At 42.0% G+C, this 144,179-nt stretch overlaps 1 protein-coding gene and 1 long non-coding RNA gene across 2 annotated transcripts; one reads left to right on the top strand and one right to left on the bottom strand.

Moving 5' to 3' along the window:
- The first annotated feature begins 501 nt into the window (after nucleotides 1-501).
- LOC143442130 (uncharacterized) lies at nucleotides 502-12,848 on the top strand. Its single transcript, XR_013110122.1, has 3 exons — nucleotides 502-598; nucleotides 2,323-2,424; nucleotides 12,735-12,848. It is a non-coding gene; the product is annotated as an uncharacterized LOC143442130 (long non-coding RNA).
- Nucleotides 4,130-76,998, bottom strand: Enpep (glutamyl aminopeptidase). The gene is made up of 20 exons (XM_034501509.2): nucleotides 76,243-76,998; nucleotides 65,782-65,923; nucleotides 63,827-63,958; nucleotides 49,001-49,121; nucleotides 46,373-46,527; nucleotides 45,621-45,734; nucleotides 42,006-42,140; nucleotides 39,782-39,847; nucleotides 35,145-35,210; nucleotides 34,880-35,031; nucleotides 27,562-27,641; nucleotides 18,618-18,751; nucleotides 18,433-18,488; nucleotides 16,560-16,710; nucleotides 15,057-15,130; nucleotides 14,838-14,942; nucleotides 14,575-14,745; nucleotides 10,994-11,134; nucleotides 5,858-5,936; nucleotides 4,130-4,916 (listed from the first exon to the last, which is right to left on the bottom strand). Exons 1-20 carry the CDS (start codon nucleotides 76,857-76,859, stop codon nucleotides 4,773-4,775), a joined length of 2,835 nt encoding a protein of 944 aa, XP_034357400.1. The 5' UTR covers nucleotides 76,860-76,998; the 3' UTR covers nucleotides 4,130-4,772.
- Between the last annotated feature and the right edge of the window lie 67,181 nt (nucleotides 76,999-144,179).

Consider the following 144,179-nt stretch of genomic DNA (forward strand, 5'->3'; position numbering starts at 1 on the left):
TCATGTTCTTTTACTTGGATAACTTTACATTCCAGAAAAGAGTGTGGGTTCAGGGAAATACAATCTGGCTTTGCAACTGACAGCCTTTCTCTTTCTCACTGAAAAGTAACATATTGTAGGATGTAAATAAATGGGGGGGAAAAGGTACCTGTCATTAAAATAAAAATTCTCTCTGGGCATTTCAAAACACTTGATTTAGTATGACACGTGGCAAAATGAATCAGCCAGCCCTTTAGGCTATGTGCTGTCTTGCTTCACTGTGTCTTCCTTCTGTCCTTCCTGTACTCTGTTTACAACTTCAGGGGAAGGGAGTTCTTGCTCTTGTTTTTCCATGGAATTTCAATGATTGATAGACTGTTTTAATGATAACAAATAACATTACTCTTAGCTACCCTACCCCATCCCCACCCCCTTAGCCTCTGTTATGATTGGGACCTTAAAATCCTCCCCACAAATACGTGTGTTGAAAGCTTGGTCCCATACTACTTTCCGGAGGTGGGACCCAGTTCTAGGATGCAGCTCACTGGGATAAACCCTTGAAAAGAATCTTGGGACCCTGGCCATCTTCCCTGACCTCTGCTATCCTGACCACGATGAGGTAAGTAGCCTCCTACATCAAGCCGTTCTGCCTTGCTGTTACGCCTTGCCTCAGGCCCCAAAACAACCAGGCCAGATGACCATGGACAGAAACAGGGAGCCAAAATAAATCTCCTTTTAAGTAGATTTTTCAACTATGCTGTCAAGCAGTGGAAAGCAGACCAACAAACTCTTGCTGTTGGTTTTCAAATAGAGAGGAAAACAAATGACTGTGTTTTTTTCCTATAGGAAACAAATTATTGGCAAAAAGAAAGAAAAAAATGATTCATCGTATTTACACCTGGGTTACAGTGGTGATTATAACAGTGTTCTCAGCTCCCATTCATTCTCTCCTCGCTCCCTCCTGACATTCTTCCTCCTGACAACGCTTATAGTAGCCTCCAGATTTGTTTTCCACAGCATTTGTCATATAGTGGTGTGTGTGTGTGTGTGTGTGTGTGTGTGTGTGTGTGTGTGTGTTTCTGTTGGGAAAATAAGAGTCCTTTTTTTGGAGGGCCTTTTTCACTGAAATTGGAAAAAAAATTAACTCAATTTTAACTAGCTTACATGTAGAGATTTACAGGCTTACATATTTTAAAGATCAAGGGTATATCTATATGGTATATGGACAGCATGATCTAGGTGCAGAATAAGGTGGCCAGACTCTGGCTACATTGTAGTCTACTTTACGGCTGTGTTTTCTTTTGCTTATTAATTGATGAGCATTTGGACAAATATTCGCTTTTTAGCTACTTTGAGTAACACTTCTATGAATATCCATGTGTAAGAGTTTGGCTGGGTGGTGAATCCTGACACTTGGAAGGCAGAGGCAGGTAGATCTCTGTGAGTTTGAGACTAGCCTGGTCTACAAAGCAGGTTCCAGGACAGCCAAGGCTACACAGAAAAAACCTGTCTCAAATAACAACAACAACAAGAGTTTTTGTATGAGTATGAACATTTGTTTCCTGGAAATATTCCTGGGAACAGAAGTCCCATCATTTGGTGACTAACATAAGCTGAGCTGGGAAAGTCAATGTTGAAAACATCTCAGGGATGTCTATCAATCAACAGAAGTATCAAGACACAAAAGTCGAACATCGCTCTGGCTCTTTCTTTCCTTCCCACAGGGAACAGTCTTTACTCCATATCTTTTAAATGTTCCTACATTCGTTACTTTTTTTTTTATCGCTATTATGAAACACCTCAGCCAAGGCAATTATTAGAGGAAAAAGTTCATTTGGGTTTACTGTTCCAGGGGGGTCAAGTCCATGATGTTGAAATGAAAGCAGCCGGTGACAGGCGTGATGGCTGGAGCAGCAGCTGAGGGTTCACATCTTGAACCACAAGCATAAAACAGAAAGAGGAGGCTGAAAATGGCCAGAGTAACTCTCACAGCCTACCTCGAATGGCACACCTCCTCCAACAAGGCCACACCTCCTCCAACAAGGCCACACCTCCTCCAACAAGGCCACACCCCCTAAGCCTTCCCAGACAGTATTCAAATGCCTAAGATGTGACATTTTTCATTCAAACTATCACAGCTCCCATGTTCTAAGCTCATTAAAGTTAAAGCAGAATCTTTGTGTGTGCGGGGGAGGGGGACACCCTGGTTCATCAGTCTACACCAGACAAGGGGTCTACTTGTAGCATTTATGTATGAAGAACAATGAGCAGCAAAGAAGCCCTGTGTCAGTGAAAAATACAAAATGAAATACATTTCTGTGACTCTAATTTGTATCTTTTCAGGATCTGCCCAAGAAATGCTCTAGGTTCTCCAAGCAGAAGGGAACTCAACAGAGAGAATGAAGAACGTGCCTGCTATTCAAGGGACTTGGGTAGAACACAGAGGTGAGTGTTGCACTCTTTACACCCATGTCTTCCTGATCCAGAAATAAAAACAACTGATATCACCCAGAAGTGAGTACATTAGGGGTCACAACCGTATTGCCCTGACTGCAGATGTGTTTGTTAAAGCGGAGAGGGAGGGTTCTTCAGAGGCTGTCTGATCATGTCGGCCCTTGACACTCTTTTCTCCTCAGTGTCATGGGAAGAGTGGCTCCTTCACTGATTGTCTTCCAAACTTCACACAGTGGACATCAGCTGTGGATCCTAAGCTGTGTGGAGACTCAGAGTCCACCATTCAAGCCCTGAGTGATCCAGTGCTAATGAACAATGTCTAACCTATCTGGAAATCATATACTCTTAATTGCCATGAAGGCATGAATGTTTTACCTTTTTTAAAAAAGACTTATTTATTTATTTATTTATTTATTTATTTATTTTATGTATATGAGCACACTATAGCTATCTTCAGACACACCAGAAGAGGGCGTCAGATCTCATTACAGATGGTTGTGAGCCACCATGTGGTTGCTGGGAATTGAATTCAGGACCTCTGGAAGAGCAGACAGTGCTCTTAACCGCTGAGCCATCTCTCCAGCCCTAATATTTTACTTTTCTCTCTGGCAATTTAATATTCAAAGTTGTTCTGAAGGAGTGTCAGAATGAAACCCTGGTCCTGGAGCCAGTCAGCATCCTTTCTGCCCTCTTTGTCCCCCACCCCCACCCCAAGCTCATTTTCTCCACTAATCTTTTAAAGCCACTTGTTGATCTCAGACCAGTGTGAGTATGGCAGTGGGATACATGGTTGAGGGCCTATTATGTAAATAAAGTGAAAGGTGACATTTTTTACTGTGTTCATATGCCCCCAATTCTCCTCAAACCAGTCCTGAATTTTCCAAGTAAATTTAGATTTTTCTAAATAGAACAGATGAGAAAATAGTAATTCTGTCTGCTCTGCCTACTGGACGACCATTGAGATCCTCTGGGCATCAAGTGTCACAATCAACAGACCCTGGCCACCAGCTTCTATGAAACTAATGTCTTCCGTCCAGTCACATACATAATTTAAAATTTTTTATTTATTAATTTAGTATATGTGCACGTGATCATGGGCACATACACACACACACACACCCCTACAAACACATGCACGCTGTACACCACAGCACAGCACAAGTCTGGAGGTCAGAGTACAATCAGCAGGCTTGGGTTCTCCCCTTCTACCCTATGGAGCCTGGAAATGGAACATAGGTGTCACTCTGAGCCATCTCACTGGTCTACATATATAATTTTTATCAGTGGTATTCTATATAGGTTTAGATTTAAAGGTACACACACACACACACACACACACACACACACACACACTTAGATATGCAGCTATGCTGAAGGACAACCTCCAGTTTCTCCATTTTCACATGTTCGCTGCTTGGGAGGGCAAGGCTAAATTTAAATCCATCTTCTCTCTTTCCTGAACAGTTTCCAATTACTTTCACTCTTCCCTATACAAATCCATGGAGCACAGTTAAGCACCCCATGTCCAGTAATTTTATAGCGCATTTGAAGGGAACTTTGCATGCATCAGGAGAGACGAAAGAGCATCATGCGTGACCAAGGTCAGGCTCTTGAAGCACACTTGTAATGTGCTAAGTTATTTGGGGAACGCTGCCGTCACATTCACTCAGGAGTAAGGTGACACTAAGAAACAATGTGGTTTTTCAAGGTAATAATTTAAATTTATTTTTTAAAAAAGAATACAGCATCGTCTGATTGCTTTTGTAAGACCAAAGGTAACAGTCAATCATTTCTTTGGCTCATCCATTCAATCCTTGAGCAAAACTTAAGCCGAGGTTACTTTGGTAGGATTTAAAGCAGTGAGACATTTGTGAATAAAATGATATTAGGTCTATCTAATTCTGAATAATAAAATAAAGATTAAGATGGCAATACGTCCTGCAAGTACTGGTATTTAAACTTTAAAAATCAATCAAGAGAGAAGATTAAGTGGTGTTTCTTTGGTAGTAAAAATGTAAAGCTAGGACCAAATTGCTCCATTTTCACAGATTTGAGATGCAGGGAATGATATTTAAAGACCATTAATGTGACTATTAAACCCTTCCGTTTGTAAAGACATTCCTATGAAGCACACTTAGCAGAAATCCCTGAGTATATTAAATACTCTATTAGTAGCTCCCTTCAAAAACAAAGAGGAATAATTTAAAAGCTTTGCAAAACATAAATACAGTACTTAGCAAAAGCAGAACTGGTTTTGAAGACTCCCTCTGCAGTCTGTAAAACAGGCCACCTCGGGCTCCACGGTGCAGCAGAGGCACAGACGAAACGCCTTAACCGTTCTATGGCCCGCTAGTGAACCACTCGCTGATGGACTGTCTGTTCAGTTTTAGCCACTCGATATTGTTCTTCACTGTTTCCAACACTTGCTCTCTAGGTTTTGCTCCAGCGCCAGCATTTGGATATTTTGCAAAAAAGCTCTGCATCTAGAAAAGTCAGGGGAAGTAATTAGAAAAGTCATTTGAAGGCCGCTTTTTCAGGAATTCCATTTGGAAACTAGCTTTGTTTCTTCCTACGGGGGATTTGTTTTGATGGCATCTCCTGGTGTAGCATTCAGAACAAGCCTGCCAGGCACATGAACAGTCACTCCTCTGGGTTGGGGTTCCCGAGAGCTTGTTTAACCACAGAGGCATTAATCTGGAAGGAGGTCACCATGTCATGATTAGTGTGCCCACATCTGTGGATTTCTCTATTGTCTGCACTTTTACTAAAGTGTTCTGTAGACATTGTGGCCTGTGATGTGATAATGTTTCTCCAGCTTTACTCTGGCCATCTGGAAAGTTTCATATATCTTCATTTCCTAAAGACTTACAAGAACATTTTCTTTTCAATGAAGTTCTATACTCTCCCCTACTCCCTCCCATCCACCCTAAAACTCAACCAGACTATAACTGCCATTTTCAAAAATAAGAAGGATTTTGTTTCTTAACATACAAGAATCAAAACATCTCAATATCTAATATACAGACATGGAAACTTCATGACATCTCTTTGTCCTACATTGACATTTCTTTTTCTTTGCTGGAATTTCAGAGATTTGATATTACTTTCAAATGTCCCCAACTCTCAATTCTAAATGGACTCAAATCTCAACCAACTTATCTCAGAACCACAGATAGCCACCTAAATAGGGGAGACACTTCCATGAGCCAATCCCAACTTTCCTAGGCCTTACGTTTCTCAGTTTTTAAGCCTCATTATTGCTTTGTCATTTGAATCATTATTTTTCAAGTTTGGAAAAAAAGCAGTGTATAATTAATAAGATTTAAGGCCTTTCCCCCCCCCCCACTTGCCTCTCAGGATTTGATTGGAGAATAGTTTAAGTTTGCTCCTTTCTAGACAAATAGAAAGGAATTAGCCTTCATACCTGCCAGAGCTGCAGCTCAGTGTTGAAGGGTTCAGCTATGGTGACAATCCGGCCAAGGTATCGGTCATTGATTGTAAATCTGTAGAGATATGGGGAAGAGTAATTCAGAATATTAGTTTTCAAACATGAAATCTTTTACTAGATGAGAAGGGTGTGTGCGTGTGTACTCTCGTGTGTGCACATGTGTGCATCTGTGAGTGCCCAGCTGTGTGCACTTGTGTGTGCATATGCATGTGAGTGTGTGTGCATGTGTGCACAGGCATGTGCACTCGTGTGTGTAAGTGTGTGTGTGTGTGTGTGTGTGTATAAAGTAGTTTTCAAAGGAAACTAAACACAGTAGGAAAATATAAGATGTCTTAGAGAATAAAATTTCCATCCTAAAATTCCACAGCTGAAAAAAAGTACTGACTCTTGAAAGTTGTCTTTTGACCACCCTGCTCTAAATGAGCAGAACTATTAATGGCATTTATATCAATAAATCTAGCTGGCTGGTTTTGATCTTTAATTTACTCAAATTTTAAGTAGCATCAAACAAGAGACCATATCTTTCTTGAAAAATAAAACCCTCCCCTATTACCCTTAAAAGAAAAACATAAGTTGGGTGGTGGCTCATGCCTTTCATCCCAGCATTTGGGAGGCAGAGGTAGGCAGATCTCTGTGAGTTCAAGGCAGACCTGGTCTTCACAGTGAGTTCTAGGATAGCTAAGCCTATACAGAGAAACTCTGCCTTGGAAAATTAAAAAAAAAAAAAAAAAAAAAAAAGAATAAAGAAAGGAAGGAAGGAACTAAGAGAGGGAGGGGGAGAAGGAGGGAGGGAGGAAAGGAGGAAAGGAAGAAGGAAGATAAATGATAGATTGACAGATGATTGATAGATCATTGATAGATTGATAGATGATTGATAGCAAGCTGAACCTGCTACAAACCTAAGCTTGCCCTTGTCACCTCTCTTTCCTCTTCAATTCCCATACCCCTCCGTGCCTGTGAGTCCTTCATCTTCACTATTGCTCCATGGTTCTCGCTGCCTTTTGCTGCCAGTTGACCATTGTCTGTTGCTGGGACTATTGAAAAAGTTAATCGTGTTTCTGAAATCCACTCTGGTCTCTTTGGTGCCTATGCTTCCACATTGCCAACCGAAGCATTCGTTTTCAGAATAATCCTGTCACTTCACTTTGTCTCAAGCTTCTAGTGACTGAGTTATCATTGCTCTTAGAATAAAAGTCAAATTTTAACACGACTCTATCCCTTTTGACCTTTATCCCTTTCTTTCCTGGTAGCCTCAACCAAATCCTTCAGTTTTTGTTTACCTAGCTCATTCCTGCCCTTCCTGCAGTTCAGCCCACCCTTCCTTAGGGAGACCTTGCCTCCGACTTCTGTCAAGTTGCTTAGTTTCCTCTTTGCATTATTTTGCTATACCCTGAGTCTCTTTTCTGAGTAATTACGAAGGTTGCATGCATTCATTCGTGAAACTCTTGATATAATAATATTGCCTTCACCAATGTCTTAAATTCTGCAAAAACAGAGAGTTGTGTCTGTTTGTCTTTCCCATTGTGGCCCCAATGCCAAAGATTAAGCCTAGCACATAATGTGTGCACTACATTACTCACTTGAAGGAAGAATTATAATTTAAAATGAGGGATTAGGGGTTAGAGAAGTAGCTCAACAGTCCAGAACACTTGTTGCTCTTCTAGAAGACCAGGGTGCAATTCTGAGCACCTTCATGGTGGCTCACACTATCTGTGACTCCAGTTTCAGATGATCTGATGCCTTCTTCTGGCTTCTCCAAGCACCAAACGTGCATGTGGAACACACACACACACATACAGGCAAAACACCCATACATATAAAATTTTAAAATTCAAATTAAAAATGAAGAAATAAAATGATAACGAGGGTATTTAAGAACAACACTAAGTACAGGAACTTCCTGGACAGTTATTATAAAGTGTCATTTACCAGAAATGGTAAAATTCTTTTATTCAGTACCAATATGATGTGGTAAATCATAAAAAGAGTAAATCATAAAAACATGTGGCTAGCATGATTCCACTTGTATCTTATAAGCATTCATAGAGAAATACCTCAAGAACAGACACTCATCTGATGGTAGAAATTATTTCTGGGCAGTTCCATTTTATAAATTACTTAAAAAACATTATTATCGCCTGCAGCTTCTGAAGAGTACACATATCAGTGTTGTAAGAGGAAGATGAAAATTCTTAAGAAGCAAAATATGTTTGTGGCTGTAGTGAGAGTCTATGAGTTCCAAGAATAGCTGCTAATTGCAAGTCATAGTTATTTGAATGGCCTATAATTTCTGTATTATTATTGTTGTTTTGAGTCTTAGAAACTAAAAACTAAGAGAAGTATTTGGGAGTTAGCAACAAGTACATCAAATAAAAAATGCAAATATTTGTATAAATACTATCTACACTGCAGCAAATTATGTTCATCTCAAGGGCCCAACATCATATGAAGTGCAGAAACATTCTGTGTCTTCATCAAAGTAGCTAAAACTCAATAAAAATTCAATGGCTTGAAAAACAGATGAGATCGTCTTCTTTGACTTAAGCTCATATAGAAATTATTTTTGATGTATTCAAAACATAATTAAGTGCTTATTAAATTACCTTGAGATGATATTTAAATGTTTAGGTCATGTTCATTGTGTCAAAATTATTGATTTTTTTTGCATCTGTAACAAACTGAAATCAAACTTGATCAAACCCCACTGCTGGCCTACTAACCTCACTGATTCTCAGAGTTTCACTTGAGGGTTTAGGACACACAAGGGCAAAAAGTCATTTCCCACATAGGATGGGGCTTTGTGGTTGAGGCGTAAACTGGAGAACACAGCAGTGACCTAGCAAACAGCAGTCATAAAGCTTAATAGAGAAACAGATTATGTATTTGAGGCTAACAATAAATTGTTCAGAAATACAGGCAGAAACAACACTCAATCCAAAATTTGGAAAACATTTAGGAGTTTGGAAATATTTCAGTAAAGTTTGGCTCATTTCTATTTAACTTGTCTTTTATAATTTTTCATAGGGAAATTCTATTTCTTCAAACCAAACATAATTAATAATGCCTTTTATGTAACAGACATGGCTATTGTATGATTTTGTGTTGGGGCCATCTTTAATAATATCTCATGAATGTTAGAGCAGCCAGTGATGAAGAAATATTAAAAGCTTTAGGCAAGGCTTGTGGGTCTAGCTCTGGCAATGGTCAATCAATTTACTGTCCTTGGAAAAAAGATTTAGTTTATAAGATTTAACATATTTACTTTAAAGCCAGATGTTTATGGTCTCTATAAAGTTTTTCTACTTATTAATTGTTAGGTTATATAATAAACAAGCTATTTTTACCTTTCACAATAATTTAAAAGTAAACATTGTGTTTTATTTATATGAATTTCTTGCAGCCTACATAGACTCAGAGTCTTTCAGCTGAGAATACACAGTAGGTATCCATCTTTATAAATGGAAAGTGCTCCTCACCCAAGATTAATTCAGATGCTCAGATGGCATGTTCTTGTTGAATAGATTTGCTCAGTTTAAACCAAGTCTTTCACTGAAGCAATTACAAACAGATAAACCACAGACATGAACTCACACACAGACACACACACACATGCCCTCAGACCAATGTCAAGAAATGAATGAGCAGATATTATCACTAGTTACAAGAATAGAAAAGGCAAACATTTATCATAAACAGGCCAAAGAGATGTAGGAAACTTTAGCAGAAAGCTAGAGACACAGTGTGTATCTCAGGGGGAAAAGGAACAGACACAATGGTACTAGTGAAAAGAGTAAAAGTCACCCCTGTGGCCATGTGTCTCAGAGGACAGTAAGAAACCTCCTCTGACAGAAAAGAGTAAGATAGAAAACAAAGAGACTTCCTAACATGAGGCTCACGTGTCAAATGGCCTTTCATCAATGTGTACATGTTTATTTGGGGAAACATATTTCATCTCTATTCTATTTTATAGTCTTTCAAATCAATGTCTCTTTAGTGGAAATTGAGCATGCATTCAGAGGACTAGAGCCAAGCACAGCAGCACAGTCTCTGCATGGGCTAAAGCAGTAAGAAGCTTTGTGGAATTATCTCTCATTCTCTCTGTTCTTCTGTGGTCATCGGCTGTTCTCATGTTCAAGCCATTATTACAAGGCATAAATGTAGGTCAGTCATAGGGTGTATGCTTTTTGCTTTGAGAATACAGAACCCTGGATCTTCCAGTCCCCAGCACCAACAAACAACGTGTATATATACACTCATACACACACACACACCAAACATACACACATACACCATACATATACACACCACACTACACCCACCCACACATCCACACAAATGCACCCACACAAACACACACACACACACACACACACACACACACACGAATATATCAAGTCTCCACCTACCCCATTTCCCAAAGTACTATTGCCTAAGAAATGTAGTTCTCTTTTAAGAAGCATTCGAAACACTTAGAGTTTATTATCTGGTCAAGGGAGATGAAAGTTCTGCACATATGATTTCTGGAGACATAGGGCTCTTCTTGGAGCTCAACTCTGGGGATTCTCATCTAGTTTTCAGCAAAACGTAGCTGAGAACTAAGCACCTATCTGACATTTCACTACGCAATGGCTTAGTGGGAAGCATTATATTAATTCATTTGCTACTATTAATTTGATGTGCACTAGTGTTTTGCCTTCCTGTATGTCTGTGTGAGGGTGTCATATTCCCTGAAACTGAAGTTACAAACAATTGTGAGCTGAGCTGCCATGTGGATGATAGGAATTGAATCCAGATCTTCTGGAAGAGTAGCTAGTGCCCTTACCACTGAGCCATTTCTCCAGTTCCATATTAACTCATTTTAATTAAACAAAAAATAGTGCAATCTAGTTCTCTCTCCAGAATCCTGTGGATGAACGGGAAACAGTAACTTTAAGGCAAAAGAATTGTGCCTAAATGGCCACACCCAAAAGAACAGCGCTATGGTCCTTTACCTTAGCAATATGCCACATTGGTGTGGTACAGAGGTCAGAGAAAGCATGGCAAAGAGAAAAGACAGCACCTGTAGAGTATGTCAAACAAGGAATCCAAGAGGCCATTATCTGATCATCCTACCTGCTGACCAGATAGTCCCAGTTGAGCTGTATCCAGTTCCAGGCCATGCTCTTCCCATAGCTATTGTAGGAGATGTAGCGGATGACGGTAAATACATCCTGAGTTTTGATAATATTGGGGTCTTTGAGCATTTCCAGATACCTAAGAGAAGACAAGAAGGAAACGGCTTCAAAGTAAACTTTGAGTATCAACCATCGCCTAAATCTGCCAGAGCATCATCCCAGCAACTCAGTTCTTGAGGTGCCAGCTGTCAGAGTGAGTTAAATATGGCAACATGGGAAAGATGTTTTTAAAATCAGTGTATTTAACTGTTGTTAAAGAATAACCTCAGGACTGGAGCGATGGCTCAGCAGTTAAGAGCACTGGCTGCTCTTCTAGAGGTCCTGAGTTCAATTCCCAGCAACTACATGGTGGCTCACAACCATCTGTAATGGGATCCAATGCCCTTTGCTTGTGTGTCTGAAGATAGCTACAGTGTACTCATATGCATTAAATAAATAATTTTTTAAGAAAAGAATAACCTCTAGTTTTGGTGAGTACTGAAATACAAACTCTAATAATTTAAATCTAATTTAATAATTTAAATCTAATGAAATAAATCTAATAATTTAAATTTACTTAATATTAAATATTAAAATGGTTATTGAAAATTCAACTACTTTAAAACTTAAATTATTTTAGAAATATCAAAACAAAAGTAAATTTGAGCAATTGCTCTGATAAATGACCAATTATTGAATACAAGTACTTACTTACTTAATTACTTAAAAAATGTATATGTAAAGAAAAACTTTAGGTATTATTCTATGGGACAAAACTTAAGCTTTACTTGCTAATATAAGCTATCTAGATATAATTATAGTTTAATACAAATAAATCCAGGATAAATTTAATTACAAATGGGTAGATGTTTATTAATTGTCATGCTGTGGTATTAACTAGAGTTGGCCTTCTAAGTCCATATTGCTACAAAAATATTTTTATCTGAAGTCACCACATACTTTGTTTACTATAAAAAAAGGAACCTCAAAGCCAGGCAGTGGTGGCACATGCCTTTAATCGCAGCACTTGGGAGGCAGAGGCAGGAGGATTTCCGAGTTCAAGGCTAGTCTGGTCTACAGAGTGACTTCCAGGACAGCCAGGGCTACACAGAGAAACCCTGTCTCAAAAAAACAAAAACAAACAAACAAAAAAGGGACATCAAAAATATCTACTGCTAATAATCAGATATATTTTTATCATCTTCTTGTCTCGTTCAATGGCTTCCTATATGTTGGCTTGGACCATTCCTATTTTTTAGAGGAAATAAGAGTTAATAACTACATTTAAGAGATCCTTGTTGAACTTGAGATGTGAGGTAGATTAGAGAAATAGCCTTTATCAAAAAGAAAAGAAATGTATAGATTTTTCTGACATTTTATAATATATCAAGATCGAGCATACTTAATTCTGGAGCCTAGACATAAAACGGCCCCATAGATCTGTAGTTGAAAGCCTAGTCCTACATTAGAAGTACTTGCACCATAATGGTTCCGTCTGCATCAGTGGATTCATCCATTGTAATGAATTCTTAGCTTAATACGCTATGAAGAGGTCCTGCTTAGTTGAAGGAAGTGGATCACTTTGGGGGTGTATGTTGTCTCTGCTTCCTTCTCTGTTTCTCCCAGTTTCCTGGCTGCCATGTGGTGAGCAGCTTTCCTTCTCCTGACTCTTCTACTGTGATGTTTCTGCCTTCCACCAGGCCTAAGAGCATTGGAATGTGAACTCCGGTCTCTAAGCCATGGACCAAAATTAATCTTTCCTCACTTTAAGTTGTTTTCTTGGGTACTCTGGCACAGCAATAGAAAAGGAAGACATTTGGCCCAAGAAATTTACCGGGTAAGTGAGACAAAAGAAAATTCAAGTTTTAAGGTAAGTTTATGCACTGTGGGACATTAGAAAATATCACTATGTTCTCTCATTCTTCAAGGGAAAGCCCTGTAGATCAACCTCCAACTTGTGCAATGCCCAACATGGAATGGGAGCAAAACAGGATGCCATAGGCAAGATGAGGTGAATATGTTAATTGGTTTAAGGAACACCCATGTTGCTTTGTCTTGTCAGCTGTGGAGAGGAACTCTAGACTTATTTTCAGCCTTAAAAAAAATGCAAGGATGCTGAAAAAGTCTCTGAGCAAACTAAAGTGTTGTACATCACAAGCACGTCATTAGCAGAAGACATGACCGTGACCACGGCATTCATCTCTAGAAGACAGACAATATGCTAGCAGGTAGTGTGACTGGTGAAAACCCAATAGACTTGGCCTAGGATCAACTTACACCAATTCCTTGAGGAAGACCAGGAAGAAACAGAGCATCCCTTTCTCCATCACTACAAAAGGAAGTCTGTCTCCTTTGCATAAAAGGAAAATATGGAAAGGAGAAAACTCTCCAATACTTACTTTAATAGACTAGATAAACTAGGGTTTGGGTTTAACAATTCATGTAAAAACCAGACTTGCAGACAAAAGCAGCCAACATCAGCGGCTGCTCGTTGTATTGGCTTTTAGACCCGATCAGATAGAGAGCAGAGGTGGCTACCTTTTAAGTCACTTGCAGTTGTATGAATAAACCTGGTTTCATGTGAAATACAGCTCATTTATCATATGCTCGGATAAGCAAGGAATTCCAGGGAACCCCTCATTTCACCCCAAACTTGCCACCCAACCTCAGTTTGTTATGGCCATAACTCAAGGACTAAAATATATTGCTTCAAATTTACAACTAGATTATGAAAACTATTAACCACTAAAACTACTTTCAACCGCAGATACGATAAGGGATAAACAGATACAATAAAGAGATACAACTTGTCTTTCACAAGGAATGTCTTACTGAAATATTTTGATATACTAGAATACTGAAATTCTAAAAGCTGTACTGATACAGTGGGCCCTGAAGGCATTTTGTTTTGTTTGTGCAATCTCCTCATACACCTGCATCCATAAGAGTCTTGCTAAAACATGTAAATTAGTTGCTAAATTCTTTAACAAATAGAATTAGCACCATGCCGTTTAGCATAATGTTTTGACAGATGTCAAGATGGTCATGTTCTTTATTTAATCTAAACCAAGTTTACTTTAGTTATTTAATTTTTCTTATTATTATTCTTTTATGTGTCTGTATAGGTGCACCACTTGAGAGCCTGGTGCTCATAGAGGCCAGAAGAGGCCATCAGCTCCCATGGGAGTTGGGCAGTTGTGGGTCACCATGTGCCTGCTGGGAGTCAGACTGGGGTCTGCTGAAAGAACAACCAGTGTTCCTAACTGCTGAAGCCATTTCTCCAGTCTCTCAAATTTATTTTAAACATTAAAACATGCCAGGTCTGGTGGCAAGCAGAAGCAGGGAGATGGCCTTAATGTTAATCCACAGGGCAATCCAGTGAGACCCTGTCTAGAAAACAAACCAACAAAAAAAGAAAGAAATGAAAAAAATAAATTACACATAAGTATACGTGGTAATGCTTGAAGACTTGCCTGGTATGGGCAAAGCATTGGTTGGATTTAATCCCCAGGACTACAAAGCAAACAGCAAGCAGTTTACCTTGCCAAGAGCGTAACATCCTTCACTGAAGCTAACCCATAGAGCAGTTTTTCTTTCTCTTGTGCTAGAGATGTTTTCTGATATTGCTCTAAAGTATAGTTCCACGCCGACTCGTTGCCAGAGTGCTGCATCCCGTAGCGGTACACAAGCAGCCTGAGGTTCACAGGAATGCTGCAAGAAGAAACAATGTTTCAGGCATATTATGTATTTACTCACACGTTTTTAAAAATCTTCTAGACGGGAAAACAACACAAGCAAGTCACCTATCATTCCCTTTTAGCCAGTCCTGGAATAACTGGGAAGCATTGCCCAAGGCTTCTCTGTCTCCCATCTTGCATGCAAATCTTAATATAGAGGCCCGAAGTAACCTTAAAAAACAAACAAGCACAGAGCCAGGGCTTCAGCAAATGTTCACTATATTACTTAAAATACAAACACACAAATGTTAAGTGAATATTAGTTTTTAAAAGGTAAGAAATAACTTTGTAATGTGGCTTCCAGTATCCTGCCATTCCAGAGAATCTGCAATGGGCTTCACTTGGCCTTGAAAGTAGGTCTGAAAGAGAAGCACAGAATACCATGAGTAAGAACTTGCTGCATCTCTGCACCTTCTGTCAACCTAGAGTCCCCATTGTAATGTTTCCCCTACTAGACCGGAGAAGTTTGGGCCAGTGCTTAGGAAAAGAAAGTGTTCACATTTTATAACATTGAATTTTCCTTCAGTCCTAAGCATCAAAATCACTCTAGATCTTTCTTTAATGCTTTGTAGAACATCGAGAAAGCCCTCTACGGTGCTTAGTCTTGATTGTCAACATGACACAAACTAGAATCACGGGAGAAGGGAGTCCCAGCGAGGGGGTCTGTCTAGATTGAGTAAGTCTTCAGGCAAGTCTGTGGGCATTTGTCTTGGTTCCATTGTTTGATGTGGAAAGAGCCAGCCCACCATGGGTAGCACCATTTTCTGGGAAGAGGATTCTAGGTTAAGAATGGAGAAATTAAACTGAGCAGTCCCAAGCACGAGTTAATTCTTTGCTCTCTGCTCTTGTCTGTTGATGTAACAGGACAAACTGCTTCAAGATCCTGCTGCCCTGACTTTCCACAATGGACCGTAATCTGGAATTGTGAACCAAATATGCCCCTCACCCTTTAATTGCTTTTATCAAGATATTTTTATAATGGCAATAGGAAAAAAACAAGTTTAAAAATAAAACTCCTTAACTTATTTTTTTCACTATATAATGATTAGGAAAACACCTCATATACTTCTGATACTAAGATGGTTGTTTAACTATTAATAAAATATTAAAGAATGACAGCTATTTAGACTTACAAAGACCATTTAGGGGTCCTTGCTATCCTATTACCACAGGCAAGCAAGTACTCTAATGTTCCTATGACACAAATAAAACTTACACTCACAAATATAAAATATCAAAATTATTTTGATATTTTAAATCAACTACCACAAATATCAAATCATTTTTCCAAGGTCTTTCATCTAGTACACAAAATAACTAGATTCTGATCCAGAATTTGTTTAAAATTGCAAGTGGCTTGTCAAAGATCTACAGAAATGAAAAAGAAAAGGTAAACAGAGATGAAAAACTTAAAACAAAATCTCACTGTGGAGGTAAAAGTAAGAAAATATAATGTTTTTACTTTGTTACATTTTGTTAAAAAATTAATTTTAGGAGATAAATCCATTTTAAAGTGGGTTCTAACTTATAGATTAAAGTGTTAAATTTTTAAATAAAATAGTCTTATAGTCATCTTGATTGTAAAATTGATACCTTTTGGAGACATACAGAAACACAAATACTAAACACTCAAAAGTGAAAAAGATCAGACAGCCCGTCTGCATTGACAAGTCCTTATTTCTTAATTTCATGTGGTGGATAGATATTCCCCAAGAGGTCCTACCCCTAGAAGCCACCCTAATAGACTGAACATTTACATTTGTGGTATACTGATAACGTTAACGTCACCTCAATCATGGGGTACAGCTCTCTGTCATCTTCAAACATGCTAATGATGTAGCTTACAGATGAAATGACTCTCTCCCACGGGAGGAAATCCTCCTCTGATGTGAGATAACTGGTCAAGTTCAGAGCTGTCTTATAACTCAGAAGTTGAGCTCTGAGAGAGAAAATAAATAAGGCAATTAATTGAAAACCAGACTTTCCATCGAAAAGACCAGTGTGGTGACCCTAGCATTTCATATGTGTGAGAATTCCTCTGCTAAGTAATTAAAAAACGGCACTTCCAGAGCTGGAGAGTCGGCTTAGTAGTTAAGTGCACTCGTTCTTACAGAAGACCACAGTTCTCAGCACCCCTCTCAGGGGGCTCACAGCTGCCTATAATTCTAGCTCTAGGGGATTTGATGCCCTCGTTTGACCTCTGTGTGTCCCCACACATATGTGAGTGCATGCACACCACACACACACACACACACACACACAAATACTCAAAAAAGAAGGAAAAAAATGTATTTATTATTGAGACTCAACTGTTGAGATTCAACTGATACCACCATGATACCGGAAAAGTATTTTTAAAAGTTTAGTTCAGATGTATTTGAAGAAAAAAATTAAATAGAAAAATTGTCTTTAAAGCTTGTAATTTTGAATGTTGACATCCAAGAGAGTGCTGCTCTCAGTCTTAACCAGAGAAGTCTCTCTATGGTGAACAGTGGTGAATGAGGAAGCCATGGCTGCTCAGGGTCCTGAGCATGGGTGGAGACTGAAGACTCAGCCCTAAATTACTCATCTCTACTTCTCCCTGCAGGTTCGGGAGCACTGCAGAAGTACTTTGGGAAAGTACTTTTTTGGGGGGAAAGTACTCTTTGCTGTTAAAAATCCAAGGGGTGTGTATTTTGGTCAAGTAAGAGAATTCGATAGGAACTTGTAGGAAAAATCATCTTTTCGGTTCCAAGCTCCCTCACGGATCCTTATACTAGTCTTCTGAATTCGTCTCCAGTTTTCTATAAGGAGATTGACGCAGACAGTGGTTAAGAGACATACTCTAGTTTCTACAGAACCGGGATGTTAGTCAAGCTCGAAAGCCTGTTGTTTAACCCTTTGAAAACTGAGGACATCCTTCAACTTCCCATAAGTTATCTAAAGAGTTCATGTGAAATGTTTCTGCTTGCTGTCCTAGCAAATGAGCCATCCGTCTGCTTGGCTAGGAGCTACTGAACAACAACTCTCACTGCACGTTCTCAAGAGCTGGGTTCAGATGTCCATCCTCATAGGAGTGTTTCTTGAGCAGTGTGAATACTAAGAAGCAGTGACAGATACAGTTGGAAAACACTCAGCATGCAAGAGTAATGCTTAGCCCAGGCAGAAGCCAGAAGATGCTTCCGAAGGAATTACCATCTATCTACTCTCATGATTAGACAAAGCTTCTGAAAAACATAGAAATCAAATCAGCTGTGTATGTAGCTTCTGCAGCTACATACTTAATAAATAATTATTAGGGTCAGGTGACCTGAAAAAGTCGAGATGTCATGGTCATTGTTCCTCTACCCCCCAATCTAGATTGCTTATCTTTCTCTAAGTTCAGGTTTCTCTCAGGTCATGAAGAAGAAAAAAAGTCAAATCTCTAAAATGGTGTCCGAATGCTAGCCAAAGCTAGCTTACTGGAGCTTGTTCTTGTCCCAATAACTATGAACAGCTAATATCAGTATTTGTTATAAGGCTCATACGAATGTAAAAGGGGGGTGGGCAAAAACTAACAATGGTGCTTAACATGCAGACATTTGGGTGTTTTCAATTAAAAAAATGTAATTGTAATTAATTTTAAAGACATAGAGGGAAACTCAGGGTATTTTGAGTGACCTAATCTTAGTTTAAAACATACCTTGCCAAAGCAAATGCATCATCAATAAAACTTGACCTGTCAGCAGTGGAGAAGATCTGGGAAAAGAAGAAATGCAAACACCATGATTCTCAAAGCAAAGAGCATTGGGGGAAGAAAATTAGTACTGTGACAAATGCTGTTCCTGCAACAAAATTACAATAGTTCATAACCACGCTGTGCCTTACCGTGTGGTTTGAGGAGAGAGCCTTCGCTATCCAATTCCAGGTTTCTTTTTCATAATTTACACGATAAAACCCAATGTGATCTGGGTTTATTTTGAGAAAAACATCTCCACTAAGATTAGCATTCAAAATGATTCCTGTGGCAGTAAATAAACACTAATGAGAAACACGTTTGAATACACTGTAAACACAGAGAAATTAGACCCAGAGGGCAAAAGGAATTAAAAAAAAAAAGAAGGGAAGAAAAGCAATATTAGCTCAAGGAGTCAAGTTTGATTTGAGCCCAAAGCCCCTAAGCTTAATTCTTATTTAGTTGCCTAACTTTAGAATGTCACTGGGGTGAACAAGATGAACAAGAAATAAGTCATGTCAATAAGCATCCTGCTATTTGTAGCTTACACTCCTCCCTGGCAGCAGCGTGCCACAGGAGCCCAATAACTCTAAGCTGGCCAGTCCTGCAGTGAAAAGCAATGGTGCCCAAGGTCAAAGAAATCCTTGCCTCCTGGGAGCCATCCATACATTCCCAAGTGTAATGGATTAACAAAGTGAAGGCTGTTCACTAGGACAGTCCGGAGAAGGGCTGAGGTGCCAGCATTTAAAGAACATCTTCTCAAAATCATCACGGAAGCTGGACCTGCTGGTATACATTTATAGTTCCAGCTACTCAGAAGGCTGTGGCAGCTTATAGGCTTACCTGGACTACAGTGAGTTCAAAGCCAGTCTGGGAAACCTAGTGAGAGCTTGTCTCAAAATAGAATTAAAACAGGTCTGGAGATGTGGACCAGTGGTAGAGCACTTGCCGAGCAGGAGGGAGCCCCGGCTCTAATTCCCAAAACTGAACTATATTAACATCGTAGCTAGTGGAAAAAACTATTGCTAAGCAGAAGAATAATGTGAGCATCGTGAGTCTGAGGTGTTCAGGACATGCTACAACTGACTAGGAACCCAAATGCAATGTTCTTTGTTGGCCATCTACTTCTTACTTGTGCTTTCGATTGGATTTGCCTTTGCAAGGTCATCTGCATCCTTATTTCAGCTGAATGAAATGGTGTCCTTTCATCAGTGGAGGTAGCAAATTGAATTTCCCAGAGTACCATCTAGTACATACATAGGGCTCAAGGATCAGGCTTTCAGAAACCCAGTGCTAAAGAAATAGAAACTTAAATTTTAGGTCAAATATACACCTTAAAAATAATAACTGTGGCTCTCTCTCTGCTCGAGCTGAGCAAGATGTCCACAGGAAAGAAGGCCAAGGGGAAGAAGGTGGCCCCGGTCCCCGCTGTCATGAAGAAACAGGAAGCCAAAAAGGTAGTCAACCCTTTGTTTGAGAAAAGGCCCAAGAACTTCGGCATCCAGCCCAAAAGAGTTCTAACATGCTTCGTCAAATGGCCCGGCTACATCAGGCTGCAGCGGCAAAGAGCCACCCTCTATAAGCGGCTCAAAGTACCTCCTGCCATTAACCAGTTCACCCAGGCCCTGGACAGACAAACAGCTTCTCAGCTGCTTAAGCTTGCCCACAAGTACAGGCCAGAGACAAAGCAAGAGAAGAAGCAAAGGCTACTGGCCCGTGCTGAGAAGAAAGCTGCTGGCATAGGGGACATCCCAACTAAGAGACCACCTGTCCTCCGAGCAGGAGTCAATACAGTCACCATCTTGGTGGAGAACAAGAAGGCTTAGCTGGTGGTGATTGCCCTGACGTAGACCCCATTGAGCTGGTGGTTTTCCTGCCTGCCCCTGTGTCGAAAGATGGAGGTGCCTTACTGCATCATCAAGAGGAAGGCCAGGCTGGGGCGCCTGGTCCACAGGAAGCCACGCACCACCGTTGCCTTCACACAGGTTAACTTGGAAGACAAGGGTGCTTTGGCTAAGCTGGTGGAAGAAGCTATTAGGACCAATCACAACGACAAAACAAAAAACAAAAACAAAACAAAACGATCAGCCACCAGTAGGGAGGCAGCATCCCAGGTCCTAACTCTGTGGCTTGAGTTACCAAGCTGGAAAGGGCAAAGGCTAAAGAACTCGCCACTAAACTAGGTTAAAGTGTACACTGCTTTTCTGTACATAAATATAATTACAAAATTATCTTCCAATAATTAATAATAATAACAACAATAAACTGTGCTCTGACATCACAAGTATTCATCAGTATCACTTCTATACTTTTCTATTAATATATATTTTTGCCTGCAAGGAAAATAAATCATTCAAATAATGGTGTGGGAGCTTAAAGTAAGTGAGAGACTTCAAGGAGTTTAATATAGGGACCACGTAGGGAATATCACTGGGAAACAGCAGGGGGCGCTGCAAACGAAGCCCAGGGCTTTAGTGTTAAAGACGCTGTGCTGTGCCAAAGCATTCATCCTCTGGGAGGCAAAAACACAGAGAAGATTGTCAAACAAGAAAATAACATGCCTACGTCTGCTTTCCAGAAAACGAAATTTTGACAGTGCCACGGGAGAGATTTTGGATTAGATTCTAAAAGCAAGAAGACCCACTTGGACCCCGACTGTTATAATCTAGGACAAGAAAGGGTTTGAACTTGCACTGGGGTGACCGCAATGGGAACAGAGTGGGAGACTTGTCAGAGGTAAAGGCAGCATAGCCCTCCTCCCGCCTGGGGGAGGCGCGCAGTGGAAAGAGTGATGGCGTTGCCAGCACAGAACAGGAGGCAAGTTTGGGAGGAAAGGTGATTTAAATTTTGGAAGCATTTGCAAGGTCTGGAAGATGTCCAGGACCCAGTAGTCTTTCATAATGTAGAAGTCAAGTCTTCAACACCACAGTAAGTTTTCTTAGGAACCTTCAGAACAGGTACTGGACAAAACATAAACCCTTACCTCACTGGTGCAATATTCATCTTCCTTTGTCATTTGGCCATGGGGAAGTTGTTGAAAGGAAGCTAATCTTTTGGCAGCCTCTCTCTCTGAATGTTTGTATTGGGAGGAGAGTTTCTTGCTAAGGGTAAAGCCGTATGTTACTGAAGACAGGACAGGAACTTCGGAGTTTGACAGACCTGGGATAAAGTCCTTTCTATGAGACCGGCAAGCTGTGTGACTCTGGCCAGATCACTTGACCCCCCTGTACCCCAGTTTACCAGGAGGAAAACGGGGATAAAAATCCTTCTGGGGCTGTTGTGAAGATTAAGTAAGATAACGCAGATAACACAGGGTCACTTTGTTTGGTGTTATGTGACCAACAGATGCTAGCTATCCCCATTATTATGAAACAGGATAGGCTGCCAGTTCTAGAAATAGCCAAGCAAATATAAATAACGTTGAGAAGTTCCTGGCAATCCATCTAAATACTGCAGTAATTTACTGTGCTTTATATGTACCCAGTTAAGCCTGTCTAACGTTACTGTGATTTTTCTCACTTTATAGACGAGGAAGCCGAGACCCCGGAAGTCAGTAGTTAAGGACTTTCCAAATTCATGCTACTTTGAGGACAGTTGGCAACGGCAAACTGTAGGGTTGTTCCATGATGCAATGAAGAGAGTAGAACTGAACAACCAATGTTTGTTTACAGGCAAAAGAAAGTGCATTGGTTTTTTAATTTTATTTTGTTTTGTTTTATAATTATAACACCAGCATGTGTTCTTTATGGGATTCTTGGAAATAAGGTATAAAGAATTCCAGGCAGGGTTCTGTAATTCCAGCACTCACGAGGCTGAGACAGGAGGATAGCTGCAAACTCAAGGCTAATCTGTGCTACAGTATTGACCCTGTTTCAAACAAAATCAACCCAAAAAGTGTACACAATAATATTTTAAAAATCACTCACCAAGCTTAAATTTTTAAATTTTCTTTGTGTGTATGCATGTGAGAAACTTCTACACATGTACAAGAGCAAACATAAAACACACAATGACACCCTACCTACTCTTTGGTCATTTGAAATTATACTATGAAATTTTATTTTATGTATCTGAAATGCATACACAACAACCATCCACCTTATAAACTATGACTATGTGCTGCAAATGTTGAAGAATTATCCCTGGATAGAGGCTCTTTCTAAGAAATTTCCCTCTCATGGCTGGTGAGATGGTCCAGTGAGTAAAGGACAGGCCACACAGATGGAAGACTCAAGCTGGGATCCCTAACACCCCACAAGAGGCATACATCTGTAACCCCAGTACCAAGAGGACAAGCAGAGGTAAGTTCCCCAGGGCTGTGGCCAGCCCATGTACCCAAAACAGTGCCCTCCGGGATCAGTAAGAGATAAATAAGGTGGATAGCAGCTGACCTCTGAATTCCATAGTCATACACATGGTTGAATGTGTGTGTACCAGTGTACACATACGCCTACAGCATGTATACACACACACAATGAAGAAATGTTTTCAGTAAAATTGTGCTAGATGCTTTTAGATGCCCAGCTTTTCAAGAAACTGTCGGAGGAAGATTGTGAATCATGAGCTGAAGGCTAGCCTAACTAGGCAACTTAGGAAGATTCCAGAATGGTACAGGGGAGAAGAGAAGAGACATGGGGGAGGAAGGGAGAAGTGAGGAATTGAGTCATGATTGTGTGAGTTATAATTTCAGAGCGTCTCCCAGATCTCAGAGACTAACACAGAGCATTTGCCTGCAAAGGAAGTTGACTCCATTTGTTTGTTCTCTGTTTCTTGAGACAAGATGACTCTCCGTGGTCCAGGCTGGCCTGGGACTTGCTGTATAGCCTACGCTGACCTTGAATGAATACCTCACCTCCCTCAGCCTTCAGCTACAGTTTTAATACATAATTAAAACTGTAGAAATGCAACCTGCCTATCATAAGGAAGGGTTTTTTTTTCCCCCATGTTGATTTGGAAGAGCACCCACAAAGGAGAGCTGTACAGGGGAGATCTTCTGGTCTATTTCCCATATGTTCCAGCAGGCAGTGCCCACCTAAGCCAGCACATGCATTCTCCTCTTTGTATAACTCTGGTTCTGCAGAGAATAGCATACATGGAAGAAACCCGTTAGTTGTTTGCCACACTGTTCCTTTCCACTAGGAAAGCACTAGATTACACATACTTGTCTCCCTTGCTGCTAAGTACCATCATACAGCTGAGGACCCAGTGTAAAATACAGACAGAAATAATCGATGCCAGTCCTGGTTCCCCTGGTTTCTTTCTCTGTATACAAGTTGAAAAATACCCATGAAAAGATTCTGACGTTCAGGTTGTATTAGAGCTACAAGAAGTAAAAACAAACAAACAAACAACAAACAAAACCCAGAATTTCCAAGTTGTTATTTGCTGGATGGTCACCTGGAAGACTTGGTGAGTCAGAAACACTTCCTTTGGCTGTTGAACAAACAAAAAACTTTCATCGCATCAAGACACAATTGACCACTTACTAGTGCAATGATTGGCTTGTCTGGACAATGCATTGTGTTAGTATCATAGCTTGATGATATCTTTAAAATGACAGCTTGATCCTATAATCCCCTAACCCCTACTCAGTACATTCTCACTGGGAAGAGATATCTACTTAGCCTACACAGGTATGCAGGTTCATTAGGCCAGTATACCTGATTAATACATACATTTAGCATTCTCGTTTAATCTCTTGTATGTTTGGTTTAGGTGAATTAAAAAAAAAAATCTTCCAAGACTTGGTGGACCAGGGTTGAGCTGACAAACTGAGGTTCTAAACCAGCATAACTGATTTCCAGTTTGTATATTACACAAGACTCGGCTTGAAAACACGGAGAAAGACCTTCCCTCCTTGACACATTTAAAGATATGTGGTTGCCATTTGTTTGGTGATAAATATTTGAACATACCTACTTGAAACACTTTAGTAAATCCTATTTCTACAATGCCAGGTTTTGCTCATTTAAATTCATAAAGTCCAGACATAAAAGTTCCAAAAATCGTCATCCTGAGTCTGTACCCATCTCTAAACCTCACTCCTTCGTCGATGTCTTAAGCCCACACCTGTAGGAATGTCTCAGGCCAACTCCTTGACTCCACACCAGAAATAATATTTTAGTCCCTTTCCTAGACCCCAGTCCTGGAGTAATGCCTAGAGAAACAGCATGTTTAGACAACATTGATAACTTCTTTGTCCTGTGACAATCTTCACTCCTTCTAAAGGTTAGACTGCAACAAGTCAAAGCATATAGGTGGCATCCTATTAGATGTAGGTGGATGTTATAACAAAACTAACAACTGATATCAAAGCCAGAGAGAGATGTACCATAACCACACCAGAGCACAAGATTTAGGAAGAGCAGACTGGCAAACAACCCTCCAGGAAGCGCATGCTTACTGAATTCTTACCATGTGCCTGTGTCAAGCGCTTATTGATAATAGATGGGAAACAAAAGATACGAGTATTTTAATCTTCAAGAAGCTTATAATTTAGTTAAAAAAATAAAAGAGAGCAAATGATGTCTCAATAGCAAGGGTTAATTAACCAACCATTAACTCTAGGAATCACAAGACTGACAAAGCTACCAGCATCAGCTATATAAGGAATGTATTTGAAATGATTAGCCTAGAAGAAAATCCCAGTGACTGCAAATAGAGGCAGTAAAGATAGGAAAATATATTTTGATAATAGTATGCTCACTTTAACAGAGTTAAGACAATTTAAATGAAGGTGACTGGGGGGTGGGGGGGGGAGCGGGGTCTAGGTTAGAATCGCCAGGAAACATTTTGTGTGAGATTTATTTCTTTTCTTAGAAACGACATTTTTTTTCCTACTGCTTAAAATATCACGCACAATACTTGTGTAAATAAAAGATCCCGGAAGTCCTATTATTGCTTGGGGCATTTCTAACTGATGAATCATCAGAGTGTCCAGGAGCAGGGACGTGAGACAGGTAACATGAGCTGCTCGCCCATCCAGTATACTCCGGACACATTCGTCATCTGTGTGCCCTGAGCTGAAGATGTCCTCAGACAGGAAACAGGAACTCATGGCACAGCCTAAAAATGGAGCAGGCACTTTGAAGTAGGAAGAGGTGTCTAATTTGTTTTGTGTTCTGTCCTGGTGATTCTGACGTTTCAGATGAAGGTAGGTTTGTTCCTGTAGCTCCTTGAACACCGAGCCCAATTCATTCATTTATTCGCTCCTTCATAAGATAAACAACCACTCGGTGTCTGCTGAAGAAACAGTGCAGCAGCAACAGCCAGAATTGTGCTCAGTTCCTCAAAAGAACATTCTTTAAGGAAGAAAGGCACAGATACGCCAACGGCTACACAAATGGTTTTAGGCATGCGCAAATGATTTTAGACATGCCTGGTAGCTAAAAGGGAGCAGGAAGCCAGTCCTCTTGAGTCACACTCTGCTCTCTGACTGAGGCACAGACCCCACTCTGTACTTGGTCAGTCTTATTACCCTAAAACTCTTGTGAGCCTCTGAGCTCTTGACCTAGGTGTTTTCTTCCACAGCAACCTTTCCGGAACCCATACATCTGCATTGGTACTTATCCAGTGGTTGCCTTTTACCACCTGTGTCATGGCAACAGCCTCTTACGACAGAACCTGACTGTCAGAAGACCTGGCCTAGATAGCAGATTGCAGGATAGGAAAGGTTACACTTCAGTCTTCCGGCCTTCATTCACAAACTGCTCCCCAAACTACTTTTTAAAAAATACTGTCTTGAGCTAAGGATGTAGCTAGCAGTGCTTGTTTAGCAGGCACGACATCCTAGATTCCTTCTCCGGCATGATATAAAGCAAGAGTACAGGCTCATGCCTATAATTCTAGCACTCTCAAGGGATAGCAGGAGAGTCAGGAGTTCAAGGTCATCCTTGACTATGTAACAAGTGGGAGCCAGAACTTCTTGTGGTTCAAGCTGCCCTTGACTGAAGGCTGACCTTAACCTCACTAGGTAGCTGATGATAACCCTGAGTTTGAAATCCTCTTGCTTCTAGCTCCTGAAGACTGGGATTATAGCTGCTTACCACCGTGTGTGGTTGGTTATATGTGGTGCTATCAACTGAACCCAGGGTTTTGTGGGTGCTGAGTAAGCACTGTACCGATTGAACTGTAACCAGCTCAGGTAATCCACTTGAGCTAGGCGATTTGAGGACAAATAACCAGGTAGAGATAAAGGAATGTAAGATGCTTTTAGCTTCAAGAAACTCCAGAGAAAGCCTACAGAATAAACTCTTCTGAGACCACCTTCTCATAAGACAGAAAGAAGCAATCCATTTTGTCTTAGATAAGAAATGTTTTGCAGCACAAAACAATCGCAATGGTCAAAGCATAAAAACCAAGATTCTCTGTGGCTTCAATCCTATAGTACAAGATGTACTAAGACGGTCTCTTAAGTGACTTGAGGTCTAGCTAGAAGGGCAAAGTGCACAAATAAAATATCTCAGAACAAACAAACAAAAAGGCAAGATTTTCCTGGGGTTGATGCTAAAATCTCTCTTACTTCCCCCCACCCCCAGCAATTTAGAGGTTTGTAATAACACCTCCTTGTTTTTAAAGAACCTGAAGTTTTTTTTCAAATAATAATAAGAAGAATCAATGGAGAGAGAACAAGAAACACACCTGTAGCTGATTTCTGTCATTGAAAGAGAACATTTAAAAGGCAGGCCATTTGTGTAATGTTTTAAGAATTTCAGTGTCTTCCTTCTTTGCTAAAAAGAGCAGAAGAAGGAAGAGAGAAGAGGAAAGGAAGAAAGAACAGAAGGGTGGGGGCAGGGAGGAAGCTGGGAAAGGTCGGAACCTTATGGCTTGATTTCCCAATGATTGACAGGTAAGTAAAATTCCTTTGGCTCTGCCGATTTATTTCTGTCTGACATGATAAATCACTAAAAGGATCATGTCAAGGTGGGGAAGTTCTCATTGCAGACAAAATTTTAGACTTGTGGGTAAAGTTAGTTCAAAGATGACTTCCAGCTGAAATGTACAAGTTTTGGCTTAGCTGCTGCTTTGCTGTGTTTCTATTTGTTTGCTGAAATCCATCAATTCACAGAAGAAATGAATGTATTAAATAATATTTACCTTCTTTGTCCGACCTGTTGTAGACTGTGATCCTTGAGTTGTCATTCTCGGCCCATTTGACTGGAATATTCCATGTGTAACTAAAAATTTTAAGAAGGAAACATTTAACTTAATCATGAGAAGCTTAAATATCAAAATCAACAGATGAACATATTTTTCCTTATAAATGACCGGCCAGTGTACAGTACACTACATGCATAGCTCAGTTTCTATAAATACACAGAATGTAGAAATTTACATAAAAATTAAACAAGGGAGAAGAAAAACTCAATATCCAGTGAAAATGCTTTGAAATAAGCATCTTGCACAGCGCGACTTGCATAAATGTGGCGTTTTGCATCATAGTGTAGAGAGCTCCTGCCTCCGAGACTGTGTAGCTTCTAGCATGGCACGTTTTCAACCAAATTATATTGAAATTCTGCCTTCCTACCCACTAAGGATTACATGTCCATCTCTAGAATTCACTTAGTAATCGCAACCATGTCCTCAGTGCTGCCAGGGGAAAATCACCAGTTAAGCTTATTTCTCTGGTGCCGGAGTATTTTCCTTTGTTACTTAGTATTTCAATCACATCAAGGGAAGAAAAAAAGGGGTGCCTGTCTTGTTCTACTGTTTGTATCAGTTTTGTGGAATTGGAGGGTTGATTCTAGGGCCTCCTGCATGCCAAGGATGTCCTTTAACAATGAACTATGACTTAATTTTTTATTTTGAGACAGAGCCCCTTTAAACTTCCTAGGCTGGCTTTGAACTCATTCTGCAGCCCAGGCAAGTCTTGAACTTGCCATCCTCCTATCTCCAGTAGAATGTCTGGCTACATGGTTCAGGAGACAGGTGGTTCCCTTGCCTCTCCAGTGAATGCTGTGGGTGCTTCAGGCTTACCCAATGCCACCTCCTAACAGTTCTCTCCTCCCTACCTGGATATGCTTTCTAACCTGTCTAACTAGGAGATGCCCTCAGGCTACTGGAGCCTGAAAGCCCAAAGTTCCAGGAAATTTATTTCTCTGAATATCGTGGTGGATGCATGTGACTACCTATCTTATCTAATCTGCCAAGTACCTCTGAGCAGGCTAAAGAGCTTCCCAGCACTTGGCAGCCAGCTATTCTCTACAGATCCTGCTTCACACAGAACCCCTGCTGCTCCCCCACCCCTGCTCCCTAGGCTTTCCTAAGAAGTCACTTTCACTTGAGATCTTCAGGTCTGTCTTTAGGGAGTTTTACAGCTTCTCAGAAGAGGAACAAAGCAGGATTGTAAAGAATCCCATTCTATATGCTTGCTGTACTGCTAGTTCGGTGTTAACTGGAAGACTAACCTGTTTTCCCCATCTTCTCTAGCGCCAGCCTGACCCAACATGGAACAGCCAGAGGCTTCATGATCTGTGAGCAGAGTCTTCACATAGGGTGGTCTCCTCCCTGGGACTATACCATACTAAAGGCTGGCAGAAGATGTGTTACTGGAAACAGATACAAAGCATACTATCCTGGGATGTCTGGGAATGTCGTAAGTCAAAATGAAGGAAGGCAGTGGCACTACTCTCTTCTAATAGTAGCATCATGAAATTGTACCTAATCTCCACTGCATAAAGAAAAAAAATTGAGAACATAATATGCCCAAGAGTGGAAGTCATGTAAATGAAGCGATAAAGACGATTACATGTTATCTAAATTCAGCGGGATCAGGGATCATTCCTGAAGGTGTAATTAGCAGTCTGACTATCTTACAGGCTCTATCAATACTAATATGGCCACTCTAATTTTCTCCACCGACACTGACTTAATCATCTAAGATGGCACACTTACTCCCAATCTTCTGTCTCTTAATTTGGAATGGGCACCCAAGGTCCTGATAGGAAGGAATCCCACAGACAGAGATGAGAAATGGTTCATTGAAAGAGATGGTGGAGGCCACGATATGACCCACACAGGGTTCATCTGAATGATAAAACTTTCTGCTCTGTGCTTCTCCTAATCTTGGATCAAGCCAAGAGAAAGACACTCGGAAGAGGTCACTCAGCCCACAGCGGTCACTCAGCCCCCAGCATAACTGAGAACACCATCGCCTACCACAAAAGAGCAACTCAGAAGAGAGGGGAGCCGAGCCTCAGGCCAGGAAAGCATCAGTGCCCTCCTCCCCACTGTGGATAAAGGTATTGCTCAGATGTTCTTACACATGTATGCTGATTATACAAGATAATAGGGTGCCTAAAAGTATTTATCGCAATCTAATATTTTAATATAGAGGAACATAAGGAAGGCTCGTTTCAGTTTGGAAGTCTCTTGCTTCTTTGATCAGCTACTATTGATTTGTGACAAATTGTTCTCGATGAAGAAGAAAGAGCCTATTTTCTGTTTCTTTTCCTGTGAATATATAATTGTATTTGATAAACCCAAGACAAACAAATCTACTTTATAATAAATGATCTATAAAAATCATGCCTCTAGGAATCAAAATAAGATGTGTACAGTACCTGGTTTAAAACTTAAAAAAATATATTAAGTATAAATGTTACAACTGTACTCTGTTGATGAAAAAAATTGAAAACTTATTATAACAAAAAGAGATTTTATTCTCAATGATATGTTTGGTTTACTTGGCTGTAATTTTTTAGGGGATGGGTATCCGTAGAAGGGAACTGATAACCAAGGAGGTGTGTTTTTGTCTTTGTTTGTTGTTATGCCAATCCCTCTAGCTCAAACAAGGCAAGGCCTGGATGTCTTTGCTTAACGAACTGGTGGCTACATATGACAAGAGGAAAGAATTACTGGGAAACCTGCCTAGTGGGAGCTAGTTTTGCAAGACAGAGGATGCTGTTGCCTTACACATTGTAACATCCAGTGCACATGTTGTCACTGGAGGGAACTTTGGAAAATACAAATGTCATCTGTCAGTTTTCTTCCTTGGGTCCCTTGAATTCACACTCTATTAGGCAACATCTCCACCGTGGTTTGCATCCCTGCTCTAGGCTGTCCCTCCCTCTCCTCCCTTGCACACTTTTCCAGTCTTTCTATGCAGCCTGGGTCTTGTAGCTAAGTCTGCCTGTAGTCAAATGAAGGTCCCATCACCTCCTCTCTGGACAACCTTGAATGAGTTGCCTAATCCCTTTCTGCCTCGATTTCCACATCTGTTTTTCATAAAATAGATCCAAAGATCCAAAGGATGTCAAGTAGCTCTAGCCGCTTAATCAGTGCTTGGCGTTGCAGTGTATATACATGTGACTGCTTTCAAACTGAGAGCTCGTCATACACGCTATAGTCATCCCCTTTCCTCACCGTAAATAGTAAATCCTGGGGAAACAAAGTCTTGTGTATATTCCCTATGCCCTTCTCCCAATTAAGCAAGACTCAGTTAATCAGTTCTCAAGTAGGATGGGAGAGAATAATTATTGTGAAACTTCCTACTGGATGCTGGTGCCTTGGAAATTTAACATTGAAAAGGTCTAATAGTATTAAAGTTGTTCAATCTACTTTACAGAGACAAATTAGTGACTGCAAAGAAACTAGTTTATAGTTATTAAAGCTTCCCCAAATACCTTCTTCATACTGGTAATTCTCCTCCTTTATGTTGTAGTAACTCCTCCCAAATAATTGACCTTGTGACACTTCACATGTGACATACAGTGATATAGAAACAACACTGAATAACATCAAAATCATCACAAAAGAGAGGCAAGGGTCTCTTCAGAAGTAGTGGAGACCACAAGGAGCCTGGGAAGTGGGCAGGTGTGAAATTCTCTCCACTCAAACTAAATGCTAAAAGTATAAAGAGAGTTATAAAAATCGGGGTGTGGGTAGGGCTGGAGCAATGCCCAGGGACAGGTGATGTGCTATGACACCCCACTTTATCCAGTATTCACACTGGGAGGGCTCAGCTGGACCAGAATGATGTCCTTAGAATAGTTATTGCATCCAGTGACCCAGGGGCTGGGCCCAGAGCTTGATGTCCTGAAAGTCTGTTTATCGTCCCCTCTTTGGGCGGGGTGTGGGTTGGTATGCAAAGTAACTCTAACTGTGCACAAGTATCTATAGCTCTGGGACAAAGTTTGACGATGACTAAGTATCTTAGGGTTTTACTGCACGCATGGTGTTTTATAGACACCATGACCAAGGCAACTCTTATAAGGACAACGTTTAATTGGGCCTGGCTTACAGGTTCAGAGGTTCAGTCCATTATCACCAAGGTGGAGAATGGCGGTGTCGAGACAGGCATGGTGCAGGTAGAGCTGAGGGTTCTATATCTGCATTTGAAGGCAGCTAGGAGAATACTGACATCCAGGCAGCTAGGACTAGGGTCTTAAGGCCTACGCCCAGTGACACACCTATTCCCACAAGGCCACAACTCCTAATATTACCACTCCCTGGGCCAAGCATATACAAACTACATACTAAGTCTCTTAACTGTGGTAAATTTTGAGATTATCACACGTTACTAGCTTTATGTTATAGACGTTTCTTAAAAAGCTACCCAATTAAAGAGATTAACATATTGTCTTGGATTTCAGTTGAAATTCTTCAAACATCTTAACTCGGTAGCCATATTTAATATTAGGGAGAAAATCTTGTTTGGTAAACTTGTGGGCTTTAGTTTTAACATGATAAAACGCCTTTTGATCTACTTTATATGTAGGTTTAGTGTCTTTTGCACTTATTTACTTATTTATTCGGTCTGGAGGGGGCACACATGTGGATGTCAGAGGCTATCATTGTGTGGCTTCCAAAAAAGAATGTGGGACATCAGATTTGGTTGCAAGTGCCCTCCCCCACTAAGCCACTGACCCTATATTTGTGCTTTAATTAGATTTATAAAAATATACATGAAATAAAAATGTAGATGATACAGATTTGTGCATCTCAGTTGAATCTTCATACTTTAAAATTACTAGGTTTGGGATTTTTTTTTTTTTTTTTTTTTTTTTGAGACAAAACGTCTCTGTGTATAGCTTTGGCTATCCCAGAACTCAATCTGTAGGCTAGCCTCAAACTCTGAGATCTGTCTGCCTGTATCTCTTGAGTGCTGGCATTAAAGGCATGTGCCACCACTGTCTGGCTTAAAAATAAAGTTTTAATTTAAAACTTTAAAGTAGTATTTAGTTGAACTTGATTACATGTATAAGTTTATGTGTCATATACAAGATTAATTTGATTAAATTTCAAAGTGAAGTGCTGCTTAGATGAACAGGGGAATTAGCCTTGGGCAATTTGTACATAAGCTCATAATTAATAAAAAAAATTCGAAGAGATGGTGCTGAAAACCCTAGGCCGTCACATCCCTCCCTCAGGCAAAAGCTTCTGGCTTGGCTCTCCAGTTTAACTTGACTAACTTATTACCCAATGTGTTTTACTTTAACCATGAGATCCGTGGGCTAGTTCCTTAGGTTATTTCCACTTCTATTTCCTATTAACAATAAAATTTAAAAAAGAAATAAAATCATTCTCAGGCTTCTCTATGGGTCACAAGTGGACCTCTAGGTGAGAGTCTCACCCCACTTTTCTTGGTGTCACTGTTGTTCTGTAAAACTAAACTAGCCACTGAGGGCTAGTTCATGCTTCATTACCAACTCTCAGGGGACACTTCATAGGGTTTCTTCATTTCCATGTGATATACCCATGGGGCCCAAGAACAAACTACTGATGTTCCATAAAGCCAGACTAGCCATCAACTAGAGGGCTAGTTGATGCTTCACAACCAGCTCTCAGAGGACAATTCATAGTCTTGGTTCATTTCCATGCAATACACTCAGGGGACCCAAGTACAAGCTACAAACAGTGTCCCTGCCAGTTGGGAAGAGACACAGCTCCTGCCATGCCTGGGCCAGGTCCTCACTTGCTTACAGACTTTGCCACTATGCCCAGCTGTTCACCTCTTCATCAGGCACTAGGCTTTCAAGCTTGCCTTCTTCATGTTTATCATTTTGTCCTGTCAGTTTTGCAATTTTGGAGAATTTCTCCCAAAGACTTCAGTGAAAATGTTAGTCTTCCTTCTGTGTTCTCAGTTTGCCTTTCTAAGGAACGTGTCTCTGATGATAAACACAACAGCTTTTTTTTTTTTATCTGAATATTTCTTATAATTTTTTTTTTCATTTTTAGTTCCTAAATAATGTCCATAGAGTCAGGACTTTTTCATTTGTCCACCTGGGGTTTAAGTTTTTATGCTTACACTTTTTTTTCATGTGTCTTCTCATACTCAACTGTCTATTCACAGTTAAGAAAGGAGAGTTGATTACTTTGTTGTTTTGAGTCCGCATGTACAATGTGTGCATCTGTTTGTATGTGAGCGTGCATATGCCATGTCACCCGTGTGGCTATGAGAGGGTTAGCTGAGGCGCCGGTCCTTACCCTCCACCTTATATGAGACAAGGTCTTTCTATTGCCCACTTTCGTGTATGCAGACAAGCTGAGGATTCTGGGGAGTGTCCCAAAGCCACTATGCTTCTTGTCATAGAGGTACTGGGGATGGCAGTGCACACTGTTCTATCTGGACTCACATGGGTTCTAGGGATGCAAACTCAGGCCCTCAAGCTTACATGGCAAGTCTATTATCAGCTGAATTACCTCTCAAGACCAAACTGATTATTCTGGCCATCTCTTCTATAGAGGAAGGAGATAGGTTTTGGAAATAAGCTTCTCCTGTGAGCAGGTCTTAGGGGAGGTCCAGCCCACCGTCCTTGCAAGGATGTCTTTGCTCTAGAGCCTCCACTGTGGAAGTCTTTGGCTGTCCTCTACTGCTTTAGTCTATTTTTTTTTTTTCGGGAAACAAGCCATCTGGATTCCTGCCTGCTGTCTCTGAGACTTCTGAGAGCTCTCTACAGTGAGGGCAAAAGTGATGAATGAGAACGAAGTGGAGAAGTAGGTCCAAATGGCACAGCCTGGACTCATTACTGGATCCATTTTCAGCTTCGTTTCTCACAGCTTCTCTGTACTCTTTACTGTGCATGCACACTGTGAGTGTAGAGCCTGTCTAGGGACAGCAAGGCTCCTGTTATTATCTGTCAGTATCTTTCCCTGTTCCCTTTTGGACTATGATTTCTTCTTCAGCCTTTCTCCCAGCATTCCATGCTTCCTACAGCCCCACCCACTCATGTTCAACACCATCCCCTCTTAATTTCTTTTCCTGCTTCTATTCCTTTATTCTTTGGTGTCTATGTAGAAGATAAATGTGGGCATATGCTTAGTCTGTCATTTGGCTAGCTTTGAACTCTGTCTCATAGAAAGGCTGTACCTTTATACTGTCATATGCCAGTCATACCAGGACAGCAGACTTAAGCACATGAACAATATTTCTGTTGAATAATTTCTACTATACTTTTAAGTGAGTCATCGTTACCCAAACTCTGATGGTGGCTGGGAAGGATCAACCTTGGAGTCCAACAGAAAGCGTCTTTGGCTGATGTTCTGCCTTCCACTCACAGTGAGCACAGGATAGCCCATCTGGCTAGTCCAGGTGTCCATGACTTTTTTCACTGGTTGATTACTTGCCTGTCGTTAGGGGACAAACGAGTTCCATTAATTTATAAATGAGGGGAAATTAAAAATAATTAGTGATGTTTAAGTTGGACGAAAAAAATGTTTGAGGACATTGCCTCCCTTACCTCCTCCAGAGATTCCCAAAAGTCTGAAGTTTTTGCATTCTTAAACTGGAATTTTTTCAAGTAAATCTGTAAAAGATGATTGCTTTAAAGCCCAGCCTTGGCTTTTCTTGTACTGTACGTCCACAGCCTCACCCAGACCTTCCACAACTGTTTATGCTTTTTTTTTATTGTCCTGAGATCTCTCTCTCTCTCTTTCTCTCTCTCTCTCTCTCTCTCTCTCTCTCTCTCTCTCTCTCTCTCTCTCTCTCTCACACACACACACACACACCATACAATAAATAACCATGGTTTTCTTGCAGTAGAACATCATTTCCAGACACTGGTATTTCATATTTGATTTTCATATGGTATTCTTTCCATTTTTCAGCCATCTTAAAAGGTAGACACTTCTTTAGGTCTTGAACTTAAATGGTAATGGGTTGAATTTGCCCTGCTAAGGGAATGAACACGCATGTAGTCTTTTGAATAATGATAAAGATGGTTATGAGTGAATGGAAGAAATTAGTCGCTTTGGAGAGCAAGTCTTTACTCTTCAAATACTTTTAAAACATAAATCTTTTAAATAGAAAGCCTCCCCTTGGGAAGTTCTGCTCACAAGTACTCTGCATGGAAATTTCAGAAGCGCTGGGACATGCCCCCAGAGAACTAGCTCAATCTTTTCTAATCCCTTACCTAGCCATGCCTGGTGTGTGGGGTTGCGGGGGGGGGGGGGGGGGGTGGGAAGGTTGGTCTTCCGGAGACTTGCCAGTGTTCCTGCTCTCTCCCTCCTGTGGCTCTGTAAACCCCTGCTATTTAATATGTGGGAATCTTACCTAAAAATCAAACTTTTCAAGTGTTCCCAGTGGGTAACTTTGTATGTTAACATTTAATCTCTAAGTTGCTTTAATGTTCAGAGGTAATATATCTAGGTCACATTATCTTCTAGATTCTTCTTTGTTTCAGGCACTTAGAAATAAAACAAACTTAGAATCCCAGAACACCTCCAACAGGGCTGAGGCTGGCTTGGAATCCTGCCACCATATTAATTCTTTTGGTTAATTCACTTCTCAACACTACCACCAGAGGGCAGGCAAAGGAAGGCAGAAGTGTTTCTGGTCTTCATTCCAGACTCTTAATATATAATAACACTTAGTATATAATAACAATTCTAACTGTAGCTACAGGTTAATGCCATCTTCTAGGGAGCAGTGCCTTCATAAAAACATTTTGGAAGAGTTCATTTGTTCAGTGGGTGTTTTGTTACTGTTTCTTGTTTATTTTTGAGACAGAATTTCCCTGTGTAGTCTAGGCTGGCCTTGACCTTGTGTCTATTCTGCTAAATGGTTTCTTTGTGCACTTACAAGATTTTCAGCAGAGAAGGAAAGTCATCTTGGAACTAGATAGGACCTTAAATATTACTTAATATAATGCTCTTGTTTTTAAAATGAAAAAAAAAAAATGGCCCTGGCCAAATGCCCGTGTCCTTGGAGGAAGAGAGGTGTGTCTAAGACTGGTTCGAAAGAATCTGAATGCTAGATCAATGTGTGGGTATGGGTTTGGCTTTTCCTCCTCCCCCTCCTCCTCCTCTTCCTCCTCCTCCTTTTCCTCCTTTTTCTCCTCCTCTTCTTCTTCTTCTTCCTCCTCCTCCTCCTTTTCCTCCTTTTTCTCCTCCTCTTCCTCCTCCTCCTCCTTTTCCTCCTTTTTCTCCTCTTGCTCTTCCTCCTTTTTGTCCTCCTCCTCTTCCTCCTTTTCCTCCCCCTTCCTCCTCTTCCTCCTCCTCCTCTTCTTTTTCTTCTTTTCATCTTCTCCTTCATTGTAGTTTATTGTTTCTCATGCACTAGAGGCCAGACTGAAATTTACATAAACAGTACCAAAAAGTACCACTTTTGTCTTCTCCAGGTCAGTGTTTCCTAATAGTCTATACTAAGAATTTCTCTTCTTCCCCTTATCACAGACACATCAGCTTTCCAGTCTAAATCACTTGACAACCTTGGCCATAACTCTCTTGTTAGTGGAACTGGTGAGCACAAAAGGAAAAGGAACAGTGTGTGTTGTTGGTGTCCTAGGAAGGAAAAGGCCTTCCCAGTTCATCCATTCATCTTTTCCCAAGTCAGTACTAATAGAACAAGAGAAGATGGATACCTTCCTCATAATGATACACTGTTACTAATGCCTCACCATCTATTGCACTTTTACAATGCACAGTTGTGGCCCTCTTGGGGTGAATGATAGCATCATTTTGCTGTGTGACACTGTACTTGGTGGGATAAACACAGAAAACCCAAATTTGGCAATGGTCACATTTCCTAATGGGGAATCAGTCAGTCTTGGCTGAAAGCTAGAATTCATAAAGGAAAGTCCTTGAACTCTAGTTTCCCAGACCATGGGACTTTGGGGCGACAGCCACAAAGTGATGACAATGGTGGTTCAGGTGAGGTGACAGGTTGAATGTCCCAGATGATCTGAGAACTACACAGATACCTGAGAATATCCATTCAGGTTTGAAAATTGAAAGAAATAAAAAATGTTTTGGTGGGTTTTTCCTTATAAATCCTATTTTCCTATAAATTCCTATAAATAAATCTTCATAACACTTTAATTGTATGAGACATACTGTCTATTAGCCGTTGAGCCAGGTTAAATTTGTAGGACCATTTGTAGTCATGGTTAGAGACTGTTATACCTTGAGAAATATTAGTCTCAGGTGAGACTTTTTAAGTTAAAGACAACACATTAGGTTAAGGAGGACTGAGAATTTATTGACTGCTCTGAGCATTTATTGAATGGTTAGCTAAGCTGTTTACTTTTAAGGACTTTCTTGATAGTTCTTCACAAAAGTTATTATAAAGGAGTATTTAACTTAGTCAGCTCTTAAGATACTGAGAATATCTTAGCAGCGGTTTAAATGAAAACTATGCAAATAGAGATGCAATAAGTTTTAAAGCAAGTTTTCTTCTCTTTCTTTTTAATATATTTTTTTATTTATTTGAAGTAGCCCTAAATGAGCTGGAATTACTATATAAATTAGACTGGCCTTGAACTCACAGATCTGCCTGCCTCTGCCTCCCAAATGCTGTACTTAAAGTTGTGCCCCGCCATGCCCAGTTTTTTAAATTATTTATTTGTATGTTCAACATTGTACATTATAGACATTCACTCAACAAACATTTTCTAGATCACGCCATATGTGAAAAATTCCATAGGCTCTGAAACACACCTAAGGACATGCATGGGAGACAGGGCCTCCATGAGGGTGCTCACAACAGAGACATGATGAGAACTGAGTTTGAAGCTCATAGGGAGTTATATGTGCTCATAGCTCCTGCACCACATATCCCCACAGGATATTTTATTAATGAGCAAAATATCTTTGTATGTACCCTAAATATTTTCTAAATTCTAGTCTTCTCTTGCTTTAATAAGCACATAGGCATTTTACTATTTGTCTGAAACAGGGACCACTACCTTTTAAGATATCAAAGCATTAAATAAATGCCACCTATGAAGACATGGCAACAGGAGAGCTATGGGGGCTGGGGGTGGGATTGTCCTGTAGTCTCATGGTCCTAGAAAACAGCATGACAAAGAACTGATAATCTGTGGGAAAATGTTGTCTTTTATGTTATATGGGCTGTATCAAATCCCTGGGCTATCACAATGGAAGGTGGAGAGGAAGTGAAGGATCTGGGATGTGATTCTATTTCTAGGTTGGACTGGGCCCACCCAGAAGATGGGACAGCTATAAGGACACATTATAGTAACTTCAATAAAGAGCAGGAGACACAAATTCTGAGATGATTGGCATAGGAGCAAAATATCTAGAAGAATAAACATGAACTGGAATGGCAGTGGAGTGCCATGTTAACATAGGCTGTGTGCAGAACATCGGAAAATGAATTCTTACAGATCTTCCCAAAGGGACCAAGGTATTCATCTTCACTGACCTCATAAGAATAGGATTGTTTATATTAAAGATTTTCCAAATCAATAAATCTACTTTCTGTGTGGGAAGACCAGTAGAGGCAGATTTAAATGTCTCTGTCGTTCTGCTGTGTAGTGAACTATGTCCCTAAATTCATCCGTGATGGCCTCAGAGCCTTGGGAGGGTATCCTGCTTGGCATGAGGTAATGAAGAAGTGACTTCGTGGTGAGACCCATGCTCTTGCAACAGATACAGGAACATTTGTCCTCTGTGCCTCATGAGGACATAGGGGGCTGTCCACAGGACAAAAAGGACCCTCACCAGCAACTGAAATTCAGCACCTCGACCCTGGACTTTACCAGTGCTGTGGGAAAATAAGTGTTTTTTGTTTAAGCCACCTGGTCTAGGCTACCTTTTTATTGCAAGCCCAGCCATGTAAAGAGCATCCACACAAGTAGCAAGTATCCACACATGTAAAGAGTACCCAGCATCACTAAGTAATCCACTTGAATTTCCCCGGGGACATTTCTGGTAAACGATCATTACAGATACAGTGTAGAGCTTGATGTAAACTTGATGTAAAATCATCCTTTATCTCTTATCACACTTTTATCTCGAGCTTATCTGCCCATGCTCAGGGAAAGTAAAAAGGCAATTTTCCTTAATCAGCCAGGCACCGCTGCCAGCCGCTTATCAGTGGAGTTTACTTTTGCTACCACCAAAACATCAATCGTACCTGACACCCTTTTTGGAATTTCTCTGGTGTTATCCAGTCTTCGAGCATTCTCAGAATAGAAGCTCCCTAGGATAAAAAAGGGAGCAATTAACTTAATAAGACTGCAAGGAACAGTATCATTTCATGATTATATTCCAGTGTTTCTTTACACACACACACAGAGAGAGAGAGAGAGAGAGAGAGAGAGAGAGAGAGAGAGAGAGAGAGAGAGAGAGAGAGAGAGAGAACACCCTTTCAATGTGTTTCTAATATCTAAGTGGTGAAGAGAAATTGCCCAAATTGCCATCCCGTCAGTGACTGGCGATCTAAATGGCTATTGCACTTCCCCAAGTCAGCCGGCAGATGGCGCTCTGTTAATGAAACAAAAGAAAAATGGTCCTCAACCTCGCATTCTTGGCTGAAGGGCTAATTTCAAGGTGAAATTCTGGCAAATTATTAAGTATACCTCCACATAAGAAACACCAAGTATATTTAACGGAAGGAAATAGAAGATATCTCCCAAAATAGTTTAGTATGGATAGATATGTAATGTAGGCACAAAACCATTTTATATCAAAAGTAGTTTTGCTTCATTTTGTTTTATAGATCTCAAGAATTTGAGGCATGCCCTGATTCCCAGCTTCTTCCATGTGGGTTAATACTAAGAAACGCTACGTGTAAGATTTTTATATCAGTTTTCAACTAATATACACGAAAATATTGCCTTCCCATTTAGTCGTTTTTACTACAATTTCCCAAGTACTTTAAATTGCATTTGGACACAGTAAGAATAAGGCTTAGAAACATATTTATTTCTGACACTATTTTAAGCCCCTGGTGGACCCAGGACTTAAAGAATTGAGCCTGAGTTTTCCTTTGTGAGTTCCTAAGACAGATAATCAATCATTTCAAAGAAGGCCAAAAAGATGCCACAGGGATGAGGAGAAGAGCTGAAAATGACGGCATCACTTCCCGTGGTAACTGTTTTCACGGAGGCTGATTTTGATAAATATCATTTTAATAATCATAAAGACAGCCATGTCAGGGCTCATCCACTCTAACAGTAGCTTTCAGTTGCTTAATACAATGGCTGATTCATGAGGAACCAAGATAGGAAGCTACACAGAAAAGTTTAAATTATATTAACACAAGCATGGAACATCTGTGGAGGAAATATTGTAGGAGGAGTCACGAGAGAATGCCACAGAAGCTTGGGCTGCAAATTCCTTGCAGCACCTTGTCAAGTTTTAGTGGCTAAAAACTGCTTTGCCTACAAATCTCCAACAACTGACAACCACCTCTCTCTCTCTCTCTCTCTCTCTCTCTCTCTCTCTCTCTCTCACACACACACACACACACACACACACACACACACACACACACAATGGATGAAGTGTTCCCCCTCCAACCAAGCTGCATTTGAATGTTTGTTCTAAACATCAAAGTGTTCTCCTATTAGAAATACCCATGTAGGCTGGAGAGATGGCTCAGCGGTTAAGAGCACCGACTTAACTCTTCCAGAGGTCCTGAGGTCAATTCCCAGCAACCACATGGTGGCTCACAACCATCTGTAATGGGATCTGATGCCCTCTTCTGGTGTGTCTGAAGACATCAACAACAGTGTACTCATATACATAAAATAAAAAAAAATAAAAGAAATACCCATGTAGTTAGTTGGCTATCCTCACTGCTGCCCACACACAGCAGAAAAGTAAGGCATAGTCTCTCTCTCTCTCTCTCTCTCTCTCTCTCTCTCTCTCTCTCTCTCTCAGAAAATCATCAAGCCAAGGGCTGGTAGGATGGCTAGTGGGTAAAGGAGCTTGCCGCCAAGCCTCACAGCCTGTGTTCAATCCTCCAAATCCACAGTATGGAAGGCAAGAAGCTACCCTCTCTCACCGTATGCATCTGTGGCCCTGCTCCCACAAAATACATTTAAAAAATAAAGAAAACATTAAATTGGATGTTTAACGTATAATTGCTGAATTATCGGAATGAAAGCTGCTTTAAAAGCAGAAGTGAAAAAAAATAAAAAAATTAATTCCAAAATCCCGTATCAATGATCAGCATAGAATCCTTCACCTGCAAAATACCACCTATTTAATATTTAGCCCCTGGCTGTGTTCTCACCTGTTTTTCAACCCTCACAGCAAAATCTAACCATTAAAAAAAAAAACAAAATTTTAGACATGGACTAAAAGTCAGTCATCAAAAAGATGTTTGAAGCCAAATGCTGTGTGTCTCCCACCTTGCTGTATGATATTCCGTCAAACACAGATGTTATCTCAGCTGGTGTGGACACGGAGACAACCACTGGATGTGAAGACATCAGGGAGTCATCCTCTTGCACAGGTAACACGTCTTCGAGCAGCACCTGACTAAGCTGAAATGGCAGAAAGCAAAGAAAGCTAGCTCTTCCCTCGGACGGCTTTCTGTTTTATAACGTGCTACATGTATTCAAAACTGTGGGAAGAGGAATGGAAATGACTCAGATTATGGAATGAGGTCTCTAGGTCTTCAAATGAATCCTGCACAATCAGCTACTCTATACTAACTCCAGTCCCCGTTCTGTAATTCTTACTGCTCTCTGTACCTTAAACTGAACCAAATGTCTCAAGTTTTCTTGTCTATGTAATGGGAATCATGTCACTCTCTGGGTCATGATGAACACTGACTGAGGTAGAGACTCAATTGGCCAAAGATGTTGTTTCTGGCTACTTGTCCTTGGAATGTGAACGGTTTTTAATTAATCAAAGAAAACACTAGCTCATTCTTCTGCTCCGATGATCAATTGTGATTTGGCCGCAGGTTTTCTCAGCCAAGTAGTGTGGCTATAATTCTTGAAGTACAATTGGCCTTCCTTGGCTAGTCTTTCTGCTTTCTTGATACATAACTTAAACAAGTTCACTCCACCACTAGCAGTGAGAGCCCCTCCTCTTTGCACAGGACTCAAATTCCAGTTCATGCACAGCACTTGCTACATAGTACCTGGTACCCAGAGGGATGCAACAAATTGTCTGTCATTGTTACTTTGATTCATATGGATGAAGATTCTGCAAACTAACCCTGTTAAGCTAGTACTAATTTTAAAAAATCCGTACTTTATTTCTTCTACTAACTAAAAATATTTCCAAAAGGTGGGGGGCTTGTTATATTAACTTATATTTCCCAGTGTCATGGTTGCCCTTCATAACAGACAAGGTCCTGTGGTTGAATGGCTGCAATCATGACACTTTGGCTTGAATTTGTGTTCATTGGGTGGATTGGTTGGTTTGGTTTGTATATCAAGAGGTTTAGGTGAGAAGAAAAACCCATGTTTTTCTGAGTGCAGCCTGGCTCTCACATCACTGGGAGGTGTTATTATCTTCATCAAACAAAAAGTTGACACTGATAAAGTAAGTTACAGTGGCATACATGGGACTTTCTTTCTAACTTATTTATTCAGCTCCTTTCTACACAAGACTGTAAGCAGGAATCTCTGTGAGGACTAAATAATTGTTTTTAACAAAGGACTTGATCGTCTTCTCTTAGCTAAATGCAAGATGAATAAATGGGAAGAAGGGAGGGGAAAATTACAGTGATTCCATTCCACTGGGAATTCAGAAAATGAGTAATGAATTCTTCTAGAATATACTAATCCCTCCCACTCCCCCATCGTGAGAATTGAGCCTAGGACTTTGCCCATGCTAGCAAAATATTCTATCACTGAGTTATATCCACAGCTCCTGGTTTTCCAAGTCAGGACCTCACTAAGTATCTCAGGCTAGCCTTGAACTCTTGACTCTGTTGCTTCGGTCTTCCAAGTGCAGGGTTCACTGGCATTTACAACCAAGCTGGGCTTAACTGGTGTTTTGAAACACCCAAATTGGAATCTTAACCGACCCTTAAATGTTACAACTTAATATAAGAATTTGATGTAGGGAGGTCACCAAAGTACTGCAATAGAAAAAATAAAAGACAAAATAATTTGCCCCTTGTGTAATTTATTTTTAAAAAAAACCATGAAGTCATTAATGTTTATTGCAATGATGATTGGCAACTGGATATTTTTACTTACTTATTTTTACCTCTATCCCTAGCCTTTGTCATAACTGAGACAGAAGTACTAGCAGTAGATAGTGTGAGAGGAACCGGCTATCATCCTACAGCACACACGACAGCCCATGAAACAACGCACTGTCCCAAATGTTAACAGTTCTAGGGTGGAAAACCCTGGTGCCAATTAAACGTTTAAAGACTCAACTTTGCAGAGTAGTTTCCTCATCTTTCAAAGAAGGTTAGGGAAATGTAAGTATTTAATGTAAAAGTTGGTTTTCCAAGAGCCAGGCTTGGTGGCACATTCCATTAATCTCAGTGCTCTGGAGGCAGAGATAGGCAGATCTCTGTGCATTCAAGAAATGGGGGTGAGGGGGGGACTTACAATTGCTTGAAAAAATTTTTTAACCTACATCAGCAGCTGTGACTACATGTACAAGATCAAGCCAACCAAACTCCCAGTTTGGATTGGGGAGAGGTCATGATGCCTCACCCCCCAGCTGAGGAGCTATTGACAATTGATAGCTGCTATTCAGAAGAAGGGTCCATTTTCTTCAGGAATGTGGTCATGGGAAGTCTACCCATGTTCCAGTGGCCGGTCCTATACCTGAGTGGTTTGTTGGTTTGTTTGTGTGTTGTTTGTAAGGGCATGAAATTGTGAAGGAAAGTGGGGGCAGCGGGTAGATGGGGGGGGGGGAGAAGGGGGTAGAAAAAAACCCAACATTTTAAAGATGAAAAAGGAAAACAATTATAGACTTCTGAGCCCAGGGAAGCTAAACTTCTGTTAGATAGTGTTTTCCTTTATTTTTAAATTCGCCTTTTAGTAGCCTTTCTACAACACTTAGGAGACATTGAAGTTTAGAGGTCATTTAAAAATACTTTTAGAAGTCAGAAAAAGATATAAATAACTCCAAGTTGAGAAGTCTTGTTATTTCTTTATCGGATTCACGTGGAAGACTAAGCTCTTTGAATATGTTTTATTGTTTGCCTTTACAGCAACGGGGTGAGGTAGTTCTTACATCCATCTCTTTTTAAAGGTAAGTTACTCAATGTTAAAAACAGTCCGGTAGAGGGCAGTATTCCACATGCTTCATGACAATCCACATCTATATAGAGATAAGTATACACATCTATGGAGTGTCCATACATGCATAAATACAGCCAGAGTTGAATACTTACATGATCTAAACACAAACAGAAAAGGCTTAATTTTCAATTAAAAAAAAAAAAAAAGATTCTGTAGCATTCCTGGAAATTTTTATTCCAGGCCCCTTGAGGGCACACTGTGAGAATGTTCACTATGCCTACGGTTTGGGAACTTGGAAGCTTACTTGATACAGAACAATGCTCTCATTGGACATTAAAGGGAGACCTGACTCAGAAAAGATCGTGCAACTTGCTTACGGCCACACTTCCGGCTGTGCATCTAAGAGGTGACGTATTTAGGATGTGAGTTTGTACCTGACTGTTAAGGTTTTACTGCTTCACCACCTTCCAGGAATCCGCTCAAGTCAAACAGCTTGTAAAATAAGACTTTGGAAAAGCTGACACCCTACTTCCCGGAAATGCGAGGTGGGCGTTTCCCATACTTTATCCCCTGACTCCCGTATCCTTACAGGTGTTTGTCTATGATTTCCTTCTGCCTCGGTGACCAGGTAAAGGCTCTTGGCAAAGAACAGCTCAGAGGAAGTCACTGGCTCCAGCCTATCCTCGGAACCGATTTCCAAGACCGCCATTGTGTTTGACCCTAATCCTAGACCACTGGCAAAGGCTTCAGTTGAGTTTCCAGGAAGAAAACGGGTTCAGAGAGTGTGTGTTTAGGACTCACCATCTGCCAGTCTTTTTCTGCGTGGTTTACTCCCAAGAACTCGAAGAATGAAGCAAATCCTTCATTGAGCCACAAGTCGTCCCACCAGTCCATTGTCACAATATTTCCAAACCACTGAAATGAAAAGCAGTGAATGAGGAAGTAGTTAGATGTTTACTCTCATGGTAGGGAGTTGTGGAGAAAATTTCCTGGCATGGATTTGTAACTGACACAGAATCAGTCAACATTGTACCTAACATGTATTTCCCACTTTATCTTGATTTGAGGAATGTTACATTCTCCCACTTATTCCCATTTTTTAAGGAATATATAATATCCTAGGAAGGTCTCTTGCGTTTTTATTAAACACAATACAGTCTAAAGCAGTGGTTCTCAGCCTTCCTAATGCTGTTCCACACATCATGATAACCCCCAACCATAAAATTATATTTCTTGCTACTTTGTAACTCTAATTTTGCTACTGCTGTGAATCGTAATAGTGAATCATAATATACATATCTGTGTTTTCTGATGGTCTTAGGCGACGCCTGGGAAAGGGTCATTTGAATCCCATGGGGCAATGACCCACAGGTTGAGAACCACTGGAAAGTTTCTGTGCAGTTAAATGTTAGTTAACATTTAGACTGGCTTTCACACTGGATGTTTTGAGTTGGTCTGTTTTACTTCATTGGTCATCCACATTTTGTATTACTGCTGTGGAAATAGACCAGTTTTAAAAAGCAAGCAGACTTGCTTCAAAGCCCTCTCTCTACCTGGTGTACGAGTTCATGGGCAACCACACTGGCCACTCTTTGTTGGTTGGATGAGGCCGATAGCAGGGGATCATAAAGCAGGTTTGTTTCTCGGTAAGTGACAAGTCCCCAGTTTTCCATGGCTCCGGTGCCAAAATCTGGAATAGCAATTTTATCTATGGAAAAAGACAGTCTGGTGAGAAACACATTCTTTCCACTTGTTCACAGTGTTTCTTACCAAATTAAGTTTGTTGGTTGACTTTTTTAAGGCTAAAAATAATGTTTCAGAGTGAGAAGCAGGAATCATTTGTGCAAACATTTGATCCTAATGCACTCAACATTCCCACGGAGAAGCTCCTGCAGCCGCCAGACTTCAATGTGTCATCCTTCCCTACCCCCCTCTTTTTCTTAAGGATTACATGACTCCTTTTTTACTCAAAGCCTGTATGGTTTTATGTCTTTTCTTTTCTGTTCAGTCCTTCATTTTTATTAGTTTCCCCATCCCTTATTTATGACCTTGGTTATAAACAGCATCTGTTTGGGTGAGACAGTGTTAGGGAAAAAAAAGGAATGAAGCCTTTAAATGAGAACTGAGAAGACAGAGCTTGAGAGCTCATAGAGACAGCTTACATGTCAAGGACACAGGCTTAGAAACCCTGCCCCCTCCAATGATGTACAATTTAAGGACAGTCTGATTCTCTGCCAAACTAATGTCCTCTTTTTCTATCCCTTCCCTTTGCTGTCTTCTTTTACATTTTAAGTAAGTTGGGATTGACCAATTTCTCTCTCTTTCTATTTTTTTTTAATCCAGGTCACAGGAATTTCTGTGTTTATTTTCTCTAGATTCTAGGTATAATGCCCAACAAGGGGAGGCAGTGCTGAGCACTTCCACATCAAAGCTGCAGACAGGAAAAGCATTGAAATACAGCTTCCCCAGCTAATGAACTATGACCTGAATGTCATTTTTATCACCACTATAATTTAAATGTGGCACAAAATTTTAAATAAGTGAAATTTCATTCTAACATATAAGAAAGGGGCCTTTCTGGTTGAAATAAAATTTCTTAAAGATTTGTATGAAAGAATAAAAAATATATATTTTCATTAAAAATCAAGGTAATAGTGATTTTCTTTTCATGTTATTCTTATTCTATGGGTTGGTTACTATGGTATTCGAATACCCCTAAAGCTTAGGAAAGTATTGCCCCTGTAGCCAACATTTTCCACTATGTTGGAAAGTATGATTTGTACAAATCCCTGAGGGAATACAAGCAATCTCTTCTCTAGTGAAGACAGACATTATAATTAATTAATGTCAATTCAATTACCTTCTGATATAAGTGAGGACATCACTTCCAAAGGCTCTATAACACAGCTAATTCTGAAAGCTTTGAAGATGCACAGGGAAGCAGATGGGGAGGGAAGAGAAGGGAGTAGGAAGAGAAACTGGTGTGAGTTCTGCATCTGGGGTCACCACGATCACATGGAGTGAGACAAAGACAATGAACATTGAGGCATTCGGGTTCCTGAAACATCCAGAATTTTCCCTCTGACTCTGGTAAAAAAACTACTTGTCCTTTTGTGTCCTCTCATAATGGATAAGTGACACAAAGTGCCATTGAAGAGAAAATGAGGTGTGGAGGGTGTACACACGCAGTCACTGTGCCTTTTGCCTTCCATGGGATTTATTAAGGTGGTAGGTACTACATAGGGAAGTGAACTCTTGGTTGTCTCTCTGTGTGTGTCTCCCTCTTTCTCTGTCTCTCTGTCACTCTCTGTCTCTCTGTCTCTGTCTCTTTCTCTCTCTCTCTCTCCAAGACAAGGATTCTCTGTCAATCCTGGAACTCCCTCCATAGACTAGGCTGGCCTCGAACTCAAAGCCACCACCTGCCACCTGCCTCTGCCTCCCAAATTCTGGGATTAAAGCTATGCACCACCACAGCCCAGGCAGTTGGTTGGTTCTCTTACTGCCTTCCTTACAAGTGTCTCCAAGGGTCTTACAGTTACAACTTTGTTCAAACCAGTCGTCACTCAAGCTTGTTTGTGCTGTTGATGGAGACAGCATATCCATACATTTGGAATATGGCTTTCCTTGCATTTTACAAAAAAGAAAAAACATGTATTTCTCTCCACACTGAAGAAAAGGAAACTCTGGAAGGAGCTTCAGTTTTGCATTCCCAGGGCTAGAAAGTCTTGCATGATGGTCAGGTTGGAAGCACATGGGCCTCTTACAACACCACTGACCCCTACTGTTTTTCAATCCTTAGGAGGACCACACAGGCATTGGAGGTTATGGAGATTATTGGAGGACTCCTGATTTTTTTTTTTTTTTTAATGAAGTGATGTAGGTGGCTGTTTTGGCCTCACTGTGAGCATGCTCTTCAAGGAGTCGCTTTTCAAACCAAAGATTAGATCTTCATCATATCAAAGTAGAGAGTGACTATTATTTTTGAAAGACTCCAGCATGGATCTTTGTAGCTAACATCAGATGTGAAGCGCGTGCACGTACTAAAAAGACTCAGAGATGATCAGTAATTAATGGTAATATAATTAGACACACTAGGTTAACTTAGGTTTTTTATTTTTAAAGACAAAAACAAAACAAACCCAAAAGCAACTTGAAATGAGGAATTAAAAGTATTTTCTCACCCAGTTTAGGAAGAGAATACTCCATAGCAAAGTAGTCTTCGAAGTAATCAAATACAGCCTTGGTTATGTCGGCCGCATACTCTGCTGTTTGTTTTTGATTGGGCTGGACGTAAACAGTGAGCTAGTAAGGAAACATTCGGAAAGATGAGTCTTCATCTGATAAATCCCAGACCCACAAACTGTGAAGCACGAGATAACTGAACACCGGAGGCCTTTGGAGTCAGAGCTTCCAGTTTGAATCCCCAGCCTGCTTTGTGTAGCCTTGCACAAATCATTACACGCCTCTAAGACTTGGTTTAAAAAAAAAAGGGGGGGGGAGGGTCATTAAGATGTAACTGTGTGACTTTAGTGAATAGAAACAGCTTAAAGCATAATGATCGGCATATGGAAACCATTGGATAAGTTTGCTTCGGAAGCCTGACAGCATGTCAGACATTAAAAGGTATTATCACCTTTCAAAAATCTGTATTGTCTGGGGCTGGAGAGATGGCTCAGCAGTTAAGACCACTGACTGCTCTTCCAGAGGACCTGGGTTAAATTCCCAGCAGCCGTGTGGTAGCTCACAACTGTCTGTTACTCCAGTCCCAGGAGATCCGACATCTTCACACAGACATACATATAGGTAAAGCATCAACACACATAAAATAAAAATAAACAAATTATTTTTTAAAAACTGAAAAAAAAAAACCCTAAACCCTTGCGTTGTCTTTTTGGTGTTTATGACTCTATGTGTCTACTTTTCTTCCCTTGTACCCGTGGGCTTGTCGTCTTGAGTACACAGTTCCTTGTGAGGAAACAAACTCATTTCATTCCTCTCATTGAAGGTGCGTTAGACCACATGTTTCCTCTTTGTGACATTCCACTCTGCTTATCTAAATGGCACAGCCGTGTTTCAATTTCACTCCCAGCACCTAAAATATGATGGCTCAAAGGTTTCCCAAGAGGGAGTGAGTTAGAATCATCCATCCTCTGAGGTGCCGTCGTATTATTTTATGTCCCTGTGACCTAATTTACAAACCAAAATGAGTGAAGATTTTTGTCCCAACTCTAATCGTTTGTGACTTTAATAAAAAAAAATATTAAGAATACTTCTAAGCAGTTGAATAGATGTAGTCTCTGGATGCTAGGATCTGTGCTGAGGAAACTTTTGGTCGTTTGGAGACTTCCAATGTGTGGAGGAGGGAAAAGGGCTTCAGATTACAGTCTGCTACATTTGTGAGAAAGTTAAGTGAGGTGTGGGTGGTACCCCCAAGACCTGATCCAAAACCCTCCGGCAATGATGAGATTCAGTCATTTTAGTAAGTTCAAGACTGTTGACCCAGAGAGAAAGAGAGAGAGAGAGAGAGAGAGAGAGAGAGAGAGAGAGAGAGAGAGAGAGAGAGAACACCTACTCATTTCCTCTTCCCATTGCATCACTACAATGATGATGTCATTTGAGCATACACCCCCTGCCCTGTTTCTTAGAAGCGGCCTCCCACAGTACAAAATGCAGATAGTAAAAGAATGTCCCTTAAAGACCAGTGCTGGCTGTCTGCTCCCATCGTATCGGATACTCTCACCTCTTTTGCATAAATCAAAATGAACTCCCGCTTCAGTCAGTGACCCTCTCAACAGTCTCTGAGCTTTTTAGTCTTTACTCTCCAAAAGACGTGAGATGATCCATTCCTACGACCCTCTCTTATCCTCTTGTTGAACAATGACAGACCTTCTCCAAGTGATAACTGAATCTAAGGACCCAGCTGGCAGCCACTGAACAGAACAATGGTGACCTGTCGTGGAAAAATCAAAGCCAGCATGGCGGCATGGCACTGCCTTACTGTCAGCAGAAAGGCTCGGGACCTTTCACCTGTCGAGGAGTTAGTGTTATAGACTCACTAAGATTTTTGCCACACTCACTCTCCATCAGACATTTCAGGGGGGAGCCGTCCTCTTGACACTGCCCTGCCATCTACACCCTGTGCTTTGTGCTGTCTGTTTGGAGTGGGAAGCCAAGCTGAGAAAAAGGAAAATCAGACAATAATGAACCCTCTGCTTCAGATGAAGCTGTGGGGAGGAGGAAGACTTAGTGCTCTTTCTGCTTCTGCTTTCCTATTACCCACAGAAGGTGGGCCCCTTTTACTGAATCCTGGGCTTAAGCACTCAACTATACTACCATTGAGCTTTGTCCCCACTCCCACAGACTTTGTCCAAGCATGCTTCTGTAACACTATCAGTTACTTTTTTTCCTTTGTCCACATTTCTGTTGATGACAGCAACAGAAAAGACTGCCATCAACGTTCATTCCTTCCTCACTGGTTTCTGAGGGAATGCCCAACCTTCATCCCCACACAGAACCATGCACTGTCTGCACCCTGTCAGCTGCAGATTACCCATCATCTAGGACCTTTCCAGAAAACCCCTATAGGTCATATTTTCCAGACACAGATTTGATCAATAAGCTGAGAAATCATAGAATCACATCCTCGAACTGGTCCCACAATCCCTTATCTATAATTATAAAATCCAAAGAGTTTTGAAGATTTTTTGCAATTAGACAAAGCATATCCATAAGTGTATCCTAGCTGCTATATGCCAGGAGCATATTATGACATGGAAGATTCTACCAACATGCTAACACTGTCTGCCATCTGAAGCCTCCATATACTGGAGGTAACATCTCTTCAACTTCAGACACCCATGATGTCCAGACTGAAGAATTTAGAAAGACTGCACCCTCGGCAGATGCCCTCACGGCTGCTCTGCTGCCCATTTCCAGCTCCCTGATGGTGGCAACATCATGCCCCATTCCTGTATCCCTCTCCTTCCTACAGACGACTTGCCCTACCTCAAAGCACTGGGTCTCCTACAGATGGACTGTATAAACTCCACTGTAAGTTGATTCTTCTTTTGAGACCATGACACATCTGCTCCGTTATTTCAATAGTGTTTCTCTTATTACACTGGACCCTATTATAAAGCAGGCTTAGTTTTGTAAAGGTTCATTTATTGTATTTTATGAGTATGATGTTTTGACTGCATATACGTCTGTGTATCATGTGTGGACCTGAGCAGGCTGGAGGGAGTGTCAGAAAGATTCTTTAGATATAGGTGGTGGTGAGCAGCCACGTGGGTGCTGAGAATCGAACCTGGGTCCTCCTCAAAAGCAGTAAGTACTCTTTTTGTTTGTTTGTTGGGTTGGTTGGTTGGTTTTTCGAGACAGGGTTTCTCTGTGTAGCCCTGGCTGTCCTGGAACTCACTCTGTAGACCAGGCTGGCCTTGAACTCAGAAATCCACCTGCCTCTGCCTCCCAAGTGCTGGGATTAAAGGCGTGCGCCACCACTGCCCGGCACAATAAGTACTCTTAACCGCTGTGCCAGCTCTCCAGCCCCATAAAGTAGGCATTTAGAATTTTTAATATGATGCCTTTCATTCTAGTGACTCTAGTCTCTTTGTTAGATTTGACTATCATGATGGACCAACTAAGAACTATTTAACAAGTCTTTATACCATTTTCCCCTATCCCTTATTTGTATCCAAACCACAAACCTTGTAAAACCTCCCCAACATTTACTTATGAGTCTCACTGGGTGGTGTTAGCTCTTCTCCTGCACGGAGCGTCTCATGCTACATATCATGTCTATGAATTTTGAACAACTACTAATAGAATGTCATAGTTTATGTAACTGCTGATCATTTTGCTGAAACTCTTACATGGATCCTGTTTTCACAACCCCTTATTCACTGTTAGAAAGTCTAAGAGCTCTGGAAATCAAAAGTATTTTATTTGTCTAAGTTAACTAATTTGGCAATATCATTGGACCTGAACTGATAGGTGGATTTTCATATTTTTTATTTTTCCTGTTATACACACACACACACACACACACACACACACACACACACCTATATCTACATGCATTGTTTATCAGGTACTTCCCCAGGTCCCATGAAAGCTATCAATTCATCAGTATTTTTAAAAAAAATTGCCTTCATACAAATCTAAACATGTAATTTCTAATGTAAAACCATCCCCCAAAACCTATGGCATTCATTTAAAAACTGAGAGTTCAAAGAGGATTTAAGTGTGTGGCAGTCTGAATGAGACTGCGTCTCTTCATATGTTTGAATACTTGATCCTCAGTGGAACTGTTTGGGAAGGACTAGGAGGTGGAGCCTTTTTGGAGGAAATGTGTCACTGGGGGTGGGACTTTTCACTATGCTGCCCCAGTATTTTCTCTGCCTTGTGCTTGTGGATGGAGATAAAAAGTTCTCAGTTGCTGCTTTCATTCAGCCATCATGGACTCCTACCACTCTGGAACTGTAGACCCAATTCCACACACTTCCTTTTATAAGTTGCCTTGGCTAGTACATGTTATCAAAGCAGTGGGAAAGTGACTGGATAAAAATGCAAGACACAAACGAGAGCAGAGTTTAAGTCAGGTTCTCCCCACACCATCACACTGCCTCTTTTCTCCACTAGTAAAGATGAAGCTTCACGTCTCCTAGCTATGCAACAGAGAGACGGATGGATTGAATAAGATAACATTTCCACAGTGTTTGCCACATCCAGCTTCTGGGTCTCATTGCCAGAATCAGTATCATAGATAAAACATTCAGTTATTAGCCTTGCTGACTCTTTGTCTGAACTTCCTTCTGTGTGAGTGACAGCACAAGGTGGTGCCCACATTGCTTTAAAGAGCAATGGAGAATGAGGGGATGACAGGAAGTGAACCTTGTGCTTTTGAGATACAAAATAATGGGTTCTTGGTATCCACACAATGAACGTGAAAGTCAAGCCACTCGATTTGCAGGAGCTTCATTTAGAAAAGCTTTCAGAAATGATTTCAGAAAGCCAGGAACCAAACAAAGCACAGAGTTTTCATTGTGATAATGGATGGGATAGAGACTAGAAAGGTATCCAGGCTACCCTATCTCCAAAGACTAGAGATTTATCTAGGTCGGGAGAACAAAAAAGATTGACCATGGCAGTAGACCAAGAAATTGTATACAGATCTGATATCAGGACACTAAACTTGGGAAGACTCTACCAACAGAAAGAACCAGTTTCCAGACTGACAAACACTATGGCCACCATTGCCGGCTCAAAGCCAGGTGTGATGGTTTGAATATGCTTGGCCCAGAGAGTGGCACTATTAGGAGGTGTGGCTTTGTTGAAGTAAATAGATAAGATTAAAATTAAAAATCAGAACAAGAAAGAGACACCTTCACAGCTTTCACCCCATTCTTGCATACATATATGTTATGTGATGTTATTGAAGATGACATCACTGTGCTTAGTTTTATGTCTATATTCTACATATCCTAGCAGAGCAGAAAGATAGGAGAGAAGAGTATTTGGAGGAAACAAAACAACAAAACAGCAATGACACATCAGTTTTCGTTGTATGCTTTCAAGTTTGTCTTTCCAATGTGACACCTTCTTTGCAGATGTTGAATTAATATAGACTTTCTATTATTATTCTTTGTGTCTTGAGACAGAGTCTGATGTAATCTACACTGACTTTGAACTAACTCACTATGTAGCCAAGGTTGGTCTTGAACTCCTAATCCTCTGGCTTCTATCTCCCTGGTACTGAGATTATAGGTGGGCCACTAAGGCCACACCAACATCTATTTTTATTTTTTACAACAGTAACAATAACCGAGTGTCAGATAACTTGTTTTGACTCAAGTGGGCTGCCAGTAAAAGCTCATGTGGCCTCAGGGAGCACCCTGGGCTTCTCCAGCCCTTCCTGAGCAGCTACATGCTAGGCTCCAAGTTCTGAACACAGTTTGGACCCATAGAGTTAACAACAATTGCAACAGCTATCATAGTGCTAAAGGCTTTCTGTATATGTACAAATTTACCTCTGGATAAGATGCAAACCTAAACCTAGGAGGAATACGTCATATCAGAAGGCAAACTTGGAAACACACAAACGAAAGGGATGTGTCAGTGCTGTTTGCTACCAAATATCTTATGCTGGCTGGTCAGGGAGCTGCAGGCATTTACCTGTCCTTGCCTCCCCGGCTCAAGGATTATAAATGTGTTACACCTTGCCCAGCTTTTTATATGGGTGTTACAAAATGCAAAACATACTCGTGTGTATGCAGTATACATTTTACTGACTGAACCTTCTTCCGGGGCACCCCACTCCCAACATAACATTTAAAAACAATAAAATGAACTCATGACCAAAATAACCATAGGAGATTTTAAGCTACCCTTTGCATGCCACAATAATAATTGCTGTAGACAAGAGCTACTGCTTTAATGAGAAGTCAGAACTGTTGAGAGAAAGATGGTATTTACAGAGCCTTGAAATACTCCCAAATAGTTATTGCTCAGTATAGTGATCATGACGAGTGTGTAGAGAGTCTGAAAGAATAGAGTCAACTCTATTCCTTTCCTCAGGATGTGGACTGCAAGCAGGGACTGCTGTTAAGAAAAAGAATGTGGAAATGTGAAAGGGGGAGTCACAACAGAATAAATGATTCACACCATGCTAACTAATGGACTCCTCATCTCTGTGGTACCCTCCAAATCAAAAGCCCTAGTCAATTCTTACCAAAAAAAAAAAAAAAAAAAAACCCACACAAACCCAAATGGGGCAGCCTACAAGATACCTGACCAGTGCTCTTCACATGTGTGGAAATTGATTTCTGTGCCCAAACTGTTCCCATAAACATGGAGATGTCCCCACCCCCATGTTTATGAAAAACATGATGAGTGTGAACTCATGAGGTGACAAGAGCACAAGATAATAAGGAAGGACTCTGTGTACCCAGGAAAGGCAGCATTAATTAGAACAGGAAGAAGTATGGGTGGACTAAGCTGTTGTTAAAACAAAACAAAAATGCTACGTCTATGAAGAAGATTGTACTGAGTGGACACCTTTCTGTAGATCTAAAAAGATGACAGCCATTGGCGATGCGAGATCTGGAAGTAGGAAGAGAAAGGGCCAAGTGATCCATTCCTGTTCTCAGCTTCATTATGAAGACAGAAAAATGTTGAGGTTGCACTGATTGCTCACATGCGCACACACACACACATACATACACAAAAGCACACACACACACACACACACACACACACACACACACACAATGTCCCAGACTGGAGGAAGCGAGGCTTGACTAAGCCCTGTACAGATGGACTGTCTATTGGCTATGGAAACAAAGCAAACACAATAGCAGAAAAGCTGATGAAACCCAAATAAAGGGTTGTTGGTTGATTAGTCCATAGGGTTGTATACATAATCATTTCCTAGGCTTAATGAATGTCTGATAGTTATATATCAAATATATATAGTTAAATAGTTATATATAGTCTTGACGCAGCATAACAATTATATCTTTGTGAATTATTTCAAAATATGATGTTAAAATACACCCCATTACTAAAACAGTATTTTCTAGGGAGATAATTTCTATAAAATGCAAAAATTAAAACTCATGACAAAAAAACTTAAAACCTGAGTCTAGAGAGATGGCTCAGTGGTTAAGAGCACTGACCGCTTCTCCAGATGACCCACTTTCAATTCCTAGCACCATCATGGTGGCTCACAACCATCTGTAACCAGAGCCCTGGGGGATCCAAAGTTCTCTTCTGAACTCCATGAGTACCAAGCCCCAACATGGTACACAGTCAAAACCTCCATCCACATGAAATAAAATCATAGTCGAAGTAACTTAAAACCCTCCTAAATATAGTTAGTATCTTTCTTAAGCAAAACAAACAGAAGCCAGTACCATGCATAGTCTGTGACGCTGCATTTTCGTTTAGGCAAACAATGAACTAAGATGAGGGTAATTGAGAAACCAAGTGTAATTCTCAAGGCTTCACCCCCAGGTAGAATTCTGGGCACCGTGATTCTGGAACTGTTTCTCTACACTTTGGGGAAGAATGTACAGTCTCTTTCTGAGTTAGAATTGACTTGGCTGCAGTGCATGCACTAGCTGAGTGAACATTGTCTTTCACCTGAGTTTGCTCTTCAATTTTCTTTGCTAGGAAAGCCAAGGAAGCTCTCCAACAAGGCAAGAATTCCTTTTTACTCATACTTCCTTACAAAAGACCAAATGCCCCAAAGAAAGTTAACTTGGCCTGGATTGGATTCCTTGGAACTGGGTTCAAAATACATTCTGGAGAAATCACTGTAGGTCAAACACATTGGAGAGGATGTCACAAACCTATGAATAGGAAATGATTTTACTTGTGGCAATTTGGAATTTTTTGTTTGTTTGTTTGTTTGTTTGTTTGTTTTCGAGTAGTTTCTGTTTTCTTCCAAACGATCTATAATGTATGTGTTTGAGGGAATATGCATATTTAAATCCAAATGTCATAGATTTGAAGATGAATTGCAATGTATCCCAGGACCTTGAAGCATAAATATTATTATTATTATTATTGTTGTTGTTGTTGTTGTTGTTATATCCTTATTTTTGTTGTTGTTGTGGATAGCCCAGGCCTTGTATTTTGATACTAATTCTCCTTTCCTGTGAACAGCTGCAGAGGAGGTGTGAGTCATTACACAGGTGAATTCTGGTTAACCTTCTGCCCATCTTAATTTGTAAAATAAAGGCTGAAGCCAGAAATTGGGTAGAAGAAGGGGAGGTGGAGAAATAAAGGTTGGTAGAAGATTGCAGAGAGGGGGACTGGAGGAAGACAATGGAGGAGGAAGATGTTGAAGGAGAGGACCACTGGGAAGTAGGAGGTGGAAGGACAGATGCAGGGTCTGGAAAACCCTCAGGTTATAAGGGTCTCATAGCTGGGGAACAGAGTAATGTAGGGCTGTCTACCCAATCTAGGCTTACAGAATATATTCATAATTACTGAGTTGTGTTTTCATTGACCAGTCATATTTGGGTTGGTGACTTAAAGATCTCCCACTACAATATCTATCTATCTATCTATCTATCTATCTATCTATCTATCTATTTATTTATTTATTTATTTATTTATTTGGTTTCTCAAGGCAGGGTTTCATTATGTAGCCTTGGCAGTCCTAGAACTCAACTATAAACCAGGCTGGTCTTGAATTCTGCCTCCTGAGTACTGGGATTAAAGGTGAGTGCCACCACTTCCTGGCTGTTAATAGTATTATTAATAACACAGTTAACATATTATGATGTGATTCCTGAAAGAATGATGAGATGGTAATTGTTACATTCATAGCTGAGCAGTTATCTCACACAGCTGAAGTGCCATGTACAGTAACTATACTGTACACAGTATAGTTCAGGGTGGATTGGTGGGTGGGTGGGTAGGTAGGTTGGTTGGTTTTTCTGAGGTGGAATTTAGTGTAATCATTTGCCACAAACCATTAAACGATCAACTAAACCTCAAAAAGCCTCAAGAGGTGGTTTTTTGCCAAGATCTGGAAGAGGGAAAAAGGGGGGGCAGAGAGACAGAGAGAGAGCAGAGAGACAGAGAGTGAGCAGAGAGACAGAGAGAGAGCAGAGAGACAGAGAGAGAGCAGAGAGACAGAGAGAGAGCAGAGAGACAGAGAGAGAGCAGAGACAGAGGTAAAAACAGAGATAGAGATCTACTTAATGGTGTCTGGTCTTAGTAGTTACAGAACTACTAATTTTTTAATAATACGTAATTTTCAAATTCCTCTTTTTTTTTTCAGAATTGAATAAAAACACAACACCACTACTCTTCAAAAAAATATCCAGAGCCAAAAGTTTTCTGAGCTATCTTAAAGCTCTATATAAATTTTCTCATGTACACATTTGGATTTTTGGCCAACACAAAAAGAACCCCAAGGGTTTTTTTGTGAACTTTTTGTTTCCCTTTTGGGGGTTTGCTTTTGCTTACAATAGATGGCTCCATTCCTGACACATGCTATATGTCCTTTCCTCTAGTTACAGTAAAAATAGACCTTGATCTGCTATAAGGGGCGAGAAAGAACTCCTGTCAGAGGGTTGAGTATGTACCCCTCACCAAATTTGATGAGAGTATCACAGGTTCTTGCATTATATAGTACAAACTGATTGAATGGGTGTCAGGGGATTAATGTCTCAGAATACATTGTTGGAAACAGCGTGAGTAAGAATGGTCATTGGCTCTACTCGATTTCTACGAAGAATGCTGTGTACACTGTAATGATCTAGCTCCTTCTTTAAAGTATTTTCCTGAAAGAGTAACAGGACTTCTGGTCCAAACGGTGCAGTAAATGATGCTCTGCTGCACCGTCGTGGCTCCCAGCATGCATCAGTGGGTGGATAAAATGCAAAATGTATAGTGTAAAATGTATAATGTATAAGACACAAGAGGGCTTTAACTGATAAGTCTCTATAAAACTTGTGAGAAGAAGCAGTGGGTGACGTTGGAGCAGTCAGCTTGCCAAGTAGGTACAGGGTCTCACCCCTAACCAAGAAGCTATCTGCAATTGATACCCACTGGCAAAATGAAAACCAGTTTTCTCCAATGGGTTGTAACTGGGTATATCTACTATGCTCCAGCCCAGGCCCCAGGTCTAGGAGTAACTGGCCAACACAAAAAGAATCCTATGGGTTTTTAATGGATTTCTTGTTTTTATTTTTAGGTGTGACTTTGTTATATTTTTGTCTTATTGGTCTTTAGCTAGTTTGTTTTGACTTTCATTTCTATGTTTTGATTTTGAAAGACACACAGAGAGGAAAAAATAGGTAGATAATAGACAAGCAGACAGACAGACAGGCAGACAGACAGAATAAAGTTGGGTAAGAGGTGGGCAAGACATTGGAAAGGTAGGGGGAGAGGTAAAACATAAGCAAAATAACTTGTATGAGAAAAAATTTTTAAAAAGAATTATTAACACTGGGCATGGTGGCTCATGCCTTTTACTCAGTACTCATGAGGTAGAGGCAGGTGAATGTCTGTGAGTTTGAGGCCAGCCTAGTCTACAAAGTGAATTTCAGGACAGCCAGGACTGTTGCATAGAAAAACTGTGTCTTGAACTGTAGGAAGAGCTAAGGTGGGAGGAGTAAGGGAGAAAGAGGAGGAGTAAGGGAGGAAGAAGAGAAGGAAGAGGAGGAGCTAAGGGAGAGACAGAATGAGAGAGAGGGACACGGAAGCTGATGTTCACATGTCCCTGGCAGTCAAAGGTAGTTGGTATATCTAGGTTGGGTATTGGGTTACACTTCTGATTGTATGGGCATCTTGTTATTGAGCACTACCAAACTTATAAAGCCGTTGATTAATATTTAAGCATTAGAATCTCATTTTTCTTACTGGGCCCTTGTGGATGGTGGGATGGTCTGGGCAATGCCCAGCCTTGCAGAGACAGTATGGAAGATTGGCAGAGCTATCTCCCACACTGGCAACTCGTGGGTGGCAGGGCTGGTGTTTCTGGCTAGCTGTTTCTAGCTGCAGCGCACGTGGTCTCTGACCACATGGTTGAGCTAGGCCAGTGGCCGTTTTTTAAATAATTACTACAACATTGAACCCCACCCCCATCCCAAAATTATTTGCCTTGAGTTTGGGAGGGAGTAAGGGAGACTACAGAATGTATGGAAGAGAGAGGACATGGTATAGGTCAGAGGGAAGAGAGGAAAGAGGAAATGATGTAATTATATTTTAATTAATTTTTAAATTATTTTTAAAAATTGAAAAATGTGTAAGAGTCATGGTTAGATGAGTAAAAAATGTGTAATAGGAAATAATAGTACAGGAGGGATGATAGAGGGTTTTAGATGGAAAACCATTTCTCTCTTTCTTTTTAAAAAGTAATTTAAGTAGAAAAACTTTAGAGAAATTGCAAATGATAAATATCTGTGGCTATGATCCAAGAAAGCCTGATATGGAGGAGAGCCCATCACTGTGATATAGGAAATCCAGTAAGTGGGAGACTGTCAATGAGCATGACATGGCCATGTAGACCTTCATTCACCTTTGTCTGAGAACCACAAGAGATAGTAGCAAGAAAGTCACAGAAATGCAGGCTAGAAACCAACAGACCAGAGCATCCAGCATTCATGAGGCTCTACTGACTGACTGGCTTTTACACCAAAAGTTCCAAGGCAATTTTTCAACTAACTATTTATAATTCATGTTTTAAAAGAGTTATAAGACTTGGTGGGTTTCCTCTCCGTCACATTTCTAGAGGTCTAAGAAGGCTGAAGTTTGTTTGTTTGTTTGTTTGTTTGTTTGTTTGTGCTTCTCTCTGAAGTATCACACTGGGAATGTTTTCTTCTGGGGAGCCGATATTAGCCTTCAATTCAGAGTGAGCATATGAAGAGCTGGCGGGGACAAAAGGAAGTTTCATGAAGCATTAGCATGTACATTAGGTGCTTTGGGTCCTAAGGTGAAGTTCTGTTCAACTTTTAGGGGAGACTATCCCACATCTTAGCAGAAGAGGTGAAGGGGAAGGCGGCCCCGGGAGTCAGCTCCAGAGTCACCATCTCCCTGGCTTCTGACTAGAGCAGCCAGGGAACTTCAGAAAGCAGTTCAATTCAGCTCTGTTAGTCTCTTATGAAATAGGCCAGAAAGGAATAGTCATGATAGGATATCCTCACTCCCTTTCTGAAGGACGGCACTTAAGACAGAACATTCTGCTGATTTAAGACAGAACATTCTGCAGTCAGCTTTCACGGGAGAGCCATTTAAGAAGTATTTACTACTGTTGGGATCTTCTGCAAAACAGTATTTTCTACTATGTTGCTCTATTCCTTTACACAAAATTCATCCTTAGAATCTGGCCAAACAATGATACAAGCCATAATGACTCGACCAGGCAGCAGAGCTGCTCAGGGCACTCAGCGAAAGAGCCAACTCAAATTCATAGTTGCTACTAGAAAGTCACTAAGAATGGAATGTCTTCTGCCGTCGCTTGGCTTCATTCTGACTCATAAACTTATCTGAGCATAAAGGAATTGCACAGCCTTTCTGCCTTGTCTTGTCATTTTACTCAAAATAGAAAACAAAAGTACCCAGAATGTAATCATATTGTAAAAACGTAATGGGAGAAACACCTGTATGCGACAATGGTCATTTATCATGAGTTCTAAAGAAAGCACTCAATATACATTCCACATTTGCTATGCAACTGGAAGAAAACCATGAAGGGGACTAATGGACTCAATTTTATATCAAGCCAGAGGCACACCGCTGCCTATGAGAAGTAGAGTCTAGAAAACCAGTGTCCTGTATTGATGCCATCTCCCCAATGCACTGTATTGTCTTGGGAACTGGTGGTAGACTCGATTATACTAACAGCTGCATCAAAGTGACACAGGTGTTTGAGGTGGGTTGAGCTGGATCGCTCCTCCTGAGCCCCAAGGGAAGGGTCATTGGATGTTCCCCCACGCACAGTAAATTCTAGATTGGAAACTCAGTTTCTGCATGTCTCAGTATCAACCCCACTGATAACCTAAAGGAAGGCAGCTTTTTCCAGGAGCAAGTTTCATGGGATGTAGAAATATCTGGCTCTCCCCTTGTAATGACTGACAATAAGGCAATGTGACTTTCAGAACATTACATTTCCCAGAAATCTTGGCAGAGCATGATGCTTTAGAGAGCCTACAGAATGTGAGTCCCTATCACTCCCCAGATGGCTCTTGGGCAAAACATTTTAACTCTGTTGGCTTTGAGTTTCTCATCTGAAAGATGGGGTAGTGACTTTTCCCCTATAAATACATACTGTGAAAGTGTCCTATGGAGATATATATATGTTAGAGAGATGGACTGATGTACTTTCCAAGCAAAAGAAGAATCCAAAAAAAAAAAAAAATGGCAAAGTGGGGGCTTCCAAAACAAATCAATTTAAAAAAACCACTTAAAACATTTATCTTTTATTTTTACTTTATGTATATGGGTGTTCTGCCTGCATGTATGGCTGTGAATCATGTATGTACCTGGAGCCTGAGGTAACCAGAGAAAGGCATCACATTTCCTAGAACTAGAGTTACAGATGGTTGTGAGCCACCATGTGGGTGCTGATAATCTAATCCAGACCCTCTGGAAAAGCAGCCAGTGCTTTAGACCTTTGAGCCATCTCTCTAGTCCCCAAACAACAACAACAAAAATCATTGGGATAGCAAGATAAATCATCATATAAGGGGGGTTGGCGTCACTCTAAAGATCTGGGGTTCGATCCTCAGATCTTATGTAGTAGAAGAAGAGAGTAAACTTGCACTAGGTGTCCTCTGACCTCCACACCATGTGAATAATACATGCTCCCTCAACCCTCATACTAAATAAATAAATACCAAAAAAAATAAATTTAAAGGAATTTATTGAAGCTGTCATTTAAAAAACATATATTTTCATACTTTCAAAACTACTTCTGATACGTTGTCAACTTTTTTTTTAGAGTTCTGTGCCTGTTTGTCGATTTAAAAGTTATATCATTTGAAATACATATTTTTGGGGGGCTGTTTTGTTTTGTTTTGCATCAGGATCTCGGGAAGTTGCTGCCTGATTTTAATTACACATAGAAGTGACACCCATGAAGTGCTCAGCTCCTGGTTGCTTGCGGAATACTCACCTCCCCACCCTAGCTCTCCCGAGGAGCTCCTTCTAACTCACAGGTCTATCCTTGTAATGAAGTTGGGTAGAGTCATAGAGTCGGACATACTTGTACTGGTCTGTATAGGAGCTGGCTTTGAATTTCCAGCGAAGTTTTCCTTTAAAATAATTCAAGGTTATGCATAGGTATGGCTGTCACTTTTGTTTATTGATCACCTGTGTCCTGTAGCTTGTACTTTTCTATATTGTTCAGCGTATCCTGATGCTCCTAGAACCTGGTGACTAATTAGATTTCTTGCCAATTGTATGGAAAACGAATAAGCAATTATCTTTAAAACCAGAAAGTTAACCGCAAACAGACTGGCGGTAAGTTTTTGAAATCTCGTAAGACTCACTGGTTTGCCGCTCCTGGACATTCTCTGTATAGAGGTGAACTGATGGACAGCGAAGCACACCAGGTAAGTGCTCATCGGGACAGACTTCATAAAAGTGGTTTTATTCCAGTAGTTATCCACTATCTCTTCTCTCTATGGGAAACAGAAGGTCATCTTTTATTAAGCACAAGATCAACCATGAATAAGACAAACAAATGAATGCCCTAAGCCCCACTCTCTATTCAGAACTTCATTTTTGAAATTCGGACCTCAAATGCAAAGCTGTAATGCTGAAGAACCTGTAGGAGAAGTCACTTTGTTTTGTCAACACCCAGGAAATGACTCGATTACACCTTGGATCAGATTTCTCAGGGAAAAGTAAGCTTAACTGGCATACCAACTAGGCAGGAGTTTATCTTTCTGAAAAAAAAAAAAAAAAAAACCACACAGTGTTGACTATATTTTAATATTTGATCCCTTAATGAGGAATAGGCTAACTTTTACAGAAGGAAAAATTAAACAGGCAGGAGCTGGTTTCACCATGTGTAAGGAGAGTAGCGATTATGTAAATAACCAGTGTCTTTCTTCCCCAACTCCGGCTAACTACATTGAAGAGCCAAGGTATGGATGCTAAAGTCAAGGTCCTGGGTACCACTGTCAGAAGGGATGCCATTGTTTGACCCAACTACTCACTTGCTTGGATTTCTTATCCACACCAGTTCTGTCCATCCCACTTTCAATCAACTACCAGCCCTCGGCCAGACTCCTGCTACTGTAACTCAAACATTTGAACGTCCGTATATAACCACTCTCTGGATGGGAATATTCTTACCATTTGTGGGTATGTGCATGCTCCAGAGAGAAATTTACCTCACAATGAAAATCTACTGGTATCAATTTGTTCTTCTAACAACCCAGGTAATCATCCTTCTCCCAACAAGTATTTGAACCTAGCAGAATTAAAGCTACATAGTCTTTGAAGGTGAATAAGAGATCATAGGGAAGAGGAGGTCAGTTTGTCTTTTTTATGCCTCACCATCCTTTCCCCTCGTCTACTCCAAGGCAATCTGATGACACCTGTGTCTTCATCACATGTTTTAATTCATGTGTCAAAATTAAAATTGTTTTCCTTTACTCTTTCTTCTCCAAGCCAAACTGAATTTCCCAAAGAAAACGATCTAAAACATGGATTCCTTCTGGGGCTGTGGACATTTTACATTTTAGTCTTGGTATATTTGCTCTCGCTGTTTGGTTTGTGCTTTTTCAAGGACTGGTTTATTATTATGAGGATGGGATTCAGTGATACTTCAGGTAGTAAATCAGAAAGATGGGAGGTATAATTTCCAGGCAGAGATCAATTATACTGAAGAGTGAACCTGGTTCTTTTATGCATCAAATGTCTTTGGTTAACAATGTCACCCATTCTGAAGAGGAAACATAGGAGAGAGTCCTGTGTTGACAAGTATCCAGGCAGTGCGATTGCAGCCTATTATTACTTCAATGTTTGATAGGTTCTTTCTGCAGGAAAATCTATGGACATGTTGTTCCCTGAATTGAAGAACCAAGGTTGAAGTAATAATTTTCTTTTACACAGCTTTATCTATTTTTTTAAAGCTTGTTTGGAACTGAAAAGTCTAAACAGTTAGTCTGGCCTAGAAAACTTTAAGTGTATCATTGATTTTTTTTTCCTGCCTAGTGGTCTCTGTGGTTAGGTAGAGCCCCTAGCCAATGTCTATGTACTGTATTCTTTCTCTCTTCGAAATTGCAAGGTGAATTTATTGCTGGACTATGATAAGTTGACAATTTCCTAGGGTCAAAGAAACAAAGATTGCTAAGATGTATTCTTAATCTTTTAAATTGATAGCTAGAGCACGTTTAGTTTCAGAATTCAGGGTTCCCTTCTCTGGTAAATCAAGGAATTTGAGTAGTATTGTAAACTGGGTGTGCACGGAAACAAAAATTTTAAAAATGCTTACCTCTGCTGGCATATTTGAAAGTGCTGAGTATATATTCGGGTGAATGATAGAGATATTGTAAGTGGCCTTCTTATTGGGTTCATCGAAACAAGGGAAGGACTTCCTGGCGTCCGTTGGCTCATGGTCAGTGGCCGCTATGCTCCTTAGGAGTAAACAGAGACATAATGCACACAGCCCTCTGACAGTCCCTGTGATTCTATGCCTATAGAAAATATGCGCTATGTTATTGTAACTGTTAACATTTTCATGCACTCTGAGAAACTATCGAATGTCCATTAACGTGTTTTAGAATTCTGAGGGTACTCTACCTAAAACCTCTGCACAACAGAGGGCAAACACATGCAGAACCAGCTGCCTGTTTCTAACTATTGGGAGCTGTGAGCAGGTGTGTTCTGTCCTGAGCAGAGGAGTATAGTCTCAAACCCTCCCTTTTCCCAGTGGAACATTCCTCCTTGCTTATGCTACATCAAGGACAGAACTCCTGTTCACTCTCAGGCAACATTGGTGCCGAGCCATCACCCTGGTGAAGTCCATGATAACCTGCTCTGAAGCTCCATTCTGAGGGCCGAGGGCATAGCTCAGTAGTAGATCTGTGCAAGGCCCTGGGTGCAATCTCCACCGTGATCTCTACATTCATGATCTCTAAGCCCACTTTTGAAAGGACAGCAGCAGTATTCCTTACGGCTGTCACTAGGCATATGCTTGTAGGCACTAAACTGTTAAGGTTTAACATTTCTAGAATTTAAAGGTGAAAATACTGTTTTCAAGGTATATATATGCATATTTCAGTAAGAGAATATGATTTATACTTGCTCATTGGATGGAACAGAAAATAAAAACAGTACAAGTAAGGTAACATTGATTGACGTAACCAATAATTTGTGCATATAAGAATAATGTAGGTCCTCATGAACTAGAGAAGCTGTATCACAAAGAGTATTAAGCTAAAGATCCAGAAGAGGCATTTCACCCCCGTAACTCCAACACTTGGGAGGCTGAACAAGGAAGATTACGTCTAGTCTCAAGCCAATCTGGGTACACAGAGCCAGACCCTGTCTCAATAAAAACAACAAACTCCAAAACAACAACAACAAAAAACTACACACACACACACACACACACAAAGAGAGAGAGAGATAGAGAGAGAGAGAGAGAGAGAGAGAGAGAGAGAGAGAGAGAGAGACATACACTGCCGCTGCTACCACCACCACAAGAACACCAACAAGAGCTAAATTGTTAGCCCTTTTTATTTATTCTAAAGGTACTACTAAGCCCCATCCACACACACACAGATACACACACAGTACTCTTTCCAATACACATCGCAGACATTACTCTGCAAGATCACGAGTTCCAAATACCATTCTCTACTATCAGGAGCCAGGGCTCCTTAGAGAAGGAGCTGCTTCTAAAGCTGGGTAGACAAGTGGTAGTGCACGCCTTTAATTCTAGAACTTGGGTGCAGAGGCAGCCAGATCTCTGAGTTCAAGGCCAGCCTGGTGTACAGAGTAAGTTCCAGGACAGTCAAGCCTGCTGACACAGAGAAATCCTGTCAAAAAACAAAACAAACAAAATAAAATAAAACAAAACAAAACCAAAACAAAGTCATGATGACCCAGATTATCTTATCATGCCAAGAAAATAAGAAGTCCTCAAAGAATCATGGGAACAAGTCAGGAGACACAAGTGTTTGTTAGACAGGATTAGTACTTGCCAAACCTATGGAAACTGGAACGTTAAAATCAATGGGTGGGATTACAACCCATCGAATAAACTACAAACCCATGAATCTCCTCCTCCTCCTCTTCCTCCTCTTCCTCCTCCTCCTCCTCTTCCTCTTCCTCCTCCTCCTCCTCTTTCTCCTCTTCTTCCTCCTCCTCTTCCTCTTCCTCCTCTTCTTCCTCCTCCTCCTCCTCTTCCTCCTCCTCCTCCTCCTCCTCTTCCTCCTCTTCCTCCTCCTTCTCCTCTTCCTCCTCTTCCTCCTCCTCCTCCTCCTCCTCTTCCTCTTCCTCCTCCTCCTCCTCCTCCTCCTCCTCCTCCTCCTCCTCCTCCTCTTCTTCTTCTTCTTCTTCTTCTTCTTCTTCTTCTTCTTCTTCTTCTTCTTCTTCTTCCTCCTTTTTTTGTTTGTTTCATTAGCATGTAGAATGAGCAGGGGAACACACACTGTGGCAGAGTATGGCGATCAGAGCCAGCTTGCAGGACTCAGCTCTCTTTTTCTACCCTGTGAGTTCTAGGAATCAAACTCCGGTCATCAGACTTGGGCCTTTGGGTAAACTTAACTATCGTTCTGGTTAGTTTTAGACAAGTTAACAAACTAGAGACCTCTGGAAACTGGGGACATCAATTGAGAAATTACCTCTATTAGACTTGCCTGTATGTGTCTGTGGGGCATTTTCTTGATTTGTAGTTGTTATAGGAGGGCCCACCCATTGTGGGTGCTGCTACCCCTCAGCAGGTGGTCCTTGGTTCTATCAGACAGCAGGCTGAGCAAGCTAAAGAGATCAAGTCACTAAGAAGCATTCCTCCATGGTCTGTCTTTCAGTTTCTGCTTCAGATTTCTGCCTTGAGTTCTTGCCTTGGCTTCCCTCATTGCTGGTCTGTGACTTGGAAGTATAAGCCAAACATTTTTCCTCAGGTTGGTTCTGGTTAGTGTTTTATTACAACAGAGAAGTTAATTAAGACAACTCAAGGAACTCTTCTTTGATTTTAAGTTTGATTTAGATTCTTCTTTAAATAAATGACACACATTTTATTTTTGCAATCCCAGAGATTCTTGTCAGGACTTTGTGCTTGCTAAACTCATATTCTACCAGCAAAATACTTCCCAAACTCTTAGAAACCAAGAATTTTAGGAGGAATACCAGATTTAGAAAATCTTCCATAGATGCCAAAAGAATTGGATAAAGACATATCTGCATATTTCAAATACTCTCCAGCAAAATGCATGGGAAATTACCTGAAGCACAAGGTCTTTAAAAAATAACATTGCCAAGCCAATGGTGGTGGTGCATACCTTTAACCCAGCATTGGGGTGTGGGGAGGAGCAGCAGAGGCAGGCAGATCTGTGAGTATGAGACCAGCCTGCTCTACAGAGGGAGTTCCAAGACAGACAAGGCCATACAGAGAAACCCTGGCTTAAAAAGCAAGCAAGCAAACAAACAAAAAGTAATACCACCAACAATAACTGGCTTATAACAGTACAGATATGGGCTATGTCTCCTGGTAATAACACTTCCTGATATCACTACACAGACTTGCTTCCCTGATACTCCTGATAGAAATCTTCATCTGACATCTTAAAAGATTGTAAAAGAGCCATACAAAGGGAAACCGAGGGACATTCTTAAAATAACTGGCCCAAGCTTTTCAGAAATATTGACATCGAGAAAATTGAAGCAAGGCTGGGGAACCACTTGGGTTTAAAGGAGGTAGAAATGCTGGACAGACTTCCAAATAGATGGATACTGAGGAGAGGAAGGAAACTGCCAGGCTGCTACTAGTTAACTGAAGAAATCTGAGTATGAGCCCTGGGTTGCATAATTATTTTGATGCTAAATTCTTTGAGTTTTTGTAAACAGTTAGAGAATGCCTTGCACTTAAATATACCCTGATATTAAGATATAAATGAATTATTTAAAGAGAGAGAAGAGAGTCAAATGGGGGCAAAAGGTAAATAATTGGTGAGTCTGGGTGAATTATTTTTAGAAGTTCTAAATACCATTCTTGAAATGCTTCTGTAAGTTTGAATTTTTTTTTTAAATCAAGTTACCTAAGAAAAACCTTAACCAAGAATTTGTTCTACAACAGAACAATTGTTGATTAGTGTGATGTTAACAGTTCAGTAAACCAAAATCTCATTGATTTTTGTTTGTTTGTTGTTTGTTTGTTTGTTTGTTTGTTTTGAGACAGGGTTTCATTACATAGCCCTGGCTGCCTAGAAACTAACAGTGTAGACCAGGCTATCCTTGAACTCACAGAGATCCACCTGCCTCTCTGCCTCTGCCTCTGCCTCTGCCTCTGCCTCTGCCTCTGCCTCTGCCTCTGCCTCTGCCTCTGCCTCTGCCTCTGCCTCTGCCTCTGCCTCTGCCTCTGCCTCTGCCTCTGCCTCTGCCTCTGCCTCTGCCTCTGCCTCTGCCTCTGCCTCTGCCTCTGCCTCTGCCTCTGCCTCTGCCTCTGCCTCTGCCTCTGCCTCTGCCTCTGCCTCTGCCTCTGCCTCTGCCTCTGCCTCTGCCTCTGCCTCTGCCTCTGCCTCTGCCTCTGCCTCTGCCTCTGCCTCTGCCTCTGCCTCTGCCTCTGCCTCTGCCTCTGCCTCTGCCTCTGCCTCTGCCTCTGCCTCTGCCTCTGCCTCTGCCTCTGCAGGGATTAAAGGCGTATACGAGCAGTCCTGAAAAATATCACCCCCCCACCCCCCCCAAAAAAAACAAACAAAAAACCCCAACCCCCCAAACCAAAATCAACCCTTAATTTTAAACATTTTGTAGATTATACTGGATTGTAAATACACCAGACTCTGAAGAATCCCTCAAACTTTTCCTAGAGTAGTAAGGCCTTATGACAGAATACAGCAAGGGATCACCCATTTTTGCTCAGCTGCCTTAAAAAAAAAAATTGTTCTGATTTCTGATTATTTTCCACCCAGAGGAAAAGGAACAGTCATGTTTTCATTTAATCCACCTTAGAAATAAGCCAACAAAGTAGAGAGAGAAAGAGACAGACAGACAGACAGACAGACAGACAGACAGACAGACAGACAGACAGACAGACAAACAGACAGAGATTGGGAGGGATCTGGCACTCAGGCCAAAGCCTGAATAGTTAGGAAGTGGAGCCTCCCTTCCAGGTGAGACCTTCTCGTTGTGTAAGTTTTCAAAAGTCCACTTTCTACTGAACACTAGAAAATAAACTCTAGAGAAATCAAGTGAGAGAAGAATATTTAATCCTTTTCATTCACTCCTTTTAAGGGGCTCTGACCAATTGTTCTCCTGAAATAGAGAGTTCCTGGTTTTGCTTGTGGACAGAGAGCACTGGAGAGCTGGAGTGCCTTGGTGTGGTGGGTCTGTTTCGCTTTGGTGATCTTCTCAGGAGTCATAGGAGTCTAACACAATTATAGTGACCTGGCTATGTAGGGAAGTGAACGACGTTAATCAGGGTGCAGGCAGGCAAGATGTTTATTGGTTTGGGGGTTGTTTCTCGTTGGTGCGTTTTTGTTTTTGTTTTTTCTTGTCTAAGTGAAGAGCCCTGGGATTTTAACGGAAAAACTCTTCTAAAAGGAAAAATTCTGAGATTCTAATCTTTTGTCTTCTCACGTGTGGCCTTCAGCAAGTCATAAAACCCAATGTAGTTTCTTCAGAGTGTGTAGAACCCAGCCACCAGAGTGAGCCTTGCCTGTCGCACCCTGGGGATCATCAGATGAAGTAACTCTTCAAGACACACCCCTATAAACCTAGAAGATAGACTATGCAACCTTTGCCTTTCTGAGGAAGGGATCATGCTGTGTGATCCAGGCAGGCCTTGAACTCCTCATCCTCCAGCCTTGCCCACCCCAGTACTAGGATTACAAGCAGGTGATAAACCAGCCTTAGGCTTTTTATTATTATTATTATTTTAGGCTTAATTTAAAGTCATCTTATAGTAAAGACAAACTAGGTTCTTTTCTTGTTTATGATTAAAACTCTGTTCCTCAAGGATTGGGCTATGTCCTACCTGTCACCATAAGTACAATGGTTTCTGTTTCATGATACCATGCCTTCATTTCAAAAGGTTATTATAACCACCTATGTTGTTAACCTGTTGATATTATATTATATCATATTTTATACCCACCTGTGACTACCTACCTACCTCTTGTTACGACCACCTTGCAATTGTATCTTTGTTTCAGGAGGTCATTATGACTAACTTGTTATGCTTACATTCTGCTCCTGGAACCCTGTCTATTTTGCCCAACAAATCTCCCATTTGGAAACTGCCCATTGATACCAATTGAAAGTACAAAGGCAGGTTTATGGGGAGCCAGTTCTCAGACAAATTCACCTACCACACAGAAGGGGGTCAGTGAAGTTGACACACAGAGGGAGACAGAGCAGAGAGAAAAGAGAAAACAGGCACAGAGAGGAGAGACAGAGAAGGGAGAGGGTGAGGGGAGGGGGAGGAAGAAGGGGAAGGAGAGGAGGAGGAGAAGGGAGAGGGAGAACCAAAATGGCCGGATTATACAGTGAAGAGCTTCCGGATGAGAGAAAGGCCAGACCCTGGGCTGAAAGTTCAGTGTAGAGGGCAGGGGAAGCTGGGAGAGCCCAGAGGCTAGGTCTGCCTTGGTATTTTAAATAGGCACCTCAGCCGCTTGCTTGCCCTGGGTCTGAGTCCCAACACCTACCCCTGAGCTATAAAACCCTTGTCTTCTTCATGTCTCCTGCTGATCTCCTGAACCCCCCTTTACGGGGAGACAGTTCATGTGCATGAGTAAACAAGCTTCCGTTAGTTAATTTGGCCATGATGATTCGGGTCTCTTTTTCCTAGAATCTTTGGAATTAACAAATGTCCTACCACTCTGGGCCCATGACATGGTGCTTTCTGTAAACTTAGGTATTTAAAATCCATCTATTTGGCTGTACTATGCATTGGGAGGAAAAAAGCATATGTTGTGTGTAAGTCCTACAGGTAATACAACCATATTTAAAAATGATAATGTGTGCTAGGTGGGGATGTACACCTTTAATCCCAGCCCTTGGGAAGCAGAGGCAGACAGACCTCTGTGAGTTTGAGGCCAGCCTTGTCTATGCAGTGATTTCTAGGACAGCCAGGGCTACAGAGTGAGACTCTGATCTGAAAAACAAAAACAAAACAAACAAACAAACAAAAAAAGTAACTTGTTTCTCTTTTGGTCTACTGAAGAGCTCAAAAATCTCTGTTGACATATGACTAACTCTTACAATTGCCACCAGACTTTCCTACGTGCTAAGCAGATTTGAAAATAACGTATATAATATAGCATTCATAAAATGATTTTATAGCACAATCTTTACTTCACAATTTAAAGTCCTTTTTGAAATCTGAGCTGGGCTGCAAACGAATGAGAACTGCCCAAGAGCAGCAGGAGACACTTGGAGGTTACTCTGCAATATTCGGAATAACTAATTACAGCAGGCAGTTGTGCTGAGCAAACTACTTCTCACAGGGGCCTCCCCGGGCCATGTTAATAAGTCACTTTCGTGATTGAGCACTCTGAAATCTCACTCCTCATAGCTTATTAACTCACCATCTGGGAGAACCTCTGTCTTCCTGACCAAGGTGCTTTCGAGAAAGCTGAGGCAGGAGAGGTAATGCTATAACTCACAGCCCGGCCACTCTGTATCAACTTTAGAAAACAAAATCCCTGGCACCATGCTCCCCAGTAATGACTTCCAGGCTGTGTTCAGCAACTTAACAGCATGGGCCAGCAAGACAAACAATAAAACTTGGCTTAGAGCCTTAAGTAGAAAGGCTTCTGATGTAGGGGTAGCAACTACTAACACTGTGTCTACAGTCTGTAGAGGGTTCCTGAGTCATGCACAAGGCCTGCTCAGTTGTTGCAGGATGGTCATTGGCAGCCCACTGGAGTTGTGTGGTGGAGTGAATGAACCAGTTGATTATTTAAGTCCCAATCATATTACTCTTTATACAGAGGAGACCAAGTCAATTTTTTCTTGCTTCCAAAATAAAGCAAAATCGCCAGCCTTGTACCAAGCATGTAAGACCTCCTCATAGATCTCGCTCTACACTAATAACATTTGATGTTTGGAGAAACATCTGACTATAGCCAAAATTTCAAGATCGAAACTTCACGGCTGGGTTTACAGGTGTGTCTATGTGATAATAATATATTTTCCTGGAGATACACTCTTCTCACACAGCTACTAAATCTTATCATAAACTTTGGCATCTTGCTTCAATTAGCCAAATTCCTACTCATTATGTCTAACAGGCTTTGACAGGTCTAAAACTGAACTTTTCTTCTCCACCAACTCCTTGTCCTACTTCCGGTATCAACAAACGTTATCGCCATCACACGGATGCTAGATCTGGGGTGTCCTGAAGCGATAACTCTAGCCACCATCAGCCAACCAGACCTGAGTTATTTTTCCTCCATGTCCCCCCCGCCCCCGTGTGTCCTTCTGTCCCACTGTGATGTCTCCTGGCTTGCCCTCCTCTCCCCACTGATAATTGCAGTATCTCTCCTATACTTGGATGGAGAGCTCTGTCTTTCACCATCCGTGACCCCGAGTCACTCACAGTAATTCGTCCTTATCCCACGAGACCTCCTTTCTCCCAGTGTCTTCCCACAGTTATCTCATCTAGTTCATCTCCTTAAAGAAACCTCACCAACAAGCTCACTTTCTTCTTCCCACCATGACTTCCTGGCTCCTTAGCCTTCTTGTTTGCTTCTCTGTGAACCCCACCATAATATCAAAGATTCAGCTTAAACACAGCCAGGACTATGAAAGACACCAGAAAAGTCAAATCGGAGATAGTCATAAGTGATTATCTGTACGATCGTTTCTTACATTGTGTAGGAACAACTCCATACCCACATCTTATGGAAAAGCTGAGTGTGTGTTACACTATGCTGTATCAAGGCATGCATCCACCATGTCATCCAGTGGAAGAACGTTAAAGAACAAGTCAACTCATTGGCGGGTGTTTGGTTTTTTAACCTTTCCCTGGTTTGTTTTTAGGTTCCCTGCAATGACTGTGTATAAATAAAGTTAAAAGTCTCCTGTTATACTGGTACCCTTTGACCTGGTAATTTGAATAATAACCAACTCAGGGTAATAAGCAGATGAGTGCATATAGGTGGATTTACAATGATATCCTTTTCTGATATGTTAATAATCATAGAATATTAGAAGCAGCACGGAAGTTCAACAACAGGATTGGAGAGAATTCAGTGCATTTATGAGATGAGATAGTGCACAATTTTTAATATCAGCCTCTTGTAAATATTTAAGACAAAAGAAAAGGTTTATGATATATCAAATTTTTAAATCCATATAGGTAGATATAGATATATAAATCTAACTCAGCTTCAATTTTGATTGCCTATGAAAATATATGCAGATTAACACATTAATGGGCAATATCACTGGGCTGTAAAAATGATTCTACATCTTGCTATATTGTTATTTTTTAAAATGGGGGAGGGGAAATCAATGAGTTTGATCACTAGCATGATGGATCTATATGATCCTTTCCGTGTTTTCTTCAGTTATCCTTTCTACTCAGTGTGCCCACACACCACACAGTAACGAGAGGCTGATTGCTTACTCTCTGATAAACAGTAGGAAGAAATTTGACCAAGAGATTTTCCTTTGCTCCAAAGGATGCTTCGGGGAACAGAGGAAAGGGATTCACAGAGGACTGACCCCATGACCCCGGCTCCAGTTTTGAAAGGTGACATGCAGCTTTTTTTTTCCTCAGTCATTTAATTCTGCAGAATCTCTGGAGGCAAGTGTCTAAGCAGGTTCAAGTCCAGTGAAACCTCAGGTGTAGTGTAGCCTGGGTCCCTAGTCACCACTCATGGGGTGATGGTTTTGTGAATTCAAGGAAAGAGCTTACGCCTTTTATTAAGGTCTAATAAAAGCCACTGGTTCATGTGAAAATCAGATAGGATTAGATAGAATATATATTAGTTTTATAATTATAATTATTTAATGTATATTTTAAATACTTCTGCTTGGGACACTGCACAGAAGAAAAACATTTGTGACTTCCTTTTATGTTGTAAAGGCTAAGCATTGCTTTGCCTGCTTAGTGACAGCTGGCAGTTCCAAGACTTATCCATATGTCATCACTGATATAGGTTTCAAGCACTCCCTGAAAACCTAGGTAAAAACATAGTTCTGGTCATAGAAGAACAGAATACACAGCCAGGAGTTTCTTCTTTGATGAACACCTAAGGACCAGTCAGATCTTTTGTAATTTTCATTAAGATTCTTCTCTAGTAAACTGCACAAAATAACAATTGATACTTAATGTAATTGTCATTGCAAATGAAATTGTCATTCTTTCTAAAAATCACTGTGATATAGCCCCAAAACACCAATGGTGAAATTTACCAAATACATATATTCATAAAACTCTGAGGTACTTTGTGTGGATGTGTAGGGTCAGATTCAGTGTGTGGTGATTTATCCTGGTGTCATTAATAAATGACTTACTGTTTTCTCTACACCAGGCATTCTATTTACGACTTCGAGCTTGGTGATAAATTTTCAAATTGCAGTAAGGCAAAACATTTTACTTCTCAGCTGAACGAGCAGAATTGAAACCAAGGACAGATAGGAATCAGACCCACAACATACAAGAGATTCAAAGCAAAGACGAAAGACAATAAACATTGCAGAAACTGGGCTCAGAGGAAGCACAGCACAGCACAGCACCACAACGCACTGCACACAGCACAAAACAACACAGTATAGCACATACTTGATTTGCCCGTTCTCCATGTAGGTGGTTCTGTAAAAACCCACAAGGGAGCTGTTCAACCAGCCTTCAAACTCCATGGTCAGCTGATAGACACTGTCCCCACTGGTGGCGGCAAGTTCTTCTTCAGCCTGGATCACCACATACTCTTGCTTCTTGTACTCGAAGCATCGTCGAATTGGTACCCGCTCCCCAGAGGGCCTCCTTAGCTCCGGCAGCTTGGTGATCTTGGTCTCCCTGATGTGGAGCCATAAGTCATGAGTGGCTTTGCTTAAGCTGACATAGATGGTCACTATGCCCGTGTACCTGTCTTCCTCCATCAGAGCCTTCACTTCCAGGTCATAGTGAACTGGTTTGATGAAGTCGGGCAGCCTGAAGTGTTTCCATTCTCCACTTTCATCTTCACTGTCAGGACAGACATTCTGGTCCTGGGGAGGCAGGGTAGTGCTGGCGTCCGGAGGAGTGGGGATTGTGGGGGTTGTGTCCTGCTCAGACGATCTGGTCAAACCCACAGAAAGTCCCACTATTAATCCAACTGCCACCACCACTGCACAGATGATGGCCACGTGTTTGCCTTTAATGCAGTATTTCTTAGAGGGTTCTTCCTCTGCAAAGTTCATTTTTCTCCCCCCACCCCAAGTCAAATGCTACACATGAAAGGATGTTAAATTTAACTAACTATCGTCAGCTGACTTCCCTTTTCAATTGGAAGGCGTCCCCTGGTTTGGCAGCCTGGCTTCACTTTCCCACACCTCTCCCTCTGGCGTTGGGTGTCTCTTCCAGGTCCTGCACGTCCCCACCGGTCACTCCAGGATGAATGCGGAAACCATGGAGTAGGATGAAGAATCAGAAGAGAGGCTGACTTAAAGGAGGAGGACGGATGAGAATGTTGGCCCAGCTCTGTATAAACAGCGTCTTCTCAGGCCTGCCCCTCCTGAACCGGAGCGAGTTAAATATAAAACAGGACTTGAGCCTATCGGCCTATCGGCAAGGGTTGGGGGTTGGGAGAGGTGGAGATTTTGCCAAACCTCTGTCAGCCTCGAGGGAGAAAACACTTGGCTAAGAGGTGCTCGTAGAAAACACAACTTTTGCCATCCGATCTAGGGCTTCTTCCTGCTGTGTGAGCAGTCCACTCTCTCAGCCAAAGGGCTTCTTAAATTTCACTATTTTATTAGGTCGCTTGCCAAAGAAGCTAAATGTGGTTTGTTTTTTTTTTTCTCCTCCTCTTTTCCTTCAAATTATGTAAACATTCCAATTCTGCCCTCTGCGGAAATCATATCTTGGAGTTGGATACTTAGAGGAATTTCTAAATCTAAGGCTCACTCAGCCGCTCAGTAACATAGTTACAGGACCAGGTAGTCAAGACAGGTGGACAGATGACAGAAGGGGAAACATGAAGAAACTGTCCAGGTCAGAAAGGCCACAAAAGGAAAAAGAGTGACGGGTGGGGGCCTTGAAGTGATGGAAAGTTAAGGGAGCACTCTGCCTGTCTGAGAGTTTGTCCCAAAGCAAGAGTCTGCTCTGGAAATTTTGAAATAGTACGTCAGGTTTGGAGCAGATAACAGGTGTAAAGGCTGGCCCTACCCAGAAAGCCATTAGCAATGACATCATTGCTAGAGAGTGAAGGTATGTGTGGAGGGTTACAACTTCTTTACTTTCAAGTAGCCAAGTTGCAAACACTAGTCATCTCTGATGATGGCAATGCAAACATAAGAATGGAGGTTTTGAGAATTATACATAGTACATGACACGCTATATAAGGTACTTTATAGAAACTGGCATTCAAATCTTTCCCACAGCAAACAAACAAACCCAAGTGTGCTGGTATAGGACCTGGAATCCCAGTGTTGGAGAGATATAAGCAAGCAAGTCCTTGAAGCCCACTGGCTACTCAGCCTAGCCTACTTGGTGAGTTAAGACCAGAGAGAGACCCTGGATCAAAAACAAGACGGTTGTCTGTCTGAGGAACAGCATCCAAGGTTATCCATCCTCTGGCCTCCCCGCACATGTAACACAAACACACCACACACATACCACACACACATACACACACACACACACACACACACACACACACTTAGAATCTTCTCTATTGTCCTCTTTTTTTTCTTTCCAGAGACTTCAAATCCTGACTGGGTGAGCTTCCAAGAGAGAGCACACTACAGAATAACTTCCCAGTATACCTGACCTGTCAGTTAGCTCCCCACACCTGTCTTGATCTTCTAGTTCTCTGTTCTAATTTAATTTTATGTGTATGAGTGCTTTGCCTGCATGTATGTCTGTGTACCATGCACGTGTGTACATGATGCCCCAAGAGCCGGAAGAAGATGTCAGATCCCCTGAGACTAGAGTTGCAAACAGTTGTGACCGGCATGTGGGTGCTGGGAATTGAAGGGTCCTCTGGAAAAGCAGCCAGTGCTCCTAATGCTGAGCCATGTCTCCAGCCCCTAGCAAGATGTATTTTTGAAGAACGTGTGTTATTCCATTCTGAGAAATACTACTTTAAACCGTTCTATATTTCAAACTAAACAAACACTAGAAAGAAAGGAAACCCTTTAATGTCGACATAGCCCGTTGATCTCCAACATTTGTGAGTTTTTTCTCATGAAACAGAGCTGAGACAAAAATGAGAAGAGTTATATCTTCACAGTTACAGGTCCATTTGCAGCTATTAACTTCATATCCTGAATGTTGTATTTTATAAAAAAAAAGAGAGATGGAAACCAGGGATAAGTTTGGTAGAGGTGCGGTATGGTGCAGGGGAAGGGGGTGCCTCTGCTGGCTCATGCTGAGGCGTCCCTTGTAAGGATATATGGATATAGTATGGAATAGAGTTTATTTAGGGCATGGGGAAGTGAGCTGGGAAGGGAAAAGACAGACAGACAGACAGACAGACAGACAGACAGGCAGACAGAAAGACAGACAGGGAATATGAATGAATAGAGGAGTAGAGACTGGCCATGAGAAGAGAGAGGGGGAAGGGAATGGGGAGAGAAAGGACAGAGAGGGAAGAGAGCAAGAGAGTGAGGAGGGGGCAAGCAGCTCCTTTTACACTGAGTCAGGCATACCTAGTTGTTGCCAGGTAACTGTGGGCAGAGCCTAGAAGGAATGCCAACACTGAAACACCCTAAACTTTTCAAGATCTTTTTTGTTTTGTTTTCCTTTTAGTAAATCTCCTTTTTTTTTCCATTTTAGCTCCTGAGTTCCCCCTCCTCCATTTTACTTTAAGATCATCTGAGATTCCACTAAATGTTTGATAAGCAAACATTTTGAAGTGTCTCCATAAACAAAAGGCAAGGTGTATATCAAATTTTCTTCAACATGTTAAAAAAAAATGAAGGGAAAACTATTTGAAAGAATATATGCATAATAATGTCAAACTAGACTTTTGGTTTTTTAAATTTCAGGCCAGCTGACATATGTATCTCTGTAACCTCTACCCTGCCTGGATGCGTAGTCATAGGAGGTCTGAGTCTGTGCTCCGACCTGTCAGACATAGACCATGAGGAGTTAAGTGCACTGTAGGAGGACTGAGAATGGCCATTGTCCTGAAATGCCAAAAGGAACTCATTATGTGAATGTATTTGTTTTCCTAGAAGAAATGAAACTCTTAAATACAAGGGGTGTGTGTGTGTGTGTGTGTGTGTGTGTGTGTGTGTGTATGTGTGTTTTCTGTGAAATTTCATGCCTAAGATCCAGTTCTAGCCCAAATGTCTTCATTTAGTCAGGATGAACATATTAAGATTGCTTAATTGTCAGAGGTAAAATGAAGCTCTCCAAGGGGGACAGAAGAGCAAGCATGTGCACTACACCCACCTAGGCTGAACATGGCAGGGTGGTGTCCATAAGACCACACTTGTTCCCATTACAACAATGCCTGTGGCCCTTTCTCTCACTGACAGTGGAACGCAGGGTCTGCAGCAAGAGGCTTTTGACTATGAAACCCCTCCCCATTCCTTATCCCATTCACAGGGAGGATCAAGGTGGCCACTGGTTGGAGGATCTCTTCCCACAAGGAGACTAATGAGTAATCACCCACCTAGATGGATAACCTTTTGGTGAATGATGTAACTAATACAAAAGGGCCACCCTGACTGGTTTCCATTCACTAGACACTGGCCAGTGGAATAAGTAAACAGCCATTCACAGTGGGTCCTTGACCAATACCGCCAGGATTTTAACAATAGAGATCATCTTCTGTTTAGAGTACGAAGTCTAGGAGCTGTTCTCCAGCTCACAACAAATGCTCAGGAATTGCTTAATGAATCAATAAACTTAAAAGAGAACACTGAGAACTCACCCTGGGAAGAGTTCATAGATGTAGTCTGCCGGAAGTGTTGAGATAAAATAAAGATGATAAAAGAGAATCAATTCAAATTCCAGGGAAGACTGGAAAGACTACCCCAGAGCTGGGAATCTTATCTGGTCTTGAGTAAGAGAAAAGTTTATGGATAATTGCTTCTCAAGGTAGTCACCTAAGGCCAGACACTCACATGACATTGGACACTTGCCCCTCTCTTTTTCAGTTGGAGCTTCAGGTTAATGCCTTTTATTTTCTTTTAAGGCCAGGCATGTCATATTTCACTGAGGTTTATGGGATCTGTTTTGTGTGGGTGCCTTCACCTCATCCGACAGTAGGACCACACCAAGAATTCCTGACAACAATGAACACCCGGGCAACTATTTAGCCAGCCCTTGAAACCTATCAGTTCATTTCAGCCTAACCCATGGCTCAAGAAAGGGAAGACAGAAAAAAACACAAGCTGGCTTCACTTCAGACAGAACAGAATCTGTTCACTAAGTTGTGTTATTTTAGGAAACAGTTTCCTACCAAATTGCTAAGAGTGTCTCTGTTATCAAGGATGTAGATTTTGTAATCCACGTTATGAACTTTAGGCTTCTGGGTTAGAGTTAGGAAGCTACGTCTGTATTTGATGAGTTATTCATTCACACGGCACTGTTCACAGACTCTACAGTCACAGTGCCCTCCCCTCCCTGCTCCACTCTGCAACTTTTGAAATTAATTTTAAAATGAATTAATTTCATGTACAAGTATACTATATTTGCACAATGTCCACCTTTCCCTGTCTTCCTCAACAGTCAGTCATAACACCACCATATCCACACCCATAGCTGCCACTTCTCAGCCCACAGGTTCCTGCTTGTTAATCAGGTTGCTCCGAATAGGACCACTCCACTACCCTCTGAGTGTATTTGGGCTATTGGTCATTCATTCATTCTATCCTTCATTCATTCATTTGTTCATTCAACCACTCTACAAATACTTGTTGTCCCAATAAACACATATGTTTCAATGAAATTTATTAGTCAAACTAGGATTCATTTTAGAATAAGGACATTACAGGACAGAGAGGTCATTCAGCTCCTACAGGTACCTACCCCGAAGCCTGATGACTGACTGACTCTCAGTCACTGAGACTCAGACCGTGGAATGAGAGAACCAGTTTCTGCCCATTGCTCTGTGCCCTCCACAAGCTCTATGGCATGGAACCCCCAGACCCATCCTTTGTTCACACAAAAATAAACAAACTGTAAAAAAAAAAAAAGTCTTCAAAAATAAAGATACTAAAAGAAAGAAGGACTTTCAAGATGGCTCAAGGGGCAAGGGTGCTTGAAGAGGTGCTTAATGGCCCCAGTTCCATTCCCAGAACCCAGATAAAGATGAGAAGAGAGAAGTCCACTTTACAAAGCTCTCCTCTGACCTCATCATCCCCACCCCCACAACAATGACTCAAATAAACTTCAAAGAAGCAGGTGTGGCAAGACAGGCACCCGAAATCCTTGCATCAAGACTGGAGAATTCAAAAGTCTGAGGCTAACCTGGGCTACTCCAAGAGATTCTGCCCCACCTAAAAAAAAAAAAAAAAAAAAAAAAGCCCAATAAATGAAAACAAACAAGGTTAGACTAGAGATGTGCACCTGTAGTCCCAGCACTCAGGAGGCTGAGGTAGGGGACTGACTGACTTTAAGCCTGCCTGGGCTGCACAGTGAGTTCCAGCTGTTGGAAATAGAATGTAAGAGCCTGTTACAAAAACAACAATCACACCACCCCCAGAATAGTCAGAGTAAATACTTAACACTCTGAGAGTAAATTACAAAAGGGAATGCATCCAAACTATGGGTGTAAAACCCTGTGTTCCTCTCAGCATGTAGAGGCTCTGAAAATATTAGAAAACCCAGACGAAATAAAACCAAAGGATTCATGATTCATATATTTCCAACTGCTTTTATATTGAACTACCTAATGAATATGAATACACTGGAAGACCACAGCTGGGGATGAAGAGCAGCAAGAGGAAAAAAAAAAAACAAAGATAATATAGACCGGATTTTTATTGTTACAAGAACTGCAGAATTATCTTTTTCTCTGTGCACTAAAAGGCTCTTGCATTCTGGAGTTTTTAAATTTCCCGAAATACTTCTTCCGCTTCCCGTTTCCTCTCAGCTTTTGTAATGTCAGAATTCTTGGCAAGGACATCCCCTCTCTCCTTTCTGTCAAGATAATAAGCAGGACTAAATTCTTTGTCACTTCATAGAGAAGCCAAGCGGTCAGGAGCAGCCATGATGGTTTTGGATGGAGTTCCCCACACACATGCTAATGGCTTCAGTCTCCAAGGCAGGTGTCCTTCTTCGTGATCCCTTCCTGGCAAAGAACCTGGACTTTCCCATTTGCTGTTCACCAGCAGTTACTTGGTTTGGGTTCTTTTATTATCACAGTAGTTTTAGCAAGCAAGTTGTCTTCAGCTTTTACTTACCTTGGACGTAAAGACTTGAACTGCATTATGATCAGAGTCGCCCATTGGGTAATGAGGACATCCTTTCCCTGCTGAAGCCTCTTTTTGGCATCGCCTCTGTTTTCAGTTCATTTGTGTGGTTTAAAAACGGAATGACTCCCTTGGGCTCACATGGGACTGCCTTCTCCCCAGCTGGAGACGTTATTTGCTAAGGTTGGGGAAACTTTAGGAGGTGGGGCTTCTCTGGGAGTGCCTTTGAAGTTTCTGTTTGGCCTCTGGCTGGGTCTCTTCCTCTGCTTCCTATCAGCCACAAAGCCCACGGCCTCTTCCTCTGCTCATTCCTGACACCAGAATATTCTGCTCAAGTGCATAGGGTGAGGGACAATGGATCGAAACGTCCGAAAGTGACCCAGAACAAATACACGAATCCATATAAATTATGCTCTTGGTTGTTTCCATCACAGGTGTGGAAAATCAAGTAAAACATTTTTCAAAATGCCTTTTTTTTTTTTTTTTAACAACTCCTGCCCTAAGCCCTGGGATTTGTTAATGTAACTTTACGTGCTTTAAAAATAGTGTTGAGTACATAGGATTTGCCTGAGGATGTTGAGATGGGAGTGGATCCTGAATGACCCGCATGGGTACTAAATAAAACTTCACATTTCCTTCCGAGACGGAGACAGGTATTTTGAACACAGATAGAGGCAGGGTGAGTACAACTGAGAAGGGGTTTGACGATGCATGTCATACAGATGGGAGTCGTCAGCATCACTATGATGCTAGCCGTCATGGGAGAGGGAGAGGGAGAGGATGTTGGGATACATTGTGTGAAGTGAACTTGTGTCTCTGTCTATCCTCACCTACCTAAGGCATTCTTTGATTGGCAGGAAGTTGAAGGCAGGATTTTCTTAGAGAGAGAAAGGAACTCTGGGAAGAAGAAAGAGAAAGACCCTTTCTCCAGGAGACATGTGAGGAGATAGAAATAACTACGGGCCTAGAAGTTATGGCTAGCCAAGTAGCTGGACTGGGCTAGGTGACTGTATTAACTTTGATGAACTAGTTGAGAGTCTGCCCAGCTAAGGCCTAAGCTTTAAAATATTAAAAGATCTCTGTGTTGTTATCTGGGGAATAACTACCTGGTTAAGGAATAACTGCTGCTATATTAATTCTCAGAATTAATATATATAAAATATTAATAATCACTTTGCAAGTATATGACTATATACCAGGAATAACATAAATCCTTTGAAGCTTGAAAGCCTACTCTCAGAGACACACTGTAAGAATTTGGTTAAACTTAATTTTTAGTTAAAGTTAATTTTTAACTGCCACAGGACACATCCTGGGAGGAGCACATTCCTGTCTCAAAACGAAAAAGAAAATTTTCAGCACTTGGGAGGCAGAGGCAGGAGGATTTCTGAGTTCGAGGCCAGCCTGGTCTACCAAGTGAGTTCCAGGACAGCCAAGGCTACACAGAGAAACCCTGTCTCGAAAAAAAAAAAAAAAAAAAACAAAAAACAAAAAACCAAAAAAAAAAAAAAAAAAAAAAAAGAAAAAAAAAAAAAATTTTAACCCAAAGGGGAGGAGGTGACTGTAATAAGCAGGGTCCCAGACCTGCTGCTTCAGGCAAGTCTGCTGGGCTGTAGCTGGCCACAAATGACCAAGGAGGGGAAGGGAGCAAGCAGGGTGCTTCAGGCAAGCCTGCTGGGCTGTAGCCGGCCAAAAATGACCAAGGAGATGAGGAAGAAGCCTACACTAGCAGGCAACATGTGAAAGACTGACCTCTGAGGGAGATACGCTAGAACACAGTAGATTCAGTCCAAAATAAACATCAGTCAAAGACCAAGAACACAAAGAACAACAACCAACACAGAGATAGTTTGCCAAGAAAACAGACAACAACACAGACACTTCACCCCTGTCACAGGCACTTAGACCAGGTTACACAATCAGGACATAGAAAGACTGCCGGTAGAAGGCTCCAATGACCAGCCGATGTGGCAGTCTACACTGGACCTAATTTAACAAATTCAGATGACTTGGTCAGCCTAAACTGGACCAAATCTAACAGATTTCTAACACCACCAGCAATGAACAACACAAACAAAATTAGACACGGACGCACTGCCATGAGAGCGCAACAAACACTGCCCCAGGCAGCAGTGGCCAAAGACCACCTTCAAACGAAGAATCTGTACCCAATGAACCAAGCTGGACCTGGAGAAACTGCTCCCAAGAGCTGCTGGCTCCAAGCCAACCTCCACGTGTGTGTGTGTGTGTGTGTGTGTGTGTGTGTGTGTGTGTGTGTGTGTCTCCCATAACCCAAAATCTCCTTCTGACTCTGACTCTCCTATCAAGCCTGTATGTTTCTTCCTCTAAGCTTTTCTTCAAAGTTGGCCTTTCCTCGCCTTCTCTACATTTAAGATTTGCCAGTTTAAAAAAAAAAAAAAAAAGAAGGAAATGGAGAATACAGGGGACCTTCTCTGCTGGAACAGCCACCACAATGAAACAGCCGCAGCACAGCAGGGCAGGCCCCTCCCCCACTGCTTCTAAACAGATCATTGAGATAGATGATGGGTTCCCGCTGACCAGACCCAATTGAGACTTCAACACACCTGATGGTAGGGAGCACCTGAAAGTCCATGGCTAGACTCTAATGGCAGGTCTCTGGGAAGCTGCACAGCACCCCACTAATTTGGCTAAAGTAAGAGAAATGGTCCAAGGGCCTACTGAATCCCCTTCAGCCTTCCTAGAATGGCTGATGGAGGCGTCTCGCCCTATGCACCTACGTCTGATAAGCATAAAGCAACAGTGATGATAGCCTTTATTGACCAATCTGCCAGTGATATTAAGGAAAAGCTACAGAAGTTAGACAGACTATAGGACACGTCTTGGAGAGATCTGGTGCAGGTAGCTGAAAAGGTGTTCTATAACAGAGAGACTGAGGAAGAAAAAGAAGAGAGAAAGTAGAAAGAACAGGAAGCTAGGGAACTTAAAAAAAAAAAAAAAAAGACAGGAAGAAAACTTGACTAGAATCTTGGCCACAGTAGTTAGAGAGAGTCAAGGACCAGGCAAGAGAGTACCAGACAACCGTAGGAGGCCTTTAGATAAGGATCAGTGTGCCTATTGCAAAGAAAAAGGACACTGGACAAGAAAATGCCTGAAGAAAAGGGGGGATGGACCCCACCGAGCCTGAGAAGAAGCTCCAGGCCACAAAATACTGGCCTTGGGTAAAGACAGTGACTAGGGAGGACAGGGATTGGACCCCCCTCCTCGAGTCCAGGGTAACCCTGAGATTAGAGGAGAAGCCCACTCAGTTCCTGGTGGATACTGGGGCCCAACATTCAGTCCTTTCACAAACAATGAGCCCATTGTCTGGCAAGAGGTTGTGGGTCCAGAGAACTACTGGTAATAAACAATATTCATGGACCACCCAAAAGACAGTGGACCTCCGCATGGGCCGGGTATCCCACTCTTTCTTAGTCATTCCAGAATGCCCCTACCCTCTCCTGGGCAGGGACCTGCTTGCAAAGATTGGAGCCTAGATTAGCTTCCTTCCAGAAGGCCCCCAAGTAAAAGACAAACAAGGAAATGTGTTACATGTGTTTATTGTAAAACTTGAGGATAAATATTGCCTCTTTGATAACCCAAAAGAAAATCCCAGAGATATGGACTTGCGGCTGAATCAGTTCCCTCAGGCATGGGCAGAAACCCATAGCTTGGGTGAGGCTAAGAACCAGCCGCTGGTCCATGTAGAGCTGAAAGCCTTAGCCACGCCAGTAACAGTCCATAGGTATCCCATGAGTAAAGAAGCCCGAGATGAAATTAGACCTCATATCCTCAGATTGCTAGGTCTGAGGATACTTAAAAGGTGTCAGTCAGCATGAAACACACCCCTGCTCCCAGTATGGAAGCCGGGTACCAACGACTACCAACCAGTGCAAGACCTACGTGAGGTAAACAAGCGGGTTATTTGTTGAGCTCTCTTCCACCAGAAAGGACTTGGTATACTGTACTCGATCTTAAAGATGCCTTCTTCTGCCTCCGACTGAGCCGAGAAGCCAACCAATCTTCACTTTTAAATAGAAGGACCCGGGATCAGGAATATCTGGACAACTAACATGGACTTGGCTTCCACAGGGGTTCAAGATCTCCCCTACCATCTTTGATAAAGCTCTACACCAGGATCTTACCCCATTCAGAGCAGAAAACCCCCAGGTAACCCTTCTTCATCTCAGAGCCTGGTTGGCCCTAACAGAGACACGTGCCTCAATGGAACCTGCCAGTTATGAACTGAACTGGAAGAACTAGGTTACAGGGCCTCTGCTAAGAAGGCCCAGATCTGCAGAAAACAGGTCAGTTACTTGAGGTATCTGCTCAGAAATAGAAATCAATGGCTATCAGAGGCTAAAACAGAGATTTTTTTCACATCCCCCCTCCCTCCAATACCAAACAAGTAAGAGAATTCCTGAGGACATCGGGGTTCTGTCTGTTAGCAGAACCCACACCTCCATTCCTATATATGGTTCAAGATCTGGCCTTAATGACTCAAGTCAAAAAGGAGTTTGATAAGGACTTAAAGGTATAGAAAACCCCAGCTGGAAAGATAATTCTGCCCCAGAAAGAGGCAGAGGAGATGGTGAAACAGATGCACCAGTGGACCCACCTAGGAGTCAAGAAACTTGTGGCCACCATGTTAAACACCAAGTTTCACGTACTTGGACTCACACGGCTGGTTGAAGATATTGTACATGCATGTACATCCTGTCAAAAGACAAATGCCTGCCGAACCAAGGCCGAACCTGCCAAACACCTCTGAGGCGACAGACAGAGAGCCTATTTCACAGAGAGGTAGATTTCACAGAGATCAAGCCCTCAGGGTATGGTAATAAGTAACTCCTAGTATTTGTGGACCCCTTCTCTGGCTGGGTAGAGGCTTTTCCAACAAAGAAACGGCAATGGTGGTGGCGAAAAAGATCCTAGAAGAAATCTTTCCATGGTTCGGGGTGCCTAAGGTAATCGGCTTGAATAACGGGCCTGCTTTCGGTGCCCAGGTAAGTCAACGATTGGCCAAGTACCTGGAATTTCATTAGAAACTTTATTGCATTTATAGACCCTAAAGCTCAGATCAGTTAAAAACAAATAAATAGAAGCCTAAAAGAGACCTTGACTAAATTGTCTATGAAGACTGGCGGTACAGACTGAGCAGTGCTCCTTCCTCTGGCTCTTTTTAGGGTTAGAAACACCCCTTCAAGGTTTAACCTAACTCCTTTTGAGATTCTATATGGGGTACCCACTCCTTTGACCACCTTAGGAGGGGTGACTGGACTTACTTGTCATAGTAACAGCAATTTGTATGCTAGGTTAAAAGGACTTTAGGTGGTGAAGAAAGAAATGTGGACCCTATTGGCCCATGCATATGAACCTGGGACCCTGGAAACATCCCATAGTTTCCAGGTTGGAGATGCAGTCTACATCCAGCTGAAAGGGACCATTCCTGGTGTTGCTGACCACTCCCACTGCTGTGAAGGTTGATAGAATATCGGCCTGGATCCACACCTCTCATGTGAAACCAGCTCCAGAGGGACCATCGTTTAATTAGATAGTCTGGTGCACTCAAAATCCAGAGACAGACTGTAGCTGACCAACATGATTCCACATGAGGTACTCATGGTCTAGACTGTGATCTCACTCCTGGTGAGAAGGCCTGGATTAGCCCTTGAGGGTAACCCTCATGTTCCCCAAAAGCTAACATAAGAGGTCCTTTCACAAACTGGAGATGCTGTTCAGTCCATTTCAAAGATGGCGGCCCCATATACCTGGTGGCTCCTAAATTTTTAATTGCCTGGTTAAAATTGTTAAAGATCATGTTAATGCCATACAAGTGCTTATGCTTAGATAACAATATCACACTGTACACCAAGATGGCAGCTTGTGATTCCAGGATTGGAATCAGCCACAAAGAAAAGGGGGGAATGTAAGAATTCGGTTAATCTTAATTTTTAGTTAAAGTTAATTTTTAACTGCTCCAGGACACATCCTGGGATGAACACATTCTTTAGTCCAAGGACACCTACTGAATTACCCTGCTGGATTAACAGAGGATGAAGGGATTAACATTCCTCAGACCATAGGAAAGAGAACCCATCTGCATGTGGGGATTGCCCAGAGCACGTAGACACATTCCATAGGATGGACCAACCTTTGACACTTACAAACAAAGGAGGTCCTTACTACTTCATTCCCCAAAGACCAATCAGTTTAAAAGTCACACTGTCCTGCCAATCATATTGTGCCTAGTCACTGTTTCTGTAGTACACCCCTTAACTGTATAAAAACTTCTCTTAACCTCAATTCAGGGTTCTCTTGCCTACAATGCAAGGGAGCCCTGGTGCACCAGTATCATTAAACCTCATGCTGTTACAGTGAATCCCATCTGTGTAAGTTTCTGGGGGAGTGCGTCCTCTGGTTTTGGACCTTACAGTCAAACAACACCTCTTCCAAGAATGTCACACCTCCTAATTCTTCCAAAACATTTCCACTGATTGGGGATTCTTAAGTTGAATATAGGGTCAGGATGGACCTTTTCTTATTGATGGAGAAGCATGCCTCTTCTTTTATTCCCTTCAGATTTTCTGAAGGCACTTCAGAATCTTATAAAGAACTTTCAGATACTATCTCCACAATTACCTTCATCATGCTGATGATAACTATGTCTCTGTATAAACAACAGGGTTTATTCTGATTTAATCTGAATCCTTCACTAAAATGGTGCATAGTGAAAGTTTTAATATTTACTTCTGATTTTAAAAGTTTAATCCTAAATCCTTTTTTTTTTTTAAAGTCAATAATGTTGCAATTTCAGAGAGAATATCACTGTCCCTGGTTGTTTTAGTTAGGCTTTCTATTGCTGTGAAGAGGTACAATAACCAAGGCAACGCTTTTAAAGGAAAACACTTAATTGGGGCTGGCTTACCATTTCAGAGGTTTGTCTATCATTCTCATGGTAGGAAGCATGACATCATGCAGTAGACATTGGTATTGGAGGAGGAGCTGAGAGTTCTATAATTTGATCCAAAGGCAGCAAAAGGAGACTATGTATCACATTAGGCATAGCTTGAGCATGAGAGACCTCAAAGCCCACCGCCACAATGATATACATTCTCCAACAAGGTCACACTTGGTAATAGTGCCACTCCCTATGGGCCAAACATTCTAAGACATGAATGAGTCTATGGGGGCCATTTCTATCCAAAACCCCACACTTGTATATAACGTAATTTCCTTCTATCTTCTGAATGCTTGTTTTGTTTGCTTCTGTGTCTTGTCACTGATGGCTGAGCTATGAATTACTTGGCTTCTCCATTTTAGAAATTGTCTTTTAACACCATTCTTTACACATTGCATTTAAGAGGGCTTTAAATGATTCATTTTGGGTTCATCTGTCTCTTTTGTATCTGTGCCCATGATATTTATATGTATGTATGGCAGGGTCTTGGCTTGATTGCTTTAATTCTCTTTGCTCAGCATATAGATCCATTTCTGTGTGTGACATTATCAGATATAGCCATTCATGCATTGGAATGTATAAAAAAATTTGCTGACTTTTGAGAAAAAAATTTATTCTAGAGCTCAAAGTCAGGAGTGCTTTTAATACACACAGCCAAAATAATTATACAGTTGTGGCTGAATCTATAAAGATACCCAATTATCTCTTTTTGTAAGAATTATGGAGGTGGATGGGAGTCTCAATGTACTTTTTATAACCATGATATGCTATCAAATACACTATCTGCCCATCTCCCTACACTAACCTGCTTGTAGGGGCTCGTCTTAGTCACGGTTCTATTGCTGCGAGAAGAGACCATGACCAAAACAACTTTTATAAAGGAAAGCATTTAATTGGGGCTTGCTTACAGTTTCAGGCAGATAGTCCATTATTATCATGGCAGGAAGCACGTCATCATACATGGTGCTGAAGAAGTAGCTGAGAGCTACATCTTGATCTGCAGCAAGAACACAGAGGGAGTGAGCCTTTTAAAACCTCAAAGCCAAGTCACAATGACACCCTTACTCCAGCAAAATCACACCCATTCCAACAAAGGCTGCACCTCTTAATCCTTCTAATCCTTTCAAACAGTTCCACTTCCCAGTGACTAAGCATTCAAATGCATGAGCCTGTGGAGACCATTTCTATTCAAAACACCACAGGCCTCAAGCTGATAGCACTAGCTCCAGGTATCACAGTCAAGTTCAAAGTAAAGAAACTGGGAAGAAGAGAAAAACATGATTTTCTTAAGCACGGCTTTCTTTTAATTAGTGAACAGAAACATTTCCAGGAGTTCCCAGCAGACATCTCCTGACAAGTCCTGGGCCAGGTCGACCTAACCGTCACTTCTGTAGCTTCAGCTAGGAATCTTACAGGAATGACCAGCTTCAGTCACCTCAGCTCATCTTCAGAACATCTTCAGAACTGCTGCCACAGAATCAGAAAGCTCATTGGCAAAGAGGGAGGGGAATTGTCTGTTGAGGTACATCATGAACTATGCCATGCATTCCCAGCAATTCACACACAGTCTGGATGTGGCTTGCCTGGAGAAGAAAGATGGATTTGGATGTGTGTTTCCTGTTACTTATGATATCTTCCACTCCCAATCTCTCTGGGGCCTTAACTATCTCTCAATTTCTCCCTCAGGTTGTCACTCCACATAGGCCTTGGCCTATTTGCACAATGAGCTGCATCCATCACACATTGTTCCCTTCTGCTGTCATGCACACTACATCCTAGCTTGACTTTCTTTTGGTCTCTAAGTTTCTCAGAACACAGTGTGATGGCTATTTTTGGTGGTCAACTAGATTACATCTGGAATTAACTAAAACCCAAGCATCTGGGTACACCTGTGAGGAACTGGTTTTTCCTTAATTAAATTATTTGAAGTGGGGAGACCCACATTTCATCTGGATCTTTTGAAGTAGGAAGGTCCTCCTTTAATCTGAGCCACACTTTCTGGTGGCAGCCTGTCTAAAGGACATAAAAGAAGGAAGTGTTCCCCCTGACTGCTTGTCCTCACTCTCACTGTCAAGTCCATTTCCTTACTGGCATTAGAGCCTGATTCTTCAGGATTCTGGCATGTATTAAAGACCACCTGAGACATCTAGCCTCGTGGACTGAACAACTACTGGATTCTTGAACCTTCCATTGGTAGATCCAGCTATCTGGATCATAGCTTCTAAGCCATTCTAGTAAATATTTACATTTATACTTATATTTATATTATTTATGTTTACTTATATTTGTGTGTATATATATAATATATGTGCATATATAGTGTTTATGTATACTAGATAGAGGATAGATAGATAGATAGATAGATGGACTGATTGATTTTATTCTATAGGTTCTCTTCTTCCCAAAAACCATGACTAATACACACAGCTTTCTTCTCATGCAAATCTGCATTGCTAAAGATGACCACAATGACAGATCATGCTCCACACTCTAGTATTTGTGAACTTGGTACAATTCATTTATCTTCAGACCAACCTCAATCTAGTCAGTTACATGGTCAACATGAATAACAGTAGGCTAATGGCCCAACTAAGCTGTACTAACACAGACAGGATAGACAGCTTAAGAACTGACTTTTCACCCAGATCCCACTCAAAGTAGATATTCTTAGTCAGGGAATGCTATTTGACAAAACTCTTCCAAGTACCAATATTGGGATCCAGGCTCCTGTCTCAGGACATTATCCTCTTTAAGATATGAAAGTGGATATCCAAAAGTAGCCACAAAGTGGCCTCCAAAGTGGCCACAGAAGAAAGTGTTGTGAACTCACACTGGGTTTTATTTTGTCACCTTGGCTTGGAATCCACAGTCATTACTGACACTAACATCCTTGGTCATAACCAGTCCCATGATTGCTGTGAATAGCAAGGAGGCTGGGACCCAGAGACACCAGCAACTCTCCCTGCAAGAGAGAAGATGAGTCTTTGTGACCATCTCTGCTCCACACTGGTCTCTGCTCATTGTAGGTCTTATTTTGTTGGTCTGATGTAATGGCAGGCCATAAAGAAAAGAATGTTGCTGCTGTAAAAATGTACAACAGTCAAAGATTATCCCTATGCTGGTCTGGTTAAAAATGGCTCTCATAAACTCATAAATTTGAATGCTGAATCATCAGGGAGTGGCACTATTAGGAGGTGTGTTCTTATTGGGGTAGGTGTGGCCTTATTGGAGGAAATGTATCACTAGAGGTGGGCTTTGAGTTTCCAATGTCCAAGCCAGGCTTAGTGTCTCTCTTCATGCTGTTAGCTGATCAAAATGTAGAGCTCTCAGCTCCTTTTCTAGAACCATGTTGTAAGGCCCCCACGAATGGAGGACCTCACCCAAGCCTTGGGAATTCGAGGCCACCCATTAACTGCAAGACACCGAACTTGATGTAATCAACAAGAGGCATATTTTAATCAGTATACTGAGGTCAAGACCCATGACCCAGGGGTCTGACCCCTGGGCTTTGGAGACAGAATTTAAAGCCCAAAACCACAACTCAGGGGGGAAACTACAAGCCAGGGGGAGTAAAGGAGGGCTATTGGAGAGCACCTGTGGAAAGTCCCAGCCCATTATTCAGTTTGTGACAGGGTACAAAGAACAGGCTATTCTCTAAGAGTTTATACATAATCAGCCAAGTTCCTGGTATCCAGGGTGCACAGGCACGCTAACTTGAACTCCCAGCTCAATCCCTATTCAATCTATCTTATGGTCAGTTTTTAGTTCCTGGTACCCATATCACTTGGTCATGCTGTCCTGAACTCCCAGCTCTGGACTCTTATTTATTTTGTCTTGTGGATAGCTAGTTTCCTAGGACCCAGAGTGTGGAACAATCTGATCTGCACTCTTGACTCCATCTGTGGAAGGTTTAAAATTTTTTAACTCTTTCAATGTCTTCCTGCATGCTACCATGCTTCTTGCCATGATGACAACAGACTAAACCTCTCAACCTGTAAGGTAGCCCCAATTAAATGTTTTCCTTTTTATAAGAGTAGCCATAGTCATGGTGTCTCATCATAGCAATAGCAATCTTAACTAAGACAATCCCCAAGGCAAGGCTCTATACATGCAGAAGGGTTGTTCTGAAACATGCTTATCATGTATGCTGTTTTCCTATCAAGGATGCACAAACTTAATATTTACATTACCATTCTTGAGCTGGCTTGAAGGGTATCTGTAAATAGCAACTTGCCCTGAGCCTCACCCCTCATTTAAAGATAACTCAGATACAGCAACTGCCAATGATAATCTCCAAAATATCATTTTATTTACATGTCAGAAGTCTATAAAAACAAATCTGGGCAAAGATAATTGCACTCAGATAGAAGGAGAGCAGAGTAATATTGGACAAAATCAGGCGGCCTTCCTAGTAGACCCTGGTACAGGTGTCTTTGATTTGCCCTTTTCTTCAGTGCACCCAGAAATACTATTGGATCCCAGGTGCCATGTACCATACTGTGCCACCTCCAGATCTAAAAGCAGGAATCTGATACTCTTTATGGTCCACTGAAGACCTTTTAATGAATGATTATGAATCATTTTAATGAATGATTACTTAGGTCATGCTGTAGCAAATCATTTAATGAATGATTTGCTACAGCATGACCTAAGTAAGTCTTTGTAGTTAATCCAAGCCCCAAATCACATTTATAATAATGTTTCTAAAGAAAAATGCATTGTAAGACCTAACATATAAAATAAATGCATCTAGACACCTAACAGTGGATGGAGCTTGGGGACTCTAATAGAAGAGTAGAGGGAAGGATTGTGGTCCCCTAAGGAAATAGGAGCTCCACAGAAAGACCAACAGAGTCAACTAACCTGAACCCTTGGGGCTCTCAGAGACTGAACCACAAACTAAAGAGCATACGAGAGCTGGACATAGGCCTCCCCGCACATATGTACAACTTGATCTTCATGTGGGTCCCAAACAACTAGAGAAGGGGCTATCCCCAAAACTGTTGCCAGTCTGTGAGATACGTTCTACTAGCTGGGCTGCCTTGTCTGGCCTCAGTGGGAGAGGATGCGCCCAGCCCTGCAAAGATCTATGTGCCAAGGTGTGGGGGGGGTATACCCAAGGGGGCTGCCACCCACTCACAGAAGAGGAGGGGGCATGAGAAGAAGGATTGTGGGAAAGGGTAACTAGGAGGGGGGCAGTAAGCAGGATGTAAAGTGAATAAATAAAAAATAATATTAAACGAATAATTCTACTGTGCTAAACAATAACAATAAGATGAATTCATCTTGTATCAAGTCTTGTACTATACTGGAGGAACCCTCTTCCAGTACATGCTAGTCGGGGCTGGATGTTATATTTCTGTTGGCTCTGCAATGCACTGGGGGTGTTACTCTCTGCTTGGGGTAGTCAGAAAGGTAGCAGTTATCAAGGTCCTGTAGTGTTGTTGAGCACAGTAGTGACATGATGACAAAGTATAGGAAAGTCAAAGAGTAAACAACTCTAAGATGTGGCATGCACTGATGTATAAACAAACACTTTCTCCAGGTGTGTGCTGTATGTACATGCTGTGTGTCCATGTACATGAGGTTGTGCCTACCTGGGTTAGAGGTGGGGTCACCGTGTCTGCCTTGCCACGGGACTAGGGCCGCTCGGGGAAGCAAGACACCGGAGTTTGACTGCACTTACCCCATGCTGGTGCCAGGGGGTATTGGGCTATGGGAAGCCAAGGGAGCCACTCCAGGGGTGGGGAGGGCAGTCTGAGGTCCCCAGGGACTGCTGGAGTTGGTCCGCAGGTCCCTGGGCCTGCTACAAGGCCAGGATCAGCTGGTTCTCGGGTTCTTGGGCCTCCAGGTGCCACTGGGAGCCTCGGAAGAGCTGAGAACAAAGTGGGTGTCTGCTGTAGCCTGTGGCCGAAGGGGAGAGGGGAATTTTGGCTGCCTCCAGTGGGGAGGAGAGTCCTTGGCTTGTCCCAGCAGTCGGCTTGCTTGGGTTGGTGGTCTCCATGGCTGGAAACAGATGAAAGAGAAACAGTCCATGGTGTTAAGGCTTTTATTGTCATGGCAGAGAGTAGATGAGTAAAAACCATACTCCATTTTCTCAGGGTGGGTCTGAAGTTAAATACCTTTTGCAGGGAGGATGGTCTGGGAAGTAAGGCTTAATTGGCTAAGCCCTTTTGGCCTTTAGATATCTCATTAATATGGAGATCTGTCTGGAGGCTACTACACCTTCTACATGTAGAGGGCTAGTAGGGGCGTTGCCCTTATGTGACTGAAAGACACAAATCTACGGAGGGCTTCGACCTCCTATCAGGAGCCTGGAGTCTGGAGTGTGGCGAAATCCGCCATCCCTTAGGATCACTTGGGTTCCACCTGGGGCCCCTCAGGATCACCAGGAGTCTCCAGTGGTTTCTAGCCTATGCTAGACCAGAAACCAGGCTGCCTTTCAAGTTCCTACACCTACCCATGTGCACCTACAGTGGTTTGAATGAGAATGTTCCCTCATGCCCTCTGGCATTTTAATACTTCATCTCCAGTTGGTGGTATTGTTTCCAGAGATTTAGAGGTGTGGCCTTGCTGGGGGAAGTACATCAGTCAAGGTGGGCTTTGAAGTTTCAAAATCTTGCTCCACTCCCAGTTTGCGCTCTCTGCTTGCTGCTTGTAGTTGAGATGGAAGCTCAGAGCTGTTCCTGCCTCTGTGCCATTCCACGGTGCTGACTCTGAGTTCAAGGTTTGAAAGAATCCTGTAGTTTGAATCATAACACTTGACACGGCCCCCCCCCACTAGAATTGTTGAATTCCTCAGTTGCTTCTGAGACACTCTGCATATGGAGTGTGTATCAATAATAAAATTTATTATTTCGTGCTTTTCTTTAGCATCTGAAACTGTAGTGTGGATTCTGAAAGAGAAGTAGTACCATTTGATTCGTTTGATTCGTTTGTTTATGAACAACTTCATTACATAGAGACACTTGAGTTGAACTTGATAATCAAAGGCTGAATTACATACATTTGAAGCCTAAAGTAATTTTTGATTTTTTTTTTTTGATAGCCCATAATATGAATTTTTCTTTCTCCCTTCTGCGGTGAAGCAATTCTTACCTTCTTTGCTGTAAAAACTCTTGACTTCATTGTGGTCAATGAAGTAATTGATAAACAGAGGTTTTTATTCCTTCTAGATCTGGGCCAGTAAAAGCCACCTGTGTTACCAACTCTCCCTCCAGACTGCTAGGTCACACTGCAGACGCTTGAGGACAGTGTGGCTTCTCTTGTTCTTGTCACTTTATTTAAGTGATTGAGTAGCTGTAGTTTGCCGGTTTTTTTATTTGTATTTTAAAACTCTAGGGCAATAACAATAGTTGAAATTAGCCATGATCCATACATATATCTGTGAACCTTCTAGAAGCTATGTTTTTAAAAAACTGAAAACAGATGAAAGTAAATTTAATGACACTTTATTTAAAACAGGAAGCCTGAATACCATCATTTTGTAAATCAAAATCATAAAATAAAAGCTTGGGTTTGCTAAATATAAACTAGATTTTTACTTCCCATACTGTCAAAATCTAGTGTGATCTATCGCAGTTTCGATTACACACCTCAAATGCTCAGCGCTCAACTGTATGGGTTGACAAAGTTGCTCTGAGAAGCCACAGGTGGTTAAACAAAAATGCCAGCACCAGGAGTGGGTGGCCTCACTATAAGTCACTGGCCAGGGATGCTCCCGAGGTCTCTCGAAACAATGCAGGAAAATTGGCACTGCTGCTGCCTGCCCACCAGACCTAAATGATAAGACCCTCTTGCTGAAAATACCATGCACCTTGGTCACATAATGGAGAAATGAAGTGGGCTGGAAGCTCCTCCCTGGTGGCTAGTCCCCTGTGTCAGATGATACCATGAAGGCTGCTAGGGGTCAGTTGTCATCAACCATCTTACCCTGTTGTTCCCCCTGGGTACAACACTTGTATAGTAGTGGCAGATCTGTCCTGGGAATAACCAACTGCTTTCTGATTGGATCTGACGCCTGCTTTACAGGGGAGAATTTATATCTGGTACTATAAATCCAATCGAAAGTCTATGGCTAGGGAGGTCATGAGTTCTATCAGGAACATTATTGCTGCTGTTCTGCTAGATGGACATGATATACCGTCAAATTGCCTTATAAATAACTATGTCTTTGCCCACAGAAGTGTGCTGCTGTGAACTTTAGCTAGACAAGCTTTCTTTTGCAGTGATCACCAGTGACCTCAAAGGCTCATAACTGGTCAATGTACAGAGAATCATTAACTGTTGAATGCCCTGCTGTAAATGAGCTATCTCTGTCACTTCCTCAAAGGTCCAGAGACAGTTACAGACGACAGAATAGAGCATGTAAGAGCTGGAGAATGATGGGAAGTGGTGGGAGCCACTGATCAACGGCATGGCATGGCTGCTGTACTCTTGAAGGCCATGTTGGGGGAGCAGGGGGATCAGGCAGGAGCAGTGCAGAAGGCTAACAATCACAGTAACAATCATAGAAGAACTAGGGAAGAGTGGCCCCAAGAGGCCCCTCCCCTATTTCATCCAGGGTAGCAGAGATGAAATATAGATTTTAGTAAATAGTAATTCAGAAGTATCGTTAGCAACGTGGAAGTTTGGGAGTGGCCCAGCCGTTGAGCTGCTTAGGGTATATTAAAAATAAGGACTGAGTCTGTGTGTGTGTGTGTGTATGTGTGTGTGTGCGCACGCGCACGCGCCTCACCATACCTGAGGGTTTACATCCAGTTAAATTTAAATGAGGTAGGGATAGAGACAGACGTTTTCTTCAGTGGTATAGTCATTCGTAAGGCATCCATGCTCCTGTAAATAACCATAATGAAACTCACTGGGTCATCTAGCGTGGGCTCACGCACGCACACTCGCACATCATGAAAGTAGAAAGGGGGCTGACTGGGAAGATGAAGGGCTTAGGAAGTGTGGGAGGAGGAGAATATGATAAAAAAAACAAAAGCCTCCCCTGGGTCTCATGGCTAATTTAATGAGCAGCCCAGCCCTAGAGCTCTGGAGTTCGTCTCCAGCCAGCTGGTGTTCCTGTGCTCCTGACAGGTAGCATCTGGATCACAGCTGTGTTCAGCAGACACTAACCTTTCCTTGGCAGAGCTGGTTTCTCTTTGTTCTAGAACGCTGTTGAACTCGTGCCCAGTTTTACACACATCTCTACCTTAAATTGTTTTCTATTTTCTTGACACACGATGTTTGGGACCATTCACCCACCATTTTCCAATCCTTTTATCGACTGTATAAATTCACAGAAGACTTTCTACAAGTGGGAGGGATAGATACAAGGACAACTGGGAAAAAAACGTAATTTGAAAATAAATTGTATTATAAATTTTAAAAAATCCAATTCTACCATACTCAAAACTTTAACTCGGCCGTATTTAGTCGATACAACAGCACTTAATCAGCTTTTCTCTGCATCAGTCAATGTCAGCATGATACCATATTTACATTTGCCACGTAGAGAATTATTGTAGAAAAAGGAGAAAATGTCAGTAACTTAATAGTCTGTACAGTGATAAATCTCAGACAATAAAATGACATAGGATACGGATTGCTCAAGGAGACTGGCAAGAGGAGTCAGCAGGTGAAGGCGCTTGGCAAGCCTGGTGACCCGAGTTCAGTCCCCAGAACATACATGAAGATGGAAAGGAAGAACAGGTCACACAAAACAACACTACTCTCACCTCAAAAGGAATAGGAAGCAGTTTATTCTGTAGTCAAACTTGAGTGACCGTGGTCTAGGAATGTGTATTTAAGCCTCCCCCAATACAATGTTCCAGTGTGGACAGCTTCATAAAGGTTTTACAGTAACAGAACAAGGAAAGGTGTAAATCAAGGCAATTTTAAAATAACTGGTAAAAACATTAAGTGGATGGCTAGAGCGGGCAGATGCATCTCATCGATGGGACCTACATGCTATCGGATAGCATTCTTAGTCTCTCCATTGGTAGAGAATAGAGTTTTGTTAAGTTAATACTTTGTAAAGGTTTTTATCTCTTTACCAGGATGGCAGGTATGACACAGAGGTGGACAAAAGATGGCTTTTTATGGGGATGATGAGGTCATAAAAGAAACTGCATGTAGGCTATTGGATGAGCAACATTCCAAGCTCGTCATGGTGCTTGAAGTTATCAGTGCATCAGCCTGCGCAGGCAGCTTCTTTCCAGGAATTGTCCTTTATAGAACCAACTCCACAAGCATTCCAATACACTCACACTGTACACACATAATAATAATAATAATAATAATAATAATAATAATAATAATAATAATAATAAAATGCAAATACATATGTGTCAGGCATGATGGTGCAGCCTTTAATCCCAGCACTTGGGAGGCAGAGGCAGGCGGATTTCTGAGTTTGAGGCCAGCCTGGTCTACAGAGTGAGTTCTAGGACAGCCAGGACTACACAGAGAAACCCTGTCTCGAAAAACCAAAAAAAATAAAATAAAATAAACTGCCTCTTATCCCTTTTGAGGTGAGAGTCGTGTTGTTTTGTGTGAATTTAGTCTCATTCAGTGAAACTGTCTCAGAAGACATATATATGTATGTATATATTAGTATGTATGTGTGTGGAGGGTGTGCCTACCTAGAAAACAGGAAAACATAATTAAAACACTAATTGTAGCTATTTATGTGATTATGAAAACATCATTTGAAGTTTTATGTTGTTTATTTTGGTTTGGCTTAGAGTATTTTCATAATAATATATCTCTTTTGTTTGCTTTGAGACAGGGTCTTATGTAGCCCAGCCTGGACCCAAACTCTCTAAGTAGCTGGTGGTCTAGAACTCCTGATGCTTTGGCCTCCACTGCCCAAGTGCTGGGATCACAGGCACCATATGCAGCTGAAAATGTTTCTCTCAGTGTTGCACAAGAAGGCTACACACGTCATTTAAAAATTCTTCTGGAAAAAATGTAAATGTGAGGTAATTGGCAAGTTACTTCTCAGCTGGTGAAATGAGCCAATTCAAGCTAGATTTGTGTGTGTGTGTGTGTGTGTGTGTGTGTGTGTGTGTGTGTGTGTGTGTGTGTACACGCGCACGTGTGCACACATGTATGTATATGCATATTTGTTGGGAAGCTGCTCTCAGGAGGGCAAGTTCACTGGCCCCAAGGAAGGCCAGGAGAGTTACCAAGGGAAGGGAGAGAGAAAAGAGGGGGAAGAGAGAGAAAGAGATGTATGAAGAAAGAGAAGGAGAGGGGGGCCAGGGGAGAGAGTGAGAGACCTCAGAGACCAAAATGCCTGGATAATAATATAGGAAAGAGCCTCCGGGGGACGGGCAGCCCAGCCTATGCCCAGAAAGTTCAGGGTTGGGGGCAGGTATGCCAAGAGACTGAAGGATGCTGGGAGAACCTGGATGCCATCTATGCTTTGGTATGTAAAACATGCACCCCAGTCCCTTGTCCCAGGGTCTGAAAACCAGCAGTAATGGCTGTTCCTTTCCTGTGATGTGATGATAACCTCCCTCCAAATCTTGGTCCATTAAATATACTCGGAAGGGAAGTTTATGTTGTTTCCAAATGAAATGTACATGTGTCTTTTTCCATGGCTCCTCATTTCCAGGTTTTTATGGGAAGTTTCATTTTGGTTTGGGTTTTTACCTAAACTCCCTCATTTTTATTATTTTCCATAAACATTTTTTTATCACTGCTCTTTTGTTTATACTGAGTTTTCTATCCCATTCTCCCCTGATTCACCTCTCAGATCCACCTGTCCTGTCTTGCACATGACTCCTTTTCTCCAAGAAAGACAGGACATCAAATAAGAACAGGTTTTATCAAGCTTTATCAAGCCTCTAGCACTTCCTTTTTATTGAAAGAGCCTGAAAGAGCCTGAGTTTTCCAGAGCCCTCTCTTCTCCTCAAGCTAGTTCACATATTCCTTCAAGCTTGCTGTCTTTCTGCAGAGCTAGAATGTCAGCTCAATCAAGCAAGGACTTTGCTTCTTATTCCTGTCATCTGGACTATGCCAGGTATATAATACATGCATAAATGACAATTACCTCTGAGAGATACACATCACGTTCTTGGCTTGCACAACATTGGGAAGCTCAAGACAGACCCTCCTCATAGTGGAAGAAGAATCTCTTCATTTCTCACAGTGTGTCTTTTTTTCTCTAACCTTCACTGCTTTGACCTTGAGGCTGCCCTGGGCTGGGCTCCCCTTAGAGTCTCCAACATTCCATAGATTACTGGAGTGATTCCCACCAGTTCCTGTCAAAGAAGATTGACTCAATCACCTAATCTTTGTGACCTTTGATTCCCAGATATAAAGCGATGGTGTTATTGGCTGAGCCCATTCTTCATTTTGCTCGTCTCTTATCTCTCCAAATTCCTATCACACCCTTCCCACACGCAAGCTGAACCTTGAATCAGCTTTCAGCTTTCATGGATGAGGATGTTCAGTAGGTGCCTGTCATGGGCAAGGCTATTCAGTAGAGCCAAGTGTCTGCCAAGCCTAGAACTGAGGTAAAGATGAAACCTCTGAGCATAACTTCCTTAACAACATTGATAGCTGATTTTGCTAATTCATCTTAGCAGCTTCTACCTACATGAACACATAGATTTGAAGATACAGAAAAATATAGATTTGCCTTCCATAAGAACACAAGAATTGTAGTGCTCTACTGCAGTTTTGATATAATCTAATTAATATAAGACAACTAAAATCACACTTGGGTAAGGACTAATTTAAAGTTGCTGCTCCAGCACCATAACTGCCTGCCTGCTGCCATGCTCTCTGAAATGATGTTCATAGATTCACACCATGGAACTCTAAGCTTCCAATAAACTCTTTCTTTTATAAGTTGCTTTGGTCACAATGTATCTTCACAGCAATGAAAAGTAAGACACCATTGTAGCATGTAGTTTTTACTACTGCCCCCCCCCCCTTTAAGATCTGGGTAGACCATGCTACCAGCCCCACCCAGGTTCCCTCAGATCTGCAGATGAAACACACACATATTATCTTCTTTTTATATGCTTTAGCTCGATGGCCAGTCTCTTCTAAGCCTTCCTCAGCTATTGGGTCCTTCTTTTCACTCCCAGCTCAACACCCTAAATACGCCCTCGGCTTAGTTATGTTTCTAACCTCCTGCTTGCTAATCCAGGCCCAGTTGGGGAAGTCACCAATGGCCACTCCACCTGAGATCTAATGTGGCTGTTGGCTTTTTTTCCCTCTGAAGCTTAGCAAATCTCCTCTCCTTTCCCCTCACCCCCAGACGCTAGCTTGCCTTAGGGAAATCCCGCCTATTCCGTCCAGCTCATTGGCTATTATCACCTTTATTGATCAATCAAGAACCAACTGGGGAACAGGACCTTCACTGTTCAACACAGATTTTCAATCAAGGCATCAAAACCACTCCCTATACACTGTCCCTCAGTATAGATGGCACCAGATATCAAAGGTCTGAGGGAAAAGGAGTGCTGCCTCTGCCTATGTGCCTCCCCTGTCTGATGCTGAGTGCATCCATTCTGTTGCTGCCTCTTCGTCCGTTCTTTTGCTGACATTGGAACACAGCCCCTTCAGTCTTCCCTAGGGACTGAAGACTCACAGCTCCCCAGGAATCCTACAGGTATTCAGTGACAGATTGTGAATCATGAGACATCCAGCCTCATGGAATGAGCAACTTCAGGGTTCTCAGCCTCTTTAGCATGTAGATGGCCATTGTTGGCTTACCCCACCTGTGTCATGGAAGCTAAACTAACAAATATCCTTGGTAATGTTGGTTCTGTTCCTCTAGAGAACTCTGGCTCTTTTCCCAGGAGAGATAGAATCAGAGACAGAGAGAGATAGAGAGAGACAGGGAGAGAGAATTGGTAGACTGACTCTTACTCTGAGACTCTGAGTGTGTAGCTAAGAGAACTGTGAATCTGGACTGATGAAACAGCAGAAAGACATTAGATTCCTTCTCAAATTAGTCATTTATGGTGGCAGAGATAGGTCAACCTGAGTGTAGAGAGTGCTGTTTGAGTGACAGTGGGACTGTCACTGGACTCTCAGTCTTGTTTTATTTCTGACATTCTCGTCTGTGGCAATAACTTTCAGTTCTGCACCTGTGAAGCACCAGTCTAGAGGCTGCAGCAGCCAGTGCCAGCTGTGGTAAAAGCAGTTTTCTCACACGGTGTGGGGCTCAGTTGTAACTGCAGGCAGGGGCAGTCCTGTGTGGCAAGTTTCTTGGAGGGTGGTCATGAAATAGTGGAGTTCATCCCTCTGGGGGAGGGGCAAGTTCTGGCTTCAGCTGCAAAACCAAAGCAAACACAGATACTCCTCCGTGACAAACATTCTGGAAGACTCTGGTCAATTCTGGACATATCAAAGGAAGGAGCCTAGTGGGGTCCTCTCTTCCTGTTGAAGGGGGCATGACAGTGAAACTTGATTGCTCCCGAGACAGTGATCATTTGCCACAGTAGAAGGAGGTTACAGACAGGCTTCTTGTCTCTTTTTCTGCTCAAAGGTTTCTAGAGGCAAGTATGAAAATAAAATAGGAATACTCCTGAAATAGTTTCTTTGGAAACTATTACCAGCTCAAACTTCCACTTCAAATCCCATTGAAACTTCTTGATATTTTTCTTTGCAGTTTTTAGAATGATTATGTAAATGTTTTTCAACTCTATGACCTCTTTTTTTTTTTCTGAGATTGCTTTTTTTTTTTTTTTTTTTCCTGAACAGAATCTTGCCATGGAGCCCTGGCAAGCCTAAATGAAACTTGCTATGTAGACCAGGCTAGTCACAAACTTAGACAAATACCTGCTCTCTGCCTCTGATGGGATTAAAGGCGAACACTACTATGCCCAGCTTGCAATTGCATACTTTTTGCCTGTCAGTCACATACTCTGGCTGGTCAGAGGTGACACACAGATTTAGCGTGTGGTAGTACTACATACATTCATCTGTATACGTTCATCTGATTCCTCCACACAGTTCACTTGGGAAGTTCTTTCTTAAAACACAAAACAAAAATGAACAAACAAGGAGGGGAAAAACAATCAGGAACGTGAAACATTTCTTGTGAGAAAGTATAAAGATGTGACAGGGATAAATACTATCTTCACAAGGTCTAACTTGAAGGGGAATTAAGAGAACCTACTTTCAGATTCCAAGCAATGAGACTGTATTTGGATCATTCTTTGCTTACACTTGAATGCCTTGACTGAGAGCCTCTTACACCAAGACAGTTGCAACTAAACATGAAGTCATGTGTGATGTAATGCGTAATGAGGTTTAATGTAAAATTATTTTCCCCTAAAGTGCACATGAAAGAAACAAGATGAAGAGGGTGGGAGGAGTTCCACAGCTTTGAACAGAAGCGCTTGCACATGAGACTCACTGGCAGAATTCCAACAGCTTGTCATTTCCCAATAAATCTCCTTCTGACCTAAAGTCCTATCATCTCTTCTGCCTCATTGCAACACAAATGGTTTCTCACCATTTTATAAATCAACAAAACACTTCCATACTCCCTAGTGATGATTTACATGGGGCAATTTACATTTGATGAAGGAATAGTCTTATTGTCCCCCCCAAAAAATATTAGGTATAAAAAAATAATAACGGGCCAACAAGATGGCTCCAGAGAAGTCCCACTTCCATTCCTGGGACACTGAGAACCTGAGCTCTTTCCCAGGGACTCACAGAGTGGGGAGAGAGCCAGCTCTCACGAGTTGCCCATTGATCATTATTTGTGTGCACACAAAATAATGAACCCAATGTGAACAAATACACATTGAGCTGGGTGATCCAGGTGCACGCCTTTTGGTCCCAGCACTTGGGAGGAAGAGGCAGGCAGATCTATGAGTTGGAGCCCAGCCTAGTCTGTAGAGTAAGTTCTAGGACAACACAGAGAAACCCTGTCTCAAAAAAAAAAAGGTGTGTGTGTGTGTGTGTGTGTGTGTGTTTGTGTGTGTACATCCCCACGCATTCAGTTCTATAATCCCAATACTTGTGAAGTTAAGGTAGGAAAATCATGCCTTTAAAGCTGTTGTGGGTTATGTGGTGAGAAGCCCTGTCTGCAGAGCAAGGCAAACAATAAAACATCATTCTCAATAACCCAAAAGCTTGAGAACCAATGACGTGATAATTTCAAAGACATCCTGCTGTTTGGAGATTAGTGTGTTCTGATTCCTTATGAACTATAATTTTAAGCAAAATGCCTTTCTTGAATTACTTTACTTATAAACTGAGTTTATAAACTGAGTTTATAGCATATTTGGAGACTCTATTTTGAAAGACATAAAGCACTTGAGAGATGGAGGTTTATAAAAATGCGGTCAAAAATAAAATCCTCAAGAAATTACATACCCACTGTTATTCTTTCCACACATGCAGCTCAGTTTTACAAAGTCATCATTATAATATTTCAGATTTCAGTGCCGATTGCTCTGCGGTTTGCCCACAGATCTCAAGAAAGCCAAAACCTACTTAGATAAATGAGTCACAGTCAATAAAAATTAACTTTAATGAGGGCAATGATCCTTTCAGGCCACTTATTAAAATTCGGCCCTAATACACTAAGTGTATTTTTCTTTGTCTGAAAAAGCAATGCATCAACAGGAAAGACAAAAACAAACGCTAATGTCGACCCGGAAATACAACCAACAGGAGAAAACCTCCTGACAGCATAGCTATGCTCAATAACCCTCGTTCTTTTACAGTGCTAACACAAGCTGAGAAAAGAGATTACATTTAACTATTAGGCAAATGAACACCAAGAATAACATGGAAGCAGAAAATGGACTCAACAAGTAGTTCCCCCAAAATAGATTATTCCAAATATCGTTACCAAAAAGTTATTTTTTCCCCTGTGGCTGTGGCTTGCCTACAATTCACTAGCAAAACCATTTGTCTTGCTATTTTTGTGATGGGAATTCAATGGCAAAGTCTTGACACGTCTACATGTAGCTAGACAGTGGCTGACACTGCCAGTTCTGAATATGGTACTGCTGTGAAGGTCCCTGCTTAGATGTCACAGAATTGAATAGTGTCACCAGGCAGTGTCCAGGTTCCTGTGGTCTCCACCTCAGCAGCAGCCTTGGATCTACTAAAAAGAACTCAGATGAGACTCAGGGGCAGAGCAAGCAGTTCAGAGTTTACCTAGAGCAATCGAAGAGGCAAGAACACACTCAGCGGGGCTGGGGTGAAGGTTCACCATATAAAGTGTCTGCTGCCTGAGCCTGAGGAGCTGAGTGGAGATTCGTAGCATCTATGGAGAGAGCCAGACATGGGGGCACTTGTAACCCAGTGGAGACAAGTGAGTCAGTTTTCTGAAGCTTGGTGGTCAGCTAGTCCAGCTAGTTGGCCAGCACCAGTTTCAGGAGCAACTCTATTTTTAAAAAAAAAGGTGGTGATTGATTGAGGAAGATACTAAGTTGAACACTGGCATTTATATATGCATACACATACAGACACACACAGAGACACAGACACACACACAGACACAGATACACACAGACACGGACACACACAGAGAGACATACACAGACACAGACACAGACTCACACACAAATACACACACAGACACACACACACAAACACAGACATAGACACACAGACATATACATAGACATACATTCACACACACACACACAGACATACATTCAGACACACACAGAGACACACACAGACAGGCACACAGAGACACAGACACACACAGAGGCACACACACACAGACATACACATAGACACACACATACACACACACACATATAGATACACACAGACACACACACAGACACACACACCCCAAAGACATACTAGAGATCCCAGAAGAGCACATCGTAGCAGGCACAGACTCTGTGCCTTCTCCCTCCATGCTGTCATCTTTCTTGAGCTCTGCTAGAGCAGGCACTTCCAGGAATGAAGCTCGCTGTTGTTAGAATCCCATTTTACCCAGAATTCGGTCTGCTATAAGTAGATGCATAAGAAGAAAGCCGATGAACGGGTTGAAAAGTTTACTAGGGGAAAGGATGACAGCCCTCAGCATGGACTCCCTGGCCAGGAGGTCTTGAAGTCAGTTTACATTGGCCCAGCTAGCTGACCACTACCACCTGTTACTTTGTTTGGGGGGATCTGAGTGGGTCCATCTGGACTCAAACATCACCACTAGCCTCATATCCTGACCACCCAATCAACTGCCACCCTTATCTCTACATCCAGTTTCCAGGTCCTGAGCTGACCCAGCTGGAGAGACCACCATCACATTTTGTTCCTTGTGTCCTGATTGGGAGGCCCCGTTTGTTAGTCCTTCCCAGAGCTAACCTCCTGCCCAAAAGTCCTGGACTTTTCAAGTTTATCTGAGTTTACCCAGAAAAGTGGGAGTGCAGTCTCCGCATGTCTGCTTACATTGAGACGAGAGAGCCTCTTTGTTCATTCAGTTTGGGGTTGTTTGTTTGTTCGTTTGTTTGTTTTGCTTGAGACTATGCAATCAGGGCAGTACTCAAAAAGTAAGTAGCTTAGGCTAGACTTGAACTTAAGATTCTTATGCCTCTGCCTCCCAAGTTCCCTTTAAATACGACAAAATCATCTAATGAGAAGACTTCTGAGGTCTGGAGCCTGAACTTAACATCAACAAGGTCAGGAAGTGTGACCCTGAAAAAGTATGACTTTATTCGGCTTGCCCACCAGACTTTGACCGGAGCCTTTGGGCCAGCTATGCAAGCAAAGCAGCTTTGCTTTTTTTTTTTTTTTTTTTGCACTCTTGCTGGCAGGCAGTGGCAGATATTGCCAGTGCATGAAATGCTGGGAGCCCCCACCCCCACCCAGCATTAGTGACTCCATCTAACTGGGATACAGCCTGAGAGTTCTGGAGACCCGATGGTGGGCAGGCTCACAGTGGTCTTTGAACCAAACAACAGCATAGGCCAAGAGTGGGACAGCCTGAGTAAGGCCACAGGCCCACAAAGCACAACAAAAACAGGGTGGTAGAACAGATGTGGAGCAGATGTGGAGAATACCAGCTACCAATGAATGAAAATAGATTGTAATTTGGATAGTAAGAGCTAATGTGCAATCTTTATAAGGAATTTCGCATTGTTTTACTTACAGTTTGCAACACTTCTGCAAGATAGGTTATCTCCTTTTATTTGTTTCTGACTTTCTGTTTAATCAAGAAAGGGTCTCAGTATACAGACCAGACTCTCCCCAAAGTCACAGAGATTCTCCTGCCTCTGCCTCCTGAGTGCTGGGGTTACGTGCCACTCTATGTGACAAACTTTTCCCAGGGAGCTGAAACACATCTGTATTTCATAAGCTACAGCTTCTATGAGGGGACTTGTAAAAGTTGGTTGGCACCTGAAGAACTCTTTCAAACAAGTGAACAAACAACAAACCTAAAGTTTCTCCCAGTGAATGCATGTGTGTGTGTTCATATGTGTGTCCATATGTTTGTGTGCCTGTTTGTTTGTGTATGTATTCCTGTGTGTGCATGCTTGTGAGTGTGTGTACACACATACGCATATGTGTTTGTGTATGTGCATGTGTGTGTCTTTGCACTTGAGCATAAGCATGCCCAGCTACACATGCTTAAACAAAACTTGGCAAACTTACCACAGAGTTGGAGAAAAACATGTTCATTTTAGAATCACATGTAAACTCAAGGGTAACTTAACATGATGGAGTATATAGTTATAATTATAGTCTCAGATTTTGCTAGTGTTGCATTAAAAATAGTATAAAAATCCTCTAGAAATAAAAATTGTGTATATGTGAATTTGCATGAGAATGAGTGTTCTTTCAGAGTGAGTATATGTGTGTGTGTATGTGTGTGTGCATATGTGTATGTAACTGTTAGTGTGTGTATGTGTGTATGTGTGCATATGTGTGTATGTAACTGTTAGTGTGTGTGTATGTGTGTATTATGTAATTGTGTATGTTAGTGTGTGTTTGCATATGTGTGTGTATATAACTGTTAGTGTGTGTATCTTTGCATGTATGTAATTGTGTATGTTTGTGTGTGTGTGTATAACTGTTAGTGTGTGTGTGTGTGTGTGTGTGTGTGTGTGGTCTTCTCAGCTGACACTTTTCTTTATTTCTAATTTTCAATTCATGATGTTCATTGTTCAACTTGGCTTTGAGATGTGATGTGAAATGTGCTAAGGGTTCAGGCTTTCACGCGCCTGTCAGGATTCCCCAGCTGAGCACACGCTTCTCTCTGAACACATGCCCCTCCCTTCTCTGTAGACCATAGAGGTCACCACTTCTTCCCCCAGCTATGATCCCATCTCTGTAACTCCTGCCTTGGCAGTTCTGGATTTTAATGACTGCACCTTGGAATGCATTTCTGGGTGCTGGCACGCTTGATTGTACTGTTGGACATGCTGCCAACCATTGCCAGTTCTGATGAAGGGAAAGTACCTAAGAAGTCTCCTAAAATAAGTTATTGGAACATTTCTCTGTGCACTACAGCAACGCCGTGAGACACTGCTTTTCCATTGCTGTGCATTTTTACTGTTGTTGTGTAGGTGTGTATACATAGGTATACATTGGAACACATAAACTTAATGTACAGGCTTCTGTTTTCCAGCAGCTTTAAGGTCATAAAAATGTTTTTGATGCTGGATGCGGTAGTGAATGCCTGAAATCCCAGCTACTCATAAGATGGAGGATCATAAGTTCAAGGCCTTCGGTGGTTACATAGTGAGTTTGATGCTAGTTTGGCTTATTGAAGGCTCTGTCTTCAAATAAAAATAATTGAAAGTGTCAGGGATGTATCTAGACGGCAAGTGCTTGCTTAGTACGCATTCAATGGCCCTGGGTTCAATCGTCTGCACTTTAGGAAAGTACAAAGAGTGTCTCCATACTCTTTATCTTCCCACCCATCTTGCTCCCTGCCATCACACAGAATTGCATGGTACACTCGTTATAAATGGTGAGCTGGGGTTGACACATTATTAACTGAAGTCCAAAGTTTATATCAAGGTTTGTCTTTGGTAAGAGCTCTGTTTGAATAAGTGTACTGTGACATGCACAAAACACTATAGGATGACCTATCTTTCTAAAAATCCTGTGTTCCACAATTGGTTTCTCCTGTTCCTCCCTTGAACTCCTGGAAACCACCACTCTTTCTACTGTCTCCATAGTTTTCTTCCCCAGTATCTTGTCATTGAAAGTACATGGTCTTTAACTTTCTTATTCCCTTACTCCCTCTCACCACACTTTGGTTACTTTCCTATTGCTAGGACAAAACACCATGACCAAAGCAACTTACAAAAGAAAGCATTTAACTCGAGACTCACAGATCTAGAGGTCATGACCATCATAGTGGGGAACATAGCAAGCAAGCAGGCATGGTACTGGAGCAGTAGCTGAGAGCTTTACATCTAGATCCATAAGCAAAAGGTAGGGAGAGCTAACTGAGAAAGACATGGGCTTTTGAAACATCCATGCCACCCCTCCCCCCCATTGACACACCTCCTCCAACAAGGCCATACCTCCTAGTCATTCCCAAATAGTTCCACCAACTGGTGGCCAAGTATTCAAAATATATGAGGACAGGGACCATTCTCATGCAAACCACCACAGTAGCTATTTAATTAATACAATTTTAAATGATATTATGTAAATATAAAACTTGCTGGGGAACAAATGCAAATGCCACTAAAGGTGGTTTTCATTGTGAGGCACACAAACCCCACGCAGCTGTGCACTCGTAGTCTTGAGCTTCCCTGAAGGTCCCTGTGAGTTGTCATCTTCTAGGTGGTTAACGCTATGCACCTTTCACCAAGGAAGTTACACAGCTCCAATAAGTATCAGAAATTTTACATAGATGGTGGTTAGCAGATCAAATGAGGATGTGTGAGGCTTGCTCTGAGCAACAGGTATTTTATGGGTTGAAATTGGGAATAAAATGTGATGATTTGTTTAGGAACACTTGGAAACGTCCAGGCATGTGCCAGTGCTCAACCGGTATTGATTGTTATTCCATTTATTTATTTATTTATTTATTTATCGGATATTTTATTTATTTACATTTCAAATGTTATCCCCTTTCCTGGTTTCCCCTCTGGAAACCCTATCCCATCCCGCCTCCCCCTGCTTCTATGAGGGTGCTCCCCCCACTCACCCACCCACTTCTGCATCCCTGCCCTGGTATTCCCCTACTCTGGGGCAACAAGCCTTCACAGGACCAAGAACCTCTCCTCCCATTGATGCCAAGACTGATTTCCTTCCTTTGCCAAAGGGAAGATAAAGAGAGTGCTGAGGTCAATAAAAGAGGGGCCATTAAAGGGAGCAAGGCAGCTCCAAAGGCTCCAGCTGTAGTCAGGCAGCTGGGTGAAGAAGCCCGGGTTTACCTGTGATGATTTACTACCTGGAATGTTACTTGAATCTTTTTCTAGGACAGACATTTCTCCATGTGAATGAGGAGCCTCTCTGGCTATCTGCCTGGTTCTTCTTTATCAAACCCCAGTGCTTGTTCTGCACTAAAGCAATCATCATCGATCCACTGAGAACCACTGAAGTCCTCACTCTGGACACCCTGGGTAAGTCCCACCCCTTTAGAAGGAGTCTAGAAGTGTGAGGGGCATGTTATTTTCCCCTCTTTCTTTGACTCAGTTCACCCTTTGAAAAATGAGATCCATACACTATGGCTTTAAAAATCAAGAAAAAATATGAAGTGAATATGCAAGAAAGTAAGTTTTCTAAAAATGAGCCAGACATTGTAGGTCAATAACAGGCATTTGAGACAATTTCTGATTTATATAAGCCTTGACTCCTGGGCAAAATCCACTGTAATTTCTTTGGTAGTAACTGTAGGGCCCTCTACTGTCACCACACATGAAAACAGACCGTAGTAGTAAGCCACCTACCCTCTCTGAGCTATGTGTGAAAAGCCAGTAAACGGCATGTGCTCTACTTACCCCTCAGGGATTTTGTTAGCTGATGTACATTATATGTGTGAACCCCACAGTGACTCGGTACCCACTAAGCATCATACTAGGGGATGTGCTCATTGCTCTAGTTTGTTTCTCTGTTGCTGTGCTTAAAGGCCATGGCTAAAAACAACTTCGGAAGAAAAATGGTTCATTTGCCTGATATTTCCAGGTCACATTCCTTCACTGAAGGAAATCAGGGTAGAAATACAAACAGGAAACAGAAACCACAGAGGAATACTGCTTACTGGCTTGATTCCCTGTCTGTACTCCACTAGCTTTCCTGTACAGCCCAGGCCAACCTGCCTAGGGATGGTACCGCCCACAGTGGACTGGGCCCTCCTACGTCAATTCCCCATCAACAAAATGCCTCACAGACATGTCCACAGGTCAATCTAATTAAAGCAATCTTCAGTAGAGATTCCGTTTTCCAAGTGACCCCTGGTAGTATCAAGTTGACGATAAAAACTCACCAGGAAGCATGTGAAGACCAGTAAGACCAGATTCTTATTGTTCCTGGGCTCTCAGGAAGGAAACAAGGTACATAATTATACATAATTATGCACATTAAAGTGGTGGTGTGTACAGGTTACAGACTGGACACAAATAAAAATGTCTTTGCTTGAAGTCAACAAAGAATGGCTCCTCTAGGGTGGTGACTCTCAGATCAATGTGTGAAAGTGATCATCTTAAGTAACCAACTCCTGAGGCTTTGGGTGGGGCACTGGGTCTGGCATGGGATTTTGAAACCTCAAAGTCCACCCCCAGTGACACACTTCCTCCAAAAAAAGGCTGCACCTCCTAATCCTTCTAATCCTTTCAAAGTTCTACTCCCTGGGGATTAAGCTTTCAAATACAGGACCCTATGGGGCCATTCTCATTCAAACCACCACAGCAACTTCATATATACATGCCTCTATAGTTTGTTCTCATTCATTCCCCTCCCCTGTGGCCTCCCTCATGACCCTGCCTATCTCTGCCTGATTCCTTCCTGTCCCAGATAATCTCCCCTCTGCTTACACATCACACATGTTCCATTATCTGATCTTCCCCCTAACTCCCTTAAGACCCCTTCTCCTCTCCACTCCTATTTTTATATACCACAAAGACATATGTAAATATACACATATGTATACTTTTAAATCTAGGTTCTGATTGAATGTATGCTCAGCAAGCACTGTACCATCTGAATTATGTCTCCACCTCCAAGGTGTAATATCTTACGCTAAATTGCAAATAGACCACGAGGAAAGGGCAGAGCCAAACAGAGGCAGGTTCTATGAAGAATGACTAAGCAGAAAACGATTTATGAAGAAATCGACTGTGGGCACCCAGCAGACACCACAGTTTCACTTGTGTACCTGCTCAGCCATCAGAGACATTTGAACATGAAACATAACCTCCATTGGTGGAAGAAACCACAAACCAAAGCCAGCACAGTATCTGTGAAACCAACTTTGACAGAAAGGCATTTGTGCATTAAGTCCATGTGTAGTGCACTGCTATGAAAGCATCTCCTACATTGTAAGAGACTGGAGTCTTGTTTGACCTTACACGGCCTCAGATAGAGGCATTTCTCAACTGAAGTCCCCTCTTCTTAGATGACTCTAGCTTATGTCAAGTTGACATGAAGACAAGCCAGGATACAACAGATGTCCGAATTGTTTGCTTTTTTGTTTTGAGTTCATCGAATGTTTCTGAATCTTGAATTCACATGTTTCCCAAGCTATCTCAAGATGTCTTACCTGACTTAGCATACTGCATTTGTTAAGTATTAGCTGTGTGGGTTCAGGTGAGTTAGTTAAGCTCCCTGGACCTTGGTTTGTCATTGAAAACATGGCTGTAAGGTTGTACTTGCCTTGTAGACTTGCTGTGGATATTAACATTTAGTAGAATGATCAAATGAGGGCCTGGCACATAATGCATATTTAAATGTCCACTATTTCTAAAATTTATTCATTCCAATTATAGGCAACTCCAGGCTGACAGACAGGCACAAAGGGATTCTGAATTACAGAACAACGCTTAAAATGGAAGCACAATTTTATTCTTTCTAAGAACTCTTAATGTACTGCTAGCCAAAAGCAGGAGCCATTTTAATGATAGGTTCAGGGCCCAACCTTAGGACATATGTAACGACTGCTCTGGAAAATTTGAAACCAAGTTATATAAAATAAAACAAAACAAAAATCAATCTATTTCTGTCCTACAGAATTCTGCTTCAACTTCCTTCAACACATTTGTGTGACGTCTCCATTTCCACCTACACTACAGTTATGAGCTGAGGTTGAAAAGGCACCAGGAGCTGTGGAATAGTTTTGGGTTCCAGCTATGGTTCCACAACCTCTGCTTCCTCCCTTTAGGGTATCCAGATGCCACTGTAAACCGGGCTAGAAGGATGAAGTGGAGTCTGGAATGCGTAGGGTTCTGCAGGATCCAGTTGCAGCTGAAAGTGACTTCCCAAGGTGGGCCAGCTTCTGCGAGGATCTTACGTTACAGCTCTGATGGAGGAAGGCCTTCTCCGATGATCTTCAACGAAACAGCTCACTGAGGCGATCTTAGCTTGTGCAGATAGCTTTAAAATTTTGGGGTGGGTTTGAACACATACACTTTATTTGGAGTGGACCAGGGGTATATATGGACCTTGGAGAGTAGGAAGTTTTCAGGGTAAATGAAAGTCATTGGCTAGAGTTTAAAGTTCTATGATTGTCCCCCTTTGTATGGAGAGGCAGTCCAGGAATCCCAGGTACTTGGTGGGCGGGTTCTTGGAGGGGGGCGGAGTTTGTAGGTCTGCCAAGGGACTTTTCAACCTTCCCAAAGGAGAGGGTGTGGGGAATCAGGACCCCCAGACACGGTCAGAGAAGGGGAAGCCCTGTTGGTAAAGGGAGTCCTCCATTTGCTTCAAGCTCTGAGGGTTTCCCCACACAGGATGGGCAGCTTCCTCCATCTTTACTCTTGAAGTCGGAGAGCACTGTTGCTGGAACTAGGAAGATGAGGAATTGATACCTTAACAGAGCAGTGGCCTGTGACAAAAGGAAAAACAGACTTCTGGTGACTGTGGGAGAAAGATGGACGACAAATATCCTAAATTCACCTCTGTCCAACCTCCTTCCCATGAGCCAGATCTGACTGGTCAATTTCCTGGTGCACAGAACAAGTGGAGTCAGGAGGAGCAACATGATGTCACCAAAGCAATTCACATAATACCACCAAGTGCAATTCATGCTCACTGACCGTCTAAACTTTAGGACATTCACCAAATGATGGGACAGCATTATGTAATGTTCAAAATTAAATTCAGCACAGAGCCTGCCCTCCTGGCCCGTGCACACCAGCAAATATGATGAACTATATATAGATTCATAATTTAAAATATAATAGATGCTATTATGGTCTGAATGCAAAATATACCCAAAGTGCTCATGTATTTCAACACATGGACTTCAGCTGGTGACACTGTTATTAACAGTTGAGATTTAAGGACCAAGAGAAATGACTGACAGAAAAAGACTTTGGAACTAGAACATTTAAATAATAGCCTGATCCACTCCCAGCCCCAGCTTCCTCCTTCCTGTCTACTCCCAGGAAGAGTTCGCCTACCTCATGTCTGGCCAACATGGACAGAAGCCAGTCCCACCACTGTGCCTTCCTTCCTGCCCACAATGCTCCCTCTGAACCATGAGACAAAACAAATCCCTCCCTGAAGTCGCTCTGTCAGGTACTGGGTGAGAGTAACTAAGACAGGGCTGCACACCTTTGACCCCAGAGTTATGGAATTCTAAACTGTATAGTGAGGCAAGGCATACTGGGGCTTCTTAGGGAAAACAGCTTAAATGTGCATGTACAAGCTAAGACAGACTACCGTTCATAAAGAAACCAAATCAAGACTGCAGGAAAGCAGGTCTTGCTATCTGACTTTTGTTTGTCTCCCACATGTGCTAACTTACAGTTTTATGTCTTATTCTAAAACCGTGAGGTGGGATTTTTTTTTTCATTTTATTTTATTTACATTTAAGATGCCATCCCCTTTCCCCATTTCCCCTCCCTAGAAAACCCCTGTCCCATGCCCCCCTTTCCTTTTTGCTTTTATACAATTTTTTTTAAATGTTAATCAAAGGATTTATAAGTTTGGTAATGCTCAATCAGAAGGGTAACCCAATACCCAACCTAGATATAAAGACTATCTTTGACTGGTGGAGACCTGTGAACATCTGCCTCCATGCCCCCTCTCTCTTTCTCTCTCTCATCATCTAGTTTCTCCTCTCCTTCATCTTCTCTCCTTACTCCATCTCTTCCTCTCAGTACTCCTTCCCACTTAGCTCCTCCTACATATCACTCTTCCTGTTAAAGTAAAACTTTTCTCTCAAAATACAGTTAGAGCATACTTATTCCTAATTGTACCAGTGAGGTATAAGATAGTTCTAATACCCAGTCCATCATTTTGTTGACTAACCAGAACCTCTGTCTTCTAACTAAAACACTTACTTTTGATCCTGGCTTTTTTTTTTTTTTTTTTTTTTTTTTTTTTTTTTTTTTTTTGCCTTTATAATGAATGTCAGCTGAAAACTATCTACTCAGATCTTTTCTCTCAAAGTAAATAGCCAGGATTGGCTATGAGACTATGGGTCTTCAACCCCGTCAGAAATCCAGAATGACTGAGTTAACTGAAGTTATAGGAAGCACTAAACATAGCTTCTAAAACTTAGCCAATTTATAGAGACCTCTGAACACCTGAGAAGCCCCTATACTACCGAATGTTCGAGCATCAAATCTTCAGCCTTCTGGCCCTGAGTCATCTGACAGACCTTAGTGATGCAGGATTATTAAGGGCTGATTACTCTGTCTGGGCAGATATAATCAGTCAACTATTCTGCATGTGTGTCCTCTTCAGGACAGTAATTTGTCTGTAGATGGAAAGAGGCAATTCTTGCCTAGTGGCTGTCACCACACAACTGGCATAACTCCAAGGATGCTCAATTTCTTCTTAGAATCCACAACAGGAAGCTGTCAGGAGCAGACAGGTCTCTAATCAGAATGGACATTTATATAAATTTTTGTTGCGTCAATTCTATGGACTTCTGACGTTTTGAAAACCAACTATTCATGTAAGGTCACCTGGACTGTTGTCTGTTCACTCCTCTTGGCTATTTCTAAATAAAATATGGTTAACCTCCTAACAATTAACTCAAAGCCATAAATTTGCTATAGTCCCTTAACTCATAGGTTAACCATCCCAAATCAGTTAAAAAGTTAAGGAAGGACTGGGTCTAGGCCTTGTATTCCTAAATGTGTTATACAAGCACATTGCCCATGAGAGTATCAATATTCATCTTACTTTTATATTAATAAGGAGCTCGTACCAATGAAAACCTTAAATTTGAAATCAAAGTAAATTTTGTACCATTTAAGAAATTATAACTTCATCTTGATAATAATTATACAGATTTCTACCAATAGGTTATGGCTGTGCAATAAGTCCTAACTAATCCTCCCTGTTCCAACAAAACCACTACTTTTCCCTAGAAAGACAGACCATTATTAACCACATTAGTCCCCAAGCCCAGGGAATAGGGGCGCTGACTCTTCTGTAACTTCTTCAGGCTGATTACGGGCATTGAGATATTAGAAGAGGGGTGGGGGGAAGAGTAAGTTGATAATCCTCTGATGCTGTGTCTTCACTGAATCCAGATGGAATTCCAGGACGTCGGAGGTTTGGGCAGGTCTGCTCTGTATACTTGATGAGTAGATACACCAAGGCTGTGTATTCTGCAATATACAATTCTCAGAACAAGTTTTAGTATCAGGGAAAAAAAGAAAAAAAAAATTCCCTCCTCCCCCCCAATTATCCCCTCCCCACCCTCACATTCCCCCTCACTCTGTGTTTATTTTTTTAATGGGACCAAGAAACTCCTCTTCCACCTATGCCCGACAAGGCCATCCTCCCCTACATATACCTCTGGAGCGTGAGGTGGGATTTTAAAGATGTCCTGGATGTGGAGGAAGGAAAAGTGACCAGGGATACAGTAAGGTCTCATGTGAGCATTTGGGCACAGTCTATACCACACAGTGATCTCTCTGTCCTTCTTCAAGATCTCTGAGGTTTACTATGAAAAAGGGGGTGGGGTGGGGCATGGCAGGAGATGTGGCAAAGAGTTGTATATGCAAGGACATTGCTCAGTCAGTGTGGCCATTCTTTCTTTTCCATGGCTTTCAGGGGCCTCCTACCATCCCAGCACTAGTGAGGCAGAGGTAGTGGCTCTCTGTGACTTCAACGTTGCTTTGGTCTGCATAGCTACCTTCAGGCCTACATGGCCCTGTCTCAAAACAAAACAAAATGCAGCCAGTATAGAGATATTTGGACAATGCATCCTAGAGTAATGAGAGGAAAGAAAACCAAGTAGGGGGATGGCTGACAGTAGATGAGGAAACTTCCCTGAGAAAACACAACTTATGTTGGTATTTAAATATAAATAAGTGGGATTTATATAGGTGGAAGAGGGGGTATTTGGAGATTAGCAATTTAGACAGAAAAACTACCATGGAGACAAGAAATCTGGGAGGATGCAGAGTCAAAGCCATCACAGGTTAGAGAGGAGAAGCAGACACGCACAATGGGTGTGACTTGGGCCGCAGTTGTGACACATCTACTTCACATGGCAGGCTGTTATTTCAGTTTAAACAAGGCGTTTGGATTGTAGCACGTCTATATGTAAACTGTTTTTTTTTAATTAGACAATCTATGAAGCAGAGCCACTTCCACCCTGACAGAGCACACAGTGAGAATATTTGTAATACAAGGATATTTGCCTGTTAGATTTGCTCAACCAGACTGAAAGCATCTTTCAAAGTCTTATGTAAAACTGTTCCATGTCAGTGCTGTGTACATACATGCAGGGAAAGTCCGGTCTTCACCTGCAGCAAATGTCACTACCCTCTGGTTGTCACCAGAGGAAGAGATTTTCAGATGGAGTCCTACTGTGTAGCTCTGGGATTTACCCTGCAGCTGAGCCAAGGTCTCCCCACCATGGCTAGCTCAAAGGAAGACAGATGCACGAACCACCTAGGCTAGAGAAAGCAAGGTGTAGTGAAAATAATCTTAGACGTCAATCAAAAGCCACAACCTTGATGGACATGATGGCCACATACCTATGATCCAGCACTGAGGCTGAGGCAGGAGGATCACTATGAGTCTGAAGCCAGTCTGGGCTACAAAGTGCAACTCTGTCTCAGGGAAGGCGATGGGGGTGGGGGAAGGTTTAAATTTAGTTACAGTCTGGGGTAATCCCAGGAGCTGGGCAGAAAACACTAGATTTCCTACCAACTTACTAAGATATATGGGGGTTGAAGAGGGAAGTGGGGGACAAACTTAACCTTGTTTTGAACCTAGTCTCAAAGTTTCAACTGCCCCAAACAGAAAAGGCTAGCCTGTCAATTTGCATATTCCCATTAGCTCAACAGCTGGGTTAAATCCCCAAACTCCGATGTAGGTCTCAGGGCTCAGTGTGGTCTTCATGATACAAACATGTCACCCTTTTTTTTTTTTTTATAGTATGCCAAAATATGAAACACAGCAAAACAAAACTAATATTCAGTATGAATGAAAAAGCCTGAGGCAGGCGGCAGTCTCAGGCAGCTGAATAGGCCCACACACTCTGTTCCGGTGGCATCAGCGGCATCAGCGGTTTGGGCCTGGGTGCTGGGTATTTCTTAGTGACCAATCTAATTAGTCTGTTAATCCTCTTTCTCCTAGTGCTTTGTGCAGAAGACTGGGAGGTCGTTGTGGGCTTGCATCAGAAGAGCAAAGCAAGCCTGCACAGCCCTTGTTAGTACTAGCTAAGAGAAAAAAAATGGGAATAAAGGCTATTCATCTAGATTAACGAGATGACCACACCCTTTTTAACATAAACACTTTAGTATGTTCATCTAGTTCAAATCTGCTTTCATCGAAAATAACTTTTTGTTGTTGTTTTTTACCTCTAAAGAATTTTTTGTCTTGTTTCTTTCTTTCTTTTTTTTTTTTTTTTGCAATATGCCATGCTTTAATTGAACTAGAGATTCTCCTGTCTCAGCCTCCCAAGTACTGTTTGAAAAATGTGTACGCCACTAACCAGTTATAACAGTTTTGCTTCTAAAACATTTTCCAGATAAGTAAATATTCAACGATAGATTCTATTCGGACTGGAGAGATGGCTCAGAAGCCAGTCGTGCCGTCTGCTCTGCTGGAGGACCTGAGTTTAGTTCCCAGCACCCAGGTCACGCAGCTCGCAATTGCCAATAGCTCCAGCTCCGGGTCATCCAGTATTCTCTTTTGACCTCTGAATGTGAGTACACGCATAGGCGTGCAGGCACACACACTCAGATACACAATTAAAACGTTGGTTTTTTGTTTTTTTTTTTTTTTAAAGGAGTAGTTAACTATTTTGGTCTAACATTTCAAAACTCAAGTCTATTACATTACACGGGTCCCACAACCTCGCCTCCGTCCCCCCCCCCCCCCAACACTGCTCCCTGCTCTACCTCTGTGGATCGCAGCTCTCTCTCTCTCTCTCTCTCTCTCTCTCTCTCTCTCTCTCTCTCTCTCTCGTCCGTTTTGGCTAGCATCCAGTGTTCCCTTTTCGTCGCTGAGTTCTGGATTGTCTCTCTTCCTTGCTAACTTTCTCACTGATAGACTGTAACCCATCCACCCCGCTGGAAATCTATCTCTGTGAAAGACCCCACAATACAAAGTAAGGGTGATATTTTATAATGTATAGTCTCAAACTACACTCCTTGATTTTCTGATATAACTGACATTTTGTTTATGGAGTTTTCTTGATATTCTTATCTCTTATGATTTCTTTTTTTCTTTTGTCAGAACGTTGTTTTACAAATGCCGGGCTTGCTCGTGTCAGGTGCTCTAAGGTTTACACGGTCCTTACCGGAAGTTTCTCGAAAACTCCCTCAGTGCGAAAGCAAGCAAGTCTACTCTTGGGATCTCCTTGCTTCTCTCCTCTAACTCTCCTTCTCCACAGATTGCTTGCTAGCCCAACAATTCTTTGCACAACAACATATCTTTATCAGAGTTATCACTTGCTCTAATAATGTTCAGAATTCTTACAAAGTGACTGTCCTAACATTGATATTTTCTGTCTGCCCAAAACATCACCAGCCAAGGTAAAAGGAGGTTTCAAACACATGAGCCTGGGGGCCATCCCATAGTCAAACCATAGAGTCCTCTATTGCTGATCAATTTTGACCGATTGGTACTAAGCTGACTAGGAAAACCAAGCATTAAGATCTTAGGTTAGGGTGAAGACGTATTCCCCCATCACCCGCCCCCGCAGGCTAGTCATGAAAAAGTCACTGAACAAATTTCGTTTTCTCCATGATTTGATTTAACATTCTTTTTACTGAGTCAGCTTGCCTGCAGCCAAGAGAATTTGCTATTCATACAAAAGAAAAAAAAATCTCTAATCTGGGAAAGTAAATATTTTCCTTAATATAAACATAATCTTAGGATGCCAAAAAAGCATTGAACACTGGACCAAACAAAGTCTTATGTTCACAATACAATCAAACCACAAAGAAAAGAGGTTTTATTTCTAAAGCATGCTCTCCTGATATTCTTATGTCTGAAAGAATTTAAGGATGCAGAGATGAGAAGGATAAGCTAGCATATACGGACATGGGTTGCAGTTAGTCTCCTTAGCATCCTCTTTAGTTTCATATGCATTCTCTTTTTTGTTTGTTTATTTATTTATTTATTTATTTGGTTTTTTTGAGACAGGGTTTCTCTTTGTAGCCCTGGCTGTCCTGGAGCTCACTCTGTAGACCAGGCTGGCCTCGAACTCAGGCTGCGAAATCCACCTGCCTCTGCCTCTGCCTCTGCCTCTGCCTCTGCCTCTGCCTCTGCCTCTGCCTCTGCCTCTGCCTCTGCCTCTGCCTCTGCCTCTGCCTCTGCCTCTGCCTCTGCCTCTGCCTCTGCCTCTGCCTCTGCCTCTGCCTCTGCCTCTGCCTCTGCCTCTGCCTCTGCCTCTGCCATGGGAAAGTAGAGGTTTACAAATGGTTAAGTGACTTGTACGAGGGGTTAAAACCCATTCTGCTGTCTACTTGTCTGATTCCAAACACCTGTTCTCCATTGTGAGATTGCAGTTCTGGGCTATATTCAGATAACCCTGTAAGAAATTGCAGCTTGCAGCATTACCAACATTATTATTGCTAGCACATCCTTTCATTAGACCTTACATTTTTATTGCTGGCACATCTTTTCAATAGACAGCATTTGTAGATTGTACTGTGAATGTTTCTTCAGGGTTTGGACTTCATGAGCTAATGGACTGTCCCTCTCTTGGGCGGTCTGTAAATGCAGGTAGGAGGAGAGCCCTGCAGGGCAAAAACCTCTGTGCTCTCCAGCAGTTGTAGAGAACCCTTGTTTGTTAATCCCAGCAGAGAGGCTACTTCCCTGTGAGGGTAAACACGGCTGGAATGTGCTTGAGAAGGGTGCGCCTGTGGAAGGCAGTTTGGACCCCATGCAGCGCCCTTCCCCTCTTTCCCCACTTGGTTTATAGTTACTGGTGAGCTCAGATGACATGCTCTTGAGCAGTGATAATGGCTTACAGCTTTAGAAGCTCGGTTTCCTTCTCAGTTTTTACCCACAACTCCCCTGGCTTTGTCCCTGTGAGTTCTTATTATCCTTCATAGTCACTAGCATGGGATAAGGAGATTTCACCTCCCAGTCCAGGGGAGCAGTTCTGAACCCCCAAGCTCCAAAGTACTACTATTACTTTTAATTCATCTTTTTAAAATTATTGCTATTATTTACTGTTGTTGTTCTTGTTGTTTTGTGATGGGGGTCTCTCTCTATGTAGATCTGGCTGTCCTGGAACTTACTAGGTAGACCAGGCTGGCCTTGAACCCCCAGCAATCCACCAGAAATCTTGCCAGCATCTTGAGTGCTGGGATTAAAGGCGTGTGCTAACACATCCTCACTCAACAGTTTACATTTGAATGGGAGCTGTTAATGGCCATATGGTATGAAGGTTAGACTACCCAAGAGATAGTGGGGGAATAGTTTTATTGAAGTCTGGACTTAGAAAAAATGGAATAGAGACTCTTCCAGAGAAAAGTGTCTCCCTTTTGGGGAGGATGTTGTTGTTTTGCAGGGCAAAGAGCCAGGAGTTTTCATGGGGTGATGAGTGAAAGATGCTGGCATTGAGAAGTATTCATCCTCTAGCACAGTCCTATCTTTGAAAGCTTTCTTTTTTTGGTTTGGTTTTGTTTTTTTGTTTGTTTGTTTTTAATTTTTTAATTGCATATTTTCTTTATTTACATTTCAAATGTTATCTCCTTTCCTGGTCTGTGTGCCCACCCCCAAAGACCCCCTAACCTACCCCCCTCCCCTGCTTCTATGAGGGTGTTCCCCTATGCACCCACTCACTCCTGCCTCCCTGCCCTTGAATTCCCCTACACTGGGGCATTGAGCCTTCATAGGTCCAAGGACCTCTCCTCCCATTGATGCCAGACAAGGCTATCCTCTGCTACATATGCAGCTGGAGCCATGGGTCCCTCCGTGTGTACTCTTTGGTTGGTGGCTTAGTCCCTGGGAGCTCTGGGGGATCTGGTTGGTTGATATTATTGTTCTTCCTATGGGGTTGCAAACCTTTTAAGCTTCTTCAGTTCTTTTTCCAACTCCTCTATTGGGCACTCCATCGGAGACCCCGTGCTCAGTCCAATTGTTGGCTGCCAGCATCCACCTCTGTATTTGTCAGGCTCTGCGAGAGCCTCTCAAGAGACAGCTATATCAGGCTCCTGTCAGCATGCACTTCTTGGCATCCACAATAGTGTCTGGGTTTGGTGTCTCTATATGGGATGGATCCCCAGGTGGGGCAGTCTCTCGGTGGTCTTTCCTTCAGGCTCTGCACCACCTTTTGTCTATGTATTTGATCCCATGAGTATTTTGTTCCCCTTTCTAAGAAGGACAGATGCAGCCACATTTTGGTCTTCCTTCTTCTTGAGCTTCATGTGGTCTGTGAATTGTATCTTGGATATTCCAAGCATTTGGGCTAATATCCACTTATCAGTGAGTACATACCATGTGTGTTCTTTTGTAATTGGGTTACCTAACTTAGGATGATATTTTCTAGTTCCATCCATTTGCCTAAGAATTTCATGAATTCATTGTTTTTGATAGCTGAGTAGTACTCCGTTGTGTAAATGTACTACATTTTCTGTATCCATTCCTCTGTTGAAGGACAACTGGATTCTTTCCAGCTTCCAGCTATTATAAATAAGGCTGCTATGAACATAGTGGAGCATATGTCCTGGTTACATGTTGGAAAATCTTTTGGGTATATGTCCAGGAGTGATATAGCTTCTTTGGTGAAGACTGCCTCTAGCTTTTCCTTTGAAAATCAGTTTCAGGCACAACACCTCCACCACTACCACCCCAGTCCCTGCTGGCACTCTGGTTTTGCGGGTAAAAAAAAATGTTGACAGGCAGAGGAAGGAGAAAGTTTCATAAATGTTGTTTCCTACGATTTTAAGTAATGTGTTGTAAAGGCAAAAGGTTAGTGCAGACTAGACAAGAGAAGAAGAGTCAGGGTAGGTAGGGTTTGTCTCCTTGATACAGGAAAGGCCAGCAAAGGATGGGCTGTGTCCCAGAGGTCCAGCAAAGGACATGATGTGTCCCAGTGGTCCAGCAAATGATATACTGTATCCCAGAAGTCCAGCAAAGGACATACTGTGTCTCAGTGGTACCTTTCTATGATCTCATTTTTATTTTCTCTCTATTCTAAACCTTCTCTGTTACATTCTGAACTCTATCTGAAACCCCATTTATTTATGCTTACAGTTTCTATGAAGCTGCACCTTCAAGCCATCCTAAATGATGGCTAGAAACTAGTCCCAAATACGTAAAAACTAGGGCATAAGCCATAGCAACGAGCCCACGTCTCTTACTTCAATTCTCTATGTTGGTTACTTTAGCATCGCTGTGACCAAAATGCCCAAGAGTAATTTTATTCTGCAGGGCTCAGTCCATGATTGCAATACCCTGTGTACCTGTTCTCCACCTCCTGGTGGGCAGCAAACAGTGAAGAATGGACCAAGAGGCATAACCTTCAAAGGCTCACCAAGAAGTGCCCACCTCCTAAAGTTTCCAGAATATCTGAAAATGGTCCCACCATCAATTGGAGACCAAGTGTTGAACCCTTGAGCTGATGAAGGGGAGGTTCCTATTCAAACCACCATATATTTCCCACATAATTCTCTTTAAAGCAAAAGCATTAGCACAGGAACTGTATAGGGCAACTGCTTCGTTTATCTGAGCTACGATAGTGTTACAAGGTCAGTGCATGAATCCTGAAGTCTACAAACATGTATATTTTTTTCTTATCTGAAAAAGCCTGTTTGGGATGCAAGCTTTGCTCATGTTCTTGAAAATGTAGCTAAGACTGTCAAAAGTCAAAATTACAATCTGGTTCAAAGATCTTTGTCGCGAACCCCCCACGCTTGGGCACCAAACTGTTGCGCTTACTGGAGCCCGATGTTGGACGCCAAACTGTTGTAGCCCGTACTGCCCGTTCCGGTCCGAGGGTCAGGGTCTAGCGAGAGAGAGAGTGGGGATAAAGGGGAAGAGACGCGAAGAATGGAGACAAGACAGAGATTCTGATCAAGTCTCGTTTATTGAAGGGAATTCTGAGCTATTTATAGGCTTTTGCCACGTGCCTTGTAGGCGCGTGGATACCACGTGCCTTGCAGGTGTTGATATGACGTAAGCCTTACAGGCGTCTATAGCGTGGACAGCACATGCACCGCAATGCCTTGCAGGCGTGGATAGCACGTGTGCCTTACAGGCATGTATGGCGTAGATAGCACGTGGACAGCACGTGAACTGCATTGCCTTGCAGGCGTGACTACCACGTGCACCTTGCAGCTGGGGCCAGTAAACAGCAACACAAAATATGTGGGATATCAGAGTGTGCTTCAGCTGTTGTAGGCTATTGAAAACCAAATCTTTCGTCAGGGTATATGGTTCTAGATGGCTGCAAAGTTGATCTAGCCGCTTTCTGCTAAAGTCGGCTCCCAACAGATCTTTAAATTGGTTTTATTTCTGGTTCTATTATCAGGAGAAACTTCATTCCATAAGAAAGACTATGTATTCTAGTGGGCTGAGAAGACAAAAAAAAAAAAAATTTAAAAAAGGTTATATAAACAGAGAAGGGATTTTTTTTTTTAAATCAGAAATGACAACCAAAAGATAAATAGCAATTTCTATGTCATTTCCTTTTAAGGGAGGGACAATGGGAGAGACAGGACAATAGAAATCTGGCTGACTGAACACCAGGTTACTTCAGGTTACTTTGTTTTCTACAATGATTAAACTTAGAGAACTTCATTTCCATGCCAGTCGAAACCGCTTTTCTGGGAAACTATTTTCCATCTAAGCCCCATTTCTTGAAGATCAAATAACAAATTAGATCTGGCTGGGCACTATGGGATCCAGGCCTGGTGACTCTATTTCAGTTTTCAGTCTGGTCTATTGAGACCTAGCTAAGGCGCTTAGCTCAAATGATGTGCTATTATAATATCAACTTGATAGCACACACATTAACTCAACTTCAACAATAAAAGACTTAAAATGATGTCAGTTACAGCTACAAATATATTAATTCTCACTTACTCAATATTGGAAATATACATATTTTACAAGATAAAATAGCATTATTAATTCAAGCTATAATATTTTCAGATTAGTACTGACTGAAGAAAATTTAAAATAAATTAATAGTTTCAACATTTACCACCATTACTTTAAATGGATGATCATTCCCTTATATGATTAAAACTATATAGTTCTCTAGATTTCTTCCTTTTGAAAGGTGCTACTTGCTATCATAATAAGTGTTGTGACCATAGTCTGAAGTTCTTCATGGTCTGCCTCTTTGGGAGGCAGAGGCAGGCAGATCTCTGAGTTCAAGGCCAGCCTGGTCTACAGAGTGAGTTCTAGGACAGGCTACAAAGAGAAACTCTGTCTTGAAAACCAGAACAAAATAAAGAGAGAGGAGAGAGAGAGAAAAGAAAGAAAGAGAGGGGGGGAGGGAGGGAGGGAGGGAGGGAGGGAGGGAAGAAAGAAGGAAGGAAGGAAGGAAGGAAGGAAGGAAGGAAGGAAGGAAGGAAGGAAACCATAAGTGACCCTATTTGCTTTGCTCCTGGACGGTATCTAGTGATTGTGTTCTTTTATTTGGAAACAAGAGAATCAGTGGATGTAACTAAGGTTATCATTGTAATTTACAGAGATATTGACACTCCAATTAATATGAGTGTGACCTTTCTGGACATGGTGCCACACAGCTATAATCTCAGAATATGGGAGACTAAGTCAGGTCCCCAAGCTCAAAGCCAGTCTTAGCTACTCAGCAAGTTCAAGGTCAGCAGGAAAATAGTGCCAAGAGCCTGCCTTAGGATGCTCACTTTCCCCACTGTTTTTACATGCAATGCTCAGTCTTCACTAGAGCAATAAGACAAGAAAAGGATACTAAAAAGATACTACACTGTTTCATCTTCATTGCCAACTTGATTGGGCTTAAAATAACCATGGAAAGTGTATCTGGGTATCACTATGTGGGTATTTCCAGAAGGTTTCCCTAAGCAGAGAAGATCTACCCAGATCTTTGGGAGAATTTGGGAGGCACTGTGCTGTTGCTGGGGCCTGGACTAAATGTTCCTGTTCCTGACTATGGATACAATGTAACTAGACACTGTACAACCCTGGCACCAGTGACAGACTGTAACCCAAAATGTGGCCAAAATAAACTCTTCCTCTCACAAGTTGCTTTTGCAGGGTATTTGGTCAGGGCAACAACAATAACAAAGATAACTAATATAGATGGACCAGCCCACCATCTTAGTCAGGGTTACTATTGCTGTGATGAAAGACCCTGACCAAAAGCAAGTTGAGGAGGAAAGCATCTATTTGACTTACACTTCCATATCTTATGCTACATAGTGGAACCGATCTCAAAACAAAAATAAGCAACAGGCACAAAAATGTTTTCTCTCGTATGCAGAACCTTGATTTATAATCTTATGTGTCTCCGTGTGTGTGTGTCTGTGTAGATGTGTATTTACATCTGTGTGTTTGTAGGTCACAGAACTAGAAATAAGGGAGACAGAAGCGATCTTAAGAAAGGGTAGCTGAAGACATGAAGCTGGAGAGTGGAAGAGGGTGCTACCTGTAGGGAGAGTGGAAACCAGCAAACAGAAAAGGAGACTGTTGGCAATGATTCTCCTTGAGGCAGTGCTACCCAACTTACACTCAGTCTGTCTCCACCCTAGCCTGGCTTGTATCCCACAGGAAGGAGTCCACCAGTTTCGGCAAAGGCTGCTGGTTCCCAAGGAAGTAGGAATAACTTCTAGAAGCCCCCCAGGCAGCCCTGCTCACCTAGTTGTGGTTTTCGCTTTTTTTTTTTCCAAAAAAAAAAAAAAAATTCATATATTTTATGTATGTAAGTACACTGTTTCTATCTTCAGACACACCAGAAGAGGGCATCGGATTCCATTACAGATGGTTGTGAGCCATCATGTGATTGCTGGGAATTAACTCAGGACCTCTGGAAGAGCAGTTAGTGCTTTTAACCACCAAGCCATCTCTCCAGCCCCTGTTTTTGCTTGTTTGCTTGTTTGTTTGTTTGCTTGTTTGTTATTCTGCTATTATGACATAGCACTATTGTGAAACACCATGACAAAAAGCATGGGGAGGAAAGGGTTTATTTGGATTATACTTCCATATCGTAGTCCACAACTGAGGGAAGTTAGGACAAGAACTCAAGCGAGTCAGGAACTTGGAAGCAGAAGCTGATGCAGAGACCATGGAGAGGGGCTGCTTACTGGCTTGCTCCTCATGACTTGCTCAGCTTGCTGTCCTATAGAACCCAGGACCACCAGCCCAAGAGTGGCACCACCCACAATGGGCAGGACCCTCACCCAATCAATCACTAATTTAAAAACATGTTCTACCGCCAGATCTTACAGAAACAGTTTCTCAATTGAAGTTCCCTCCTTTTAGATAACTCTAGCTTGTGTCAAGTTGACATAAAACTGGCCAGCACACCAGCCAAAGTCATGGGTGTTGTTTTATAAAATGGCAGCCCTATGAAGGTGTTCTCCTAAATAATCAAGCCATGTAACAGGCCTAATATAAACGGAAGTTTATTTGAAACCTGGAGGAGGCTGGTGAAGGCAGAAGATGGAGGGGGACAGAGAAACAGAGAAGAAGAGAGGAAGAAGGGAAGAGACTGGCTAGGGGCATGTAGGAGATGGAGAGGGGGAGGAAGGGAGAGAGGGAAAGAAAGCATAGAGAGAGGAGAAAGATACACAGAGAGAGAAAGAGACAGAGAAAGAGGAGACAGAGAAGCTTGTCTGGCTGTTGCTAGGTAACTGTTGGGCGGGGCCAAGAGGAAATGCTACCAATGGGAACACAGCAGCACAACTGCAAAGAAGTGCCCGCCAACAACTTTAGAATTTTTTTCCCCAAACCTCCCCATAAAAGAGCCCAGCCCGCTTGATATCTTGATTTTGATCTTAGATTCCTTGAGAAATCTAGCCAATCTAGCTTTCAGCACTATAAGTAGAGACCATTTGCAGTCCATAGAGAGATGGGTGTAGGCTAGGCATAAATACTTCCCTACTTTTCAGGATGTGTTTGAACAGTCACTGACTTTATTATCTGTGGACATCAAAGCAGATCTGTCATGTGTCCAGAGGGATGACTGGAGTTTAAAGCCATTATTTGAGGTAATTTGTTATGTGACCCAGTACTCCACAGCTACCAAGCTGAGGTCCTTCACCAGCCACTTCACTGAGTGTTTCCTATAAAGCAGTGGCATTGGATTGCTCTGCTGCTGCCCCAAAGCAATAAAGATAAAGTCACAGTGGGAAGTTATGCGATGTCTGTGGACCAACAGCCATAAAACCAACAGACAACATACAGGGCATCCTGCCCCAGAGAAAGCATCAGGAGTGGAAAAGACAGAGGGGGGACTCACATGTGATAAGTAGAGTTATCAGGACAAGGTCAGTTGACAGGAGCAGGATGTGGAGGCAAGAGGCAATAATGAACACTTAGCAATATAGAAGAGTGTGTAACTGTGGGAACTGACATCTAGTAAAGCGCATGGTCTTAGCACAGAGCCTGGACAGATGCTCTGACACCACTGTGAGAATGGGTTTCCAGAAGCATGGAAATTACTGTCAGAAACTCTGAGGGGCTGGGAAAGAGACCCAAGGAATTCCTTCAGAGGGATACCCACTGAGATTTCTCTAAGCTTGTCTTTCAAGAATAAGAATTCTTGAACTGAGAAGATGGCTCAGTGCTGGCTAAGCAAGTGTGAGGACCTGAATTCAGATCCGCAGACCTCATGTAAAATCCAGCAATGGTAGCTTGTAGCTTGTACCTAGAACCCCAGTGCTGGGAAGTGGAGACTGTCAAGCCCAGGAGCTTGATGGCTGGTCATCTAGTTGAAAGTAGGAAAGAGAGAGAAAAAGAGAGAGAGGAGGGGTCCCTAATGTTGAACCTTCAGTCTCAGTACAGATAAACACCAATGTACACACTTATATACTATACAAACACATACACACATGTGCATGCAAATGCGTGAGTGCACTCATGTGCACACACACACAGGAGCACATATAAACAGAGTAAGAATTTCTGGTGGCCCATGCACATAAGCAGGTAAACTGAGTTTAAGGTCAGACTGGACTAATAGTGAGTTCAAGCCCAGACTGAGCTACACAGCAAGAATCTGTTTCAAAAACAAACTATAGCAGCAATAAAAAAAAATCTTTAGGAAGTCATTAGTGTTACTTAACTCATTTTCCCTTTCTGGTTATGCCATTGTGTCGCATAAGTCTGTGAAGCATGAGCAGAAAGCTACAGCAAACCTTTATTTTACTCTGTAACACACAGCACCCGATGTAGACTTTAATTCCTGTATGGATTTCTGTTTCTGTTTCTGTTTCTGTTTCTGTTCCTCAGAAAGGCTCTCTTGGGGCTGGTGAGGTCAGAGGAGGTCAAATTAAGCAATCAACCAGGATAACCACCTGACCTAAGCGGGTCCTCTATTCTTCTCTCCATAGTGCTCATCCCAGACCATGTCTGAGGGTCCCAGGAAAGATCTGGCATCCCTACTGTTGGCCCGGCTCTCCTTATCCATTTCTCTAGCAAAAAGGGAAGAAGATAGATGTCAGGTCCCATGACAGAATGTTTCTGGTGATCTATCTAGTGCCACAAGTAGACCAAAGTAAAAAGTCAGCCAGGGGAGGGAACTAAGACACCAAGTCCAAACCCAGGGAGCCTTGCTGGACTGTAAAGTGTTAAAGGGCTCAGATGTGGCTCAGTGTTGATTCCCTTAGCCTGTCTTACTCCTGCTCTCTCAACAGCATCTTCAAGTAACACTGAACAGTCTGCTTCTCTCTCTAGGGACTCCTTCCTTACTGGTTGGCAACTTGCAAAATGCTCCCATCTCGTCTCAATTCTGCTGATGCTTGAAATAGAGGTCTCCAACCTCTCCTCACCTTTAACCACACCATCTTAATTGCTGAGGCACTTGGACATTGTTCTTTGAAGTCACAATTTTAAAAGTTGCTAAACATTGACTATGAAGTAATCAAGGTCTGGCTAGGTAATGATCAATCGTAGGGATAATGTTTAAATCAGAGGAGGAGCCTTATGGGGGTATTCCGGGCACTAATAAAGCTGGACTTTGACATCAGAGAGAATGAGGGTTTTATCTTGTCTAAACTACTGTTGTTCAGGTCCCTTCTGGTACTTACAGCTGAATCTAATCACAGTTAAAACGTTAGTTTCCGTGGGCTGTAAAACAATGATGATTAACATTAAATGATTATTTCTTTACAGTGAATGCCCCAGAATTGCTGTTTCATCTAATGTGTATTGCAAATAGACAAATAATACCTTCAAATAAGGTCTTTCTAACATTGCCGCTCTCTAAAACAGTTTACTTTTTATGTATGCTAAGAACTTGGAAAATCAAAACACCTACATGTATGACATTATGCAATTTTAGTTGATTAAAAGGATGATATTTCATTGATAATTGAGGCTCACCACCACTTTCACCCTGGCCTTCAGCCCCTCAGTGTGAAATGGTTTAAATTCCTTCCAAAAGTCAGATCCTCCTTACAGTTCCTGTCAGTTAAGTTTCTGTTCTCCATCATGGGACTAAACACCCTCATTCTCTCAGTTACCTAAGACAGAATAACACCAAAGCTAGATTGTTCCCCTTCCTTACACTCATCCCTGCCGGGACAGTCACTTGCTCCTGAGAATCCTGCCTTCCTGGCATTGCCTAGAGCCACTTTGTACTCTCCTAATCCAGGCTGCCCTTCTGAGGGAGCTCTAACTTCTTTAATCTAGCAATATTCCAGCAAGATCATCTGATACAGTCTATCTGTCCACGGTTTCAACCTACACTTTGGTTGGGTACAACTCCTGTAGAACTGTAGAGATATTTCGTAGTTACAGTTCTGAATATGTCATTGGCCTCGCATTGAAACTCTCTGGTGACCTGACAGAGTATCCAGGAAAAACCTGAGCACCCTGAGTTTGCATGTGCAGCTGCCCTGCTATGTCCAGAAGACACTGTTTCCTTGCCTTTGGCCAGGGCCTCTGGCTCTTACATTCTTTCTGCCCCCTAATTTTGATGACCCTTGACTTTTAGGAGGAGAGGGTATGTAAAATTAATAATTTTAAATGTAAGTGATATGGTGAATTAATCTAGCAGCTGTATTTCATTACCTTTGTTAATTCCCAATAACCACATGGAGAAATCAAGATTTATTTCAAACTGTACCTCAATACTGGGCAGTTAAGTGATTTATAATAACTCCTAAACTAATCTGGCTACTCCCAGCCCCATCCCGAGATCCTTGCATATTATTATTGATCTGGCTCTTTGGGCTTCAGATATTTTTTTCTCATGCTATCTCTTTGGACCCTCTCCTCCTCATGCCAATCTGAATCTCCCTCTCCTTCTCTTCTCCCCCTGGCTGGCGGACATCCTGTCCTGTTCTGTATTCTGTCCAGCCATTATGATCAGCATTTATTGACAAGGCAGAGAATAAGCATTGCAATGCCATGTCTAGATTGAAACAAGATATGAGGACAGAGAAATCTGCATTTGAATAACACAAGGGTAACCTTTACATAGTGCACAAAAACATTATGCCTACAAGGGTGTGACAAAAATGTCCCATTTAAGGCTGAGCACTCTACCACTGTGATTGAGTGACAGTATAACAATTTTAGAAAAACTTCTGGTCTTACTCTCACCTGTCTCCCTGACCTCTGCTTTGTGGACAATCATATGTACCCTCACTCCACTGTACTGAGTACCTTCTTCTCCCAACACACGTCATACACACATATAAAAACCGTGTCCACAGTGTTTGGATGTAGCCTTGAAAGTCCCTTTCACTCTCCTCCCCACTCTGTCTCTCTCTCCTCTCCTCCTCTTCCTCCAGGCAACTCCAGCCTCCTATCCAACTTAGCTATTCAGCATCAGTGCCCCAAATCACCACCTAACCTGTGAATATGTTGGTTGTTCTGTCTAATCCCCTGGAACTCTTTGATTGACTGAAAGATTGAGACTTTGATTGAGGCAAATCGCCTCATTGCCATTAAATGAGGAGCACCTTGGGGGATAAAGGCTTCCTTCCCAGCCCTTTTGGGTTCCCTTGAGCATGCCACCATGTCTAGAGTGGAGTAAGTGCTGACTCCAAATAGAGGAAAGCGCATGGAAGGAATTACAGAATCCAGAAGCTTCAAAGTTCAGTTTTCTGTCAGTCTCTGCAATTGCTTACAAAGTACTTACATTGAAAGGGCAGCCTTCAAGCCCAGTGCACAGTCCAACATCACTTTTACTACATGCAAAGCTGGTGCAGAACAAATTCCTGTGTTCTGTTCTCCTGGGGAGAAGATGAAGCTTCTTAGTTCCTTGGTTACATTTAAAAGAAGGAGGTGTTTCAAGAGAACAGATATGACATGAGACAGTTCCTACCAGCTACTTCCTATATGATGGCATCAACCAACCCAGTGGATCTCTTCGATGGCTCCCAGGTTAGCCATTGGACAGCCACTACCAACCAAGCCAGCATTCACCACCCCTGACCAGTCTAGAGCAGATGGCCATGTATGAAACAGACAGATGTAACTACTGGAGGGAGGCAAGTGAGTCCTTCTAGCCTGGAAGAACTTGTGCAGCCCAGCAGGAGCATATAGCAAGAGCTTTCTGGTCTCAGAATCCCTTCCTGCTTCTTCCCGGGAGTGTTTTTCCAGTTCTCAATATCTGACTTCAGAGGTGCAGACTTGTTTTCAGCCAGGTAGTAAGCATCAGATCAAAGCTGATCTGATATTAAATATTAAATTTAATATTTCTATTATTTTACAACCAGAGGTTAAGAGTCAGTCCAGCTCTAGTGGAGACAATCAAGGAGACTGAGTTTAGAAGCTGCTAAACATTGTGCCAAAGGACAGAGCTTCAACAGGAAGAAATTGTAATGAGAAATAAAGAAGAAATCTTAAAGCATACCAGCAGCAATGAAGATCTGCCCACTGCCTACGGTCGACTCCTCTCACAGGCAACAATATTTTTCCAGTAATGCCTCAATGAACCCTATGTTGATCCCAATGTTAATTAGTCAACTGTAAACCAGAATTGTAAATCAAAACTATAAAATCCAAGACCACAAAAATCGGAGAACCCACCAACACTTATCCAAGAATTTGTGGCTTTGTGTCTGTAATAAGTAGTAATATAAACCATCGCTAAACAACAGTCTTTTCTTTGCCATTGCAAACCAATAAAACACAAATAGATATGTTAATGTTTTATAATAATTCTTACAGAACTCTTTTGTCTCCTCAGGCCAGCTCTAGCAAGAAGGGGAACGGGGTTCTGTAGTAGGAGCTGAGTGACAAAAACTTAATAGTTGTCTCACCACTAATTAGCTGTGCAACCATTCATTCCACAATCTTCAACAGTGCTTCTAAAACAAGCAAATAACCCAGAGACGTGGTTATGTAACTCATAACAGCATGTAAATGGTTAATAAGCCATTGAAATGCTCTCAACTGCACTTATCATTAAAGACATGCTAATTAAAGTGAGATATAATTTCCATCTATTATATTGCCAATGACTTTTAATGCCAAGAACACGTGACATCAAAAGTTATCATACTTTGATCATACCAGATTTCTGGAAGCATCATGAAATGTAACCATACTGTATTTTGTTTCCTTCAGTCTAGAAATCCTACTATAGATGATTTATTCTAAAAATAAATAAATAAGCAAACAGACATTCAAAGATCTTGGTGCTCATCTGTAGCGCACAGCCTCTCCGATAAGGAGAACGCCACACTCAGGATTCTTCTGACAGCATTTATTGAACAGCTCTCATGATGGTGAGGTGGAGGGAAGGACACCGAGCTCAGAAAGCCCGCTGCTTAAATAGAGCTTTGGGAGACGTGCAGATCCCTCATTGGCTCAAATCTTTCATCCAATTGTCATACTCGGTTTTCGAGCCATGCGCAGGCGCATTCTCAAGTAAAGCAGAAGCCTGTGCCATCTTTTAATGGCAAATGCGGCTCCTCACACTCATCGTAGCGCATGTGTGGCGGTCAGAGGACAACCCGATAGTTTATTCCTTCTACCATATGTACTCCAGATACCAAACCCGATCCTCAGGGTTGGCAAGAGGCACCCTTAGCTGCTCAGTCAGCTTGCTGAACATCCTTTTTCTCTTTTTACAATAATTTTAGGGTAACAGGACAGCTAACTTTGCTTTCTCCTTTAAAAGTCCTATATTTTCATTTGTCTCTCTTCTTACATTTGTCTAATTTTATTTTTGCATTTGTTTTTATTTTGTTCCAGATCTTTTTTTGTCTCTTGCTCCTTTCTGTCACTTTATAACACTGGTCTCCAACTCCGCTCCTCCTTCTCCTCCTCCTCCTCCCTGTTCTTTTTTGTTTTTTTTAAAGATCCATTTTTATTTTACGTATGTGAGTACACTGTAGCTGTCTTCAGACACACCAGAAGAGGGCATCAGATCCCATTACAGATGGTTGTGAGCCACCATATGTAGCTGCTGGGAATTGAACTCAGGACCCCTGGAAGAGCAGTCAGTGCTCTTAACCGCTGAGCCATCTCTCCAGCCCTCCTCCCTGTTCTTATATTTAACTTTATTTCACCTTTATTTCTTCCTTTCCCTGCTAGTTCGTTTATGTGTACGTGTTACTGAGGACTAAACCTAACCTCTTGCACATGTGAAGTGAATGCTCTGTCACTGACCATGTCCCCAACCGCCATTTTTGGTTTTTTTATTTGCAGCAGTAAGTGCTGTCTTAGGGTTTCTATTGCTGTGATGAAACACCATGACCAAAACAACTTGGTGAGCAAAGAGTTTATTTGGTTTACATGTCCACACTGAAGCCCATCACTGAAGGAAGTCAGGACAGGAACTCAACCAGGACAGAAACCCGAAGGCAGGGGCTGATGCAGAGTCTGAGGGCTGCTGCTCACGGGCTTGTTCCACATGACCTGCTCACTGTGCTCCCATATAGAATCCAGGACCTCCAGCCCAAGGGTGTGCTCACCCATAATGGGCTGGGCCTTCCTTATCAATCACTAAGGAAGAAAATGCCGCACAGGCTTGCTTATAGTCTTATCTTAGGGAAGGAAGCCTTTTCTTACTTGAGGTTCTCTCCTCTCAGACGACTTTAGCTTTTGTCAAGTTGACACAAAAACTATTCAGCGTGGGTACTAAACCCACCACTTCCTTTATGTTATTCAACTATCTTATATTAACCACAAATACTTTTTAACTTTGTTATATAACCTACATTACTTTTTAAAATTTCTGTTCAACTGGCTTTATACAATTTCCATATCTTGTTTTGTTAAGTGTATTTCCATTGTATCCTTTCCAAGTTGCTGGTACTGTTAGAGCAGTTTGTTTATGTCCCTCCCCCGCCCAGCCCCCAGTGGAGCAGATTTCTCAAGAACATTCCCAAATAAAGTCAGAAAAACATTCAAACCAATAGATGCCCAAACTGTAGCACACACCACACACACACACACACACACACACACACACAAAAAAAAAAAAAATAGAAGAACCATAAAAGCATGAACCCGGCACCTCCAAAAGATAATAGTATGTCAACTACCAAATCCAAAGATACTTAAATGATTAATGATAAGCAGAATTCAAAGCTCTACCTGTGGGGCGGGAAAATCATGTCAGGAAGCTTGGTGGGTAGAGCAGATTGAGATCTGGGAGACGGTGGGTACACACCTGAGACTTAGGTGACTCGCAGCTCCCTGCCAGACTCCTGGCCTGGAACTCGTGCCATGCTCCCTACATAAAGAAATGTGACCTGTGGTCATATAGGGCCAGAACAGAGTTCTCCACGCTAATGAAGTACCTAGGGGGCCTGAGGGCCTAGCCAATAAGCTTCCCTTCCCAGACATTCCTCCCTGCAAAAGGTGGTATTTAATCTTAGGCCCATCCTGCGTTGGGTATGTATGCACCCATTTCCCACCATGAATAGCCAATTTCATCAAGATCCACCATGGCCTTTGTCTATATACCCATAGAAGACCCATCTGAGCTCCCAGACAGCCTCTGCCAAGCTAAGGACAATCACCACTGAGCTAAGCTGGAGCACCTGCTGAACTGCAGTCTCCATCCTGAGGGTCCCAACTCCATTCTTGACTCTTCCATGATTCCCAAGGCACCTAGATTTTCATAGTCCAAGAACCCTATGGCCCTGACCTCATCGTAGGCCTGGGAACCCCCGAACCAGCTCTGGCTTTCCTGTTTCCCCCCAACCCCCACTCCGGAGCAGTGTTTCCCCTGGCAGCTGTGTGGGATAAGCACAGTCAAACTCCCTGCGTTCCACCACCCAAGCAGCTGTGTCCTGCAGAATGCAAACCCATATCTACCTAAGAAGAATCAGTGATGAGAAAGAGGAGACAAACCAAAAGATGAATGAAGTAAGGCAATCGAAATCAATCCAGGACTCAGAGAAAGCCATCTGGGTGCTTGCCCACCAATATGAGGCACAGGCAGGAAGGGAACACCCAGAGGCCCATCCATACCTCACCCCCATGGCCTACCAACAGTGGGAGCCACTATAGCAAGTATATGGTAGACAGAGAGAAGTAGAAGAGTGTGAGCACTATGAAGAGAGGCAGAACTGGAGATGCAAGGGTGAGGAGGAACAGCTTATTGTGAGCAGCCTGCCCATGGAGAAGTCCTGACCATGCTGTCTCAGGGGCCATGTCTGGGTCTGTAGCTATACAGAAGTAGGGGTCTGTGTTGATATCTGTGGCATGTATTACTACCAACATCCGTGTGAACATCCCTGGTCTGGGGTGCCTCCTAGGACCATATTGATGTCCAAGGGCTATGCAGAACTGGCCCCCACCTCCCCATCCCTAGCTGTAGCACTCAAGAGAGCGGGAGAGCTGCTCTCGCCCCTTGCCAGCTGCATCAGTGGGTGAGCTAGCCAGGGCAGTGCTGGAGAGCTCACCCTGATGGCGTGGGTGCAGGAGAGCTGGCTAGCTGACCAACTCAGCTCCCACCCAGGCCCAGATCCAGGTTTTGAGTTAGCCCATCCCAACATCCACTCCATCTATGAACTGCTGGAGCATGTGAAAGGGCCAGTCCTGCAGGATCTCTGTGACACAGGGCAACAGCAGGATATCGGAAAGGAGTCCCAATGAAGATCCAGTATTGATAGTGGAGCAGAAGCCAGAGGCCTTGATCCGGACCAATGACACATTGCAATAAACATTTGCAAATAAAGCTGTGTGGACAAAAAGATGTACTGTGGGACACACTGTGATACACTGCACCTTATACAAGATGTTTTTGTTGTTTTGATTTTTGTCTTGTTTTTTGTTTTTTGTTTTTTTTTTTATTTTCTTTTGGGAGGGGTTGCAAGGGCAGAGGGCAGATATTAAGAGAAGCAGAGATAAGTGGGATTGGGGTGCATGAGGTGAAATTCACACAGAATCAATAACAATTTTTAAATTGTCATCTGGGAGTAGGCAGAGAAGGTACAGACAACTGAACTGAAGCAGCAAGCCTGTGATCTGCAGGGGAATTGACAGCCAAGCTGACTTTCTCAATGACAAGTGAGCATAGGTTAATAACATCTGCCCTCGACTCAGCTGATTAGGCCTCTTTAACTGATGGAGAAAAGACATCAAATAGAACAAAGGTCAAGGCTGTAGCTGCAAGGTTGTTCTAAGTTAGGTTTGCTTCTACTCTTGAGAGCTGAGTGTAATTATCCAGAAAGGCGAACAAAGGCTCCTGTTGACAGTCCCTCAGCTGCAGTTAATAACATCAGCCTTCAACACCGCTGATTAAGCTCATTATTTTACAAAGGAACCATTATAAGGCTGATAGCCAGATTCTTGTTACCTATATTAGAGTTTAGGACATTGAAGCTCAGAAATGTTAGGAGTCTTGCTCATCTGAAGGTCAGAACTAAGTGAAATCAGATTCCAAACCCATGTGTTGGATCCATACAGTAGCATATTACCAGCCGTAAGGAAAGAGGGTTGAGGTGTGCCAGCCACAAAGTAGATGAATTAGCCAGCAAGCATGAAAGAAAGCAATTAAAAGGTAAAGTTTGCCACCTCTGTCCCTGACCACCTTTTATCTGGGATGGTACAGCAAGGTTTTGCCCACATTTAGGATGGATCTTCTCATTTAAGATAACTTGATTTAAAAAAAAAAATCCTTTACAGGTATGCTGTGGTGGTATGAATAAGCTTGGCCCATGGGAAATGGCACTATTAGGAGGTGTGGCCTTGTTGGAGGAAGTGTGTCACTGTGTAAGTGGGCTTTGAGGTCCTAAGCTCAGGCTCCTCCCAGTGCAGAAGAGACTCCTAGGTGCCTGAGAGACTGTCTTCTCCTGGCTGCCTTACAATCAAGATGCAGGACTCTTAGCTCTGCTAACACCATGCCTGCCTGAACACTCCTATGTTTCCTGCCATGATGATAATGGACTAAACCTCTGAACCTCTAAGCCAGCCCCAGTTAACCATGGTCCTTTATAAGAGTTGCTTTGGTCATGGTGTCTCTTCACAGCAATGGAAACCCTAACTAAGACAAGTAGTTGATTACCGATCCAGTCAAATTGACAACCAAGATTAACCATCTCGAGTCTCTTGATGTTATGCTTAACTTCTGAATGAAAACAGGAGGGGTACATTTCACGTTCAAATTACGATACAGGATTCATTTCCTTATTATATAAAGAATTTCAGTGAATCAGTGAGAATAAGCCAATGAGCCTCTAAAAAAAACTCTACAAGAGTTTGAATAGACACAAACAAAAGGACCTATAACTGACTTTTACATCAAACATTCTTAGTTGCTTCATTCTTAGAGACAGTATGAAATGAAACTGTTACAAAATACCAATTCCCCTATTGTGATGTATTACTGTTTTAAAACTTTAAAAATTACTTGGAGAAAATAACATCAAACAAATACAAGAAATTATAAGGATATGAACCAACAAGAACACCGTGAAGTATTTAAGTGTAAAATCTAAATGCTTTAGGTACAGTTAGGGCATAGGCTCCTGTACAACTGCTGTGTAATTTGTGGGGAAATATTACTTTGTTAGTTGACAATAACTGCAATGAGTTTAAAGTGGGAAAATAAGCTCTTTTTGTACGATCCGGTTCTCATAAAAATGTTTTTAATTAGTGTCACAAACTCCAGTTTTACAATCTAATACAGTTTCAGAAACAAAAGCAAGCAAGGATTCCCACTAAGGTTTAGGAAATGTAATCCAGCTTATGGAAGATGAAGCTTCTTTACAGAGTAAGTGGAGGAAAATCCTTTGGGGTCCCATGTGGCTGCATTTTAATACTTTCTGAGAAGACAGTGGAGTTGGATTCTTTAACAAACCACTGACCTTTCATTCTTCTATTGTAAAATGAGGCAATAACCCCTTCCCACGGTTTGGGGCCATGAGGCTGGCATGAATCCCTGCAGAGGATCTGTGCTTGATTTGGGCCAATTCTCCTCTGCTTTCTCCTCCTCTCTCCTGGTGATTAAGAGAAGAAATAACAGGATCCTTAGCAGGGCTAAAGGAATGGAATCCAGGAAGGTTCCATGGAACCTTGAATAGTAGGAGGCCAACTGAGGGACCTCCACTGAAAACCAGAGCAAGAGCCAAGGCCAAGAGTCTAGTCGAAGGTACTGGAGCTTCTTCATGGGGCCAAGTAGATCAGAAGGGTCATAAGTCACTCCAGAAACCAAGATGTGTAGTTCTCAGGCAATGGGCTATAGACCTGCAGGGATGGTGGTGGGGTGCTTACCAGCTTTGTTTCTTAGCTAGGGGAAACTGTTCTGAGAGGCCCTAGAGAACTTAAAGGAAGGCAGCTCAGTGCCAAGTGAGAGGCTAGTCAGCTGCACCCCCATTCCCCTCTTCCTCTTCCCATCCCCCATGAGGCAACATCTGTAAAAGGCCAGAAATCTCATCTCACAGCTGCTGAGGGACAGAAAAGAGAAGAATGATTGTTCCTCTCCCTTGAGCTGAGGCCAAGCTATGAGGAGACCCCTGTGACCTATGCATGAGCTAATTGGAAAGTTGTTTCTTAGGAAATTAGGTAAGTTGGGAGGTCTCTGAGAAGAAATAAAAAGTTCTATCCTCTGTTCAAAGAGCCCATGGCTAGGCCACACTATAGCCAGAAATAGGTGCTCTGATTCCGCCCTCAGCCCCTTTCCCCCTTCTGTCTCTCATCATGGTGTTTACTCCCTTTCTGTGCCCTTAAAGCTACTTCCTCCTTTACGTTCAATGCAATAAGGCTACCTCCTGTTGCGGTAATATTTAAATCGGTATTTTCTTGGGCTGACTATCTAAGCAACAGAGACTCTGCTTAGCTCTGCCGCCATGTTCCAGGGCCAGAGGACACGTGTTCCGCAGCTAGAAACAGCCAGCCAGAAACACCAGCCCTGCCACCCACAAGACACCAGCGTGGGAGATGGCTCTGCCAATCTTCCACACTGTCACCACACTGCTGGGCTGTGCCCAGACCATCCTGCCATGCACGCAGGCCTGGTAAGAAATGAGACTCTAAAGCTTAAATATTAATCAAAGGCTTTATATATTTGATAATGCTCAATAACAATATGCTCACATAATTATAGATGTTTCCCAATTAACTAACCTAGAAAAGTTGTTACTCAGGACTGATCTCGGTACATGTGTGGTCATCCATGTCACTATATCTCTCCTTCTCTCCCTCGCCTCACTCCTCCTCTTCCTTTCCTCTTCCTCTCCTTATTCCTCCCACCTTAGCTTCTCCTACAACCTCCTATCTACCCACCAGCATAGACATCTTTTTTGTTTTTTCAAGGTAAATTTTTTTGAATACTTAATCTTTACACAAAACCACAGAAATGCACACTTAAACAGAAAGCTGATTTAACCTATCAGATTGTCAGAGCTGAGTAACATTGTTAATACTATGGTGAGTGAAGACAGAGTCGTTCTTTACAATGTTTCATTAATGGCATTGAATTAAACTTTGAAGCAAACCCCTCTGAGAGAAATCCAGAAACATAAACCAGTTAGGCGGCTTGCAGAACTCCTCTCCTTCTGCTCTCCCAGATCCAGCCCCTCATCTCCAGCGCTGCAGAACACCTATGGCAGCCTTCCTTTCCCCTCCCCTCAACCCCCCAGCTCCCATTTCCTGGAGATTCTACAGATCTTGGTCTTGGAACCTTCTAACCTTCCTGACCCAATTCATTGTTTTGTTCCAGCCCCTCCCCCAACAGGACTCCAGTCCCCCCATTCCCCTCCCCAACTAACCCAAGAACTGCCCCACTCAGCACAATAAGCAGACTGAACTACCTTTGCCCCTCCAGTTCCAACCCACCAGTCTCTTCCCCAACTCTAGAGCAGAAAAGCTGCTGTGATTTTCCCTTTTCTCTCTGACCCCATCCCCAAATGATCACAAAGCCCTTCTCCCCCAAACTTCCTTCCCTCAACTCATCCCAGGGTCCCAGCCTCCAGCACCAGCAGGCACTCCCTTTTCACACAGGCCAGGAAAGGGGGCAACACATAGCCATCACACTGAAAATCCAGAGAAGAAACAGAAACTAAGGAACAAAACATCCACTCAACAAAGACAAGTCCAGAAATCAGCACCTAGACCTTAATCATCCCATACCC

The sequence above is a fragment of the Arvicanthis niloticus genome, chromosome 4 (assembly GCF_011762505.2).
Source record: "Arvicanthis niloticus isolate mArvNil1 chromosome 4, mArvNil1.pat.X, whole genome shotgun sequence".
Lineage (NCBI taxonomy): Eukaryota > Metazoa > Chordata > Mammalia > Rodentia > Muridae > Arvicanthis > Arvicanthis niloticus.

What these genes read in the sequence shown, in the direction of transcription:
- Enpep (XM_034501509.2), bottom strand. Translation starts at nt 76,859, where the DNA reads ATGAACTTTGCAGAGGAAGAACCCTCTAAGAAATACTGCATTAAAGGC. An exon ending in TGTCCAGGAGCGGCAAACCA is followed by an intron (nt 49,122 to 63,826) that starts GTGAGTCTTACG and finishes TTTCCTTACTAG; the next exon opens with CTCACTGTTTACGTCCAGCC. An exon ending in AATTCCAAAAAGGGTGTCAG is followed by an intron (nt 35,211 to 39,781) that starts GTACGATTGATG and finishes CATCTTTTACAG; the next exon opens with ATTTACTTGAAAAAATTCCA.